At 35.2% G+C, this 136,782-nt stretch overlaps 15 protein-coding genes, 1 long non-coding RNA gene and 1 pseudogene across 40 annotated transcripts in view; 5 read left to right on the forward strand and 12 right to left on the reverse strand.

Annotated features, from left to right (window-relative positions):
- Nucleotides 1-6,473: 6,473 nt before the first annotated feature.
- Nucleotides 6,474-10,255, reverse strand: LOC113737891 (prolyl 4-hydroxylase 2-like). 2 transcript variants are annotated; one of them, XM_027265033.2, is made up of 7 exons: nucleotides 10,070-10,254; nucleotides 9,901-9,958; nucleotides 9,701-9,805; nucleotides 8,557-8,614; nucleotides 7,793-7,968; nucleotides 7,081-7,150; nucleotides 6,474-6,966 (listed from the first exon to the last, which is right to left on the reverse strand). In XM_027265033.2, exons 1-7 carry the CDS (start codon nucleotides 10,189-10,191, stop codon nucleotides 6,671-6,673), a joined length of 885 nt encoding a protein of 294 aa, XP_027120834.2. In that variant the 5' UTR covers nucleotides 10,192-10,254; the 3' UTR covers nucleotides 6,474-6,670. The 2 variants fall into 2 exon arrangements, with proteins under 2 accessions (XP_027120834.2, XP_071940336.1); XM_072084235.1 differs by having other exon boundaries at nucleotides 6,777-6,929; nucleotides 10,070-10,255.
- Nucleotides 10,256-11,061: 806 nt separating this feature from the next.
- LOC140038822 (uncharacterized) lies at nucleotides 11,062-12,541 on the reverse strand. The gene is made up of 4 exons (XM_072084236.1): nucleotides 12,083-12,541; nucleotides 11,697-11,988; nucleotides 11,490-11,599; nucleotides 11,062-11,392 (listed from the first exon to the last, which is right to left on the reverse strand). The coding sequence occupies exons 1-4, from the start codon at nucleotides 12,179-12,181 to the stop codon at nucleotides 11,117-11,119; spliced, it is 777 nt and encodes a 258-aa protein (XP_071940337.1). The 5' UTR covers nucleotides 12,182-12,541; the 3' UTR covers nucleotides 11,062-11,116.
- Nucleotides 12,542-12,821: 280 nt separating this feature from the next.
- Nucleotides 12,822-22,663, reverse strand: LOC140038821 (replication protein A 70 kDa DNA-binding subunit B-like). Of its 2 annotated transcripts, none has more exons than XM_072084234.1 (13): nucleotides 22,252-22,663; nucleotides 22,141-22,172; nucleotides 21,814-21,892; nucleotides 15,186-15,330; nucleotides 14,826-15,096; nucleotides 14,645-14,741; nucleotides 14,406-14,530; nucleotides 14,228-14,306; nucleotides 14,001-14,130; nucleotides 13,761-13,912; nucleotides 13,537-13,657; nucleotides 13,230-13,458; nucleotides 12,822-13,148 (listed from the first exon to the last, which is right to left on the reverse strand). In XM_072084234.1, exons 4-13 carry the CDS (start codon nucleotides 15,327-15,329, stop codon nucleotides 13,024-13,026), a joined length of 1,473 nt encoding a protein of 490 aa, XP_071940335.1. In that variant the 5' UTR covers nucleotide 15,330; nucleotides 21,814-21,892; nucleotides 22,141-22,172; nucleotides 22,252-22,663; the 3' UTR covers nucleotides 12,822-13,023. The 2 variants fall into 2 exon arrangements, with proteins under 2 accessions (XP_071940335.1, XP_071940334.1); XM_072084233.1 differs by having other exon boundaries at nucleotides 12,822-13,151; nucleotides 22,252-22,661.
- On the reverse strand, nucleotides 15,454-17,589 carry LOC140038763 (uncharacterized). Its single transcript, XM_072084028.1, has 3 exons — nucleotides 16,836-17,589; nucleotides 16,241-16,769; nucleotides 15,454-16,159 (listed from the first exon to the last, which is right to left on the reverse strand). Exons 1-3 carry the CDS (start codon nucleotides 17,587-17,589, stop codon nucleotides 15,454-15,456), a joined length of 1,989 nt encoding a protein of 662 aa, XP_071940129.1.
- A 3,647-nt stretch (nucleotides 22,664-26,310) lies between the features above and the next one.
- LOC113737892 (receptor-like cytosolic serine/threonine-protein kinase RBK2) lies at nucleotides 26,311-38,033 on the reverse strand (annotated as a pseudogene).
- A 1,987-nt stretch (nucleotides 38,034-40,020) lies between these two features.
- On the forward strand, nucleotides 40,021-47,246 carry LOC113738163 (uncharacterized). 21 transcript variants are annotated; one of them, XM_072084251.1, is made up of 8 exons: nucleotides 40,021-40,255; nucleotides 42,760-42,811; nucleotides 43,192-44,099; nucleotides 45,051-45,129; nucleotides 45,233-45,594; nucleotides 45,824-46,121; nucleotides 46,290-46,333; nucleotides 46,763-47,246. In XM_072084251.1, the coding sequence occupies exons 3-6, from the start codon at nucleotides 43,195-43,197 to the stop codon at nucleotides 45,858-45,860; spliced, it is 1,383 nt and encodes a 460-aa protein (XP_071940352.1). In that variant the 5' UTR covers nucleotides 40,021-40,255; nucleotides 42,760-42,811; nucleotides 43,192-43,194; the 3' UTR covers nucleotides 45,861-46,121; nucleotides 46,290-46,333; nucleotides 46,763-47,246. The 21 variants fall into 21 exon arrangements, with proteins under 21 accessions (XP_071940352.1, XP_071940353.1, XP_071940341.1 ...); XM_072084252.1 differs by having other exon boundaries at nucleotides 42,763-42,811; XM_072084240.1 differs by lacking the exon at nucleotides 42,760-42,811 and having other exon boundaries at nucleotides 45,824-45,932; nucleotides 46,016-46,136.
- Nucleotides 47,247-51,526: 4,280 nt separating this feature from the next.
- LOC113735339 (uncharacterized) lies at nucleotides 51,527-60,664 on the forward strand. 2 transcript variants are annotated; one of them, XM_072084258.1, is made up of 8 exons: nucleotides 51,527-51,808; nucleotides 54,251-54,765; nucleotides 55,419-55,497; nucleotides 55,573-55,959; nucleotides 57,441-57,529; nucleotides 58,903-58,943; nucleotides 59,047-59,144; nucleotides 60,118-60,664. In XM_072084258.1, the coding sequence occupies exons 1-8, from the start codon at nucleotides 51,800-51,802 to the stop codon at nucleotides 60,250-60,252; spliced, it is 1,353 nt and encodes a 450-aa protein (XP_071940359.1). In that variant the 5' UTR covers nucleotides 51,527-51,799; the 3' UTR covers nucleotides 60,253-60,664. The 2 variants fall into 2 exon arrangements, with proteins under 2 accessions (XP_071940359.1, XP_071940358.1); XM_072084257.1 differs by having other exon boundaries at nucleotides 51,585-51,808; nucleotides 57,441-57,562; nucleotides 60,118-60,467.
- A 12,950-nt stretch (nucleotides 60,665-73,614) lies between these two features.
- Nucleotides 73,615-74,674, reverse strand: LOC113738166 (uncharacterized). Its single transcript, XR_003460041.2, has 2 exons — nucleotides 74,147-74,674; nucleotides 73,615-74,001 (listed from the first exon to the last, which is right to left on the reverse strand). It is a non-coding gene; the product is annotated as an uncharacterized lncRNA (long non-coding RNA).
- A 9,307-nt stretch (nucleotides 74,675-83,981) lies between these two features.
- Nucleotides 83,982-87,850, reverse strand: LOC113738165 (prolyl 4-hydroxylase 2-like). The gene is made up of 7 exons (XM_072084259.1): nucleotides 87,648-87,850; nucleotides 87,479-87,536; nucleotides 87,280-87,384; nucleotides 86,079-86,136; nucleotides 85,314-85,489; nucleotides 84,600-84,669; nucleotides 83,982-84,484 (listed from the first exon to the last, which is right to left on the reverse strand). Exons 1-7 carry the CDS (start codon nucleotides 87,767-87,769, stop codon nucleotides 84,189-84,191), a joined length of 885 nt encoding a protein of 294 aa, XP_071940360.1. The 5' UTR covers nucleotides 87,770-87,850; the 3' UTR covers nucleotides 83,982-84,188.
- A 1,658-nt stretch (nucleotides 87,851-89,508) lies between these two features.
- On the reverse strand, nucleotides 89,509-93,800 carry LOC113738162 (receptor-like cytosolic serine/threonine-protein kinase RBK2). Its single transcript, XM_027265374.2, has 9 exons — nucleotides 93,634-93,800; nucleotides 92,574-92,677; nucleotides 92,009-92,404; nucleotides 91,569-91,820; nucleotides 91,325-91,479; nucleotides 91,103-91,182; nucleotides 90,878-91,013; nucleotides 90,596-90,745; nucleotides 89,509-90,062 (listed from the first exon to the last, which is right to left on the reverse strand). The coding sequence occupies exons 1-9, from the start codon at nucleotides 93,666-93,668 to the stop codon at nucleotides 89,895-89,897; spliced, it is 1,476 nt and encodes a 491-aa protein (XP_027121175.2). The 5' UTR covers nucleotides 93,669-93,800; the 3' UTR covers nucleotides 89,509-89,894.
- Nucleotides 93,801-94,378: 578 nt separating this feature from the next.
- On the reverse strand, nucleotides 94,379-98,455 carry LOC113738164 (uncharacterized protein At4g15545). 2 transcript variants are annotated; one of them, XM_027265382.2, is made up of 9 exons: nucleotides 97,998-98,454; nucleotides 97,820-97,888; nucleotides 97,035-97,091; nucleotides 96,756-96,807; nucleotides 96,301-96,396; nucleotides 95,745-95,999; nucleotides 95,162-95,204; nucleotides 94,905-94,983; nucleotides 94,379-94,807 (listed from the first exon to the last, which is right to left on the reverse strand). In XM_027265382.2, exons 1-9 carry the CDS (start codon nucleotides 98,280-98,282, stop codon nucleotides 94,715-94,717), a joined length of 1,029 nt encoding a protein of 342 aa, XP_027121183.1. In that variant the 5' UTR covers nucleotides 98,283-98,454; the 3' UTR covers nucleotides 94,379-94,714. The 2 variants fall into 2 exon arrangements, with proteins under 2 accessions (XP_027121183.1, XP_027121184.1); XM_027265383.2 differs by lacking the exon at nucleotides 95,162-95,204 and having other exon boundaries at nucleotides 97,998-98,455.
- Nucleotides 98,456-107,892: 9,437 nt separating this feature from the next.
- On the forward strand, nucleotides 107,893-109,840 carry LOC113738167 (uncharacterized). Its single transcript, XM_027265386.2, has one exon. The coding sequence runs from the start codon at nucleotides 108,392-108,394 to the stop codon at nucleotides 109,121-109,123; it is 732 nt and encodes a 243-aa protein (XP_027121187.1). The 5' UTR covers nucleotides 107,893-108,391; the 3' UTR covers nucleotides 109,124-109,840.
- Nucleotides 109,841-115,635: 5,795 nt separating this feature from the next.
- On the forward strand, nucleotides 115,636-116,665 carry LOC113737193 (protein DMP2-like). The gene has a single exon (XM_027264457.2). The coding sequence runs from the start codon at nucleotides 115,768-115,770 to the stop codon at nucleotides 116,398-116,400; it is 633 nt and encodes a 210-aa protein (XP_027120258.1). The 5' UTR covers nucleotides 115,636-115,767; the 3' UTR covers nucleotides 116,401-116,665.
- A 3,902-nt stretch (nucleotides 116,666-120,567) lies between these two features.
- Nucleotides 120,568-121,327, forward strand: LOC113737893 (protein DMP2-like). The gene has a single exon (XM_027265034.2). It carries the CDS (start codon nucleotides 120,610-120,612, stop codon nucleotides 121,174-121,176), a length of 567 nt encoding a protein of 188 aa, XP_027120835.1. The 5' UTR covers nucleotides 120,568-120,609; the 3' UTR covers nucleotides 121,177-121,327.
- Nucleotides 121,328-123,593: 2,266 nt separating this feature from the next.
- LOC113736939 (uncharacterized) lies at nucleotides 123,594-126,047 on the reverse strand. Its single transcript, XM_027264161.2, has 4 exons — nucleotides 124,954-126,047; nucleotides 124,410-124,617; nucleotides 124,175-124,304; nucleotides 123,594-124,073 (listed from the first exon to the last, which is right to left on the reverse strand). Exons 1-4 carry the CDS (start codon nucleotides 125,862-125,864, stop codon nucleotides 123,817-123,819), a joined length of 1,506 nt encoding a protein of 501 aa, XP_027119962.1. The 5' UTR covers nucleotides 125,865-126,047; the 3' UTR covers nucleotides 123,594-123,816.
- Nucleotides 126,048-127,261: 1,214 nt separating this feature from the next.
- On the reverse strand, nucleotides 127,262-130,735 carry LOC113736302 (uncharacterized). Its single transcript, XM_027263202.2, has 4 exons — nucleotides 130,379-130,735; nucleotides 129,875-129,976; nucleotides 129,312-129,438; nucleotides 127,262-127,831 (listed from the first exon to the last, which is right to left on the reverse strand). Exons 1-4 carry the CDS (start codon nucleotides 130,595-130,597, stop codon nucleotides 127,614-127,616), a joined length of 666 nt encoding a protein of 221 aa, XP_027119003.1. The 5' UTR covers nucleotides 130,598-130,735; the 3' UTR covers nucleotides 127,262-127,613.
- A 496-nt stretch (nucleotides 130,736-131,231) lies between these two features.
- Nucleotides 131,232-136,782, reverse strand: part of LOC113736904 (pyruvate, phosphate dikinase, chloroplastic) — a 6,402-nt gene continuing 851 nt past the window's right edge. The window contains exons 4-20 of the mRNA XM_027264107.2: nucleotides 136,523-136,660; nucleotides 136,149-136,311; nucleotides 135,770-136,005; nucleotides 135,537-135,665; nucleotides 135,256-135,435; nucleotides 134,957-135,094; nucleotides 134,353-134,517; nucleotides 134,113-134,274; nucleotides 133,923-134,012; nucleotides 133,611-133,749; nucleotides 133,272-133,449; nucleotides 132,799-132,928; nucleotides 132,399-132,527; nucleotides 132,069-132,206; nucleotides 131,895-131,972; nucleotides 131,597-131,688; nucleotides 131,232-131,495 (exon numbers count right to left, since the gene is read on the reverse strand). Of these exons, the coding sequence (XP_027119908.1) occupies nucleotides 131,450-131,495; nucleotides 131,597-131,688; nucleotides 131,895-131,972; nucleotides 132,069-132,206; nucleotides 132,399-132,527; nucleotides 132,799-132,928; nucleotides 133,272-133,449; nucleotides 133,611-133,749; nucleotides 133,923-134,012; nucleotides 134,113-134,274; nucleotides 134,353-134,517; nucleotides 134,957-135,094; nucleotides 135,256-135,435; nucleotides 135,537-135,665; nucleotides 135,770-136,005; nucleotides 136,149-136,311; nucleotides 136,523-136,660 (2,331 nt within the window). The 3' untranslated portion in view covers nucleotides 131,232-131,449. The remainder of the gene's footprint in view (nucleotides 131,496-131,596; nucleotides 131,689-131,894; nucleotides 131,973-132,068; nucleotides 132,207-132,398; nucleotides 132,528-132,798; nucleotides 132,929-133,271; nucleotides 133,450-133,610; nucleotides 133,750-133,922; nucleotides 134,013-134,112; nucleotides 134,275-134,352; nucleotides 134,518-134,956; nucleotides 135,095-135,255; nucleotides 135,436-135,536; nucleotides 135,666-135,769; nucleotides 136,006-136,148; nucleotides 136,312-136,522; nucleotides 136,661-136,782) is intronic.

Here is a 136,782-nt window from a genome sequence, read left to right on the forward strand (position 1 = left end):
ACATTAAATATAATACAACTTTATGAAAACTTGAATTGATGGTAAAAAAGAATCAACTCTCATTAAATGGGATAGGTTTATAATAACAATTACTTACATTGAATAAGGGTATTTTAGAAAAATTAAAATACAACTACATTCTTCAATTGGAAAGTGGACTATAATTTGGGACAGATAAAAAAAGAATACAGGACTATTAAAGTAAGACGGAGGGAGTATTTTTTTTTTTTTACATACATCAAATCATTACAGTAATTTTTTCACGAAAAAATGACGAAAAAAATGCAATCCATACGGACACTCCACATGAACCTTACGTGAAAAAAACGAAAAACCCACTATTGATTTTACTTGAGTTTTTTTTTATCTTTTTTGGGTGTCTAATTCCTCTCATCCCCACTCATCCTTAGTTCCTTACGTGGCACTATGTCATACACACGCACATACTTCCATCACCATACCTACCACTTGATCGCGTCAATCAACTCTCATCCACAGAGACGAGGATATGTCCCAGCAGAAGTGTCTGTCTGTGTACTGTCACAAGACAAAAGCCCGATTAATTTTACTGCGGTCCTCTTTTTTTCCTTTTTTTTTTGAGTGACCATTTGCTTTCATCTCGACTCGTCCGTCCTTACGTGTGCGTGTGTGTTCTAATTGTATGCGTGCGTGTCCGTCCAAACATTTGCTTTCGGGCCGGTTTATCCGTTAATTCCATATTTTTTCTAATTGTGTGCGTGTGTGTGTTATTTTCAGCTTCTGAAAAGACTCGTCCATCCTTACGTGTCACTATATATATATATATATATATATAGTATATAAGTTTGCACAGAATTACAGGCAACTCATCTAGTACTTATTTATATCTATATAAATTTGAGAAGAAATTTTCATCATGGTTAAGCTAAAACTAGAATTTTGTTTGTACCTTAGCACGGTTTCTTTTATTATTTATTGTAAATTTATATAAATATGAATAATTTAAATATAAAAATTAACAACAATTATACATGTTCATTCATATTAAATTTAAAAAATTAATATATTCTAAACGTTCAATTATTTACTAATTTTTAAAAATTTGTTTACATACTTTCATTAAACATATGAGAATATATATCAAATAATGTATCCCATATCAAAAACTTGGTAGATATTCTTTTTTTATATATATATAAATATTCTTTTAAATAATTTAAATTTTTATAATGACCATAAACCTATAACTATAATTAGGTAGAAACCTAGAACTATAATGACCATAAACCTAGAACTATATATTCACATTTAATTAAGTAGAAAAGATTCAGCTATCTGATTTTTTTCATTAATAAATATTTAATTGGTGTAACAGTTAATTCTCGTTTTTGTACTACGTTAATTCAAAATTAACAGAAGAGATGATAAACAATTTGAATACTAATCAATGATATAGTGGTAAAAGGAAGTAATTTATGGAATATGTAAAATTTTAATAATTGTGATTTGAAAAAGATTTTACTAAAGTTCTACGTAGTAATTTCATAGAAAGCATTAAGATAAGATTAGTTATTTTTAAAATTTATTTTAGATAATATTAGTTATTTTTTAAGCTATTTTAAAATTTGGGATAATTTATAAACATAAAATATAATATTCAATATGGGTAAAACCCAAATGACCTATAACCCATTAATTTTCTTCAATTAGGCATGCCACATAGGAGTGAAAAATAACTCTAATTAAAATAGTTACTTTCATATATATATATATATATATATATATATATGTATGTATGTATATAGATGCTTCCAACTGCTAATTCTTGTTTCATAGAATTTTGAATTTTTTTAATTGTTATGTATCTTTTCATGTCTTTTGAATTTAAAAAGTAAGAGGATGTTCTACTTAAATAGGAATATGGTTTGATAACTATTAATATGAGGGTAAATAAAGAAGAAACATTACCACACCTATTAAAAGTAAAAAAGTAAATAACAATAATTTACACTTCAACTTAATAATTTTACCTAAAATGGCAAACTATATAGAAAACAAAAAAGAAATAATATTCATTAGTCATAGATCTAAAAAATCAAGAATGGTACTATTCATTAAGTTTAAATTATGAAATCACTAAATCAAAAAATGAAGTCTTATCGGCCTTTCAACATGGAAAAATATAATACTTTTGACCCTAAATTGCATCTATTTAATTTGTATATATCTGATACAAATTTGACTCTAATTAAATTTGAATAATAGTGCAAAACTCAAATGCTAAGAATAGCCTTGGGTATTATTCATTATTTTATGTATTCCTTTTGTTTTCTTCATATGTAAATATGTAACTATTATATATATATATACATATATATAGTAGTCAGGGCTTCGTTTGCATTTTCGAATGTCAATAGTTGCAACCATTGTGTTCAATTTTCAATTTCATATGATTTTCATATTATGAGATATATTGCAAACATGTTAAACCAAATTGCAAGTTATGATTTCTTTTGTTTCAATTTTTATCTTTTCAATTTATTTGGAAAGTACAAATATAAGTACATTTTAAAAGTATAAAACCAAATTTCAAGTTATGGAAATTTTTTCTCTGACTTCAAATGTTAACCCCTCAATTTGGAGATTGAATACGGATTCAATCACAAAATTTCTCCTTTGAAAATTAGAAAAAAATTAATTCTTTTTTTTTTTGTGTGTGGCCAATTCAAAATTAATATAAAAAATAACTAAGTTTAGTTTTTTTTGTACTTTTGTATTGAATTTTCTTTTTTATTTTTTATCCTGCCCAATTTACTTTGTAGTAATGTAACATTAACAATATGTTAAATTATGTTTTCAATAAAAAAAAAGAGAAACTAAAAGTCTCAAAAGTAGGAAATGCCAATCGTAATTACTACTATTTTTAAAAAAATCCCAACACAAACATGACATAGTATATACATATGTGTACATGTAATTCTCATAAGCATATAAATTTTTACAGCATAATATATCGTAAATGAAAAATTGTAATATTACTTTATTCTGGTTTGGCCGAGTGGAAGAAGAAGAGAGGAGTAAAAGAAGGAATTGGAGAAGGCCAGGCTTGAGGGATAGAGGTTGGGACGGAGGGGCCCTATCCGAGGGTTTGAGAGACTAATAAAGAAAAAAATGGTGGAAAATTAGGGTGCAGGGATAGGAAGTTAGAGGGGAGGGGAAAGGAATATTCAGGAGTTAAAGAGTGGCGGAAAAAGTCAAAAAATGAGTGTGAACTACAAAGTTGGGAAGATAAAGGGGGGAAAGAAATAAGAAAATTGTGGGATATGACAGAGGTGTTAAAAAATGATAGGAAGAATGGCACTGTAATTGGAGATGCAAAGGTCATAGGAGCTAGTTTTTAATATTTTTGAAAACTCTAATAACACATCTTACAAAGATTTTTTAATCTATATTAAAGTCTATGAAAAATATTATCTTATAAGCACTCAACAATTTTGAATGTCGGAGGAAAAAACTTTCGAAAATCGAGGAACATGAATTAGTTATCATTTATGTTTTTTATATTATAAATTTTGATATATGATTATAAATTTTAATCTATATTATAAATTTAGTAATTTTTTTGCTTTTTGCATATATTTTATTCTGTATTACAATATATAAAAATATATATTATTATTATTTTTATTTTAAATTAAAAAATAAATCCGTGCATAGCACAGATCGAAATGCTAATTTGTGCCATCAATTTGGGGACTGCACTTGACAAATAAATAAATTCCTCTTGACAAAGGGAAATGCGTACGTACTAATAAATCAACTTAACAGCAAGTTGTCGATGATGATGCTGATGACATATATAAGACATTAATTAATGCATCAAGAGTGCGAGTTTCAATTTTCAATAGGGGTATTGAATTTATCTTCTCGCCTTAACAAAATGTAAATTTAAACTTGATAAAATTAATGAAATGTCACCATTGGGAAAACTATGGGTTAGCCTCACACTACCATTTTGTGTTGTTCTCGATTTTGGACCATGAAACGTTACACTTACATACATGGACTGAGGCCGCCGACTCAAGCAAATTTAGAGAAATTGGAGGTGGCCACGTCTGGATGATGAAATGACGAGCACGGGTTCCTACTTCCTGCTGCTGCTAGACTAGTGGTACCACCTTACAGAATTAGCGCATGATGCATGTGGAAACGTCTGGACAAATAAATAGGGGTTGGACATTTCTTGGCAGTTCTGTTAATGCGTTGCAGTAAAGAGTTCCACTGCCCCAGCCAGTGCGATTTGACGAATGGGCCAAGAAAGTGAAATAACACAAAGTGAAACGTCAGAAAAGTGTGTGTGGCAACTGTTCTTCTTTTAAGGGTCAAATGCAAACCCCCCCAAACTATATACTGAGTTACAGTTTACCCCCTAAACTATAATAATAGGCATTTTGCCCCCTTGAATGATATGTTTGGACAAATCTATCTCTTTTATTTTAAGCATTGTTGTTTTTCTTTTTTCCCTATCATTTTCTTTTTAAATTCTTCCTTTTTTTTCTTTAAACATTGTTTAAATAAGTAGACTAGATTAGTCAAAATTTGTTTATTTCTTAATTTCGTATGTCAATATTTTATTAAAAAAAATCTGTGGAATGCAAGATTTTTTTTCCAAATGTTGAAGTCAATGTCATTTAAGAAATTGAACTTTTCAAATATATAATAACAAAATAGAGAAATTGATTAATCAATTATTAGTAGTATCAATAACAAAAAAGATGAACTACTATTGTTGTTTATTCTTATTTTTTATTTCATTACAAATAGCAATTGCTAACTTTTCTTTTTTATGTGATATATAATATATTACTTTTATTATAAGTAGTTGAGTAACTGTGAACTCTTAATTAGTTTATAGGTACTTAAATTGTTGAATTACTAGATTAATACACTTTACAATATAAGCTACATATATTTTGTAATAACAAAGAGTTTATTATGACAAATTATTAAGAATGAATTTAACAAATAAACAAATTTAAAAAGCAGTTTAAAAAATTTTAAAATTTTTGATGCAAGTCTTTTCACATCGGAGAGAGATGTTGGCTAGTTCTAAGAGAGAATGAGAACAAAAAGAAAATAAAAGGAAAAAAATTAAAAAAGCTAATAGAGAAAAAAAAAAGAAGAAAGGATTTAAGATAGTAAGGGTAGTATTGTCCAAATATATCATTCAAGGGGGCAAAATGCCTATTATTATAGTTTAGGGGGTAAACTGCAACTGAGTATATAGTTTGTGGGGGTTTTTTCTCATTTAATCCTTCTTTTAATGACGAAAAAATTACTTAGGTGTTTTTAGCTAAGAGGGATAATTAATTGGGTCAAGTAAGTGCGAGAAAATTACCAATTGGCTGAATCCGGTTGCTTTGTGGGTCCTCCTTAGATTGTCCGTTTGGACCGTTCTTTCGATTCCCGCTGAGTAATTAATCTAACTGTGTGTGTGTGTGTGTGTGTCGTTGTTCCTTGCCTCCTTGTCGTTGTTCCTTGCCTCAAGGAAAAAGTGCGAGAAAATTAGGCATGAACCTAACTCGATCTAGATGCGGAATGAGAAAATTCCTGGTAGGGCAAAGATTAGGAGATTATTTGAAATATTATTTGGAATAGCACTTTTTATGATGTGATGTCTGTGAGATAAAAAGGTAATTGAAAAGACAAAAAGGTGTGTTGAAAATTGTATCTGTGATGTAAGCAAATAATTTTTGACCATTATTTGGCTATCCAAACACACTCAGTACTTTTAAATATCATGCTCGTTTTCCACACCAAAGCCTCTAAAGAGTTTTGGGTTTAATTGAAATCAATCAACCAATCAACCCCTATGATTTCATTTCGGAGATATGCTATGACCTCTGTGACGATAATCGGAATTGAACCCACTCAAATTTATATATATATATATATATATATATATTTATATATATATATATATATATAAATCTCTCCAGTAGTTCATGAAGAATTTTGAGGAGTTCGCCTCTCCAGACCAGTTTCTGTAAATTAAGAATTAATCTCCCAATTACTGCTGACATCACACTTCTTTGCGTGTCCGGGGTTTGGTGACTCCAGTAATGGGGCAACAATTTCTGCATATGAGGGTTTGAGGACAAATCGAACACCCATTAACCTTATGATGCCCTACTTGTTAGTTGACAATGTAAAACCAAATGGCCCGATATAAACTGGAATGGTCAATAGGAATGATCTAAGCTTTTTGTTTAGCGCTCAAGCATTGAGCGATTATAACGATGCGGTGGGAGTTAATTTCAATCTATTGTACTAATGGCATGCTGTAAAGCCTCGAGCCTATGCTCGTCATGTACATTTCTTTTGACTAAGCAATGCAATCTACCGTACCGTTTCATCAAAAAGCATTATATATATATATATAAACTGGAACCCCAAATGGATGATTAAGCTAAATAGGGTGAAGAGAAGGAAACTAAAAGGGAAGAAAAAATTATTAAGCTTGAGTACAGTAAATACAATGCATATACGTGTGCTCTGATCTCTTGAGAAAATTCAGAGTAGCAGCCACGCCTAAAACCCTCAATAAACAGGAATACCATTTAAATAATGAACAAGTACAGTGATTTCTCAGACAAAAATGCCTGTCAGTGGAAAGCATCGTATATAACTCCTAACACACTTTGCAGCTCTTCCTACACGACCCTGGAATTTCTGGTGATCCCACCATATACTCCGGATTTTTCTTGCATTCGCCTAGGGCTGCCCATCTCTCACAATTTTCACTTGTATCTGTGCAGTTATCAGTGGATCCCAAAATCTTGTCGAAGTTGTCTACATGAATCCACTTTGTTGCCGACCATTTCTCACCTTCAATCACCGGGCAACCCCCATGAAGACTGATAGGGTCTGGAACGGCACTTGGGTGCAGACTGAAGAATAAAAGTGCATCTCCTTTGTGAGGTTTCACTAGAAAGTTCCAATTTTTGTGGGAAAGAAAAATCAAAGGGTCAATCAAGAATCAATGCTGAATCCACAATATCAGTATACATTACCAAAGCATGACTAACTCTAAGGCCTCACCTGCGATACCTTTCTTCCCACAGTCTGACAGATCCTCATCACTAGTCATAGATCGCCGACGGGATAAATCCTGCAGAGTTTTTTTTTTTTTTTTTTGGAAATTTTTATTTAGAGAACAGTATCCCCACAGGACCATGAGAACTTAACAAGATGCAGGAAAAAATTTCTACAAATATTAACAAATGAATATCACGTTAGATGATGAGAAACAAAACAGTACATGTACCCATAAAGCAGAGGTTTCACAATTTCGCATAAAACACTTGTCCTGCCTCTCATTCATTATAGTTTCGCAAGCCCTAGCTAGGGCCTTTCAGTACTGATACTAAGAAAAAACTTATCTCTGGTATCGTGAAATTAAGCATTTGGCACATCTAGCCTTTACAAATCAAAAGCACAACTTTTCCGTAATTAATTTCTAAAAACTAAATATCATACAGACCCAAAGCACAACTAACCATAATTAATTTCTGCAAACTAAATCTTACAACTAATTATCACCAAAACTTATAGGACTAAAAGTTCAAAGCCAGTACTGATTTATACTGCACAAAACAGCTGGCACATTAACCAAAAGGTTTGTGCATAAGGAAACTCACCAAAAAAAAATGGATAAAGGGAAATGGCAAAGAGTAATTGATTTTGGCAACACATAAGAAATGATATTAGTGTTAGAGCAAATGGAATAAAAAGTCATATCGTGTCAACTAACCTCAGCATTAGGAAAAACTGTTTCGCCCACTTTTTCAACATCAGAGAGATACATCAGTACTGTGGCTATACGGTGTCCTCCACGAGCAATATTCACCTTGTCAGCAAAGTAATCATAGTGCGGATCATATTTCTGTCCATACTCATAATGAAGTACTTGTATGTCTTCACCATTCTCTGCAGAAAGGAAGTAATATGAGCCCCAATTCAGTTAACTAGCAATCAAACCCTCCCATCATCCATGCACCCATAGTTAAAGCACACTTTGGTGGTCTAGAGGAAATTTTCACAAGACACTAGTCAGATAATATGGTTGAAGATGAATGAGAGTGAGAAAGCAAGGACTCTAGCTGGACCAAATGCTTTGGATTTTGCCAAAAAAAAAAAATCTTTCTGCCCATGATTTGCAAACCAAACCATTTGTCCTCATTTCCACAGGGAAGATGTGTTATTTAAGTGGAGCCATACGGGGTTTCAGTATTTGAGGCTCGGATAGCTAAGGGGAATTTGCTGTTGAGACACAAATCTTAACAATAACCCAGAGAAATCTTTTAAAAAGGTAAGCTGCCACACGATGTGACATCGAAGTAAGTTTTGCACATAAATGGTGTACATGCCAGCATCAGTCATTTAAAAAGGGGAAAAAGATTTTTGTGGAGTGCGGGTGCATCTTTGTAGTGAGCTGAACCCAATATTTCAGGCCGCAAAATATTGATGTGAAAGAGGAATTTCCACTACTGGAGCTCGGTTTAACATGAAGCACACCTTGAGGTAAAAAGGTCCATGTCGCAATTTTCTCCTCTATACCGGCAACAATGGGATCCTATTGGTATGAGAGGTAATGAGAAAGAATGTCAGAAAAAGAAGCATGGAGTTAGCAATAAAATAATCAGTCAACTGGTATAATTGGGACTGCAGAAGTAACAGATATCATGTTTTACAGTACATGCTAGTTAGTCCAGTTTGGAAGCATGGAAAAGGAATGATATAAATAGCTATTGCCTCAGTTGATCTTACCAGTTGCCTCCCAAGTGGGAAAATTAAAATAAAATCCACAAAAAAAAGGTCCGGGATAAGCCATTATGGATAGAGCTTCTTAGATCCTCATCATGCATTTACTAAAGTGCCGTAAACCATGAAAAATTTGGTAACACATGTTGTAGATAAAATATAGACAAAACACAGTAAGGTAATTATAAATTTCAAAACCAGCAGATCCAAATAATGCGAACGCTATTCGAGTTTCAGACTACAAACCAGAGTGATATCCATAAGCTATTATCTATTTCAACAGGCAAATCCTTCATTGATCAGTTATGAATTCAAACAAGTCACTATCATGTGGTTTGTTTGTAGTGATTTTCTGTAAAAATAGTAACTTTGCATATTTTGGGCCATTCTTCCATTCCTGCTCGTATACCTTCTTCTCGATTATAGAAATTATATTTGCCATGTTTAACACAGATAAATTTGTAGTGCAGTTCCCACATATCATGATTGCAGATCAATGGATTAGCACGTCTTCTATCATACCACCTTAACTGAGTCTCTAATTCTTCAGTTACTAATATAACAAGTGATGCAGTTTGTGCAAATGTTGCTTCTTGAATAAATATTGCATAAACAAGACAATTGAACTGCATTTCACGCGCAATTATCCTCTCTTAATTCTCCAATTTAAAACTCAAAGTTCCAATGATCAAATCCTCAATAAAAATTCCAAAAACAAACTTAAATTACTCCCACCATTTTTTTCCTTTTCCTTTCTTTTTGGCGGGTGAAAAAACCCCTCATAATAGATCTAACTTCATCCAGCAAAAAATAATTTTGGAATACATTTCTGACACTTTGATCAGGATATAATGGTAAATTCAAAAACCACTAAACGAATAGGGGATAAAAGTCGAACCTTTCCCTTAGGAATAAACATGCCGGAGCTAGTCCGAACCTCGCTGAGCTTACTTTCGCCAGATAAATTATCCGCCACCGCCGATCTCTTCAGCTCCGATTTCGCCTACTCCATCAACACTGATGCCACATAAAGAAACCAAACTTCAATATTCCAAAAATATTGACAAAATTGGGGGAAAAATAAGCAATTGAACTTACCAGAGAAATCAAATGATTGCATTCTTCATCCGTAAGAAATCCCTTATACACAAAAGCCCTGGAAAAGCCCCACAAAACAAATAAAGAAATGATCAAATTTAAACTACTGAATAATGTCGTTAAAGTAATTCAAGTTACACCATTTACTGGTCAACGTTAATAACAATACCTGGGTTTCCATGAAATTTGTTTGACCTTCGAGGGATTGATAATTGAAGAGCTCCAAGATGTAGCTACGATTGATAATGAGATGGAAAGGAAGATTAAGAAAGAGGATCGCGGGAATTTCATTGCGGAGCTGAGGGTTAAGAGTATTTTGGCAGGATTCGAAAAGTTTTTCCGGGAACAAAAATTTAATGAAGTCTTGACTTTATTTTGGAGAAAAGTTTTGCTGATGTGTTTTCCCACGCCTTTGACTTTTAGTTGTCACTAGGAAGAGGATCACCGCGCATCGCGCGGTGTGCGAATGCAATTATGCCCAGTAATGGCCAATTTAATTGTAATTTATGAACAATATTAGCTAATTCAAATGGCAAGTAATATAACAAGTGTTACACAAGATGAAGCGTGTGGTTAGTTTGCATCTAAAAAAGAACGCGTGGAAATAGAAAATTGAATAGGTAAATGATTTTGTATTTAGCGAGAATTGTATAAAATGGTTAGTTATTTGTAATATTAGCAGGGACGTTTTTATACATAAGTTAACAGGTATATGTAGCACTTGTGAAGATTTTTTTGGTAGAATAAATGGAAAGAGTAAAGAACATAATAACATGTATAACTTAGACAAATTAGTTATCAAAAAATGTAAATTTGAAAAAGAATGTAGTATGTTTATTATGAGTAAAGAATTTCATAATGGCTGCTGAATGCTAATCAATTGTTTGTTTTATTTGCTAAGACTGATCAGTGAACAACAATCATTGGCATCGAGTATGCAATAGGTGACAAATTCCGTAATGGATAATTGTAAAAATAGGCGAAGGGAATTTTTTTATGCTACCATTATTGTTGTTTAAATATTTTTTTTTTCACAGAAAGAAGACATGCGATATAATTGTTTTTTTGTAAAAAAATGAGAGACAAGAATATATATTATTTTTTATAGTATTGTTGACCGATCAATGGAAATAAAGGTTGTAGTTGATGGAAAATGGCAGATTTCTTTTATTTAACTAATGATAAGCAGATTACATCATATATTGCAGCTGGATTCCTAGACATCTGAATAGATATTAAACGTGTGATACCATGGGAAAATTTTTTCAACACCGGTATCATCAAAGATTAAAACAGTGAAGACAGTTTCTGATTCTGGAATAAACACCAGGGTTTCATTATGCTGTAGCTGGTGCTCAAGAACGAAAGTTCTCCAATTTCGCCGAAGGCGTTCACACTTGACACCAATTTGAGTGCTTCTATATCCAGTTTTGATAAGCAATGTAGGAGTTCTTTCATGATTTATGAAATGATCAACAAAGCGTGGAATTTGCTGATAGTAATAGATGAAAATTAGAATGTATGTAGAATCAGAAGAAAATTTCTTGCAAAGGGATTAAAAGGACGAAGGCAAGGAGAGAATAGTTCACCAAGCTATTTGGAGTTGCTGAGTGGAAAATTTGGTAAAAGCACATAGAATCGGATAAATTTTGACAGAGATCCGGTTGCATTGAGGAAGCTACATGCTGCTGTCTAGTGCCTGAACAGTTATTAGCAATAATTACGAACCATGTATTCAAATAGAAGTAATATATTGTATATATTAGAATATAGGATAGGTAGAATGGTGGTAGAACCTTGCAAAGTAAAATTGCTTGTCTGTAAAAGATTTGGCAGGGGAGCTGTCCAACGCATGTAAACCTGTGTTTGTAGTTCAGAAAAATGAATTACATCAAATATTAGACTTCCGGCATGGCGAAGTAATAGCGTGTCATGCCTCTTAATGCTATTGTGCTCGCAGAAATAATCCCAGCCTTCTCCAAACGAATGGTTAGTGACCATTATGGGCCATTGTTGCAGTCCAATCCTGAGAATGATTCGGCTGGATTGGTGTTGAGCAAGCAATAGCTCAAATTGAGAAGGAAATATCTGGAGAACATGGAGAATATAAATAGTGTTGATAAAGTCTTTGGCATAAACATTTAAATTAGATCATTTGGATGTGCATAAAGAAAGACCAAACCTGTCCTCTATGGATGCACTTGAGAAGGAAACAACAAGCTGTTAAGTTGTCATACGTGAGATGAAGGTCTGGTGCTGTTGTGCAGCTTATTTCTGACATTGAACTAATAGAAGGAAGGTTTAAGAAGCGGAGGAAAAGAAGGCATCAATTTAAGGAAGATGGGTGTGCAAGGCAAGTTCATCTTCTGAAGATTTAAAAGCACATATAAACACCTTTTTCGTTGGTTTTAATGGCGAGTGCAGACCTGCTTTGTACTCTAAGTGAAGAAATTTATTGATTGCAGTAGAGGACGGTAAAGAATGGGCAATAGAAATGACAATTCGATGTTATTTATTAGGTGTGAGGCGTCAGCTGACCATAATATAAAGCTAACATCTACCCTGTACTTGGAAAATTTAATTGCCTGCAAGGAATTCATAGATAGTCATGCTTTTGTCATGTCTGTCATATATGCAGTCAAAGAATCAGTCTAAAAAGGAGCAACACAAGGTGAATTTATAATCTCTACGTCCCAAAGAAGGTAGTAGGTGCAATAAATAAAGAAGTGTACATACATAGCTGGACGGTTAAAGAATTGATTGCAACATTTGCATAAAAGAAGATGAAAAGGAACAGAAAAGCACTCCAAGATCATATAAATTTTAAAGTCGACACAATGAACAAAGTAAGTTTCTTGCCAGGAATCCAAAGATTTCTATGAAAATCTCCTTGATATCCAAGATAAAGATTGCAGTTCATCTTTGGAGGGCTGGCAGGAACATTGATACAAAAGTAAGCATCGACGTTAGATGGTGATGCAAAAGCTGTTTGACAGGTCACCACGCAGTGAAGTCAAAAGGCTTACAAACATAGTAGTAGCACATTCAAAAGTAACAAAAAATGTGCTAGTTTGCATATAGAAGTGCAGATGAAAAAGGCAAAAAAGTTCCCAAACTCCTGATTCATCTCAATTTTGTCCTCTTGTTGGAATTCTTAGTAGCAGGCTCAACGTCATCAGTGGCAGTAATTTCTGCTTCATCAAACTTATCACTGAGGCGGAGGCGAGCTTTTGAACCAGAGCTACTTTCTTCTACAAGGATAAAGATTAGTTGGAAATGATGGTAAGATACGAAAGTTATTTGTTAAAACTGTAACTATGTGGACCAACCTGGAGCCAGAAGCTGAGCAGCGTCAATTTTGTGCTCAGACGAGATAGGTAAAGCATTTGGTTGTTCTAGTGATTGAGCAGAATCAAATCCTTGTTCAAGTTCAGAATAATGCAAAATTGTATAACGTTGCCTGGCATCCGCTAATTGAGTCTGGATTGGTTTAATATGGAGCAGAAAAGTCTTTGTTTTCAGGCTGTTGTGAGCAAACTCAAGTGGAAGTTCGTGGTTCTACAGGCAACACAAAAAGGAATGACAATTGGGAGTAGATTGCTGCTTTCACTAACAACCACATGAAGCTAAAATAACCTGGTTAAAATGATCCATTGCTTCAAGGGCGGTGAAGGTGAGAAGCTTCTCCGCCAGGTCGCCAAAGACTGAGGCTGGGATAACTCCGTTGTCATCACTTAAATCAACGTCGAACCGACATCTGAAAAGTAAACATGTAACGTATTAGGTAATGGATTGAAGCCTGGTGAATTTAGGTACAATTTCCTACTAAATATAATGCTGAGGCTTTAATAATATAGCACCTGGGCACAGCAGGACTCTTCTGCTTGCATGAATTGCAGGTAAACTCAATGCCGTAGTCTGCTGCAGTAGCGCGGTTGCATTTTGCACAGCTCATATACCAATATTTCTGGAAAATGTGCTCAAAAGAGATTTTTGCCTTGACCAGCGTAGTCTAAAAGATAACCAGATATAAGTTCAGAAGCTAAATATGCATGACTAATTTTAAGGAAAGTGGTTAAATAGGAAAAGCGTCATAGCACCTTCTGTGACAGAGAAACATTACAGTTTAAAGTAGTCTTTTGGTCTGCTTTCAAAAAGAGTTGAGGATTGTATTTGATGTAACTCTTTGTTTCAATCAGGCTTGCAATTAATTTAGTATTTCTCATTGCCCTGCACAGCGAATGATGAAATCAGAGAATAAGGGAAAAAAAATGAGAACAGCTCATATTGCGTGTTTATGAAAAAAGCAAAGAAATAGGCATTGAACCAATTCTTCAACTCTCTTGCGTCCTGTATGGGTGGGTCAACAAGAAGTGCAGAATCAAACCAGGTAGAGAGTGAAACTCCTACAGAATAAACAACAGCGGAAGATTTCAGGCATCACTGGCAAGCTTTAAAATAAGTAAATAAAAGTTATTACACAGAAGGGCAGTATTTTAACGAACCATTGTAGTTGTTAACTTTTAATCTGCGCCCGATGACAACTGGATAGGCCTGAATGGTATTCACTAAAATCTGTCCTTCATTGTTCAGAAAGTCATCCCACAAAGATAGCATCACTGTTTGAGAACTAGTATTCACATTGACATATAAGTCAACATTCAAAGAAATAAAAATGGTTACAAAAACAAGAAGATAGAGCTAGCCAAAAACAGTAATAGGATTATAAAAAGATGGTGCTTACTGTTCATTAAGGAGGACAAATTTCTGAACATTTGACTGTTTGGAGTTCTTAGTTATCGTTTTCTTCTCTAATGAACTGATTACAACTCCCAGAACGTCTACGAGACAGCAAAAGCAGGTCAGGAAAGTAATAATCAGTTTGATGAGGGCAAACTCGCACTTCAAAGGTAGCTAAAACTTACCTACAGACTTGCTTTTGTCGTCCATGTATTGAGCTAAATCTGCAAACTCTGTGAAGGTAAATTTAACAGGCATGATGTCTTCTTCCCTACTAACTTCTTCAATAACAGTCTTAGCAGTAATCACCCATTGCACAGTCAAGTCAGAGGTCTGAAATTTCGGTGGAATGCTTCTGACATCAGCATTTGAGATCTTGTACTTTCGATAAACTTGAAGAACAGGACTCATCTTAGGTATGTCAGCATTGAAAATGATGCCTTCTACTCTAGAACCCTGTTAAGGAGATCAATTGAAAAAGTCCATTAAAACGAGTGTAAGATTGAAGAACTGATATGCTTAGAAAATATGCTCTAAAATATAACCTCGGAGTCGTAGAAGATCAATTTTTGTTTCTTGGTCGGTGTTCCCATTGAATCAGTAACCTGTTGCTTTTCTTGAACAGTTACAATACAGCACCAATTTTTCATATTAGGAGCGATATCTCTGATTGATAACATGTTAGTCATCCTGAAAAAAGAAGAAGCAAAAAAATGTATAATCTGGAAAGTGATATACGGATGAAATAACATTAATAAGTAAACTAAGGGATAGGGATATCCAGATATACCTGAATGCAAGAAAGATATATAGCTAACTGAATTGAAATACTTCATTGAATACAACATTTCTAGTTTTGCAGTCTTTTTTTGTACCATCAAAAGTCCCAGGAACAATGAGAATCTTGCACGCAGATGAAGTTTTGGCTCTGGACAGAGCTACATAGAGCTGTCCATGAGAAAAAACAGGTTCACGTAAATAAATGCCAACATAGTCGAGAGTTTGTCCTTGGGACTTATTGATGGTCAATGCAAAGCAAAGGCGGACTGGAAACTGCGTTCTTATGAATGCAACGCCATTCTTTTCATTATCGGGAGTCTGTAGAGGCATCTTTGGAATTAGGATAATTTTTCCTTGATGCTGGCCGAAAACAACTTCAGCAGAAATAGTGTGATGGCCAAGTTCTCTACATATGAGTCTAGTACCATTACAAAGGCCCTCTAGCGGGTTAAGATTCCTCATCAATATAATTGGACAGTTTTCCTTTAGCATTAACTTGTGAGGAGGAAGGCCTTTTGGATTTTGAGAATTGAGAAAATCTTCATAATCACCTTGGTGCCGCTGATCAACAGTTTTGTCTGTGCTAGTGTAAGTATACAGCTTTCCAGGAAATCTCCTAATTAGGATATCATTCAACTCATCAACTGAACTGTTTTTAGGAGCAAGAATACACCTATTGATCATACTATAAGGGTCTCGAGAATAGAGAGGTAAATCCGGGAAAACACAACTTATTAACCTGTTAATAGAGGACTTAAGTTAGGAATCATATAGGTAAAAAGTCAGACAGATAAACCAGCATAGTAGTAAATTATTTAACCTATTCAGCGACTCTTCTTTATCATTATAAGGAATGACTAAATCTGTGGAGAGAGTTATTTCACCATTCAGGTCAACAGGTTCCTTTCCTTCGCCCACACTTAATAAGAATTCAGAAAACTGAGGATCTAATATAGCTCGCATATTTTCTGACAGCTTTAGCTTATGAAGTTGAGGCCATAAAGGGGAATTAAGAAAGCAGGACTGTAAAAGGACCTCTTTTGTTGAGTGCTCAATTACAGGCAGTGTTTGTCCGAAATCCCCACCAAAAACGACAACTTTGCCCCCAAAAGGCAGGTTACATTCCATAATATCTCTCAGCAAATCATCAAATGCTTCAATAGTTTCTCGTATGGCCATTGAAGCCTCATCCCACAAGATCAATTTGGATTCAGAGAGCAACTTCGCAACGCTACCTTGCTTGCTAAGCTGGCAAGTTTTGCTCTTTGAAAAGTCAAGAGGTATTTTAAATCTTGAATGTGCAGTTCTTCCTCCAGGTAGGATAGATGCTGCAATTCCAGATGTCGCCACTGCAATGGCGATATGACCTTGTCATCTCAAAGTAGCGAGGAGCAACCGGTACAAAAAAATTTTACCGGTACCCCCCGGACCATCAATAAAAAAAGGATGGCCATGCGAAGAGAAACATGCTTGCAAGATTAAATCATAAGCATATTTCTGTTCAGAATTTAATCTGGAAGACAGTAACATATCCTCTGACGGTACGCTGATGTTTCTCTCGTACTCAATTTCCTTCGTCAGGGACGTGCTATATGAACTCATGAGATTATGTGGCACCAATTGGTAGTCACTAATATTTTTACCCATCTGGCCAAGCAATCTGTTAATATCAGCCAGAACAAGTCTCCTAATTTCGTCGGGAGAGCAGGGATGATATTGCTGATGTCTTTCATAATCTCTAGAGAAATCTGGTTCAAACTTCTCCCATAACATTTTGGGATTAGTTGGAGAATAATATACCCGAAGAGTGGCAAATAAGAGCCTGAGCGAAGACGGCATCTGAAACGCAACAGCCTCTTCAAGCGTTTCTTCTATATACGAATCAGATTGTAACAGACCAAGTGCAAAGGCAGCATCTCTGAACGAACTCATTTTTTTGTTGTTCACAGTTAACAGATCATCGAATGATGTCGATCCAGGAACATGAGTTAAGAGAAGGCGTAGATAATATCGCTCTCCCTCTGTTGGACTAACACTAACAAGTCTACCTATCACTTTCCGACGTTTCCTTTCTGTCCAGTGTCTATACTTAGCAGTCCAAACGAAATGTTGAGGGAAATCCCTATAGAAACATTTAAGATTTTCAGCCACTGCATTTGTTGCATTCATTTTGAAAACTCAGTTAACATGGTTTTTGAAAAGTCAGCCTTGGCTAATAATAGCAAGAGATCTGAGTTTTTATCAAAGGAAACAAACTGCTGATTTGGGAGGTGAACTTGGAGTGTATAAACAGAAGGAGTCATCTCATTTAGACGAAATTCATAGATGCGCCAAAAAGCCTCGGGAGGCGAAATATATCTACCCTTTTGAAACTCATTAATTTCATCGATATCAGGAGGACCGGCATCAGTTACAACCTTAAAAGAAACCAGATCATGACCTTTAAACACATACTTGTACAAGTACTTCACCAGCTTTATAGTAGAACAGATCTCGACGTTTATGTGGCAATCAAACAAAGCAAGGAGGTACGGGTTGTAAGGCACAACCCACCTATTATCGAGAGTAAACCGTCGGACCTTTATTTTTCTACCATCATCCCTTCTTCTATAATGTGGGTAACCATCTTCAGCATGAGTTGTTTGTGAACAAAAATCTTTGGGATAACGACTTTTGCATGAACCGTCTCTCATACAAGGGCAACTTTTATCCATATCCCCGCAAGGGCCGTGGATCATATGCTTGACAACAAGATTATATAGGTGAGGGTAACGAGCACGATCAGGTAACTCTGCACAGACAACCTTATCATAAGATTCAGGATTAAGCAGCTTGGACTGAGGTTTTAAGATCAAGAGTAAATGAGCATGGGGAAAGCCACGCTTTTGGAACTCAATAACATAGACACATGCTGCGACCTCACCAAAAATCTGCTTATTCAAAATTTCAGACTTGAGCATCTCAAATTTAGCTCTAAAAACTCTGGCTAGAAGATCCGGTCTATCTTGCGGCTTCTCATGATACTTTAGATTGTCCTGAATTTCTTTCCATGCTGGATTGCAGGTCATGGTAAGGAAAATATCAGGTTTACCATATTTCTGAACGAGCGCCATTGCATCAAGATACCGGCGCCTCATGTCTCTCGGGCCGCCGATAAAAGAGGATGGAAGAACTATCCTACGACCGACTTTAGACCCTTCAGACTGGCCTATAGAAACACTGTCCAAGACTCCTTGGAGGATCTCCGATCTTATCACAGTTTGTTGATGCCTATGGAAGTCCAACCTCGAAGTTTCTATCTTGACATAAGAATCAACAGAAAATTGCTGTAGAAGCCTAAGGCAGTGCAATAGCATCGATTCATCATCATCCCTTATCTGAAATCTGTAGCAATAATACTCTCTAGTTGATACCGTGTCTCCCTCGTTCTTCGCTCGATCGACAGCTATATAAGATACAAATATTTGGTCGATGAAGAAGATGCTCTAAGTTTAATATTTAATAGTGCAGAAGCAGTAAGTCATATACTTGCCTCTGCGCTCCAAGTCCATTAAGTGCGAAGGGTCATTAACAGAAGAAGGATCAACGTTAGAATCGTCCTCACAGGAGTCCCCATTTCTTTTCCTCTTATATAGTCTTTTAATACCATGGTGCCATCCACATTCACCTCGAGGAAAAAGAATAGGATATTGTAGAGGGTCATAACAGCCATAGTAATGATTAATCCTATGACTGGTATGTGAGTGAGTATAGACCTGAATATGAGCACTCATGTCTACAGTTTCATTTTCATCTTCAGTCCATATGGCAGCAACTTGTGAGGCGGATGGCAGGTTATAGACACGTTGGTCTAAACCAGGGTAACAGTTAAGGATGATTTTATAGTTGTCAAGGTTTGGTATATCCCTGAGGCTTTTAAAGAATTTGGTGTAAGGATTATTCAAAAGGATGCGCATAAGGAATTTTAAAGTGCTTTCACGCAACTTCTCACAGGCTCCAGTTCTTTTTGCTAATTCTTCATCGGTGTCAAAGAAGTAGAACTGAATTCCTGATGGTTTGTCGGCTGGCTGCGTCAAACCATTGAGGAAGTGATAGACTTGGCCTTGAATACGAAAGGTATAAACACATTTCGTATTCTTGGTCAATTCTGGGTCATACCTCGCAGCAAAGGATATAAAGCCCAAGTTATTATTATAGGTTCGAACATTATTCCTAAAGTGAGCGCTTTCTTCGTCATTTCCGATAAACAAGCGCTTAAGATCATAAGGCATTGCTGGAATAACTAAAGAGATCTCGCCGCCAGAGCAACAAAAGCTAGGAGGTTCTAAATAGAACCTCTTAGCTCCACAGTGGTGACAGTTAGGAACATCCGGAAGGGTAATGACTTCATGAAGGATCTCATCAAGCTGAAAAAGGCCCTGTTGGCGACCTCTGCGAGGCCTCGCTGCATTTAATTACAAACTATAGCTGAGAAAGGCACTAAGTATCGGCATCTTAGGTAATCAACTTAATAGCATAGCCTGGTAAGCGATGGAAAGTGAAGGAGAATTAAAAAGCTAACCCGGAGCCTGCTTCCTGACATGTCCATGAGAATTACGAGCTTGACCAGAAGGCTGCTTTCTAGATCGGAGGGCAGAAGAACTACGACGGTGACCCTTTTCCCCTTGAACACGTTTTTTTTTGGCAGACTTGTTAGACTCTCTATCTTGAACAGAAGAAGTTTCTGCAACTATATAAAGAAAAGAGCTGAATCTAAAAGTTTAGAGGCATCTGGCTGCGTATAGTTAGCAGAGGGACCAAATAGTGAAAGTTCTAGCCAAGTAGAACCGAAAAATATATATTTTTTTGCAGAGGGTCTAAGTGGGCAGGGCAGCCAAAGAAGTATCTGCAATCACATGGGAAAAGGCAAAGGAATATATACCTTGAGAAGTTGCTGCTGATGCAGAAGATTGTTTTTGAGAGACAGATGTTTCTCTTTGCAGATATAGTTCTCTATGGATATCATTCAAGACAGGCTGTTTTTTTCCAAAGTCCATATAAGGATTAGACAAAGGAGAGAACTTAACAACATTTTCAAAAAGTCCATTATCAGGTAAAACTTGTTTCTCAGTGGAAAATGGACGTATGGATTTATCAAATAGAAGAGGAAAGCTGCTTGTTTGGTCAGGCAGCAAAAAAGGTTCAGAGGAAGCAGTTTTTGTTCCAAGACTTGGGCACTCATGAAGAGGAGAATATACTTTTTTAGAATTCATGAGAAAATTAGTTATAGGACAATATTGAATCACATTTTCAAAAAGATTGTTCATAGGCAGGATCTCTTTGTCACAGTAAGGAGCTTCTAGAAAGTTTGTTAGTTCATCTATCCCTGATACAAAGGCAGAGCTCTTATTTTTTTTGTTAAAAAGATGCAGGTCAGGCGTAGCCGTAAAAGAACAGGAGGCTGAGCTTTTTCGTTTTCCTTGGAAGGGTGTAGGTCGACAGCTCCTAAGAGTAGCCGTATCAGTGAGTGGATGTTCTAGGTTGACACCTCCTAGTACACCCCTTGCTGGTGCAGGATGCATTTCCTTAGAAGAGGAAGCAGAATGGCTATGAAGACTAAAGGAAGCAGACTCACGAGATGACATGTACTGTAACGCTTCAGCAATAACACCGATGCTATCATGGCCGTCTTTAAAACTCCCACTTTTTAGCATCTGGCCATGCATAACAGGCTGCTTTCTACAATTGGTCGGGGCAGTGAGTGCCTCAGGGAAAGAAACACCTGTTTCCACATAACCAAGTGGAACCTTGCGAATACGCGAGAGAGGACGTTTTTCTTTTTTTTTGGCAGCCCTATCTTCTCTTCGACGACGCAAAAGCTCATTTTTTTCTATGTCCGGCATTTCTGCGTACTTTTTGCGGCGAGCAGAACTTTTACCCATTCACGCTAATTGGGTAAAGCGCACAGGAACTATATATAGAAAGGCAAGATTGAACAAAAAAAACACAAAAAAAAGGAAACAGGTCTGTAAATGCCCTCGCTAAAAGTAATAAGCAAGCAACGAGCAGGAAAATAAGAAATCCAACAGCTAGGAAATAAGCAGCAAACAAACGAAATGGACATATAAAATAAGTAACAAAAAGTAGTGCAGCATGAAATGCAAGGCTGTCTATAATTTCCATCCTTCAGCAGTAATAGTACAGGAACAGGAGTTGAAAAGCTCCTTGTTAACTCAACAAAGTCATCCAAAAGTTTCGGGAAGTAGTAAATAAGCTCCCGCAATTCAACTCAAAGAAGTGAGGCTCTAAGAAGATGCAACCAACCACATAGCAGAAAATACAAGTGGTAGAGACGGAATATAGATAGCAAAATATAAAAGAAATAGGAAAGAGAGGAGAACCAGAAACACTAACCTGTCTGGCAGCAAAAAAAGCTTCGGGGCAGAATCAGAGAAAAGCAGGCGGTACCACGATAAAATCGAGCATACAAAAGCTAATAGCGAAAAGAAACAGAACAAGGGAAAATAAGCCCGTGCTAATAGACCGAGTGCAATGAAAAAATTAAAGGCATTAAGCTGGTGCGCAAGAAAAAGAAAGAAACCGTTGCTGGAAAAAGAAAGCAATAACTAAGTAAAATGACAAAGCAACAAGGGGAAAAAGGAAAGTAATTATTTTTTTGTAAAAAAAAGCTCAACAGATGCAGAGGGACTAAGCTAAACGTTCTTGGAGCAAGGCACTCACCAGCAAAACAGCAGAGATAGCAACTTTGCAAGCTGAAACAAAGTCAGGAAATTAGTAATGAAAAAGCCAGAAAGAAGCAAGAGCAAGAGAAGAAGGAAGTTGATAGCTAACCTCTATTGTGTCTAGGAAAAAAGTAGCCGAAAGGGATTAGAAGGGAGGATGCAGCAGCTGTGGATCTACCGCCGATCATGATGGTAAGCCGCCGAGGTTCTGCTAGAACAAACCAGGTAATGGTAACAACCACTGTACAAAGGGACAACACCGGATTATCCCTGAACAGAGTAAGGCTGAAAGGTGATGTTTGGCAGAAGGCAACAATGACGGTCACTTCATTTTTACAAATATGTCCATGAGCAGGAAATAAGGAAAAAAGAGAAACTGAGCAAACAGAAAGATAAATGCTGGGTAGTTTAGTAAAATAGAGGTACCAACTTTCCCATCAAATACAACTCTCCACCAAATGGAAGTAATCAGAAGTGATGGCTGATGATGTATTCGATTAAGATGCGCAGAAAGTAGATTGCAAAAATCGATGCCAGCAACGGAAAGAGCAACTTTTTAGACAAATATACGAAAAAAAAGATTTTGTTCAAGGAAAAAATACTAATAGAGAGGCAAATTTTATTCTGAACAGCTAAAATGCAGGCCAACTAATTAAGTCATCATTAACAATAAAAAAAAAAGTGACGAGGAAAAGGCAACAATTAACAGAGAGAAATTGATAGGTAAATATAAATGTAAGTAGGAAAAAAGGCACTTTTTTGCTAACCCAATATATTGGGTCAGATCAGGCAATAAATAATTGTTAACAATCAACGTTAAAAAATGATAATTATTATTTGTTTTGGCAAAAATAAAATTTTTTCCTAATAACTAAAGGAACCGGTAATTAAACATGATCCATTAGATGAATAATAATACAAAGCAAGACATTATTAAATAGCTATTAACAATTAATTGTAGCGTATTGGTAAATAGATACAGTTTGGTGGAAGAAAAAAATGGTTATTTTTTTTGTTAAGACGATCCACTGGAGCAAAAAAAGAAGAGCGGCCAAATAAACAGCGAATCATCAAAGGGGAAAAAACGAAATTATTAACTAACCAACGAAGCATTAATGGCAAAAAAGCATCTATTTGATAAAAGAAAATTAAAAAACAGATTAAATGTGTTTTTATTTCTGGAAAAAAAATGGTTTTTTTTTTGGCTAACAACTGCAAGGGAGCACTAATTAAACACGATTTATTGGATGACAAAAAAAAGGCACAATTAAGCGCAAAGCGCCAGTAAATAAATGCAGTTTGGTGGAGGAGTAAAAAAAGGACATTTTGTGCTCATACAATTCGCTGGAGCATAAAAAAAGAAGCTAAAAAACCAGCAAACCATTAACCGGGGAAAAAAATTGAAGTATTAATTAACTAACGAAACATTAACAGAAAAAAGGGCATTTTTTTTATAACATCCATAAAATAAAACAGTTGATAAATATATTTTTTTTGCGGAAAAATGTCCCTTTTTTTTTGCCTAACAACTGCAAGAAATCGGTAATTAGACGCGATCCATTGGACAGCAAGGGAAAAACCATTATTAAGCAGCCAGCAACAATGAATTGCAAAGTATCAGTAAATATATGCAATTTGGCGGAAGACTAAAAAAGGCCAACGAAAAGCAATAAATAATTGCTAACAATCAACGGTAAAAAATGATAATTATTATTTGTTTTGCCCTAAAATATATATATTTTTTGGTAATAACTGAAGGAGTCGGTAATTAAACACGACCCAACTCATCAAGCGCGATCTGTTGAATGACAAGAAACATGACATTAAATTAGTTATTAACAATTAATTGCAAAGAATTGGTAATTATATGTGATTTGACGGACAACAAAGAAGAAAAAAAGGAATCCAATTTTTTTGTTAAGAAGCAAAATTTTAGCACAATCCTACATGCAATTAGAGGACTATTACTTTTCATCCAATCAAAACTCGACACATCATCAATTTAATATGCAATTGGGAGGACTACCACCAATCGACGAATCAGAGGACGACAACTCACCAAATTGGAATCAATTGGAGGACTACCACCAATCAACCAATGGGAGAGCGCCACGTCAGCAATTGGGTTCAATTGGGGCAATTGCATTCACACATTTACTATATATGTTAATTAAGATTTTCTACAATTGATATTTGTCTAAAAATTATTATGAACAATAAGTTAATTCTGCACAAATTTGAAACAATTTTATCATTTTATCCTATCATATATAAATGTATATATATATTTCTTTTTTGATCATGTATATTTATATTCAATAAAAGGTCAATTTTGTCCCTAAACTTTTTCAATACTGTCAATTTAATTTTTAACTTTTGCTCTTAATCACTTTGATACGTGAACTTATTTTATGGTTTCAATTAAGGACTTTTGCAGTGCCACCACCTAAAATTGATGCGGCTTTTCCTTTATCAACTAAATAGGAGTATTTTAAAAAAGTCATTTACGGCGTTGTAATAAATCAAGTAAAACGTGTAAAAAATTACAAGATTGAAACTTCAAAAAAATTTATTATCTGGTAAGATTTAAACAATTTATTTGTTTTATTACAGTCTCGTGAATGGTGTTTCCATAATACCCTTGCTTAATTAGTCAATTAGAAGACTAATCAGTTTTAGGTAGTAGTGCCACTGTGAAGTAAGTTCAAGTATCAAATTGGTCAAAAATAAAAATTAGGAACTAAATCAACACCAATAAAAAAAATTTTAAGGACAAAATTGGCCATTTTTCCTTTAAATTTCTTGCACTTTCAATTTTTGTCACAAGATTTTAAAATAGTGGGATCAGCATGAATTGTTTCTTGGTAGGTGGATCCTATCCCCTAACATGACTTGGGTTTTTTTTTTGGTTAATTTAAAAAAAAATTTACAAGCTTACTGATGCAAATTTATATAGAGGGGATACAGCCATGAGTGGCTTTTGAACCAAGCTGCTAATCGAGTCGAGTTGAGTTCGAGCACATGATAATCGAGCTTGACTCGAACCTCCAATCGAGCTCGCTCGATTAGTAATTCGAGTTTCAAAAACTGTTCGAAATCGACTCGTCAAATTCGGCTGAAAACTTGAACTCGAGTTCAAAATCGAGCCTAGCCTAACGAGTCGAGTTGAGCCCTTATCGAGAAAATGAAAGAGGGTAAAACTATCAGATACACAATGAAATTACGATAATGCCCCTACTATTTGAGCCTGTCGAGCTGTTAGCGAGTCGAGTATAGCTCGACTTATTTAATATACGAGTATATATACAACTCGAGCTTGGCTCGTTTTTCTCGGTAAACGAACCGAGTCGAGTCCTTATCGAGTCGGGTCGAGCTCGGCTCGCGAGCTACCCGGTTCGATTAACAGCTCTACTTTTGGTGCCACCCTTGATGTGAGACTTTTTTTAAAAAAAAATTTTTCTCATTCAACATTAGGAATGCAAACATGTCAAATTGACTGCTTGCATGCATTCCTTCAATAGAATGCCAACTTTTACAAAGTGAAGTATGAATAACGCCATTAATGAGCTCTAAGTATCCAAACCCAAAAATCCCACCCCAACTAACTACAACAATTTACAGGCAGAGCAGGGTAGATGTGTTGATTAGAAGCCCATGGTAGCCTACACCCACGCATTAGTTGGTGGACTTAGTTTTATCATCATCATGTATCATACTTAGTACTTTTGTTACATGACGCCAACAATTCAAAACTTCAAAAGTGTATCAAAATTCATGGAGAATTAGTTTTCTGTATTCTGCTATTACAATCATTTTCCCTAAAATATGGTTGATGTAAAAGCTGGTAATCCTTTTCTATAGGATTGAGCATAAAAAATGTAAATTATACAGCTCTAAGAATCTCATCGTTTTTCCTTCTACATGTCAGCCGGCCTCGTGTTGGTTATATAGTATGTACAAAGCATTTTCAAGACAGACCCTCCTAGAAAAAGTCTAGTCTATGCTGGATTTTCTCATGGCATAAGAAGAAGAAGATGATGATGCATGATCTTAAATCATGCAATGACAATGCTATTCAACCTTCTGTTTCAAGAATGCCCTCGCAGTAGCACTGCTTGATTGAACAAATCTTTACTGCTCCACTGCAACCTCATTTTGTTGGCCTGCATCATTCGTCGATGGTGTACAGCTCCAAAGGATATGTCCTCCTGAGGGCAGGCCTTTTTTGGAACTTTTTCTTGCTTTGCAAAAAGCTTTCGTCGCCTTTTAAGATCCTCACCACCTGAATACATGAATTTCTCCTGATTTAGAGACGTGCAGGATAACAAACAAACCAAATGGATGATAATCTACCGATAATGAGTTAGCAAAGAGTGTTGATAAAGTCTGCACATCAAAGCTCTATCTTGTCTTCCGGTGGGAGTGTCGAAAATACAGAAGAAATGTTTGAAGAAGCTATTTTTCCAAGATAGTTTTGAATCAAAACATCTTTTAATGCCCAAGAAAATGGGCAAAAGAGTCACTGTTATTCTGCTCTCGACTTCAGTAGAAAAATTTACTTCTTGAGTTCAACCAAAGTATACAATTTTGCAGCTGATTGCTTTTTTGACTGGAATTAAACAGTTTCTTATTTTCTCGGGATAATCTAGGGATAGAAGTGCAATAAGAGTCCATCTAAAATATTTTAATTTCCTTCCACCCAAAAGATAGTCAATATTATAGCATTCTTATCAATGTGCAGTGCGGCCTAAATTAGGTCTTTCAAAACAAAGCCTGCATAAATTTCATTGGTATTTTGGGAAGAAGGACGTGCCTGGCTCATCTGAGGCCGTTCTGTTGAAGATTGTTGTATGCACAAAGAAGCAACCATAACTATGCGATTCAGCTGTTCTGCGTCATAAACACCACCAAGTGATGGATCTAGTAGCCTCTCAACGTTTTTGCTTATAAGAAAAGGTTTAGCCTGCAAGAAAATAAGTGGTATTTTCTATCAGTTTTTCACCAGTCCGACAAACAAGCATGGTTTTTTTTTTGCTAAAAGTGCATAAAACTAGATGTGTACTTATTTAAACAAATATCATAAATTTCTACATACCCACATCACGGCACTGTTATTTGACTTATCCAGAGCTGGACGTCCGGATAGGAGTTCCAACATTAGCACTCCAAATGCGTACACATCAGTTTTCTCGTCCACCGTGCAGTGCAAGAAAAACTCAGGAGGAAGGTAGCTGTCGTTGTAGGATTAACGTTAAGAGCATAGTAACAAAGATCAGATTTATAATCAGAATTACGATAAGCAGTATCATATCTGACAGACCCGAAAGTGCCTTCAAACTGTGATATATTCAGGTGACTCCACTGATCGGGAAACCACTTTGCAAGCCCGAAATCCGAAATCTGCATCAAACTAAAATTTTTAGTATCCAGAACAATCACTTCAAGAAGAAGTAGAAGTAAATAACCAAGTAAAATTAGTTGTAGAGGATAAAGGACAGCAATATCTATTAATCTTTCTTGGTTTTTTCTTTTCCTGAAGTTACCTGAGGCTCAAAATCTTCTGTAAGCAGAACGTTAGCAGCCTTAATATCTCTATGAATTATTCTCCTTTGACATCTTTCGTGTAGATATGCAAGGCCAGAGGCTATTCCTACAGCAATATTATATCTAGAGCCCCAGGTTAGTTTCTCCTTCTCACCTGAACCAAAAGTCCAAAAGAACCATTAAAACTAGATTGTTCTGCATAGTGAAAGAAAAATAACATTGGCAACAAAGACAAGAACAAACCATTAAGGAGGGAGGCCAGGCTTTCATGAGGAGAAAAAGGAAGGATAAGGTGCATTCTTCCCTCAACCCCATATCCAATTACACTAGCAATGTTCGGATGGTTGACATGTACTAAGATACCTAGCTCAGATAAATAGTCTGCTGTCATCTCCTCAGGGCTTCCTCTCGTCAACCTTTTAATTGCTACAAGTTTGCCATCTTGCGGGTGACCCTTGTAAACTTCAGAATAACCTCCCTCCCCAATCAAATTATCTTTCATTAGGCATACCAGAAAACAAAAAGAAACGTGAGTTGCATAGAAGCGCTATTGAAGCATATGATGAATTCATTGTATACCACAGACGAACACATTGTTTATTAACATGCAATTCAATCCTATTATCCAATTGATCACATTTCTCCAGAAAGTATGAAAGGTAGGAATCAGAAAGCTGTATACCATGGCTGAAGTTGTCAGTTGCTGTTTGGAGCTCTGGGAAAGTGAAATTCTTCCAAGAAGCTTCAAAGCAATGACACAACTGAGAATCTAAATAGGGAGGTAGCGATGCTAAACTTTGCATTATGTTCCTACTTTTTTTTCCTTGAGATCTTCTTGATGGAAGGTAGAGAAGAGAAAGATGGCATCGAAGGATGGAATGGATTGAAACCCACTGGTCCTTTCTTCAGTTTACGAAGAAAACCTCGCCATTGAGAATCAGATTTCCCCTCGATTTCACTCTGAGAATTTGAAGTACTGACCTCTGAAATTGGTGTTTCAGATTCTAGCTCACCCTTTGGAGCTTTCCTGTTGGTAATCTCATCTCCTTTTGCCTCCTCAATAGTCAAACCTTCCAACTCTAAAGTATGAAGGTGAATGTCAGTAATACTAAAACAGAAGGCTTCTCTTGTTGTGGATGTGGAAGCATAATTGCAGAAGTTACTAAGAACAAAATAGAGAACAAAATTGTGGAGGCCCCAAGTATTCATACTCTACCTTAGTTGAATCCATACTTACTCCCACCTCAGAGATCACAGGCCCCAAGTATTCTATTGAAGTCTAAGCAAATGAACATTTTGATTTCTTACAATACAGCTGATTTTCAGCCAAAACTCTAAGCATAGTTTGCAGATGTTGTGCATGCAACTCTAAAGTTGGATTGTAAATCAGAATACCGTAAAAAAAAACTAAAATAAACTTTCTCAGATATGGTTGAACTATCCTGTTCATTAGGACCTGAAATGTAACTGATGCATTTGTCAACCCAAGAGACATTACAAGAAATTCAAAGTGACCATGATGTGTTTAGAAAGCAGTCTTAGGGGTGTCTACTGTTTTAACCCTCAGTTGATGATAACCAATTCTAAGGTCTAGTTTGGGAATGTATTTTGTGTCATGCAGCTCATCTAGTAACTCATCTATATTTGGGATGAAAAATCTGTCTTTTACAGTTAACTCATTCACTTTCCTGTAATCAATGCACAACCTCCAGGAATTGTCCTTCTTTTTAACTAACAACATAGGGGAGGCAAAAGGACTGGTACTGTGTATAATGATCCTATTTGTGAGCATTTTCAACAACTTGTTTTTTAATTTTTGTTTTATGGGAATGGGGGTACCTGTATAGTTTGAGCTTGAAAGCTTTAGCTCTTGGTTTAAGAATGATTTGGTGGTCCAACTCTCTCTCTGAGGGTAGTCCTTTTGGAGTAGCAAACACATGGGACTGTTGTTGCAGAACTTTCTCTATAGGTTTAGGAAGCCATTTCTCTGAATCAGTTTTAAGTTCCGCTTGCATTGCTGCACAACTCCTCTGCTTTTCCTGTATAAATGATCTGAGATTCTTGCCTCTCACTAGTTCCATTGTAGGTTGAATTACAAAGCCTTGGAGGTGCAGTAATTCCCCTCTGCTACTAAGAGCAATGCTAAGAGTATGGAAGTCAAAAGTAATAGGACTGAATTGACATATCCAGTTCACTCTAAGGATAATATGTGAGAACCCAAAAATTTTCACATTTTCTAAACATTATTTTATTTTTGCCTCCATTTTTATACTTGCCTTTAAAATATTAATGTTTCTATGCATTTTTATAAGCAAGTACAGTTTCAAAATCATTTTTCCAAGTATAAGTTAGTGTATGTTAAATTTGAAACGCATTATAAACGTGGGACCCGCTAGTGCGATAAAATTTTGGTGATTACGTGATTCTTGTGCTGAGTGTTTTTATTATACAAGGTGCTAGAGTTAATTTCAAAGATTAGAAGTTGTTGGGGCCATAGTGTGAGGATTAGCAAAGTAAGGGTACAAGTAATCTAAGAGCTTCTAGGCTTTTCTTATGCTCAAGTTTGATTGGTGGACAAAAAGCATACTTTGACCATTGGTTTAAATATTTTCTAAGCTAGTAAATCAAAAGAAATACAAAGCAAAAACTAAGAGAAAATGGAGAGAGAGAGGGCCGTGAGTCTTGAGGAAAATCAAGAGGAAAGAAAACTTCAATTTCATCTTGGGTTTTGCTTGATTTAGTGAGAACAAGAAAAACTAAACCGATTAATCACTAGTTTTGAAGCTTGGGAAGCTTAAGGAATCAAAAATTTCAAGGAGAGGTGGAGGATCATTCTTGCAAGCTCTTGTCTTGAGGTATAATGGCTGATCAACCTTTCTTTCTCCATTAATCATGATTAAATTGGGTATTAATGTTAGAATTGTGCTTGTGATGCTTGTTTCAAATGGTTTTGATGGTTAGAGGGACGACTTTTGAGTTAGGGTTTCTTGTGGGTTAGGTGTTATATGATGTATATATATGGTATATAATCTTGTAAAGGAGAAAGTAGTAGTAGTTTTAAGGTAAAAATGTGAATTATAGCTTGAATATAACAAAATTTCAGATTTCTGGAAATTGTAGCTTCAGTTTTGCCTGGTTCCAGTTCATTATGTTAGAGGCCGAATTAGGCTTAGCACAAAACATGAAAGTTGTAGAAAATGATATTTTATGGTTGCCTACAAAATTTCAACTCAATCAGAGCAATGTAGCCTATGAAAAGATGAAAATACCCTGACTGCCATAGGAGTAAAGTCAGCGGACAGTTTTGACAGTACACTAAGTTGGTTGTATTTGTTCACCTTGATACGTACTGAACTAGTTTTTAGTCAAAACATAAAAGTTTTAGCCCTATGTTTCAGCTTTCCAACACAACTAGAAACACTGCAATTGGACTTTGGTAGCCTGAGTTATTATCGTTTACCCATAATGCGGTTAACTAGTCCGAATGTGAGATTTTGGTTTTGTAATCCAGACTTTTGACCTAGATACACTATGAACTGGACTGAGTACGCTTCATCAAAGTTGTAGCACTCTGTCTTAGCTTGGAAACGATATAAATTTCACCCTACTCTGATAAGCGTAGTTTCGGTTGTGTCCGATACGCTAAATAACGTCAAATCTATCTTTTGATTCTTGACGCAAACTTCATTTCCGCACATGTTCCTAACTTGATTTTGTACTTGTATGACTTTGAGGCTATGGAATGGCTATTGAAATGGAGATTTTAAAGTTTTATGGGTGAGTATAAGTTTTACAAATATTTTACTTATGTCTTTTGGTTTAAATGTACTCCTTTCACTACCAAAATCATATTAATACTTTGTATAAGTAAATATTCGGATTTTCTTTGGTTCACCTAAAATTTGAGGGTTTAAGTGTAATATTTTCTCTTGGTTATTATTAGGGTTTGTTTAGCTTTCTTTTCATATGATTTTACCCAAGACACTTGTTATACATTATTTCTTTGCATATGAGTTCGTTTCGGACCAACCGAAGAGCTTTATGAAAATTTGAACAACTGTCTTTTCATATCCAGCCGTATTTTGACGTGGCACTATTAATTTATTTTCAATGGAATTGTCTAAAAACCTTTTGGTATGATTTTGTGTTTGACTTGGAAAAACTCTTAGTTACTAATGTCCTCTAATTTAAATATACACTTTTCACCTTAAAACTCATATTTATGTATTGCACTAGTATGTATTTGGATTCTCTTTGAGTCACTTAGATTTTTATGGTAGAAGTATAATGTGTTCTTTTGATTACTATTAGGGTTCCCTGGTGATTGAGGGTAATACCCGGAAGAACACTTTGGACGTTATTTTGCGTAAATAGGTGAGTGTTCCTTGTTTATTATATTCTCTTTGATTTCATGACTTGTTGTTGTTGTTTGATAATGTGTTAAGTGCTTTCAATGATTTCCAAAACGAATTTTCTAGGCGAGTGTGTACTTTATCGCACTCGACCTAAATGAATGTGAAATTTTCAATGATTGAACGATGAGTTGTGCATGGATGTAAACTTTTTGGCTGAACTGAATCTTGCCCTTCGTTACCGATCGACTCGAGTCAGAAGCGGACTCGGTCGGGCGATATGGTGACCCTGGGTGAATATTTGGTATACTCGAGTATTACCTTGTTGTCGGGTAGAGCCTGGCCAATGTTCAGGAGGGGGTGAATGAAATGAATGAACGAACGAGGGTTTTACTTACAAAAATGCATTTTCAAATGATTGGAGGAATAAGGGGAATGACAGGAGAACGAACGAACGAACGAATAAATGGCTCCCTGTGAGCCCGTATCCTTTTAATGAATGTGTTGTTATCGCTTTTCATTGTACATGTTTCTTGAATTATTGATACTCTATGTTTAATGTATTGAATTGATTGTTTGATTATGTATTCGGAACCTCACTGAACTTTTAGCTCACCCCTTTAGTTTTGTTTCCTTAACAGGGGACGCGAGCAAGGATGAGAGCTCTGTATAGACTAGTCTAGACTAGTTTCTTGAATTTTTGTAATGGTTCTCGCCTTAGCACTTGGCATGGGTTGGCTGTATGAAAAATTGAGAACCTTTGTATATTTGAGTCTGTACTCCTTTTGAAATAGAAATGTACATAAGTTTGCTTTAAGTTTTGGATTGTTATTATGTTTCTTTCTTGTGGTTTTATTTCAGATGTGATTGAGGTATGACTGAGTCTCGGCGAGAGTTGGGCAGGCGGTCCGCCGAATCCTTTGGTTCGCCTTTGGGTGAGGTGGGGCTGTCACAGTTGGTATCAGAGCCTGCTTCACGTGGTCTCTACGCGGAGTGAGTTTGGGTCAAGTGGTGAATAAGTATGAAGGACTAAGTGCTCGTTCGAGCATAAGTTATGAATCATAAATGTTATAGGTTTTAAATCTTTCTCATGGTATCTGAGGACCATAGATAGGTACGTCAGGTAGGAATTTCGATTGTAGATAGCTTACTCTTGGGACTGGCCAGCTCGAGATGTGAATTATCTTATTTCGGATTCTCGTGCCTGAGTACTCCAGGGTTGAGGCGATATTAAGTACTTGAGACTTGTATTTTGGGAACATGAACAGGCTCTATTTGGTTAGAATGAGTACAAGAGGTCAACGGATGTCTAGGTTGGATAGAAAGTGACATGAGAGACTGGACGGGGTTATTTTAACTGAGACCGGGACGACATATCACCTTTTCTTTTGATTTGCCCTTGTATTGCTACTACATGACTTTTGTTCCTGGTATGTTAATACCTACATGTATAGTACTTGCTGCCTTTGACTACTTGTCTAACTTGAGATGTTTCTTCGTGTAGATGCTCACTGTCTCCTTGTGCATTTGGTGTGAGATATCTTGTTATTTTAGTCAATTTATTTCGTTATCTATTAAATCACCTTTGAAAAAAAAAATTTAGAGGACGAAATTTCTTAAGGGGGAGAGAGTGTGAGAAAATCCAAAAATTTTCACATTTTCTAAGCATTATTTTATTTTCGCCTCCATTTTTATACTTGCCTTTAAAATATTAATGTTTCTATACATTTTTATAAGCAAGTACAGTTTCAAAATTATTTTTTCTAGTATAAGTTAGTGTATGTTAAATTTGAAAAGCATTATAGACGTGGGACCCGCTAGTGCGATAAAATTTTGGTGATTACGTGATTCTTGTGTTGAGTGTTTTTATTATACAAGGTGCTAGAGTTAATTGCAAAGATTAGAAGTTGTTGGGGCCATAGTGTTAGGATTAGCAAAGTAAGGGTACTAGTAATCTAAGAGCTTCTAGGCTTTTCTTATGCTCAAGTTTGATTGGTGGACAAAAAGCATACTTTGACCATTGGTTTAAATATCTTCTAAACTAGTAAATCAAAAGCAATACAATTCAAAAACTAAGAGAAAATAGAGAGAGAGGGCCGTGAGTCTTGAGGAAAACCAAGATAAAAAAAAACTTCAATTTCATCTTGGGTTTTGCTTGATTAAGTGAGAACAAGAAAAACTAAACCGATTAATCACTAGTTTGGAAGTTTGGGAAGCTTAAGGAACCAAAAATTTCAAGGAGAGGTGGAGGATCGTTTTTGCAAGCTCTTGTCTTGAGGTATAATGGCTGATCAACCTTTCTTTCTCCATTAATCATGATTAAGTTGGGTATTAATGTTAGAATTGTGCTTGTGATGCTTGTTTCAAATGGTTTTGATGGTTAGAGGGACGACTTTTGAGTTAGGGTTTCTTGTGGGTTAGGTGTTATATGATGTATATATGTGGTATATAATCTTGTAAAGGAGAAAGTAGTAGTAGTTTTAAGGTAAAAATGTGAATTATAGCTTGAATATAACAAAATTTCAAATTTCTGGAAATTGTAGTTTCAGTTCTGCCCAGTTCCAGTTCATTATATTAGAGGCCAAATTAGTTTTAGCACAAAACATGAAAGTTGTAGAGAATGATATTTTATGGTTGTCTACAAAATTTCAGCTCAATCGGAGCAATATAACCTGTGAAAAGATGAAAATACCCTGACTGCCATAGGAGTAAAGTCAGTGGACAGTTTTGACAGTACATTAAGTTAGTTGCATTTGTTCACCTTGATACGTACTGAATTAGCTTTTAGTCAAAACATGAAAGTTTTAGCCCTATATTTCATCTTTCTAACGCAACTGAAAACACCCCAATCGGACTTCGGTAGCCTGAGTTATTATCGTTTACGCATAATGCGGTTAACTAGCCCGAATGTGAGATTTTGGTTCTGTAATCCGGACTTTTGACCTAGATACATTATGAACTGGACTGAGTAGTCTCCATTAAAGTTGTAGCACTTTGTCTTAGCTTCGAAACGGTATAAATTTTACCCTACTCCGATAAGCGTAGTTTCGGTTGTGTCCGATACGTTAAATAACGTCAAATCTGTCTTTTGGTTCTTGACGCAAACTTCATTTCCACACATGTTCCTAGCTTGATTTTGTACTTGTATGACTTTGAACCTATGAAATGACTATTGAAATGGAGATTTTAAAGTTTTATGGGTGAGTATAAATTTTACAAATATTTTACTTATGCCTTTTGGTTTAAATGTACTCTTTTCGCTACCAAAATCATATTTATACTTTGTATAAGTAAATATTCAGATTTTCTTTGGTTCAACTAAACTTTGAGGGTTTAAGTGTAATATTTTCTCTTGGTTATTATTAAGGTTTGTTTAGCTTCCTTTTCATATGATATTACCCAAGACACTTGTTATACGTTATTTCTTTGCATATGAGTTCGTTTCGGACCAACCGAAGGGCTTTACGAAAATTTGAACAACTGTCTTTTCATATCCGGCCATATTTTGATGTGGCACTATTAATTTATTTTCAATGGAATTGTCTAAAAACCTTTTGGTATGATTTTGTGTTTGACTTGGAAAAACTCTTAGTTACTAATGTTCTCTAATTTAAATATACACTTTTCACCTTAAAACTCATATTTATGTATTGCACTAGTATGTATTTGGATTCTCTTTGAATGACTTAGATTTTTATGGTAGAAGCATAATGTGTTCTTTTGATTACTATTAGGGTTCCTTGGTAATTGAGGGTAATACCCGGAAGAACACTTTGGACGTTATTTTGCGTAAATAGGTGAGTGCTCCTTGTTTGTTATATTCTCTTTGATTTCATGACTTGTTGTTGTTGTTTGATAATGTGTTAAGTGCTGTCAATGATTTCCGAAACGAATTTTCTAGTCGAGTGTATACTTTATCGCACTCGACCTAAATGAATGTGAAATTTTCAATGATTGAACGATTAGTTGTGCATGAATGTAAGTCTTTTGGCTGAATTGGACCCTGCCCTTCGTTACCGATCGACTCGAGTCAGAAGCGGACTCGGTCGGGCCGGTCGGGCGATATGGTGACCCTGGATGAATATTTGGTATACTCGAGTATTACCTTGTTGTCGAGTAGAGCCTGACCAACGTCCAGGAGGGGGTGAATGAAATGAATGAACGAACGAGAATTTTACTTACAAAAATATATTTTCAAATGATTGGAGGAATAAGGGGAATGACAGGAGAACGAACGAACGAACGAACGAACGAATAAATGGCTCCCTGTGAGCACGTATCCTTTTAATGAATGTGTTATTATCGCTTTCCATTGTACATGTTTCTTGAATTATTAATACTCTATGTTTAATGTATTGAATTGATTGTTTGATTATGTGTTCGGAACCTCACTGAGCTTTTAGCTCATCCCTTTAGTTTTGTTTTCCTTAACAGGGGGCGCGAGCAAGGACGAGAGCTCCGTATAAACTAGCCTAGACTAGTTTCTTGAATTTTTGTAATGGTTCTCGTCCTAGCGCTTGGCACGGGTTGGATGTATGAAGAATTGAGAACCTTTGTATATTTGAGTCTGTACTCCTTTTGAGATAGAAATGTACTTAAGTTTGTTTTAAGTTTTGGATTGTTATTATGTTTCTTTCTTGTGGTTTTATTTCGGATGTGATTGAGGTATGACTGAGTCCCGGCGAGAGTTGGGCAGGCGGTCCGCCGAACCCTTTGGTTCGCCTTATGATGAGGTGGGGCTGTCACATAATATCCCATTTTCCTAATTCCATTGTCTTTAGATCAAACTGGAATTGATAGTCTTGTATCAACCAGGTCACTTTGAGATAGATTGCCCCACTAATTATGTTAGTCCCATATGCTAGGATCACAATGAAAGGATTAACTATATGATGTGGCAGGTGCAATAAGTTGACAACCTTATGATAAATGAAACTATCAGAACTCCCTGTATTTACCAGAATCTTGATTGGTAATCCCCCCAAATTACCCATCAGCATAATTGATTTTCTCTTTATGGCTTCAGATAAGGCACTTAAGGATACATCAGCAAGTTTCCCAACTCTACCTGTGTGCTCATCTTGCTCACCTTCTGTATTTTCAAAGTCAGTTTCTTCTTCTACATCAGTGCCTATACAGTTCAAACTCCCTGATTTACACTAATGGCCGACTCCAAACCTCTTTCCACATCTGTAACAAAGTTATGCTTGCGCCTATACTGCATTTTCTCAGCTGAAATCTTACTGAATTCTCTATGTGTAGAATCAATCTTCTTGAAAACTAGAGCAATTGCAGGAAGTTTGTATGAGTTATAGTGATTCTGTCCACTCACAAAGTTCCTATACATCCCAAATTTTAGGTCTACTGCAATCTTTTCAGAAGACTTAGATTGTTTCGATTGGATTTTCAAGAATCACTCTTGCAGTTTAGCAACTTCAAAGGCTTTTGTCAATGTATGCGGTTTGAACATCTTTACCATTGGTTTGATTTCATTCTTCAGGCCACTGACAAAACTGGAAACAAAGTAGGATTTATCTAACTTTGGATTCCTGGTTAGCATTAGGGTCTTCAAGTCTTCAAATTTCTCCTCATATTCCTCTACTGTACCCTTTTGTTGCAATTTATTGAATTTCTCTACTATGTCAAGGGAACCTTTTCCAGAAAACCTTTCACACAACAACTCACTAAATTTCCCCCAAGACAGGCCAGGTCTTGCTAACTTCATCCCTTGGAACAATTTTCAACCTTCTCTTCTAAGAACATTTCAGCCATATCTAACTTTTGGTTCTTTGGTATTTGATATATAATTTAGGAAATATTTCTGGCACTTTCTCAACCACTCCCTAGGGTTGCCTGAAAAAAACATTAGGTATGTGGTTTACCTTTAGGTTCATGTTGGAATCCTGGCATACCCGCTGGAGTCGTCAACCTCAGATGTGCCAGTGGAGTTAGTAGAATTGGTTCTGATGCTTCTACATCGTTGTCCTAAAGCCATTTCTCCTTCATCATCAGCTTTAGCAAGGTATTGAACTGTTGCTCCATCTTGTTGAACTTCTGGTCAAGATTTCCTACCATTGCCTCCAATTTGAAGTTATTTTGTTCCATCTCATTATGGAACTTCTATTGCAACTCTTCCTGACACGAAGCTTGGAAAGTGGCCATGGATTCCACTAGCTCTTGAAGTTAATTCTCCTGTTTCTTGAGTTGGTCTTCCAAGGATCAATATTGAGTGCTTTCTGCCATGATTGATATCACTAACAGCCAAGAATCGATTGCTCTGATACCAAATGTCAGGTTTCAGAGATAATTTCCTAGTTAAAGCAAAAATCAGAGAGAATGGGAGAGAAAGAAGAAGAAGAATGAGAAAGTGAGAAGAAAGAATATAACATAATAGAGAGAGAAACATTTTCTTGCATTCAATTCCATAACTGTTTTTTGTTACAAGAGGACTATTTATGCAATTATCCTAACTAGTTGCAACAAGGAAATAACCTTCATCTTAAGTCTAACGACGTAGTATTCATGGTAGTTAATCCTCCTGACTCAAATGCACAACTTCATGCATAAAATGACACCCTCTTTTATTTTGAAGATCCTGACACACAGCTCCTCGTATGGTGTTTTATAGCAATCAAATCCTTAGCCAACAAAAGGTTTCACCACATCAGGCGGGTCTGAGAGAAGAATTGCTTTATCTCAGTTGGCCCTTTATTGAATTTATTATTATATATACCGTAGTAATCAAGCCTGGCCAGCTCGAAAGTTCGATAGATCAAATTGATCAAACAAGTTAGATTAGTAAATAGACTAATATAGAGGAAGAACTCGTTCACTGGCCAATGACTTGTCGGTTCAACTGATGACAAAATTGGAAGTTCAACTACTAACTAGTTCATCCAATAATTCAATAACTATTATATTATTTTTAATAACTCAAAAATAATTGTTTTGTGATATAGTATAACACGCGGTTCAACCGATAAATCTGCAATTGAACTGATGACCTTCCCGGGTGGGTTGATGTCCAGGTAGGTTTAATAACTGTGCTATATAGTACTATTAAATAAAATTGTTCTATGCTATCTAAGGTCTCTCTCTGTGAACAAATCATATGCCCTTAGACAAATTCCAAGCCTTGGCTCTCTAAGAGGTTATCATTATGGATCTTACATGGGTGGATAAATTATATAAAGGGAAAATGGCGGTCGACAAATTTTAGTTTCCTAGAGTTTAGATTTGACTTTGTTAGGCCTTCTCCAACGTTTCCCTATATGAAGTGTAAGCAAAAGTTTGATGTTCAATAATTGTTCGACGTCTCTCTATGTAAAACGTCAGCAAATGTTTGATATTAAATAATTGTGTGGTATTTGTTAGTATTTCCTTTTAAGATTCAAGTTTCAGCTTAATATATTAATCTATTATGTGCCAAACTTTCACTCCACTTCTAGTAAGTGTTACCACCAATTAATATATCCATCTATTATGTGCCAAACTCTTACTCTACTTTTGGTAAGTGTTGCTATCGCTTTTTCAAACAATTGCTCCTCCTAGGATCTTGCACATCTACATCTCTACTATTTTTTTTTTATTTTTTAGTGTAAGTGAGAGGTTCGAATGCGAGATTCTTTGACTTACATTTTTTCTTTTGAACTATCCAATCTATCCCTTTCGCTCCTGCTATTTAATAAACTATTAATTAACAGAAACCAATAATAACTTTCTCTTCTTTCACAACAAGAAAATCACTCTCATTTATAAGCCCAATAAAATTTTAATAATCGCCAACGAATTTTTCTTTTCTTTATAATTTTTTTTAATGTGCAGTTGTGCACATACATAGTGGCAATATGTCTTCTGAATTGATGGGTTTAATGTAAAGACGGTGACACATATGAAGACGCAAGTCCATTTGTTGGATGAACACTGCCCAGGCCCAAATACAATTTCATATGACCCAAAGGAGGGCTTTTAAGAAATTCTAGAGAATTTTGAATACCAGTACACTTTTTTTTTTCTTTTGAAAGTAAAACCAGCATTCTTTCAGGACACCTGAAAGGGGCGAGGATCCAAGTTTATACCAAGGTTATACCAAGGTAAAAGCGAAAGGCCCAGCTTATACCAAGGTCTTCATCACTCCCCGACGCACCAAGAAACACACAGAGAGACTAGGATTTCTTCAACTTCGAAGGGTCGGTAACAGGGATGAAAGCAAAAGAGGTACTTTGCAAATTTGTCCTTAGCCAATCACATAGCCTGAGTTTTCATGTGTCTTAGTGTTAAGTTTGTGCATTTCTTGGGAAATTTTGTAATTATGCCTGAGGATGGGAAATGTAGTGTTTTCTGGGGTTGAAAGATTGGAGCTTTTCTCATTTCTTTTTTATTTTTGGGCTGTTCAGACTTAGATGAATTGCATTCTTTTCATTTCTGCCGCGTTTGGTGGCTTGAAATTGATGGTTTTAAAGAAAATGATGATATGGTTACAAAAGCAAGATGCTGACAGACACCAAGCAAGCCTGATTTTTGTTGTTGATGTTAAAGTTGGCGATTCCCGTCGTGCGTAATCATGACAAAGGATATAACTCTTCACTCCATGAATTAGATGAGGGTTCAAAATGATGCCTTAAGGGGGCTCTTGTTTGGACTCCATTATACTGCTCGCTGTATGCCAGTGATCACCTTGCATTTTGCTTTTAAAATTCATCATGCTCACCCCGTATGTCTTTCCCACGGTTAATAGGAAAGTCTGTATAACTCATCACAAAGTCTGGATATTGATTGTGAAAGTTGATTGACTTATACCAAGTTGATTTTTTTGAGCTTTCTTTCCACTTACCTTCACCAAAACCTAATTCCTCCAACGCCATTCTACTCTCTCTCTCTCTCTCTCTCACACACACACACACACACAAACACAGACACTCTGTGTTTGTCTCTCATACACACTCACAAACTCGCAAAATAAAATTGAAAAGATAAACCTTTCTTTTTTTTATTTTATGTTATTGTTAATTTTTTTTAAAGCCAAATGGTGCCGTTGAGAAAGGGCTCAATGGAAGCTAACTTTGAAGGTTTTCATAATTTCTCTCAAGCTTCACTTAGGCATTCCTTGAGGATAAGCATTGTAATCATGAGGTGAATATGTTGCTTAATGTCATTAATCAGGTCTCATCATAGTAGAATTCAGGTTTTGGAAGTTCACTAACTTTCTAGATTTTCATCTCCCAAAGTCTTGTAATGGTTTTCTGAGTGAGCCTTGATACCCACAACTAACCATTTAAACATATACACTCAAGTTCATTGTAACTTTCTCAATTTAATTTGAGTTTTGTAAAAAATTAACACATGGACCCAAATGAACAAGTGCTGCTAGCACTCCTTGGACAAACTCATATAATAATAGAATTGTTGCTTAGTTTTCTACCTTGTTTACTCTTCTGCCAAAGCTCCCTATTTTCCTCGTCTTCATTGGGTTACCCTTGAAGGGTATAGTTCTTAGGCCCTAGATCCTTCCTTTTATTGTAGGCAAGATCCCCCTGGTCTTATATCACTAGCATGAGAACCCTATAGTTTACAGGTCTTTTCTTCATAGAGTAACCAACCACCCATTCTGTAACTTGAATTCTCCATAAGCCATTGTAAGTAAAAGAGAATCAAATATGTACAACTGTAGATTGTACTCTAAGGATGTGTATCATATACCATGATGGTAAATCTTATCAAAAGTAAGTTTGTTCTCAGGTCTAGAAGTAAAAAAGATCAGTTCCACAAGTCAGAAATATTTATATAGATGACAATACCTTAAACTGCTTAGATTTTAGATAAGAAAACCATTGGACATGTTTGTCCTGTTGCATGGCTGAGCTTAGTGGTGTAGGTTATTGTGCTGAGATTAACATCCAGAGTTGTGCATTCACTATTTTAAGCAACCATAGCACTAGCTAAGACTGTGAACCTGGTTCTTAACTTGGGAGTTATTACCATTACTACTCTAGTAAAGCATGAGCACCCCATTTGATTTAAGAACTTTTTCATTTTTAAGTGTTCTGTTAAAACAAGTTGAACTGAAACTTTTGCCTTGGTACCCAAACCATGACTCAACTTTAAGAAAACCATTGGACATGTTTGTCCTGTTGCATGGCTGAGCTTAGTGGTGTAGGTTATTGTGCTGAGATTAACATCCAGAGTTGTGCATTCACTATTTTAAGCAACCATAGCACTAGCTAAGACTGTGAATCTGGTTCTTAACTTGGGAGTTATTACCATTACTACTCTAGTAAAGCATGAGCACCCCATTTGATTTAAGAACTTTTTCATTTTTAAGTGTTCTGTTAAAACAAGTTGAACTGAAACTTTTGCCTTGGTACCCAAACCATGACTCAACTTTGACTCAATTGAAAATTTTCTAATTGAAAAATCTGAACTTGGTCCTTATATAGGCCATTACAAGTAGGGGACCGATGCATGAAGAATTAATCCAATCTGAACAACTTTAATCGAGTAAATGATAACCTAAATATTGAAATATAGTAGCATAGTTTGGAACATTGAGATATGCTAACAGACTTGGAGGAAACAGTTTGCATATGCTTGAATTTGTTAATAGCCTCACGCTTATGTTACATATCACATTCTATTACTTCGCTTTAACCACTAATGAGTAACCTACCTCCTTCAACCAACTATTGTGTGTTTTTTTCACTATTAATTTGTTATTTTTGAAGAAGGCGGAGGCCACAAAGTCAAGGGAGGGGCCATTGGACCAACAAGAAAAAGGTGATAACAGACTTTGTCTGGAAGTTGATAGCATGAGTGACAGTTTTTATTACTAGTATACATAACTTTTCACTTTGATGGGAGGTGAGAACATAAATGACTAAATACTTAGAAAAGTAAATCTATGCAATGCCCTTGAGTGCGTGGTGGTTTAGGGAATGCATTTTCTTGGTATAAAATGGTACCTATGTGACCAGAATATAGCATGACTTGAGATAACTTTCTCCTATGTCTTCTAACATCTAATATACCCCACAGAATTCCCTCTATGCATTTAATTTGTTTATTTGTTCTAGTGCAACTTGTTTGTTTTCGCCTTTTTGTCATTCATGTTCCTTTTCCATTCCATTTTCTAATTAATGCACATTTTCATGAGAAAGCTGATGCAGAATGTTGAAAGTGAAGAAGTTAATATTTATCCGAAACAACACGTGATTGCCCCTGAAAAGAAAGATGAATTTGGGGGTTTAGGTGGAGAGAAGCAAGGAGAGAATCATGAAGGTGAAGGGAAATCTGATCTGGGACTAGTAGAAAAAGTCACTGCCTTGGAAAAGAAAAATGAATTTGTGGATTTAGTTGGAGAGCAGCAAGAACATAATTGGGGGCCTGAAGTGAAATCTGATCTGGGACAAGTAAAAAAAATCAATGCCTCTGATAAAAAAGTGGAATCTGTGGATTTAGTTGGAGAGCAGCAGGAACAGAATCATGAAAGTGAAGTGAAATCTTATCTGGAACAAGTAGAAACCATCAGTGCCTCTGAGAAAAAAGTGCAATATGTGGGTTTAGTTGCACAGCAGCATGAACAGAACTGTGAAGGTGAAGTGAAATCTGAGTTGGAACAAGCAAGAATTGGCTTTGCAAAGAAAGGTGAACTTGAGGCTTTAGATGATGAGCACCTAAATCAGAATCGTGAAAGAGATGAAGAGGTGTTCTATCTGAGACAAGTAAGTAGCTTGATTGCTGATGACAACAAAGATGAACTTGTGGGTTTGCTCAAAGAGAAGCTAGAAAGGAATGTTTCTGGGATCTCTTCTCTTAAACTGGAGAGTTTGTTGACCATGGTTTGTCAATGCAGAGCAAAGAGTTGTGCTACTGCTCTTGTTGCAGGAGAGGCTGGACTAAAATTAGATCTCCATGCCAAACTGAGTAGTGGAGAATACCCATTGCATGTTGCTGCTCATAATCTGTCATTTGAACTAGTAAACTTGTTTCTCCAACTAGGAGCACAGACAAATGTAGTTGGTAGCAGCGGGAAGCTCCCATTGCACATGGCAGTTGAGGCAATAAGGTTCTTTTTTTGACTTTCAATCACTACCCGATAGTCCACAAGTTGGTTCTATATGGATCTCGTCCTTTACGGGCCCATTATGCTTTTATTGCCCATCAATTTATGGCATTAAGTAACACTAACTACATGATATTCTCAATCGCTAGTTTGTTAGGTTCAATAAATTTATGCAGTTCTCTGTTGCTAGGTTTCATGGATATATGCTTTACTTTCTTTTCCAGTTTCATTTTTTACAACAGTTGGAATTTTAGATGATATTTTTTCGTTATTTTTCCTTATTGAAAAGCTCAAGCTATTAAGTTTGATTGAGTAAGTTAACTGTGCATTGATATATATATTTTGTGGTACAAGATGTAGCTTTTAATTACTTTATAATAGAAAAAAGGAAATATATATAGAACTTAGAGGGGGTGGATGGGTTTGTGAACTTCAATGAGCACCATCATCACAGTTGGACTAGTTAGTGGAATGTGCAGTTTCAAAAGTCTCCATTTGGGCCTGTGCATTGTGTTTGACCAACTATTTCATTGCTTTAGGTGAAGTGCAAAAACTTTGGGAGTTCTTGAGTATAAAAATAATTATATCTAACTTTTGTAGAGAGTGGAATCCATGCATTTGAGAAAATGTTTTTATGTAATCCCTGACAGATATAGCTATTTGATGTCAATTAGGCATTTATTTCATGCATCTATGTTGGCTGGCGTTTTGTTCTATAGATGTATGTATTTTATATGCACACTTGTTCTTCCAATAAAAGTATATCTGCCTTCTTACGGCTGCTGTGTTTAAGATGTTCATAATCTATTTCATACATCTGTTGCTGCTATTGTCCATTTGATGTTAGGGTTGTGGCTCTTGCGCGAGTCGGTGCCTTCTTTTAATTCTTTGGACCAATTTATTACCTTTGAATTTTTCTAATGTTTTATTATGCTTTTTTCCTTCTCATTCCAGCCGTCATGACTTTCTTGCCGATTGGATCCCCAAAAAGTCCATCCATAAATTAATTTATTTGCTTTGTTTACCAGATCTGGTAGGTTTAACCACACTCATCTTTTAAGTCTTATAATTGATTCTGTGAAAGGGAAGAGCGAAAATTTCCTATTGAAGTTTGTCTTTTATTTTGTTTTTGGCAGCACAAACCGCTGGAGGTCGTGAAGTTGCTTGCACAGAGTTCTGGAGAGGTTCAATCAGTAGCCAAGCACTGTGTTGAAGATGGGAATCTTGTTCAGATTGCTACATTGCTGATGGGGGCCAGGGAAAAGCTTCTGGAACCCGTTCCAGGCTATGAAACTGAAGGTCCCATCCTCGGGCTGTACATTGCAAAGAAGTTGAGATCATTAACTTATGAGGAGTTCAGACTGATTGCATATGGTAAACGTGAAGAGATTAGGCCTTTCAGGAGCAAGAAGATGCACTTCTGTCTGCAGTATCATTGCTTCAAGTTTTTGAGTCGGCTGGTGGTGCCATTCAGGACTACTGTCATAGCAATACTAGGGTATGTTTGTTAAGGTTAATGGTGCTAATAACCTATTTTTGTGTTTTCATAGGATTATCATCATTTCTATTGTGATGGGGTTAATTATTATTGTGCTTCTAGTATTTTCTATTTCCTGTTCTTTTGTGTCCCTTGAGTGAACAGTTGTGTTGTCTTCTCAAAGGTGGCTATTGTTGACTTGCTGCCATTCAATTTGTAATGAGCCTAGTTTTTTTGCTTGTGTTTGTAGTAAGGCTAGGGTATCTTTTGCAGAGTTCACTAAATAATAAAGTGGCAAAGGATATTCATTGCTTGTTGTGGAAATTTGGATTTCTTGGGTCTGGGGAGCACATAAACAGGTAAGCCTGTTCTTAGTTTTGTTTCATAGTCTGTGTCATTTCATCACTCACAATGGAATTGTTTAGCGTTTCACTAATTTCAGTTATTGCTTCTCTTTTGTTTTTCATCTTTCCCCTTTGCTAAATTTTTATGCTTTGGAATGTGATGATACCCCGCTGTTGGGTGAGCAAGTTGTCTTTCAAATTTGGGTAAGTTGGAGAAAGGTAATTTGTCCTTATATGATTAAATATGTTTTATGTTGTGTAGTTTTCCTGAAATAAAGAAAGACTAAAAGAGAGAAAATGAAACCAGATACAAATACTAATAAAGCAAATCAGCAACAAGGATGTCTCTGATATTTCTTTGTTGTTTTGCAGCAAAGCTCATTCAATCTGTTAATCTGACGAGGAGCTTACCTGAGGTAAGATCTCTAAAAATTGGACTAAATCTTGCATCTTTTTTTTTTTGAGATGTCCTGTAGTGTGCGCCCATATTTTTAATATAGTCAAACTGGTTTTCTTAAACTTTTTTAAGAATACTGAGTAAAAACTGAAATATTTTCAATTTATTGTTGAATGCTTTAGTTTTATTAGTCCAACATTTAGATTGTCATTGTTGCATCATGAAAAGCAATTCTCATGGTTGAATATACTCAGCTCTCACTTTGAGTAGAGGAAGGAATCCTCTCCCCACGTGGAGTTTCTTGTTTTGGCAGTATTAGGTCCCTGGTGGGTGAGACATTCCGCTAGTCCACGAGCCCTTCTGCAATAGACTGGTTAACTTTGTATACTTGATGTGACCAATGCGATCATTGATACTGTATACTATTTTTGCCTGTAAAATTCTGTAGCTTGTACGGGGAAGTAGGAAGGCTGGATCTCAGCTTACTCCACGGGTTTATAGTCCCCTGAACCAGTCATTCCATTCTTGTACTTGGGCAAATACTGCCAAAGGTGTCAAGCTTGTTTCACCAGTCCGAACTCAAGCGGATGGAATCATCAATCAGGCAATGAAACCACTGATGCGGAAGTTTACAACAGCAGCACAAATGTCTGTCATGGGTTTGAGCATGAGGAGGAGGATTCGATACTGAGAATGTTCCTGCGGTTAGGTTAGGTGGGTTAGGACTTTGGATTGTTAGTTGTTACCCCCATATTGAGCTGGTAGAATTGATGTATATCTAGATATTGCCTCCTCCTCTACTATGTAATGCATGTCGTTGTTTTGCCAAAAAGTCTGCCCTAAGAGACTTTTGGCAAATATTTGTGTGTTGCAACAATCCAGCGTGGATGGAAAGCTGCGAGGCTTCTAATGATTCACTGTTCCAACTAAAATGTCTTTGACATGTGTAGCCTAAGACCTTAACGTGCTCTGGGATTTTCTGTTTGTATATTTCTTCAATTTGAAGGTGTTGGTGCAACTAGCCCTGGCATTGGCTGGCTAGTGTGCTACTTATTTCTGTGCACGCGAAGATTTTGGGGAAAATACTACTGAAATAAGAATTCCCTGATTTACCCTGTTGAAATCTTTCAGCAAAGTTTTCGTCGTAGTTGGGAAATTGCTACGAGGATGATAGACAATCACAGTTGCATCGGCATCAGTAAACCATGCAAGATCCCGTCAAATTCCCCAACATCCGTTGAAAAACTTAAAAACCCATTTTGTGATCCCCGTCAAATGGCGTAACATTTATTTGGATGGCCACGTTTCTGAGTATACGAGGTAAAAATTCCAAACACACAATTTCAAACCGTTTTTGGGTCTCATAGGTGCATCATACGTTTACTACAGTTAGATGTGTTGAAATCACTTCGGTTGGACTGCCATTTTTTTGTATAATTTTTTTTTAGAAAAATATACTCTAGTGAGTCGATCGATATAAAGTACAAAGAGATTTGAAAAATGTGATCACAAAAAACATAAAAAAATTTTGATAGCAATTTGCTGTATATGAAATAATAAAAAGGTGTTTGAAAGATATGATGATCATGAAATATATAAAATTAACTTCAATCCAAACATAATACTAACAATAGTGAGATTTTTTGCACAAGCAACCATAATTGCATGCCACATACACACTATTTGAGTTTCAAACTTGGCTTCATGTTATTTGCACTAGTGAAAGAAAATTATACATTAACAGTGTATGAAAAACAACTCTTTCTATTTTAGAAAGGAAACAAACAAGGATCTCAATTACAAGTGTAAAAAAAAATGAGTTTATTGCCAAAATAAGGCTCCGTTTGGAACCTGAGTTTTTGAAAGTTTGGTTAAAACTTTACTGTAGTACACTGTAGAAGTTTTTGGAAAAATTTTTTAAGATGAAAAACTTTTTTTTCCTTTTTTTTTCTTTCTTTTTCTTTTTCTTTCTTTCCTTTTTCTTTTCTTTCCTCTCTTCTTCTTCTTTTTCTTCCTTCCCCCTCTCTCTTCCCTCCCCCGTCACCTCTGCCTCTGCCATTGAAGAACTGGCAGATGGTCCAATTTTTTTTTTCTTTCTTTCCTTTTTCTTTTCTTTCCTCTCTTCTTCTTCCTTCCCTCTCCCCTTTCTCTCCCCCGCCACCTCTGTCTCCAGCGTTGAAGAACCAGCAGCCATGGTCCCAAAATTTTTTCCTTTTTCTCTTCCCCTCTTCTCCCTCTCCCTCTCCCTCTCCCTCTCCCTTTCCCTCTCTGCTCCCCTCTCCCTCTCTACTCCCCTTCACCCTCCCTCTCTCCCTCCCGAAGCCAGAGAACCAATAGCCATGGTTTTTTCTTTTATTTATTTATTTTTTGCTTTTTCTCTCCCCCTCTTCTCCATCTCCATCTCCCCCTCTCCTCCCCTTTCCTACTCCCCTCCCATTCCCACTCCCCCTTTGCCCAATGTGGTCGCGTGACCAGATCGCAGATGCGGTCTAGTACAGCGGCTGGCTGCGATCTGATCGCACGACCAGATCGCGCAGGGTTTGTTTGGATAGTGAGTTATTTGAGATTTTTTTACTGTAACACTTTTTGTGATGTGATGTATGTGAGATAAAAAGGTAATTGAGAAGATAAAAAGTTGTATTGGCAATTGTAATTATGACATAAACAAATATATTTGGGAAAATAACCCACTATCCAAACAAATCCGCAACTAGGGGAAGGGGGAGGGTGGCCCGGGAGGGGGAGAGAGGGAGAGAGAGAGGAAAAAAAGAAAAAAGAAAAGAGAGGGGTTGCAGATCGGTCAAAGGGAGAGGGGGAGAGGGAGAGGGAGAAAGGAAAAAATAAAGGAAGGCCGGCGCCAGAAGCAGCGGTGGAGGTGGTGGCTGGCGATGAAGGTGTGGTGGATAGGGGTGGTGGAGAAAGAAAAAGAAAAGAGAAAGTTTTTCGTGTATTAGATATTTTGAAGTGTGAAGGTTAAAAAATTTGATAAGTTTTTTTGGGTTCCTGTAACTAAAGTTGTTAAAAAGCTAGTAGCTAACAAACTTCTCAAAAAACTTGGGTTCCAAACAGGGCCTAAGTCTCCTTCCAAAACATGTACCCAAAGTAACTTAATTTTATATTTTATTACATTTATAATCTTTTTTTGCTACATAGGCTGCATATGTGCCAGAATGGAAATAAGGGCATGCTCCATTTATCTTTCCTATTTAATAAATTTCTAGATTTTCTCTCCAAAGCTTTGCACAATTTTGTCTTTTCATTATCTTTCCATTGTCAAATGTAATTCTAAGAATCCAATATTTATATTAACAGTATCTAAAACTTTAATATCATCCTTGAAATTGTTTCAGTGGATTAAAAATATTCTTCTCGAACTAATAATCTTAAGGTAAATGAAGATTATTCTCTTATTTTTTCTATTGTGCAGTTTTTGGGACATTCTTATGGCCTTCAAAAAATTATGAATATTAATTGTTTAACAAATGATTTCTCACACCATGTATTTGATAAAATATCTAGAAGGAACCACTCTATAACAACATAGATTCGTGTTTAGGATCCTATTCGCCTTTTATGCTTGTTAATTACATATATAATAATGCAGTAGTTTTCAATTTGCAATTCAAATTTTGAAAATCTTGGCTTGATTACTTTTTTTAAAAACTTATTTCAAGGAGTAGAAAGGATAGTATAAACAAATATGATAGTCTTGAAGTTTTTGTAACTTTTCTCGTTATTGCTTATAATTTTCATTGCAATTTTTGTCGCAAATTTTATATATTTCAAATTTATTTTTTGAAAAATATATGCAATAGGTTTGATACATTTAAAAAAAATGCAGAGCCCAAAAATAGCAAGGTCAATAATGGTAGAATTTATTTTAAATAATTATAAGGAATTATCAAATTTATGCAATTTTCTTGTGCCTCTATAATAAAAAAAATAAATTTTTTAGTTCATGTTGGAAACTATAAACTAAATTAAGACTTTTTTTTCTTGTTATCTTACATGACAATTAGGTTGCAACAATAATATCATTATAGAAGTAAAATTTGAAAGTAAATCACATTGAGAATATTTTATAGAAAGAGTGTTATTTTGATTAAAAAAAACTCATAAAAAAGTTATACATTGACATACACAAGTGGAATTGGAAGCGGGGTGTATCTACATGTAATAGGAGAAATAAAAAAGGCGCTCCCTCCATTTCATTAAATTGTCATACTTTCCATCCATTTTGGGATTTGTTGTACTTTTCTATTTTGGAATGTTCCAAAATTAAGAAGATAAAAAACTTGGGGAGCCCCTAAACTATTATCGTTGTTTACTTTTGGCCTCTCATCTAAATTTTGTTTCTGATTGCTACTTGAACAATTAAAACTGCACACTTTAAGGATTTTCGGTGACTTTAGGCATAAATTTGGCCGTATTCAAAGGATGGAAATCCTCAAAAGAGATAACCCATCAATTTCTTAAGCACACCATTAAATTCTTCTTCACAAATCTTGTGAAAAAAAATTGAAGGGTTATCTTTTTTGAGGGTTTTTGATGCTGATTGCAAAGGTTCAATTATGAATAGACAAAAATGCCTTTTAAGTTTAGCCAAATTTTTGCCTAAAGTCACAGCAAGTTCTTAACGTGTGCAGTTTTAATTGTTCAAGGGCCAATCAGAAATAAAATTTTGATGAGGAGCTAAGAGTAGACAACGGCAATAGGCAATAGTTTAGGGGCTCTTCAGATTTTTTACTCCAAATCACTTTTTAATCACTCGATCACTTTAATTAATCATATCATGTACATATTATTATTTAAATTTAAAATTTTAATTTATAGATATAAAATTGAAAAAAATTACAATAATTACAATCAAATCATATATTTTGGGGGTGTTTTTGAAAAACTTTATTGTAGCAGAGTTTTTAGAGTATATTTTGAAATATTTTTAGAATATGTTTTAAGATATTTAAGAGTAGAAGAGTTTCTAAAATATATTTTGAGATATTTTTTAAAATTTTAAAAAAATTTAAACTAATTTTTAGATTACCTTTTAGAGTATTTTTTAAAAAATTTTATTATATTTAAAAAATTATTTTTTAAAAAACACTCCAAAAAAGGTTCCAAATAGAGCAAATTATTTTTAAAAATAAATGTTTGACAAAATAATTGGGATGACAGAGTGAATATAAAACGTGAATAGCCAGGTCCCAATCTCAATTTCATTTGGTGAGAGAGAAAAAGGTTAAAACCTAAGGGCCAACCTGAACAGAATAGAGCCTGCATGAATTTAGGAGTTCACTAGTTTCTGTTTCTTCTGAGAAAGCATCAAGAAAGCCTCGTAATGCTTAGGCTGTTTTCATAATTTGGCATATTTGAGGAAAAAAAAAGGTCTTTTTTCGGTGATTAAAATCAGGACTCGTTTGACCGGTTTTTGTGGTTTCCACGCCGTCCTGTTTATGCGGTGCAGACAAATTCTACTACCGTCGGAATGGAAAAGGTGTGTTCTTCTCTCTTTGTTCGAGGTTTACTTCTTGAATCTGCTTTTATTGCTTCAATTGAAAGTGTTCTTATGGGGTTCAAGATAAAGTGGGGTTCAATAGATCGAAGCGATAAGACGGAGTGGGACGGTAGCTAGCTTAGTTGATCAAGCCTTTCTTTTGGGAAACATACAATGGTTTCAACTTTTGCTATAAGTGTCATGTTTTCTGCATGCTAGATAGCAAAGCAAACTGAGGAATGTAGTACCTCAGTGAAATGTTCAGCTGCTCACATCTTTTTGTGGGTTTTATTTGTTCCTTTTGTTTACTGATAGTATTTTTTTAAACGGCTGCTGAATTCTTTGAAGGATATATAGTAAACTTAATAACAAAATGTAAGAATATCGAAGGCTTTTAAAATTTTCGATATGTGAATATTTGTAGAATTTTTTCTAACTTCTGGTTATTTTCTTAGTGGTTTATTTCAACTAATACTTTTTATAGTACTTACATATTTAGGGGCTGCTTGGTTAAAGGGTTTGGGAATCACAGAATGGAATAAATCCCTTATTTGTTGCTTGGGTTAAGCCTATTGGAATGCAATTTTTGGAATCATTTCTAAAAAATTGACTTATCCCGTTCCCGAGCAAATTGGGAGGTTTTGGACAAAATCCTCAACTTATTCCTTTAGACAACATTTATGACGGACCTACCCTCTCTTTCTCTCCATCACACGCCGCACCTTCTGTTCTTTTTCTTTATCAGATTTCCTATCTCTTCTTCTTCATCATATAGTCTTCATCTCTTATCCAAAATTTCTTCTCCGTTGCCTCTGCAATTTTCGTCTCCGTATGCCAGCTTTTCTCTTCCTTCTTCTCTATTTTTTCAGGCGACTCACTGGCTAGCTAAAAATAAAAAAGGAAAGAAGGGAATCTGACACAATAACACTAACTGGACCAAAATGCTATGCTCTGGACCCATCACATTCTCACTTTTATTCCACTCACGCTACTCACTGTGTTTTCTTGAATTAAGCATTCAATGGAAGCTCAGAAACAAAAGGTCAATCGATTCTTGATCTTTTGGTTATTTGATCCATGAATACTGGTATAGTTTGGTTGGGCTTCTGGTTGCCTTGTACCTGTTTGTAAAATTGTCTGCCTGAATACCTTTCAGTTTCATTAGTTATGGGCATTAAATACAAAACCTGTCAGTTTTCCATAAAGAGCTAGTATGTTATGGGCAATTTCTTTTTTTTTTTTTTTAACTTTCACATATTTAATTTATGTTAAATACAAAACATACTAGTTTTCCTTTGAGCGCAATTTAACTAATTTTTCCCATAAAGAGTTGGTATGTTTCCCATAAAGAGCTGGTACAAAACATACTACAAAACCTGTCAGTTTTCCATAAAGAGCTGGTATGTTATGCGCTATTTAACCAATTTTTCATATTTAAACAAATTTATGACAATTAAAATAACGTATTTGAAAGTTGCGTTTTTATTTGGAAGAATACATTCCTTGGATGCGTTTTTCACCCTTTGGGAAGAGATTCAAAAATCGTCACCATTTGGGAAGTTAGTTTAAAAACTCCCTTTTTTTGGGAATTCTCTCCTTGTTAATGCAGCCACTATATTTATTTTCTGGTATTAATTTTTTTTATGATTTATGATTTTCTTATGTTTTATCAAAAAGTTAATAACTATTGTAGTTACAATTATGGAGATGTTAATTTGTCGTATGTGTAATTCTTTTGTTTTATAAGAATTGTTATATCAGGTGTAAATTTGAAATTTAATTGCATTTAATTCCGAAACACTCATCAAATCAGGCATCAGGAATTGGAATGATGCTAATTCCAATGTGTGAACCAAGCTAGATATTGGAATGAAAAGTTTAATTCCAAAACCAGAGTCTATGATTCCATTCCATTTCCGATTCCAATCTGTGAAACAAGCACCCCCTTAGTAAAACAGAAACTTGGTCTTGATAATTTATTTTTTTTCATAAATTCTATGGAAATCAAGAGCGTTAGGACTCCAACACACCAGCGCCAATTCATATTGGAAAGAGAAAACTATGATCATTTTTAGTTCCCTATTGTCCTTCTGAAACTTGGGGTGATCGGAAACAGTTCCCAGCAGTCAGTATGTTACCCACAAGTTGATTTTGAGGTATTTGAACTGATTGGTCAATTTCCTTCGTGGGCTGGCGACTGTTGGTCACCCCTTCCTCTACCCTATTTTCATCTTTTATCTCCCCATATTTGAGTGGTTTCATCTTAGGAGTAAAAGATGCTAGCCACAATGCTTGAAGCATAAACAGCATCTCATGGCATTTGCTATTTTTTTTTAAAGTTATTTCAATATTGATGTAGTCACTGTCTTACTTATGTGTGTCTGTTTATATCTCTGACATTTTGTTTCTTGGTGACTTGACACGTGATTGGTTACCAAGCAGCCTGTCGCCATTTATGATGACCACTTTGCGAAGAGGGCTTCTACTTTTGCCTATAGGTATCAGGGCACAGAAAAGAAGCTGTCGACTTTCTCATACACCTATCAGGACGATTTTGGTGAGCCATACGAGCCCTACTTGGATTTGGAGGAACTAATTGAGCGTGCTCTCCTGCATGATGATGTGGATGAATTTACTTCTTTGATAGATGAGTATAAAAGTGCAAAAGATGTGCCTGAATGGGTTTTGACTCAAATGTTTACACTCGATGCTGTCCAATGTTTTACTGCTGCGCTGAATGGGCAAACAAAAAGCAAATTTTGTTTATATGGACATGAATGTTTTTCTGGCTGTAGCAAGCCCCCCCTTTTGCATCTGGCAGCATCATATGCATCTGTTGAAATAACGAAAAAGTTGCTCGCCTGTGGGGCTGGAGCTGGAGTAGATGACAAGTGTGAGACTGACTTTGATGACATGAAGGGTTTGCTGCCACTTGATCTTGCCCTTGGAGCTGCAGGGTATCTACTTGATCTTTTTCTTGCTGGGACAAATTCCCTTTCCTTGTCTAGCTGAATTGCTAGGGGTAGGAAGTTTATTATAATGCATCCTTGAAACCATTGGGCGTTTTTGGATAGAAGATTATTTGGAAAAATTAGGTAGCATAACACTGTAGCACTTTTTGCAGTATAATGTAAGTGAGATAAAAATGTGGTTGGGATTAGAAAAGGTGGTTGAAATTTGTGTTTATGATGCTAGCAGAAAAATATTTGAAAAAAAAATTTTCCAGATCATTGTAGGCAAACAAACCTGTTGTTTTGAGTCTCCTATAGCACATTATAGTGCGAAGGGCACCCACAATCTTTAGCTCATAGTGTGTTTCACTGTATTCAAGGAAACCAGACACATGTAGACACTTATTGCTATCAAGCATGCTATATATCACGGTAATCCTAAGCCATTTTGCAAGTCACTTGCTACAAGAATTAAGGGTATTTTATGTATAGTACATATTGATTGATTTGGGGATCTTCTAAGAATAGAAGCGAACACCAAACAAAGTCATTGACCTTCACAATGGCACAGTTTAAGGCGCAAGTGCCAGATGAGGACTAGGTCTACCGTTGGCTATTAACAACTGTGCTCGCAAACTTATCACCTTCGTTTTGTGTAGGTCAGGCATATGGATCGATGGTTGGACCTGGAGGGATTCAATCTTCAGGCTCATTTATAGTCTTTGTAGGGCGAGAAAGGTTTTTACTGAATATTGTTGGGCATTTTTGCTTTCTTCTGGCTTTACATTGTCTGATTGAGTAATTTTTTGGCAGAGATTTGCTTTAGAAATTGTTAGACTGCTTGCACAAAGGACAAAGTCTGTTAAGGAAGAATTGGTTCATTCTGTTAAGAATCGCAAACTCGTTGCAGTGGCTGCTCTTCTGATGGTAGCCCATAAAAGAGTAATGCCTTTAAAACTTTCCAAGGAAGCACATGGCCTTCCTTTAGATGAAGTGATTCATATTGAGGATCTTGTGGCAAACGAGATAACAGTTTTAGATATGCTTCAAAGGAGATCCTTGTATGCAAAGTTGGATAATGAGCTGCTTCAGAAATGGAAGGATAAAAGGCTCACAATGAAGATGATATTGCTGTTATTTGGCATATTTGAGCGGATTGGTGATTCTTTGGGAGCATGTCTCCAATTAGATCCACGTCAGGTATAGCTTCATACCTGTTAGGTATTATTTGCATTTCCCTTTCTCTGGAGATATGCTCTGGTTGGTTGGCATAGCCTTTATCAACTTTTTCTATGTGGCTCCTAGTAAATGTTACCATGGGATTTGGTATGTTATTACGCTTGCTTTACAACTTTCTTAAGTATTGCAGATTTCTTTTTGTCACTCATAATCAATGCTGCCCTGGTTTAGTGTAGGAAAAATAACTGACTGAGAGACATATTGCCTCGAAAGTTACTGCCTACATACCTAACCTTCCAAACTTGACAGTATATCTTCATTCTTTTATCCAACAACTTAGGCATAATTAGACTTGGACAATTGCATAAATCTTGTGTCTTAGATAGTAACAATTTAAATTTATGTGTAATGGTGTTTGTGATGCAAGAAGAGTCCTTGAATGTAACGTATTATAGTTTTGTCATTTGTTTCAGTCACCTATGTTTCTCCTATATGAGAAAGAATCTAGCTTTAATCTTGAAATAATTTTGTTGCTGTCCATTTCTATTGATTTGACCAAGAAATGCGAATTAGGTGTTTTTTAAAACTTTACTGTAGATGTATTTGGAGAAAATTTTGTTTATGTCATATTTTTGGGTGTTTTTAAAATTTTAAAATTCTTGAGGTGATATTAACAATTTTGAAGATTATCCTCCTCCCCTTAAATTTCTCCCCACCCTACCTGCCACTTTCCTCCACCCCCCCTTCCCTCCCCTCTCTCCCCCCTCCGTTGCCCACTCCTCCTCCTCCTCTGCCCCACCCCGCTCCTCTGCTGTCCCCCTTGCCCGCCAGAGGAGGATGGGGGGAGCGGGGTGGAGCAGAGGAGGAGAGGGGGGAGAAGAGTGGGAAGAGGGAGGAGAGGAGGGGGGAGGAGGGTGTGGCGGGCAGGGGAGGTGGTGAGAATTTGGTGGGAGGGAGATGGGTGGTGGTGGTTGAGGAAGAAAGGCTTATTTGTTTCATTTTATTTATTGTTCTTGGTTTGATAATTTTTGGTTTGTTTGAAAGGTGTATTGGGTTGTTTTTGGAGTGTGTTACTGTAGACTTGTATTTGAAAAACTAGGGCCTCTGCTTGGATTGGGGATTTTTTGAAAAACTTGTTTTTCAACTACTATGCTACAGTAATAGACAAACAAAAACAACCTCAAAAACAATTTCAAAAATACCAAAAACACAAAAAAAAACCTCAAAAACATAAAAAAAGAACTTCACAAACACCAAAAACAAGAAAACAACCTTAAAAAACACAAAAAATACCCTAAAAAATAACCTCATCTACAGTAAAAGTTTTTCAACTACATTGCTACAGTAAAATATTTAAAAAACACCCCCAAAAACAGCTAATCCAATCTTTCATTAGATAGACATTCTGGTTTGCATTATGGTTCTTTCTGTTAATTATATTAGGCTCTTAAGTTTACCTTTTGCATCATAGATGCGTAACTTTTTTCATGCATTCTTTTCAGACTGATGATAAATTGGCTGCACAGATTGCCTGGATCTTCAAGAAAGCAGGATTGCCTGTGAAGGATAGAGACATTTATGGCGTTCGCAGGTTCTGGTGCTGTTTGTGCCTTTGTTGTTTTAGGTTGTTTATTGCATAGCCTTCTACCAACTTCTGTCAAACCAGCTGTCACGTGTCAACTGGAGTTCTTGAGAGGGATTTATGCCCTATCTTGAGTTCTGATTTGTGTCCGTTTGCATTCAGATGTGCATGTTGTTCAACCATCTAGTCTGTTTAACTGAACTTAGGGTTGTATAATGTCAATTAATATGTCAAAATGCCCTAGCAGCTCTGTTGTCCGGACTCTTCAATTGCCCTGCTCCTATCCATATCAGACTTTTCATTTTGCACTGTAGTATTGCTGTGGGTGGGACTCCATAGCCTGGTCCTGGTAACATAGCCTACCAGTTCTGACAATATCCTATTTACTTCCTTTCTTCTTAACTATAGTAGAGAGAGGCCACGCAGGCTACTATGTGCTCTACTATCCTGAGATCAAATTGTTAGTCAAGGAGTGGATTATCATGAGCTCAACCCTTGTAGGTTCTGTTTGGCCTAGCTTCCATGGAATGCAAGTCCTGACTTGCGTTTTGATAATGTAACTATATTCCAGAGTTATGAAGGAAACTGATAACCCATTTACAGCAAATTCTCCAACTTATAGCATTCTATATGTCTTTGGAGAAGAAAAAGTTTATATGCTTTTTCATGGGTGAAAAATATATAGGGACAATGTTACTTGATGCGATAAAGTTTTTATCTTGAAATGAGTTAATTGTTAATAATTCAAGATTAGCAGATAAGCTTTTGTCCTCATTTTGAATTTTTCTTTTTCAAAACAAGCTAATCATATCCCAAGATAATTTAGCAATATTATGTTTGAAAAATTGAGGCAATAAACTTGGAAGAGGGTTATGAAAAAGAGAATAAGCTAATTATTCTCATGCTGAAGTCAATTGGAGGGTAATTGTTCCCATGAGTTTTATTATTTGTTCTTAAATTTTGTCTTTTTCCTTTTATGTTGTTGGAATTTTGTTCTTTTTTCTTTTTAAGGAAAAAAATTGTTGTGCTAAGGTTTTTTTATGTCTTAGACGACAAGTCCTAGGACCTGGGATGGACTTCTGGACTCCTATGAAGTGCTACATTGGTATTAAATTTTTAAGCTAAGCTGTACCAGGACATACTATGGATTTCTGGAAATGTGATTACCATATGAAGCCCATATATCACAGTTCACATCTTGCTCAGTAGCCTTTCTTGTAGCATAACCTAAAACATTTTTCTCTTTCCAATGCCCTTTCTCTTGAGCCTTTACATGATTTGTGATGTTACTTTAATATTTTTCTCTCTTCCCCTGTCCGTTGTTTTAAGCCTTGATTGACTGCTGATACCTTTTTCCTGTTTGTTACTATCATTGAATCCAGCAAGGGTATTGGTGACAGTCCAGATTGGATAAATGAGCTATGTGAGTGTTGCATTCTTCCCTTTAAGAGAAGTTTTTATGTGGTTTCCAATAATGGCAATTTGCTTGAAGAAATATTATTGACCATTTCGGTTTACATTGTCAGTTGATCCAACAAGGGTTGAGCCAAGCAGTTTCGATGTTTTTGCACTCATGGGCAAAAGGGATTTGGATGAACACAGGATAGAAGTTCCTAAAGTACAGGTATCATCTCAAGTACATGACAGTGTTAACTGTTTTTTGGTGTGATCTTTAGCCAGCTGGTGCACTTATCAGACTCTCTGTCATAAATGATACATCAGTTTGATGCCTATATCTCTTTTTATTTGTCAAATCATCTAAAGACAGTACTAGGAAAGTCAAATTTAGCTGCTATTTTAAGGCAGGTTTTTTCTGTGTTGATGGAAATCACTAGTTTTAGTGTTTGGGTGTAGCGTGTTGTAAGAATCACAGTTTACGACTTTACAATACATACTGTGTTGTCTATGTTAAGAATTATATCTCCTGCATTAAAAAACTAATTATTAGATGATGTTGCCTTCTACTAGTTGAGCTAATAAACTTGGACAAAGAATAATCTTTACTTGGGATTGGAATTACACTATTGCTTATCAGCAATACATTGAACAAAAATACTGAGCTGCCTTTATCATAAAAATCTTGGACCTCAAAATTATATTTTTGCAAAAATCAAGGTTAGGATGAGTAATATCTGTGTTCTGTTCCTTTTTGGTCTGATAACATGTTTATGTCTCTATCTTTAATACAGATTTGCACTGATCTTAATGCAAGCAATGCAAGCTTAGGCAGCATGACTTTGACACTATTCTTTCTTAAGCTCAAAATCAAACATTGTGTAATTTTCAATTTGTCCTTAACAGGTAGGACATGCACAAAAATGCTGTCTTATGATATAATTAAAGAAAAATTTGCCCATGCTGATTTGCCTGTGTGGATAACTGCACTTGTAATCTGTCAGGGAATGGGATCTGGTTTTGTCACGCTGGTGCAGTAAATTTATAGATCTATATTGGCTATACTGTTTCACCTTGAAGTCTTCTACTTTTAATGTTGTTTGGGGTTATTGAAGTGTATCCTACTATTATCCAGCAAAACATGAAATGTTTCTTTATTTCTGCTTTGTGATAATGTTTCCTTCTGCTTCTGCGATAACCAGGCATTACATGGTCAATCGTGCAAGCAACAAGCATCATATGGTATTCCTGTTGGCCGACCATCGTATCACACACCTGGCTTTTCAGGGAGCAAACCAGGAATTTGGATCTGCTGCTCAACGGAGAATAACATCTAATATGGTTCCAAATGCTCGCATCACCAACCATTGTGCTTTTTTGGTGACAACGTTGAGAAGGGGGATGCGATACATTAAGATGGTCTGATATGGTGCTTTGAAAGTAGTGCCTTGGTGGGTTGTTTCTAACACTTGATTGATTGTCAGTCTTAGTGAAAAAGTTTAGAAACGCAATAGCGAACTAAAATAGAATGAAAAAATCTCTTCAAACTCTAGCTATCCTAAGAAAGCTGAGTAGCATAAGATGAGATGGTCTTCCTAATACAAGACATCGACATCACAATGTTATGTAAATCTCCCTTCCCCTCTGCTTCTCAAATCCTACCTGTCTCATTCTAGGCGGAAAAAAAAAAGTTGTGTAAATACTCTCACAAATGTTAGAAAGGACGTTCAAATTTGGGAGTTATAACAATTATATTGTATCGATGTGAAATAAAAAAGTAATTGAAAAGTATATAATCAAACCTTAAAGTTTTCTAAAACCATCCTTAAATAATAATGTTGTTTCAAATAAATTACTTTTTAAAGACATTATTACTTTTCAAATAAATTACTTTCACTCCTGAACTAACTCTAATCTTGAAATAATACCCGATTGCAGTTTATGGAATGAATTGCGATGAAACTATATTCTTAACTAATAATCTCAAAGTCAATATGCGTAAACATTTGTGCTCGAAAATTATAAAATTGCATCGAAATTTGAAATATTGCTTGATCAAGAAATTACAGGGAAAGGATACTTGGTAAATCAAACTCAAAATTTTGATGTTTATAAGTGAAGAGAATTCACAAATTTGTGATTGTATTATTATATAATACAACATCAAAGTAGTCGAGGGGGTTTAATCTAGTAACTAAAGTTGAGACCCAGTAATTAGAGATCCTACATTCTAATTTCCTGCCTTCTTTTCGCTTTTTAAATCCCATCCCTCCCTTGTTAGAGGGAGAGAAAAAAAAAAAGCAACATCAAAAGTAACCAGGGGACATTGAAAAAAGGCTACCAAGTTATTTATTGAAGTTTATTGCACAATGATTTTGAAACTCCTTCCGTGGACATTAGCTTGAAGTTGGAGTATCATGGACATCTTCCAGTTATCGTAAGTCTGCTCAAATCATAATTATATAGATTGACATGTGATTACACACTTCAATTGTTTATGATTTCAATTAAGTAGGATTGTATCTCCAGTAAAAAAAAAAGTGAAAATTTTTCTTTTCCTCTTTTATATCCCAATGAAGCATTTTAAATTAATTCATTCTGCCTTGTATAATATTCTGCCTTTTTTTTTTTCGGTGCATTGGAGGCCTGCAGGCCATTTACAAAATGTGACTAAACGTGGGATGCAATCCCCCACGTCATCATTTAAACATTTCTCAACGAGGTGGCCTATCCTTTGGTGTTAGTTCTTGCTGGTGGCTCCACTTTGCAAGGCTATCCGCACAACCATTTCCTTCTATCAAAGTGTGGGTCAACCACTGAGCACCAAGAAAGGGCTAAAGTTCATCTTTGGGTTGTAGGTTAAGGATTTTAACCCTGTCTACTAGCCCGTTATACGCAACCTCTTTAGCTTTTCCTTCCCCTTAAATTAGGATAAATTTTTTATACTTACTAGCCTCTTATACACAACCTCTTTAGACTCCGCTCCCCCCTAGATTAAGATAGATTAGGTTTTTTTTTTTTCCTGGTAGATTTTTTCAAAAAACCCAGTGGTTTGGTATTTTTCTGTTTGGTTTCCTCTTCTCTTCTCATTTTTTGCCTCAAATGAAATGCATATTTCAAGATTTTGAGATCTTGGTTTACTTGCTATGTGAGGAAGTAATTAGGTTGAATGATTAGTTGCACTATCAATGAAAAATATTTGGAATTGTGCGTGGATAAGTATCAGTTGAGTTGCGGGTTAGTAATTATGGATGCCACTCATTATATATAGTTCAAGCAAGAAAAAAAAATTTCCATTTATTTGGCTCAGGAATGGCATGTAAGTTTCCAGATTTTGAGACATAGGTATAGGGTTTGAACAAGGAGTTGATTTGACCTATAATATTTTCAGTTTGATTTCTTAATTTTACTTGACGATAGAGGCATTTCTATTTAATTGTAGTTGGAAATAACAGCCATTGTCTCTATAACTGGACCCAAGCCTCTTTTTTAGGTTCATGTTGTCATGAATAAAAATTTTTTGGCGAAAATGTTTGTAGCATTTCGTTATGATGTTTTTTTTAAAAAAAAATTTCTTTGCTTTTGCATAATTAGTTTCTTTGTGAATGGTCAGTTCTTCTGTGCTACTATTTTGTATTGTTTTATGTCATGATTTCTATTGTACTTCTGTAGGTTAAATACATGATTTTTCAGCCTTTGACAATAAATTTGTGGTTTACTGGTTAGCTATTTTAATCAAGAAATGTTTGGATACTAAGTCTGTCGATATTCATGATTTTGCCATGAGATTTGAGCAACTTCTTTATAGTAATTCCATGTGTTACATGATTTTCTCAATAGGAGTTAATTTTAAAAGGTCTACCAACTACAATTCCATTGATTTGCTTCCTAGACTAATACTTAGGATTGATGTAAATATAAAATTCAGGAGGTAAGTGATGGCTTTATGTAGGTTTACTTGCATTCTTTTTTATTTTTTTTTTTAAAGTTGTATTGTTTTGTAACTAATGGATTTTATCATTCAGAATTGCTGATTTTGAATTTACTCGAGAATGTGCAATATTTGATCTACTAGACATTCCACTCTACCATGATTGGATAGTTGACCCCCAGGTATGAGTTGTTGAGCTTAATGCAGTTTTTTCTTATATAACTTAACTCTATTGGGTGTAATTTGGAACTATAAAGAGCAGTTTTCATTAGTTAGATTTAAGATAGATTAAAACCTGAAAAGTGAGTTTAGACATCAAACTGCTGTTTTGTTAATAATTTCGATATATTTGGTAACAATTCTATTGGGTGATTAGCTTTAGTTAAAATCTAGCAGCTAAAGTTAAAAGGTGAAACCTATTTTCCATTAATTTTCTTGGGGTAATTATTCTCTCATGCTGGACATATCTTTCTTGAAGATTTGTGAAACTTTCTAGCTTCTGCATAAAAAAAATGTATGTTTGGAGTTAATTCATCAGAATTGTTGGTTCATTTTCTTACATGTACAATCATGGTTTGGATTTTGACTGTAAATAAGTAGTCTGTACAAATTAGGAATACATTGGTTATTCATACTTATGCTGTTTATGGCTATGCTTATGATTTTTTGCTGCAAAATGTTGAACTGAGAGATCATGTGGCTAAGCAGCTAAGAAGAAGGAATCTATTGTGCTGTGTTAGGTATTCATATCGCCTCATTAGGAGTGCAACTCAATGTTAAATTGATTATTGTAATATTTTATTTTGCTTAGCTTTTTCCTAGAGAACAATTTCATTTGACATTTTTAGTTAATGTCTATTATGTAGTTATCATTGTTAAAGAACTCAACCACAGGAATTTTGTAATAGTTAGGTTGCTGATTAATATGGCTCAATTGCCATTTCAGTTTATACATGACTTACTTTTTTTTATACGTATTTATGAATCATGATGTTATGTACACTTTTTTCATTCTATGTTAATGTGTTTTATGGGTGATCATTTGTAACTGCCAAATTCTTTGGTTGTTTTTTGCAATTAGTGATTTATGTCTTAAGTTTCAAATAAAAATATATAAATGAAGAGTTTAAACTATAGGTAAATAAATGAACTGTCTTAAAAGGTAAAGAAGTAATTTTGTAAAGCAGAGTCAGTTCACATTGCTTCACATAACAGATTTTGTACTGCATTCAATTATTCCTTTCTTTTTTGATTCCGCAACTCATTAAACCAAGAAATGAAACGAGACAAAAATAATTTGGTTCACTTCTACTCCTTTCTCTCCATTCAAATAGACACTTATCTTTCAAACAGGATTAAGAGAACTAAAAGTCAATACATTGTATATCATATTTCATTCATATATAGAAATGCAGGACACGTGTTTTTAAAACTCTTAATCCACTTTCGATTTCTTTTCTCCATGCATTGAAGTTCCATTTGATAGTAATACACAGCAATAAGAAAAGCCAGGAAAATTGACATGATGAAAAAAATTGCAGGGCTTAAGCTGTAAACAAATAAATGAACTGCCTTGAAAAGAAAATAGAAAATGAGTGTTTTTTTGTTTTGTAATAATTTTACTTTCTTTGAGCATATTATTAATCAAAAATCAAAGCCATATTTTGTTTACGAGGATAATAATAAAAAGTAAGAAAACCTATTGTAGGTATAATAAAAAGTAAAAAATTCCTTAGAAAATCATGCCTATAAAAAGTTGATAATTTTTAGTTGATAAAGAAAACACATAAAGAGCTAGTAGTTTTTGGGGAAAAGGGTTTCCTTAGTTTTATATGTAACTATCAAACACTTATTGTTTCTTTTTTTTTCCAGTCACTTGTATGCGATTTAAAATGTAAACACTTAGTTATGAAATAAAGGCTTTTAAAACTTATGATATAGACAATTCGTTGTATTACAAGAGTTTTTAATTTTTTTTCTTTCTTTTTTGATTCCGTAGCTTGATACACCAAGAAATGAAACGAGACAAAACAATTTGGCTCATTTCCACTTTCTCTCCATTCAAATAGACACTTATCTTCCTAATGGAACTAAGAGAATTAAAAATCAATTCATTGTATATCGTATTTCATTCATGTATAAAAATACAAGGCACATGTTCTTAAAACTCTTAATCCACTTTCATCTTCTTATCTCCATGCATTAAAGTTCCATTTAATAGTAATACATGGCAACAAGCAAAACAAGGAAGACTAATAACATGAAAAAAAAAATTTGAAGGGCTTAAACTGTAGACAAATAAAAAAAAAACTGCCTTGAAAAGAAAATAGAAAATGAGTGTGTTTTTTTTTTGTTATGTAATAATTTTGTTTTCTTAAGCATATTATTAATCAAAAATCAAAGCCATCTTTTGTTTACAAGATAATAATAAAAAGTAAGAAAACCTATTGTAGGTATGATGAAAGGTCAAAAATTCCATTTTAGAAAACCATGCCTGTAAAAAACTGATAATTTTTTTCAATAAAGAAAACACATAAAGAGCTAGTAGTTTATGGGGATCGGTTAGAAAAGCCATAAAAAACTAGTAGCTCCGTTTGGATTAGCTGTTTTTGGGGTTGTTTTTTAAAAACAGCACTGTACCATTTCGTTTTTGAAATACAAGTCCATTTGGATTAGTTGTTTTTTGGGTTGTTTTTCAAAAACTATATGAAAAACTTTTACTGTAGATGTTTTTTGGATTATTTTTAGAGGTATTTTTAAAACATATTTTTGAGTATTTTTATAATTTATAATTTTTATATTTTTATATTTATATACATTTATGCATTTATAATGCATTTATAAATATTTATATATTTATATAAAAATATATAAAAATATTATAAATGTATTATATTATATATAATACATAATATAAATATATTTATAAATGTATAAATGTATAAATTATAAATGAATATTATATAAATGTATAAATGTATAAATTATAAATTTTATATTTTTATATAAATATACATTTATAAATATTTATAAATAAATATATTTCTATATTTCTATAAAAATATATAAATATATAAATGTATTATATTATATATAATACATAATATAAATATATTTATAAATGCATAAGTGTATATTATTATAAATGTATAAATTATAAATGAATATTATATAAATGTATAAATTAATATATTATTAATATTATGTATAAATGTATTAATATAATTAATATAAATTTATAAATGTATTAATATTATGTATAAATGTAAAATTAATATTATGTATATTAATATAAATGTATAAATGTATTATATTATATATAATACATAATATAAATGTATATTATAAATATACATTTTTATATATTATGTATAAATGTACATTTATATATTATACATTTATATAATATATAATATTTATATAAATATATAAAAATATTTTGACCTGAAGATTTAAATTATGAACTTGAAGAGCTCTTTTTTGACCACTGGACCAATCCAAGTGGTTTAATAGTGATACAAGTATTCATTTGATGATTTCTAAAATTTGTCCCTCCCACTAAAGTATCTTTTCTCAAATTTGTATCACTCACTAAAGCTTTCCTTCTTTAATTTTCTCAACTTTATTTCAAGTCTATTATCAGTAATGTTTTAAAATTCATTGCTAAAAATATATTGAATTATACCAAATAAGATTTCTGGTACTTCTACATAAATCATTTTCTCAAACTTATGTGTTTAACAAAGATTAATAGTTTTGATGATTTCTAACAAACAAAATAAGTACTTTGTAACTTTACCTAACCATTATGTGGAGCCCAAAATTCAAAACCCAAAAAACACAAATAAGGCCACTAGATTTATTTCAGCCAAGACACAATAGGTTTTCGAGCAAGGCACCAGAAACGGTTCTTTCTAGGGATTCGAGTACTATTAAGAAGAAGAAGAATTGACTTATTTATGCGGGTAGGAAGACTTTTACAAGAAAATCATATCCGTATTTTATCTTATTAGTTTCAGTCTATAAATTTCTCGTGTTATTGCTCTAATGTCCAATCTTTTGTTTTACTGTAGAAATCCCCCAATTGAATTGAAACTAGTCATGAAAATGTGTTAAATAATTTCAGAGTGCGCAACTATCTCACACATACGGCATCGTGCTATGAGACTTCTAGTTTTCTATTAATGATTTCTGTTGATGGTCTCGTATAATTCAACATGAATAGCTACTATGTTTTCATCGTTGGCATAAGAATTAATCAATGTTTGAAGTGTATAAGATAATGTAAGGCAAATTAATTCTTGCTACAGTTTACGAGACATGAATAAACTATAATTTAGAAATCAATCAAATTATAAAAACATCCTATTATACCAGGAAATTAATTGCACAATCAAAGAGTGGAGTAGGTACTAAAAGGTGTTTAGTTTGCAATTAGCAAGTCTAACATCAATTTACATAAATTCAAATAGAAAGTTTAAAACTCAATTCGATACTTTCCTGCTGCATCTTCTTTAAGAATGGTACGAAAATTACATTTTTTCAATAAATTTTCTTTAACTTTTCCCGCAATTTTGTTCAAATTGTCTTCTGTAAGATCCATGGTCCTGACTTTGCCTCCTTTCTCTCACAATTTTGTTTCTTTCAAATTGCCAAACAAATTCACAATTGAATCAGCAGTTTTGTTGGTGAATCCCTTCACATACTCTACATGAACTTTAATTCCTCACCTTTTTAACTCAGATTTCAAAACTGTGAATTTACTTTTTGCAACTAACAAGAAAAGAAGGCGATAAGAGTAAATCTAACACATTTATTTAATGACTTTAAAGGTTATACAATAGAATTAACTAGAAAAAAGAACACTAACATATATTTTAAAATTACTAACATAATCAGTTTAACACGGTCCTCAGTAGTAGCAAGTCTAATTTCATTCGCAAAGTGCACTGCCTCATAATTGTCGCATTGCACCAACAACTTCTTGTATTGCTTATAATGGTCTTGTGCAACAAAATACTGTAAAGTTTCAATAATAGCTGTGAACTCTACATCAAAAATATTTTTCGCATCCTCAACAACATCAGCCCATCTCTCGTCTTTCATGAAAGAGAGATGATTTCTGTATAATCCTCCATAATACCCTTTACCCACAGGACCACTAGGATTGAATATACCATCTACAGAACATGTCAACTCCCTAAAAAATAAAAATATTTTCACTTTCATCAGCTCCAAAACATCAAAATAAGTTTAAAAACAGCAATCCACTATATCCTTTACTCACATGATTACCAAGATTGAATATACCATCTACAAAACATGTGAACATCCTAAAAAGTAAATATATTTTCACTTTTATTAGTCCCAAAATATCAAGACGATTACAAGAAATAACAGAATAAGAAACTTACTTCTCATTTTGTGATCCTTCCTATTTTGCAATGCTTAGGGGTCTCGTCAACTTATTCATAGGTGCATCTACATCGTGCACCACTTGAATGTTACATTTCTTTATCAAATTGCACAAGACTCGTCTTTTTTTACAAGGCACGGAAGCGAGCCACTGACACCAACTGTCTAATGAAATGACTATGGCCAGGAGCATTCTGTGATATTCATTGTTGGATGCGGCGAAACAAGCTCCATTGTGTATTTGACCTCCAATTCTAAAGTCGTTTGCTTAGACTAAAACGACACTTCAACTAGAGTGTTTACACTTCAACCGATATTTTCCATATCTTTAGTTAGTCTACAGCTTTTCAGAATATCATATGTTGAACTCTTGATTGATGAAAAGCTAATCATTTACAGATCTAATAATTATCTTATACTACCTATTTGTCTATGAGATTTTTTCATGCACCTATGATGTCTGAACTATGGCCATGTTCATTAATTAATTTTCTTTGGAATATTAGTTATTTCCTGTTGTTCAGTACTTCTTTTCTTTCTTTGTTGCTTTAGATAAGAAAAATGGTTAAAATGCAATACCGCTTAAACTTAAGGAAAGTAGACCTTTCTTTAAGCCCTAGGTGCTTGACTCTAATCTTCAACTTTTGTTCCAATTGAAATGTTCTTTATGTTTTTGTTGATGCTGTTTTTGTCCTATAGTGTCCATGGCCTTGACAATCGTTCGGCGTTTATTGCGCAACATCACACCAACCCAAGATTAGTCATTGCTTTTATAACTTGAGAAAACGTTTTGACGGTTGATAATGTTATGGTCTAACAAAGAAAGAAACAAAAATGATGGAAAGGGTGAGAGCAAAATTAAAGAATAAAGTTAGAGAAGAAATGATGGGTATTGATTATGTATTCATTTTTTCTTGATATAGGCTTGAATTTGTTTGTAAAGTATGCTGATCTTTAAAGTAACTCAAGTACTTCGCAGCCTATACATGGTGAGAAAGAGATGAAAGATGGCAACGTTCTAGAAAATTTTAAGACATTGGTAATTTATATAATTTATGAGTTGTGGCTAAAAAGACTAACAATATATGACTATATTATTAATATATGCTCAAGTGTCGTTTTAGTCTATGTAAATAGGGGTGTGCATCGAATTCGAAATCAATAATTCGGAAATTTAAATTCGAAATTTTTTGAAATTTTCGTATTTGATAATTCGACCGAATTTGATTTCAAATTCACCAATTCCGAATTCAAATTCGTACCTAATTCAATTCAGAATTCGGTAAATTCCGATTTCATCGAATTCGAAAAATTTATATATTATTATATAATATAACATTATATAATAAATTTATATATAATGTTATATTATATAAATTTTATATAATATTTTATAATATAAATTTTATATTACATGTATAAAAATATATTTATATATTAAAAACGAATTTGAAATCCAAATCGAAATTCGAATTCCGATTTCGAAATTGAAAATTTCGATTTGAAAAACTCTATTACCGAATTCGAACCAAATTCGAAATATATGAATTCAAAAAATTCGAATTCGATTCCGATTTTCGATTTTGATTTACCAATTTCGAAAATTTCGAATTTGGTCGGTAAATCGAAATTTTTCGATTTTGCACACTCCTATAAGTAAACGACATTAGAGTTGGAGGTCAAATACACAATGAAACTTGCTTCGCCGCATCCCACAATGAATATCACAGAAAACTCCCGACCTATAGTCATCTCATTAGACAGTTGGTGTCGGTGGCTCGTTTCCATGCCTTGTGAAAAAAGACGAATCTTGTGTAATTTGATAAAGAAATGCAATATTTAAGTGGTGCACGATGTAGATGCACCTGTGAAGAAGTTGACGAGACTCCCAAGTATTGCAAAATGGGAAGGATCACAAGATGAGAAGTAAATTTCTTATTTTGATATTTCTTGTAATCATCTTGATGTTTTGGGATAAAGTGAACATATTTTTACTTTTTAAGGAGTTCACATGTTTTGTAGATGGTATATTCAATTTTGGAAATCCTGTAGGTAAAGAATATAGTGCATTGCTGTTTCTTATACTTATTTTGGTGTTTTGGGGCTGATGAAAATGAAAATATTTTTACTTTTTAGGGAGTTGACATGTTCTGTAGATGGTATATTCAATCTTTGTAGTCCTATGGGTAAAGGGTATTGTGGAGAATTATACAAAAATCATCTCTCTTTCATGGAAGGCGAGAGACGGGCTGATGTTGTTGATGATGCGAAAAATATTTTTGATGTAGAGTTCACAGCTATTATTGAAAGTTTACAGTATTTTGTTACACAAGAGCATTATAAACAATACAAGAAACTGTTGGTGCAGTGTGACAATTATGAGACAATGCACTTTGTGAATGGAACTAGACTTGCTACTATTGAGCACCGTGTTAAACTGGTTATGTTAGTAATTTTAAAATATATGTTAGTGTTCTTTCTGCTAATTAACTCTATTGTATAGCCTTTAAAATCTTTAAATGAATGTGTTAGACTTACTCTCATCATTTTCTTTTCTTGTTGGTTGCAAATAGCAAATTTACAACTTTGAAATTCGAGTTGGAGAGGCGAGGAATTAAAGTCCGTGTACAGTATGTGAAGGGATTCACCAACAAGCCTGCCGATTCAATTGTAAATTTGTTCGGCAATTTGAAAGAAGCAAAAGTACGAGAAAAAGGAGGCAAAGTCAAGACCATGGATCTTATAGAAGACAATTTGAGTGAAATTGTCGAAAAAGTTAAAGAAAATTTATTGAAAAAATGTAATTTTCGTACCATTCTTAAAGAAGATACAGCAGGAAAGTATCGAATTGAGTTTTAGACTTTTTGTTTGAGTTTATGTAAATTGATGTTAGACTTGCTAATTGCAAACTAAACACCTTTTAGTACCTACTCCACTCTTTGATTGTACAATTAATTTCCTGATATAATGGGATATTTTTACAATTTGATTTATTTATAAATTATAGTTTATTCATATCTCATAAACTGTAGCAAGAATTATTTTGCCTTACATTATCTTATCCACTTCAAACATTGATTAATTCTTATGCCAACGATGAAAACATGATAGCTATTCATGTTGAATTATACGACACCATTAACAGAAATCATTAATAGAAAACTAGAAGTCTCAGAACACGATACCGTATGTTTGAGATAGTCGCGCAGTCTAAAATTGTTCAACATATTTTCATGATTAGTTTCAATTCAATTGGGAGATTTCTACAGTAAAGTAAAAGATTGGACATTAGAACAGTAACACGATAAATTTATAGACTGAAACTATTAAGATAAAAGATGGATATGATCTCCTCGTAAAAGCCTTCCTACCCGCATAAATAAGTCCATTCTTCTTCTTTTTAATGGTACCCGGACCCCCAGAAAGAATCATTTCTGGTGCCTTGTCTGAAAACCTATTGTATATTGCCCGAAGTAAATCTAGTGAGTTTACTTATTTTTTTGGGACTTTGGGATTTGGCCTCCACATAATGGTCAGGTAAAATTACAAAGTGCTTATTTTGTTTGTTAGAAATCATCAAAACTATTAATCTTTGTTAAACACATAAGTTTGGGAAAATGATTTATGTAGAAGTAGCAGAAACCTTGTTTGGTATAATTCAATATACTTTTATCAATGAATTTGAAAACATTGCTGATAACAGACTTGAAATAAAACTGAGAAAATTAAAGAAGGAAAGCTTTAGTGAGTGATACAAATTTGAGGAATGATACTTTAGTGGGAGGGACAAATTTTAGGAATCATCAAATGAATACTTGCATCACTATTAAACCACTTGGGTTGGTCCAGTTGTCAAAAAAGAGCTCTTCAGATTCATAGTTCAAATCCTAAGTCTGACAGTTCAGGTACAGAGGGTGTGGGGGAGAATGAGAGGGTCTAAAAGAAGACCGCTTGCATCACTATTAATTTGAGTGATGGTCAGTGGTTTTTAGTCACTCAAAACTAACTAATTATGTTATTCATTTTTTTGTCTAAATTTAAAGCTATAATTGTCACTTACTTTTGTATTTCTGTTTTTAATTTATTTAACGTCTAAAATATGTAATACAAATTCATGATTAATATTAAATCAAACTGAAGAAAACAAGAACTTGACATTTCTCTCAAAATGAGTATTAAGGTCGTTTTCATTCTAGAATTTCTCTCAACCAACCTTTTTTCTCATCTCATTCCTTTCTATAGCCTTAAAGTCTAAAGAGAATATTAGTGCCAAACAAAAATAGAGAATCACAATAAAATAAAGGGGACAAACAAGAATATAACATTATTCCAAATAATTGGCCGTCCAATAGAGCCAGCATTATTAATATAATGGCTATAATTCTTTCAATTTACGATAAAGTAGGCAAAATGCTTCATGCAGAATTTTTTTTTTAGTGAATAAAGTTCATATTTAATATGAAACTAGTGAAAGGATCCCAATGAAAGAATTATTAATCTTATCTCCCAAATTAAAGTTCACATTTAAGCATTTTCCTGCAGAAGTAAATAGTGACTAAAGTTCATGGTTAAATGATCTACTAAAAATAGTTCGTAGTTCATCAGAACCAAGTGATTCAATACTCTAGCAAACAAAATTTTCCAATGGTTAAATACTCCAAATGAATAGTGGCTCCATGAGAATGGGCAAAGTTTTCAATTTAGTTGAAATGTTTGAAAATTTTGTTTGTATACCAATAATAATATTTCCTATTCATCACAAAATTATTTGAATACCGACCAAACTTTTGAATAAATAACTCTTATCTCTTACTGCTTATTCTGTACTACAAATATGTACTTCATTTTTCACAGAGAGTTTGTAGCTACATTTGTTTTATGATCATTTACCTTCTAAAGGATTAACTAAGAAAATAACAATTAGACCTCCCATTGGATTTGTACCTTCTAAAGCATTAACTAAGAAAAGAAAAAAAATTAGACCTCATATTGGATTTGTAATTTCATCTTATCTATCTTAGGATAGTTCTTTTTCGTCTTATATATTGGACTAATACATTTTAAGGTTCAATACAGGCACAGATCCTACTATGGTCTCCATATCCACAATGTATATCTCTTTTAGGCATAAACTTGTGCCTAATCCTATCAATTACAGTCTCTATAATCTTATACCATTACGCTATCCTATGACGACATGTGACCTTGGTTTACTATCCACAAAAATAGTATAGTCTATGTTGGTATTCATACCCTATCGATTGCTCACCCCTCTTACTGCTTAAATGAGCTGCAAAGACGTCACAAAAGCCTTTAGAAAATGTGAAATAAATTTGTCAATACAACTGGCACGTTATCAACAAAGTTAATGTTCCAACACTTATATATTAATTTATATTTTCTGATATTCAAAATTTCCATCCTATAGCTCTTGGCAAGCATTTATATTGTTGAATCTTATCTTCGGAAAACTCAACAAGTCAATGTGATTCATGATAACAAAATACATTAGTTTGATCATGACCTATCCATATGTTTTGATTCAGAATGGTCTAACAAAGCACTTTTTAGGAAAATATTTGCAGTTGTCAAACCCCTGAAAAAGCAGGAAAATGAACAGGTATGAAAGACAAAGCTTATCACCAAATTTGACAAGTAAGACAGCAGTTTTAAAACCCAAGGGGCGAACCTCTGTTTAAACCCGGCAGCCGGATTTAATGCTGGAAATCCATCCATCCACCTAAACAACAAAGAGGGAAAACCAATGAGAAAATGAACAAAAAATTAAAGACCATGTCCAGGTACTGAACCAGATACTTGATTAACAGATTTTGACAACTAATTAACGTAAAAAACAAGTCAGACCTGCAACTCAACACACTCACCTTCATCTAATCATTATGAAAGAATTCATCAAATCCATAGTTGGAAAGAATTCATGGAATTATCGTGTCTATTATCTTTTCTTTTTTGTGTGCAGCAGACCGTTAGTTGGTTGACACCTGATAGTGCTCTCTTCTGTAATGGCCACATCCCCCCCGTTCATCATCCCACCACAGATCATAAGTTGGACTTCAGTAGAACTGGATAGGACAATTGAGTTCTGGTCCTCCCTAACTATCGGCACAGACATTGCAAAGCGGGGCTTGGAGATGGCTAGCCGAGCCAATCAGAAGAACTGTAAAATACCAAATCGCGAGAAGATTAGGAATAAGAGACAAGAAGGTTATAAAAGCGGTGAAGAATACAGGATTCATCCTGGTAGCAGAGAGACGGGTCAAGGTTTCTTGCTGGGATGCAATGAAGGTTCTAGTCTGCCAAGAGCAAAGCAGGGAAGAAGATGGAACGAGAGAAAATTGGGGAAAGGAAACTCTTAAGGACTGCTATGAAGTTAACGATATCTATTTCTATTATTTACTATCTATACAGTCAAAGCATTTTAGCATTTTACTATCTATTTCTATTATTTCAGCCAAGTCCAGGACTTAAGTGAAAATCCAAAAAAGAAGAAAGAAGAAGAAGTATAAATCAGTCAAACAGCCTTCCTTTTTCATGCGTCATATCAGCAGGTATAATAAATGAAACTATGTATTTTTACATTGGACAGAAAAGTGGACACAAAATATTAGACGGAGGATCCGTCTGCAAGGATAATTAGTACTAGGGTTCATTAAGCAGAAACTTTAGGCAGCGAGGACAGCTTAAAAACAGGAAACTTTGGGGGCCTTTACTATTTAAGCGGCACCACTTTATATAATTTATTATTGGACCACTCCTTTAGATCCTTTTTTTTGGGGATAATTTCAGAAACCTCCCCTGAATTTTCTAATAATTTCAATTAGTTCTCCTAAAGTTTAAAAAATTACACTTACCTCTCTTAATTTGATAGTTTTAATAACAAAACCTTCAAATAATATTTGATTTGGTCAAATTTTTAAATGAATACCCAAATATGTCCTTGTGTAATAAGTTTTAATTTACTTTTCTATACAATTATAAGATTATCTAGTATAATTATAAGGAAAAAACGCCAAATTTTTCATGTCGATACCTATTATTTGATAAATAACTATACTAACAATTTTATCACTATGATGGGATACTTTTGATGGTGTATATTATTATGGAGCTAGATTTATAAGATAGAAAAAATATTAAAATAATTCATTTAGAGTTTATGAATTTTTTGAGTAGTAGAATTATCATCATTTAGTAGTAGTTTTAGGCCATTTCCTTTTGATTTATTTCTTATCTCACTATATATCTTTCCGTCTATGCGTGCATCATGCATCATGGTCAAAGCACCGATAGTTAGCGCAAATAAATTTTTTACCCTACCAACATAACCACATTTTACCACATGGCTACTTATGAGCACCCAAATGTTGTAATAATTATCCATAACCACTCTACAAAGCATAGTAATTTTAGAAAAGTTAATATAAGTATTATTTTTGTAAAAAAATTATACAAATACTTGTATATCTCTCATATCTTTACAATAATAAAGTCTATGTAGGTAGTTAACTTAGTGTTAACTTAGTGTGTTTTCAAATTTACCCTTATATCTATTATCTATTAACCCTTATCCCTATTCTCAATCTCTATTATCCACTAAACATCTTTTGTCACTTCTTAAACTTTCATTTTTATCATCAGAAATACTAAATTTTATCCTAACTATCCAATTATATATAACCAACATAATTTTTGTTGCAACTATCAATAGGTTTAAATATCCAAACTTTTATTATAAAAAAAATTTAATTACCAAAATAACTACCAAGACAACTATCAATTTATTTAAAAAAATTTCATAAAAATTAATTTATTCTTAAATTGCACACACATGGGTGTGCCTTGAGCACTAGTCATATATAAAGCATGAGGAGGGGGTTTGATGTTAAAATTTTGTCTCATTTTTACATTTTTCAAATTTATCCCTATAAAAAATAAAATGCACTAAGGATAACTACTAAATTTGTAACTTCTAATAACTTCACACCCAATAACTTCTATTTGTTTTTTATTTGTTTGTAATAAAGGGTTGTATAACTTCTTAAAAAAAAGAAATTAAAAGATAACTTAATTTTTCTTAATTGCACATCCATAGGGTATGCTTTTCCCATGAGTATCTCTCTATATAATAAAGCGTGAGCAGGGATGTGGTGTTAATAAAAAGTATCATTATTTGTTATTTCAAAAATATTATCCCAACATTTACCAATATTCACCCACATCTTATCCCAAAAATCTTCCACTCCTACATAAGTACTATTACAATTAACTAATCCACCAATGAATATTGCATCACTTTTCAAAAATCGTACTTGTTTCTAAAATATGCACACATACAGCTAGGGATGGCAACGGGGCGGGGGACCCCTCCCCCACCCCCCGCCCCGTTGCCTATTAGTTCCCCCCGTCCCCCGCTTCTCGCTCCCTCCGCCCCGCCCCGTCTTGCCCCGCTTCCCTCGCGGGGGCACCCGCGGGGTTAATATAATTTTATTATAATTAAATTTTAATAAATAATCAAGTACTAAAATATCAACACATCACCAAATTATTATTCATTGTAATTTTACAATTGAAACTCATAAAAACAATCAAACAGAAGTTATTTGAATACAATCCAATATGATGAAATAAATATAACTAAAATAGTCAAGTTTTCACTTTTAGTACAAATGCAATCACTAATTCATTATTGTATTTGTGCTTTTTTTTGAGAAAAAAGTGTTATTCTATTAAGTGTAATTAGAAATTTAGTATAAATGTATTAGTAAATTTAGTATAACTAATTAATAAATTCTATTAGTAGACATGTATAATTATTCATATAATTGATAATATCAATTATATTACATAAACTAATATACATTATATAATACATCTAACTAATAATATCATTATCATAAGTTTATAACTAATTAACTTACATATTATATATAATTATATATATATATATTTTTTTTTTTTTTTTTGTTTTGCGGGTGGCGGGGACCCGCCCCGTTTCTAAGCGGGGGGAAAAAATTCCCCCCCACCCCCCGCCCCGAGAGCCCCCCGCGGCGGGCCCCCGCCCCCATTGCCATCCCTACATACAACGTGTGTTCCACCGACTAGTATGTATAAATAGGGAGGAAGGGGTTTGAAGTAAACATTTATTGTCACTTTATGAACTTTTATTTGCGCTTATAAAAATTATTTTTACTTAAACTATCTACACATATGTTGTCAACACCCATGATTGTTTTAGTTGTAACTATTTAAGCATATATTTATAACATAAATCTCCTTAAGCATTATAATTGCTGGTATAGAATTATTTTATTAAAAAATTAAAAGATTTTTTTGGGTGAGTGGAAGGATTTGAACTCGAGACATATCACTTACACTCTCTTTACTCAAATCATTTAACAATAAAAATTGTAAATAAAATACATGGCTATAAATATTATGTATTTTTTATTGACACATATATCCAGTGTGTATTTGTCACAGATAAAAATAGTGCAAGCTGATATAAGGGGTATGATGTGAATTTTTTTTTGTCACTTTTTTATTTTTCCTTATTTATCCTTCACTAAAATGCTAAATAGAAGAACCCTCCAACAACCATAAATAATTTTTTTAGTTTAACTATATGAAAAAAATCACAACATTACAGCCTAATAAAAATTTTGAATAACTGCTCACTATTTTTCCTTATAAAATTTTCATTTAATTTGCGCACACATATATAAGGCGTACATTTCCCACCCGTCATTATATTTACTCGGAACAAAACACGACAAGTACAGGTCATTGATCCCAGCTGTCCTCTGCCCCAAAAAAAAGAAGAAGAAGAAGAAGGCCTCCGCTGAGTAGTCTGACGGAAAAGTAGTACCCTAGCAATAGTAAGGGTTTAATGATAGGAATTTGTGTTTATGGGTACCCTAGCAGAAATTTTTAGGATGCAGAATTTCTTTTTACTAAAACTACTTTTTTAAGGAATAGATGAGAGATTTAGCAGATTTTCGTTTTTGTGCAATGTTCTGTGTATCATACACATTTCTTCTGTCCATCTTTTAGCGTACATATGAGAAGGGATGTAAATAAATGTCACTCGAAAAAAAAAAAAAAAAAAAACTACCCGGAGGAGAGAGAGGGGAGGTTGGTCAGGCCTTTAAATTCCTGTGCACCCACCTAATTTGTACGGTGCAATTATTTGCACACTACTCTTTTAACTGTCAACCATTAGCTAGTACTTGACCGCGTCAATCGACTGTCTTCATCCACATGGGATGGCTGCAGCAGTGTCCCAAACGGATTGTCATTTCCTATTAGAAAATTGCGTCATTTTTCATGTTTATATTTTTTTATTATATTTTTTTTATTAACATTCATCAAATTGTTAAAATAGAATTTTTATAAAAAATGATGAAAAATACAATTTAAACGGGACGGTGCAAAAAACGAAAAGCGAAAAACCCACTATTTGATTTGATTTTATTTTTTTGTCAAACCACTATTGATTTTACTTGAGTTTTTTTTTTAATCTTTTTTGGGGTGTCTAATTCCTCTCATCCCCACTTCCTTACGTGTCACTATGTCATACACACGCACATACTTCCATCACCATACCTGCCATTTGACCGCGTCAATCAACTCTCATCCACAGAGACGAGGATATGTCCCAGCAGAAGTGTCTGTCTGTGTACTGTCACAAGACAAAAGCCCGATTAATTTTACTGCGGTCCTCTTTTTGCCCTTTTTTTCTTTTGAGTGACCATTTGCTTTCATCTCGACTCGTCCGTCCTTACGTGTGCGTGTGTTCTAATTGTGTGCGTGCGTGTCCGTCCTTACATTTGCTTTCGGGTCGATTTATCCGTTAACTCCGTATTTGTTCTTAAGTGTGTGTGTGTGTTATTTTCAGCTTCTGAAAAAGACTCGTCCGTCCTTATGTGTCACTATATATATATAGTATATAAGTTTGCACAGAATTACAGGCAACTCATCTAGTACTTATTTATATTTATATAAATTTGAGAAGAGATTTTCATTATGATTAAGTTAAAACTAGAATTTTGTCTGTACCTTAGCATGGTTTCTTTTATTATTTATTATAAATTTATATAAATATGAATAATTTAAATATAAAAATTAACAACAATTATACATGTTCATTCATATTAAATTTAAAAAATTAATATATTCTAAACGTTCAATTATTTACTAATTTTTAAAAATTTGTTTACATACTTTCATTAAAAGTATGAGAGCATATATCAAATAATGTTATCCCATATCAAAAACTTGGTAGATATTCTTTTTTTATATATAAATATTCTTTTAGATAATTTAAATTTTTATAATGACCATAAACCTATAACTATAATTAGGTAGAAACCTAGAACTATAATGACCATAAACCTAGAACTATATATTCACATTTAATTACGTAGAAAAGATTCAGCTATCTGATTTTTTTCATCAATAAATATTTAATTGGTGTAACATTTAATTCTCGTTTTTGTACTACGTTAATTCAAAATTAACAGAAGAGATGATAAACAATTTGAATACTAATCAATGATATAGTGGTAAAAGAAAGTAATTTATGGAATATGTAAAATTTTAATAATTGTGATTTGAAAAAGATGTTACTAAAGTTCTACGTAGTAATTTCATAGAAAGCATTAAGATAAAATTAGTTATTTTTAAAATTTATTTTAGATATCATTAAGATAATATTAGTTATTTTTTAAGCTATTTTAAAATTAGGGATAATTTATAAACATAAAATATAATATTCAATATGGGTAAAACCCAAATGACTTATAACCCATTAATTTTCTTCAATTAGGCATACCACATAGAAGTGAAAAATAACTCTAATTAAAATAGTTACTTTCATATATATATATATATATATATGTATATAGATGCTTCCAACTGGTAATTCTTGTTTCATAGAATTTTGAATTTTTTAAATTGTTATGTATCTTGTCATGTCTTTTGAATTTAAAAAGTAAGAGGATGTTCTACTTAAATAGGAATATGGTTTGATAACTATTAATATGAGAGTAAATAAAGAAGAAACATTACCACACCTATTAAAAGTAAAAAAGTAAATAACAATATTTTACACTTCAACTTAATAATTTTACCTAAAATGGCAAACTATATAGAAAACAAAAAAGAAATAATATCCATTAGTCATAGATCTAAAAAATCAAGAATGGTACTATTCATTAAGTTTAAATTATGAAATCACTAAATCAAAAAACGAAGTCCTATCGGCCTTTCAACATGGAAAAATATAAAACTTTTGACCCTAAATTGCATCTATTTAATTTGTATATATCTGATACAAATTTGACTCTAATTAAATTTGAATAATGGTGCAAAACTCAAATGCTAAGAATAGCCTTGGGTATTATTCATTATTTTATGTATTCCTTTTGTTTTCTTCATATGTAAATATGTAACTATTATATATATATATATATATATATATATATATATATATATATATATATATATATAGCAGTCAGGGCTTCGTTTGCATTTTCGAATGTCAATACTTGCAACCATTGTGTTCAATTTTCAATTTCATATGATTTTCATATTATGAGATATATTGCAAACATGTTAAACCAAATTGCAAGTTATGATTTTCTTTTGTTTCAATTTTTATCTCTTCAATTTATTTTGAAAGTACAAATATAAGTACATTTTAAAAATATAAAACCAAATTTCAAGTTATGGAAATTTTTTCTTTTACTTCAAATGTTAACCCCTCAATTTGGAGATTGAATACGGATTCAATCACAAAATTTCTCCTTTGAAAATTAGAAAAAATTTAATTCTTTTTTTTGTGCGTGGCCAATTCAAAATTAATATAAAAAATAACTAAGTTTAGTTTTTTTTGTACTTTTGTATTGAATTTTCTTTTTTATTTTTTATCCCGCCCAATTTACTTTGTAGTAATGTAACATTAACAATATGTTAAATTATGTTTTCAATAAAAAAAAAAGAAACTAAAACTTTCAAAAGTAGGAAATGCCAATCGTAATTACTACTATTTTTAAAAAAATCCCAACACAAACATGACATAGTAGATACATATGTGTACATGTAATTCTCATAAGCATATAAGAGAAAACTATAGAATTTTTACAGCATAATATATCGTAAATGAAAAATTGTAATATTACTTTATTCTGGTTTGGCCGAGTGGAAGAAGAAGAGAGGAGTAAAAGAAGGAATTGGAGAAGGCCAGGCTTGAGGGATAGAGGTTGGGACGGAGGGGACCTATCCGAGGGTTTGAGAGACTAATAAAGAAAAAATGGTGGAAAATTAGGGTGCAGGGATAGGAAGTTAGAGGAGAGGGGAAAGGAATATTCAAGAGTTAAAGAGTTAAAGAGTGGCGGAAAAAGTCAAAAAATGAATGTGAACTACAAAGTTGGGTGGATAAAGGGGGAAAGAAATAAGAAAATTGTGGGATATGACAGAGGTGTTAAAAAATGATAGGAAGAATGGCACTGTGATTGGAGATGCAAAGGTCATAGGAGATAGTTTTTAATATTTATGAAAACTCTAATAACACATCTTACAAAGATTTTTTTAATCTATATTAAAGTCTATGAAAAATATTATTTTATAAGCACTCAACAATTTTGAATGTCGGAGGAAAAAACTTTCTAAAATCGAGGAACATGAATTAGTTATCATTTATGTTTTTTATATTATAAATTTTGATATATGGTTATAAATTTTAATCTATATTATAAATTTAGTATATTTTTTTTGCTTTTTGCATATATTTTATTCTGTATTACAATATATAAATATATATATATATTATTATTTTTATTTTAAATTAAAAAATAAATCGGTGCATAGCACAGATCGAAATGCTAATTTGTGCCATCAATTTGGGGACTGCATTTGACAAATAAATAAATTCCTCTTGACAAAGGGAAATGCGTACGTACTAATAAATCAACTTAACAGCAAGTTGTCGATGATGATGCTGATGACATATATAGGACATTAATTAATGCATCAAGAGTGCGGGTTTCAATTTTCAATAGGAGTATTGAATTTATCTTCTCGCCATAACAAAATGTAAATGTAAACTTGATAAAATTAATGAAATGTCACCATTGGGAAAACTATGGGTTAACCTCACACTACTATTTTGTGTTGTTCTCGATTTTGGACTAAGAAACAATTCCCCTTCTAGCTAGGGTTACACTTACATACATGGACTGAGGCCGCCGACTCAAGCAAATTTAGAGAAATTGGAGGTGGCCACGTCTGTTTCAGAGTGGATGATGAAATGACGAGCACGGGTTCCTACTTCCTGCTGCTGCTGCTAGACTAGTGGTACCAGTACCACCCTACAGAATTAGCGCATGATGCATGAGGGAACGTCTGGACAAATAAATAGGGGTTGGACATTTCTTGGCAGTTCTGTTGGATGCATTGCAGTGAAGAGTTCCGCTGCCCCGCCCAGTGCGATTTGACGAATGGGCCAAGAAAGTGAAATGACAGAAAGTGAAACGTCAGAAAAGTGTGTGTGGCAACTGTTCTTCTTTTAATGACGAAAAAATTACCTAGGTGTTTTTAGCTAAGAGGGATAATTAATTGGGTCAAGTAAGTGCGAGAAAACTAGGTATGAACCTAACTAGATCTAGATGCGGAATGAGAAAATTCCTGGAATGGCACTTGGGTGCAGACTGAAGGCTAACTTAATTAAGAATTGATTTTTCCATAGGGGAAATTTTGGAATTCATATTTATAGAATTCACCTTGAATATGAAGTCAAAAAATTCATACAATTGAATAAGGTGGGTATCAAGTTGATTATAAGGCAGTATTGATCAATGGAATTTGGGCCAACTCTGAATAATTTGTTCATCTTTTCACCCATAATTGGGCGCATGCTATCAACTTTTGTACCCTGTGCGGGGTGCCCCTTACCAGCGGTGTACAGTATACTCGTTCAAGTCAAGTGATGGCAGAGCTTGTTCGGGTTTTGCCCAAATTACACGGAAGGTCACTCACTAGGAAAAGATGCAAAAGCCTTTTAACCATCAAGAAATCACACATACAGAAGTCAGAAATCGGAATCAATCTTTCTGGCGCAAGAAATCAAGGTTTCCACCTCCTCCTCTGACGTGATCAAACTCACCATATATATAGTCCAAAAGCATTTGCAGATCTGTTTCTAGCTAGCTGGGTTCGGTGCAGTCGGTTAAAATTCAAAATTTCGGGTGAATCTCCTTGTAACTTATCCTGGTCACCGTGAGCCCACAGAGATGCTCTTTCAATTTCCCTCGTTCTATCTGGTTTCAGGCATGCATAATTCTGCCCACGGAAGGTAGAAACTAAAAAGAATGAAGCTAGAAGAGTTTTCGGGGTTTGGTGACTCCAGTAATGATGGCAATTCATTAATCTTTGCAATGGGGCAACAATTTCTGCATATGAGGATTTGAGGACAAATCGAACGCCCATTAACCAACCTTATGATGTACTACTTGTTAGTTGACAAGGTAAAACCAAATAGCCCGATATAAACTGGAATGGTCAATAGGAATGATCTAAGCTTTTTGTTTAGCGCTCAAGCATTGAGCGATTATAACGATGCGGTGTGAGTTAATTTCAATCTATTGTACTAATGGCATGCTGTAAAGCCTCTGATTAAGCTAAATAGGGTGAAGAGAAGGAAACTAAAAGGGAAGAAAAAATTATTAAGCTTGAGTAGAGTAAATAGTAAATACAATGCATATACGTGTGCTCTGATCTCTTGAGAAAATTCAGAGTAGCAGTCACGCCTAAAACCCTCAATAAACAGGAATACCATTTAAATAATGAACAAGTACAGTGATTTCTCAGACAAAAATGCCTGTCAGTGGAAAGCATCATACTACATAACTCCTAACAGACTTTGCAGCTCTTCCTACACGACCCTGGAATTTCTGGTGATCCCACCATATACTCCGGATTTTTCTTGCATTCGCCTAGGGCTGCCCATCTCTCACAATTGTCATTTGTATCTGTGCAGTTATCAGTGGATCCCAAAATCTTGTCGAAGTTGTCTACATGAACCCACTTTGTTGCCGACCATTTCTCACCTTCAATCACCGGGCAACCCCCATGAAGACTGATAGGGTCTGGAATGGCACTTGGGTGCAGACTGAAGAATAAAAGTGCATCTCCTTTGTGAGGTTTCACTAGAAAGTTCCAATTTTTGCGGGAAAGAAAAATCAAAGGGTCAATCAGGAATCAATTTCTGAATCCACAATATCAGTATATATTACCAAAGCATGACTAACTCTAAGGCCTCACCTGCGATACCTTTCTTCCCACAGTCTGACAGATCCTCATCACTAGTCATAGATCGCCGACGGGATAAATCCTGCAGAGTTTTTTTTTTTTTTTTTTGGAAATTTTTATTTAGAGAACAGAATCCCCACAGGACCATGAGAACTTAATAAGATGCAGGAAAAAATTTCTACAAATATTAACAAATGAATATCACGTTAGATGATGAGAAACAAAACAGTACATGTACCCATAAAGCAGAGGTTTCACAATTTCGCATAAAACACATGTCCTGCCTCTCATTCATTATAGTTTCGCAAGCCCTAGCTAGGGCCTTTCAGTACTGATACTAAGAAAAAACTTTTCTCTGGTATTGTGAAATTAAGCCTTTGGCACATCTAGCCTTTACAAATCAAAAGCACAACTTTTCCGTAATTAATTTCTAAAAACTAAATATCATACAGACCCAAAGCACAACTAACCATAATTAATTGCTGGAAATTAAATCTTACAACTAATTATCACCAAAACTTATAGGACTAAAAGTTCAAAGCCAGTACTGATTTATACTGCACAAAACAGCTGGCACATTAACCAAAAGGTTTGTGCATAAGGAAACTCACCAAAAAAAAAAATGGATAAAGGGAAATGGCAAAGAGTAATTGATTTTGGCAACACATAAGATATAATATTAGTGTTAGAGCAAATGGAATAAAAAGTCATATCGTGTCAACTAACCTCAGCATTAGGAAAAACTGTTTCGCCCCCTTTTTCAACATCAGAGAGATACATCAGTACTGTGGCTATACGGTGTCCTCCACGAGCAATATTCACCTTGTCGGCAAAGTAATCATAGTGCGGATCATATTTCTGTCCATACTCATAATGAAGTACTTGTATGTCTTCACCATTCTCTGCAGAAAGGAAGTAATATGAGCCCCAATTCAGTTAACTAGCAATCAAACCCTCCCATCATCCATGCACCCATAGTTAAAGCACACTTTGGTGGTCTAGAGGAAATTTTCACAAGATGCTAGTCAGATAAGAAGGTTGAAGATGAATGAGAGTGAGAAAGCAAGGACTCTAGCTGGACCAAATTCTTTGGATTTTGCCAAAAAAAAAAATCTTTCTGCCCATGATTTGCAAACCAAACCCTTTGTCCTCATTTCCACAGGGAAGATGTGTTATTTAAGTGGAGCCATACGGGGTTTCAGTATTTGAGGCTCGGATAGCTAAGGGGAATTTGCTGTTGAGACACAAATCTTAACAATAACCCAGAGAAATCTTTTAAAAAGGTAAGCTGCCACACGACGTGATATCAAAGTAAGTATTGCACATAAATGGTGTACATGCCAGCATCTCAGTCATTTAAAAAGGGGACAAAAATTTTCGTGGAGTGCGGCTGCATCTTTGTAGTGAGCTGAACCCGATATTTCAGGCCGCAAAATATTGATGTGAGAGAGGAATTTCCACTACTGGAGCTCGGTTTAACATGAGGCACACCTTTAGGTAAAAAGGTCCATGTCGCAATTTTCTCCTCTATACCGGCAACAATGGGATCCTATTGGTATGAGAGGTAATGAGAAAGAATGTCAGAAAAAGAAGCATGGGGTTAGCAATAAAATAATCAGTCAACTAGTATAATTGGGACTGCAGAAGTAACAGATATCATGTTTTACAGTACATGCTAGTTAGTCCAGTTTGGAAGCATGGAAAAGGAATGATATAAATAGCTATTGCCTCAGTTGATCTTACCAGTTGCCTCCCAAGGGCGAAAATTAAAATAAAATCCACAAAAAAAAAAGGTCCAGGATAAGCCATTATGGATAGAGCTTCTTAGATCCTCATCATGCATTTACTAAAGTGCCGTAAACCATGAAAAATTTGGTAACACATGTTGCAGATAAAATATAGACAAAACACAGTAAGGCAATTATAAATTTCAAAACCAGCAGATCCAAATAATGCGAACGCTGTCAAAACTATGATGAAGTCGTGAAAGGATATGCTGGAGGGCAAAAACTTCAGATATTCGAGTTTCAGACTACAAACCAGAGTGATATCCATAAGCTATTATCTATTTCAACAGGCAAATCCTTGATTGATCAGTTATGAATTCAAACAAGTCACTATCATGTGGTTTGTTTTTAGTGATTTTCTGTTAAAATAGTAACTTCGCAGATTTTGGGCCATTCTTCCATTCCTGTTCGTATACCTTCTTCTTGATTATTGAAATTATATTTGCCATGTTTAACACAGATAAATTTGTAGTGGATTTCCCGCGTATCATGATTGCAGATCAATGGATTAGCACGTCTTCTATCATACCACCTTAACTGAGTCTCTAATTCTTCAGTTACTAATATAACAAGTGATGCAGTTTGTGCAAATGTTGCTTCTTGAATAAATATTGCATAAACAAGATAATTGAACTGCATTTCACGCGCAATTATCCTCTCTTAATTCTCCAATTTAAAACTCAAAGTTCCAATGATCAAATCCTCAATAAAAATTCCAAAAACAAACTTAAATTACTCCCACCATTTTTTTCCTTTTCCTTTCTTTTTGGCGGGTGAAAAAACCCCTCATAATAGATCTAACTTCATCCAGCAAAAAATAATTTTGGAATACATTTCTGACACTTTGATCAGGATATAATGGTAAATTCAAAAACCACTAAACGAATAGGGGATAAAAGTCGAACCTTTCCCTTAGGAATAAACATGCCGGAGCTAGTCCGAACCTCGCTGAGCTTACTTTCGCCAGATAAATTATCCGCCACCGCCGATCTCTTCAGCTCCGATTTCGCCTACTCCATCAACAATGACGCCAAAAAAAGAAACCAAACTTCAATATCCAAAAAAATTGACAAAATTGGGGGAAAAATAAGCAATTGAACTTACCAGAGAAATCAAATGATTGCATTCTCCATCCGTAAGAAATCCCTTATACACAAAAGCCCTGGAAAAGCCCCACAAAACAAATAAAGAAGTGATCAAATTTAAACTACTGAATAATGTCGTAAAAGTAACTCAAGTTACACCATTTACTGGTCAACGTTAATAACAATACCTGGGTTTCCATGAAATTTGTTTGACCTTCGAGGGATTGATAATTGAAGAGCTCCAAGATGTAGCTACGATTGATAATGAGATGGAAAGGAAGATTAAGAAAGAGGATCGCGGGAATTTCATTGCGGAGCTGAGGGTTAAGAGTATTTTGGCAGGATTGGAAAAGTTTTTCCGGGAACAAAAATTTAATGAAGTCTTGACTTTATTTTGGAGAAAAGTTTTGCTGATGTGTTTTCCCACGCCTTTGACTTTTAGTTGTCACTAGGATTTTCTACAATTGATATTTGTCTAAAAATTATTATGAACAATAAGTTTATTGTGCACAAATTTGAAACAATTTTATCATTTTATCCTATCATATATAAATGTATATATATATTTCTTTTTTGATCATGTATATTTATATTCAATAAAAGGTCAATTTTGTCCCTAAACTTTTCCAATACTGTCAATTTAATTCTTAACTTTTGCTCTTAATCCCTTTGATATTTGAACTTATTTTATGGTTTCGATTAAGGACTTTTGCAGTGCCACCACCTAAAATTGATGCGGCTTTTGCTTTATCAACTAAATAGGGGTATTTTAAAAATGTCATTTCCGGCATTGTAATAAATCAAGTAAATCGTGTAAAAAATTACAAGATTGAAACTTCAAAAAAATTTATGTGGTGATTTTTTGCACGATTTAAAAGTATTATCTGGTAATTTTTAAACGATTTATTTGTTTTATTATAGTCCCGTGAATGGTGTTTCCATAATACCCTTGCTTAATTAGTCAATTAGAAGACAAATCAGTTTTAGGTAGTAGTGCCACTAAGGAGTAAGTTCAAGTATCAAATTGGTCAAAAATAAAAATTAGGAACTAAATCGACATCAATAAAAAAATTTTAAGGACAAAATTGGCCATTTTTCCTTTAAATTTCTTGCACTTTCAATTTTTGTCACAAGATTTTAAAATTGTGGGATCAGCATGAATTGTTTCTTGGTAGGTGGATCCTATCCCCTAACATGACTTGGGTTTTTTTTTTTTTTTTTGGTTAATTTAAAAATTTTTTTACAAGCTTACTGATGCAAATTTATACAGAGGGGACAGGACACAGCCATGAGTGGCTTTTGGACCAAGCTGCTAATCGAGCCAAGTCGAACTCGAGCACATGATAATCGAGCTCGACTCGAATCTCCAATCGAGCTCGCTCGATTAGTAATTCGAGTTTCAAAAGCTGTTCGAGATCGACTCGTCAAACTCGGTTGAAAACTCGAACTCGAGTTCAAAATCGAGTCGAGTTGAGCCCTTATCGAGAAAAGGAAAGAGGGTAAAACTATCAGATACACAATGAAATTACGATAATGTCCCTATTATTCGAGCCTGTCGAGCAGTTAGTGAGTCAAGTATAGCTCGACTCGTTTAATATACGAGTATATATACAACTCGAGCTTGACTCATTTTTTTCGATAAACGAATCGAGTCGAACCCTTATCGAGCCGGGTCGAGCTCAGCTCGCGAGCTACCCGATTCGATTAACAGCTCTACTTTTCGTGCCACCCTTGATGTGAGACTATTTTTTTAAAATTTTTTTCTCATTCAACATTAGGAATGCAAACATATCAAATTGACTGCTTGCATGCATTCCTTCAATAGTATGCCAACTTTTACAAAATGAAGTATGAATAACGCCATTAATGAGCTCTGAGTATCCAAACCCAAAAATCCCACCCCCACTAACTACGACAATTTACAGGCAGGGCAGGGTAGATGTGTTGATTAGACGCCCATGGTAGCCTACACCCACGCATTAGTTGGTGGACTTAGTTTTATCATCATCATGTATCATACTTAGTACTTTTGTTACATGACGCCAACAATTCAAAACTTCAAAAGTGTATCAAAATTCATGGAGAATTAGTTTTCTGTATTCTACTATTACAATCATTTTCCCTAAAATATGGTTGATGTAAAAGCTGGTAATCCTTTTCTACAGGATTGAGCATAAAAAGTGTAAATACTACAGCTCTAAGAATCTCATCGCTTTTCCTTCTACATGTCAGCCGGCCTCGTGTTGGTTATATAGTATGTACAAAGCATTTTCAAGACAGACCCTCCTGGAAAAAGTCTAGTCTATGCTGGATTTTCTCATGGCATAAGAAGAAGAAGATGATGATGCATGATCTTAAATCATGCAATGACAATGCTATTCAACCTTCTGTTTCAAGAATGCCCTCGCAGTGCCACTGCTTGATTGAACAAATCTTTACTGCTCCACTGCAACCTCATTTTGTTGGCCTGCATCATTCACACATGGCATTGATTCGTCGATGGTGTACAGCTCCAAAGGATATGTCCTCCTGAGGGCAGGCCTTTTTTGGAACTTTTTCTTGCTTTGCAAGAAGCCTTCGTCGCCTTTTAACATCCTCACCACCTGAATACATGAATTTCTACTGATTTAGAGACGTGCAGGATAACAAACAAACCAAAGGGATGATAATCTACCGATAATGAGTTAGCAAAGAGTGTTGATAAAGTCTGCACATCAAAGCTCTATCGTGTCTTCCGGTGGGAGTGTCGAAAATACAGAAGAAATGTTTGAAGAAGCTGCTTTTCAAGATAGTTTTGAGTCAAAACATCTTTTAATGCCCACGAAAATGGGCAAACGATTCAGTCTCATTCTGCTCTCGACTTCAGTAGAAAAATTTACTTCTTGAGTTCAACCAAAGTATACAATTTTGCAGCTGATTGCTTTTTGACTGGAACTAAACAGTTTCTTATTTTCTCGGGATAATCTAGGGATAGAAGTGCAGAAAGAGTCCACCTAAAATATTTTAAGTTCCTTCCACCCAAAAGCATGATAGTCAATATTATAGCATTCTTATCAATGTGCGGTGCGGCCTAAATTAGGTCTTTCAAAACAAAGCCTGCATAAATTTCAGTGGTATTTTAGGGAGAAGGACGTGCCTGGCTCATCTGAGGCCGTTCTGTTGAAGATTGTTGTATGCACAAAGAAGCAACCATAACTATGCGATTCAGCTGTTCTGCGTCATGAACACCACCAAGTGATGGATCCAGTAGCCCCTCAACGTTTTTGCTTATAAGAAAAGGTTTAGCCTGCAACAAAATAAGTTGCATTTTCTATCAGTTTTTCACCAGTCCGACAAACAAGCATGGCTTTTTTTTTGCTAAAAGTGCATATAACTAGATGTGTACTTATTTAAACAAATATCATAAATTTCTACATACCCACATCACGACACTATTATTTGACTCATCCAGTGCTGGACGTCCAGATAGGAGTTCCAACATTAGCACTCCAAATGCGTAGACATCAGTTTTCTCGTCCACCGTGCCGTGCAAGAAAAACTCAGGAGGAAGGTAGCTGTCATTGCAGGATTAACGTTAAGAGCATAGTAACAAAGATCAGATTTATAATCAGAATTACGACAAGTAGTATCATATCTGACAGACCCGAAAGTGCCTTCAAACTGTGATACATTCAGGTGACTCCACTGATCCGGAAGCCACTTTGCAAGCCCAAAATCCGAAATCTGCATCAAACTAAAATTTTAGTTTCCAGAACAATCACTTCAAGAAGAAGTAGAAGTAAATAACCGAGTAAAATTAGTTGTAGAGGATAAAGGACAGCAATATCTATTAATCTTTCTTGGTTTTTTCTTTTCCTGAAGTTACCTGAGGCTCAAAATCTTCTGTAAGCAGAACGTTAGCAGCCTTAATATCTCTATGAATTATTCTCCTTTGACATCCTTCGTGTAGATATGCAAGGCCAGAGGCTATTCCTACAGCAATATTATATCTAGAGCCCCAGGTTAGTTTCTCCTTCTCACCTGAACCAGAAGTCCAAAAGAACCATTAAAACTAGATTGTTCTGCATAGTGAAAGAAAAATAACATTGTCAACAAAGACAAGAACAAACCATTAAGGAGGGAGGCCAGGCTTCCATGAGGAGACAAAGGAAGGATAAGGTGCATTCCCCCTTCAACCCCATATCCAATTACACTAGCAATGTTCGGATGGTTGACATGTACTAAGATACCTAGCTCAGATAAATAGTCTGCTGTCATATCCTCAGGGCTTCCTCTCGTCAGCCTTTTAATTGCTACAAGTTTGCCATCTTGCAGGTGACCCTTGTAAACTTCAGAATAACCTCCCTCCCCAATCAAATTATCTTTGATTAGGCATGCCAGAAAACAAAAAGAAATGTGAGTTGCATAGAAGTGCTATTGAAGCATATGATGAATTCATTGTATACCACAGACAAACACATTGTTTATTAACATGCAATTCAATCCTATCATGCAATTGATCACATTTCTCCAGAAAGCATGAAAAGTAGGAATTTAGAAAGCTGTATACCATGGCTGAAGTTGTCAGTTGCTGTTTGGAGCTCTGGGAGAGTGAAATTCTTCCAAGAAGCTTCAAAGCAATGACACAACTGAGAATCTAAATTGGGAGGTAGCGATGGTAAACTTTGCGTTATGTTCCTACTTTTTTTCCTTGAGATCTTCTTGATGGAAGGTAGAGAAGGGAAAGATGGCATCGAAGGATGGAATGGATTGAAACCCACTGGTCCTTTCTTCAGTTTACGAAGAAAACCTCGCCATTGAGAATCAGATTTCCCCTCGATTTCACCCTGAGAATCTGAAGTACTGACCTCTGAAACTGGTGTTTCAGATTCTAGCTCACCCTTTGGAGCTTTCCTGTTGGTAATCTCATCTCCTTTTGTCTCCTCAATAGTCAAACCTTCCAACTCTAAAGTATGAAGGTGAATGTCAGTAATACTAAAACAGAAGCATAATTGCAGAAGTTACTAAGAACAAAATAGAGAACAAAATTGTGGATTTTGCAGTCAACATGAGTCTTGAAGAAACTGGAGAATTGGGTAGGTAAAGAGGATATATATTTGAAGCTGGAGACTAACCTTCTGCTGATAGAGAAATCGAGGAAAGAGAAAACAGATATTTCTGACCAATCTGGAAGAGATCCCCTTGTGAATTTCCTTCTGAGACGTCGCATGCACTCTCGCTGGCAATGACAGTAAGAGACATCTCATAGTTAGCGGACGACGAATATCAAAGTTGAACTGATTCTGACTACTGATCGAGTGCGAATACAAACACTAACAGAAACTATGGAATGAAAGGGCAAAACGTTGCAGGATTTGTACACTGCCATAACAGTCAAAAACTATGAAGGGACAAATAAGAATAGGGGAAGGCCGTCAAATTAATCAATAGCTGAGAAAATAAAGAGAGATATCTTCCTCAACTGTCCAGCAAACACAATGTGAGATAAAAGAATGACAGAAAATGTTGGGGCCGTTATTTGATCTGATAAAATTTACATCTTCATGGCACTTGTGCTCCGACATTAAACTGGTTTGGGAATTAGCTTATAGAATCAATGCCTACAAAATCTGCAACAGCTCGGATTTTTTATTTCAGATATCTGTTGCTTTTCACAGCCCCTGCTCAGGGGAAATGAAATAAACGCCACACATAATCAGCAAAACATCCACATCCGTCAAACCCTCATAGACGGGTAAACACTTGATAAACATTGATAGATACACAATGATGCGATTCATAGGAGGACCTAGCAGTCCATTTGACAGCCACATATCAACAAATGTTTCGCATGCAATTATGTATCAACATGAATCATTTATTAACAGAATCCCACGAACAGCTATCCTTGGAAAATATTAACCTACAACTATGTTATACACACGTAATTAAACCCAATATGGAAGGCGTCAAACCCGAAACTGATGCAATGCCTGATCATAAATATCTCATGCAGCTATAATAGACCCCAAAATATATATATATATATATATACCGATAAGAAAAATCAAGAAAAGGTATAACACGTATGATTTGCAGCTACAAATACAATGTACCCCCAACATCGAAGAAAAAACACATCCCAGAATCAAAATCATGAAGAGTTGACGCTGAAAAATAGTAATGTTGAATTACCATGAAGATGTTGAATGCTCCGGTGAACTTCCCATGGTTCCAGAGAGACAGCAGAACCTGCGGCTCCAGGAACCAAACGTTGGAAATGCAAATGTGAGTCTGCAAGCTGTGAGAGAGAAAGAGGAGGAAAATAGCGGACGTACGTTAATATCTTGAGACAAGATTTTCTTGAGACATCCCAATCAAGAATGCTGAAAAGTCGGCTCTATATATAATCCATAGTTTTGTCTAATTTAAAACTCGGTTTACACACGTTTAAAAAACGCAAAAAAAAAAAGGAAAGGAAATGAAATATACTGATAACAAAAACTTTTACGTGTTTAAAGCACGCAGAGAGATTCCGTAGGATATTTCCTGTATTCAAGATTGGCCTGTAATATAAGTATAATATTATTATTAGTTGCTCCCCCAGCTAACAACAACACCGTACGATGATGGTACGTAAACGACACAAACTGCCTTTTTATAGCTCCTAAGTTTGTGTGCATGCTATGGAGCAAAACCCAATCCAAAATCTTCACCCGACGGAATGGAGACAATAATGCAAACTTGAGCAATTTTTCAAATTTTATCAATATCCATTTTATTATATGTCCGGGTAATGAGTACTTTTATTGCAAAAAACTTTGTTTTTTTTTTTTTGTAACTATTCCGGTCTATCTGTAATTTTGTGGCTTTCCTTTTTTTTTCTTCTGACTCTGTGTCAACAATCCGCATTTATAATCCATGGGGTACAGTTACACAATGCATAAAACATATACGGGATTTTCATTGCATGAATCTGTATATATAAGAGAAGCATCCCTCGTCCTACAAGAGAACTTGTAAACGTTCCCCAATAAAACTACATTGCCGGAAGCTGTTTGCTTTCCTTCACAAAGAAAAAAACAATATAGTACATTGTAATTATCAACATCAGAGGTGCAATTATGCACCTGTTGCCCATTCTGTGCATAATGTTTTACAGAATCGCACAAAAAGTTGACTCGTACTCTGCAGTCTGCAACAAGGTCTACATGAGAAGCTGCGTGTGGAACAAACAAATGCTTCGTGGCCTTAGATACATTCAGCTTCTTTCTTTTCAATGGACATTACGAGTAATTAACCCCTCAAAGATAGCATAAAGATCTTTGTTTTCTGGGCCAAATATCTCATCAGCCTTCTGCAATGTTTCCTAGGATGCCCAAGATTACAAGGCATCAGAATGAGATGACACCAAAAAAAAAAAAGGGATGGGTAGATTAGCTTCTAGAAGGGCTGAAGCAAGATACCTCTTTCGTTTGCTTGTGGGAATTCAGTTCCTTAACATTTGCCAGAAATGCCCCAAACTGTTCGTATGACAAACGGCTCCTAATAAAGCACAAAAAATCAGATTTTCAGTAATCCTTTTAGATGCAACGACGATGAAAAGGGGTGAACATTAAGGCATCTGATACGACATGAAATAGACAGATGAGACCTGCCAGTTCTCCAGCTTTGGCAAAAATACCACTTCAGAAGAAACTAATACAGAAAAGCATATTCTTACCTTACTTGGCGAAAGAATTCTTTTCCATCAACCCGAGTACGACCTGAATCAAGCCAAGCAATAGAAGCAACATAAATGGCAGAGATAGCACCCCAAAAAAAAGGGCTAGAGGAACAGCAGTACAACCTCTTGGGTTTGAGGGAGAGGGATGACAAAAGTGAATGGCAATGCAATTATGCACACTTACTTAGTGAACAAATTATACTTCAATCTTTAAACTGAAATCCACAGATCATTTCAAGATGGTCTGACTGAACAGATATTATTTTTGTTTCATGGTGTCCTCGCACTTTTTGCCCATATCAAACTGACAGATTCTTAAGGTTGAAAAAATTTACATATAACCAGCACCTTTAAGTTTCTTATACCCGGGACTTAGTTTAAGATGGGAAGGAAGTTGTTAAATTAAACACACAATTTTAGCTCTTGTCAGCTTTTTTAGATAAAAAGAAGTACAGGATTCTGTTTCGAGTGAAGGAAGCATTTCAAATTCTGGATTTCAAGCACATCACTCGTCAATAGATGTGGCTATCTCTTACCATTCAAAATTTCTTCTTGAGAGACAGATAAGAAAGGAACTAACCAGATTGTGATCCTGTATCCAAGCCAGACATTGAGCTATGCTGGCTTGCAGGCATAGGAAATGCAGAAGACCGGTCATCAAACACGCCCCTTGTGGTTGAAAATGAAATCGAATGTCTCCTTGGAGACAAAGGTTTCGGAGTCCGTGTTGGAGAAACAGATGCGGATAGACTCGGAGGGGAACCAGGAGGAGTAAGCCGAGGGGTGTTAGTTTGGGATGCTAACAGCAATCCAGGTGATATGCGGGGCCTTGAGGCTGTATGATTTAAATAATAATAGTTAGCTACATTGGTCTAGGGAAGAGTTTCTTGGAGACACAGTGAAAAACTTTGACATATATGGTCACATGTTATATTTGACCACAATGAAGTTAACTACTTTCAAATTCCAAATCGGCCCCCATATTATCTTTAACTCTTCGTACGCTTTAAGACTTGTGCAATGATCATGCCGGTTCTGCCCCTGTAGGCCCATATTAGAGATCTGAATTTCATATCTGAAAGGACTCTGAAGATGGCTGATTTGTTTTAACATAGAATTTTAGCTAACACACACACCTTCAGTATCATTATCCTCCCGACATGAGTTTCCAATGTCAGAAAATTGACTTTGCATTGAAGAAGTTCTTGTAGGTGGCAAGGAAGCATCATCTCCTGAAAGATTAAAAGGAGCTTTTGTTAGAGAGTTGAATTCATCCAAAAGTTCCGCTCAGAAATCATCTGAAAGAAAGAGGAAATGAAGGAAATCGGAAATGAGAAAAGAAGACATAGAATGTGTTACTTTAACTAGAGAGAACGGTCAGCATGATACACCAACAATCTCAATAAAAATAGCTTATGAGATTGCATATTATTCAGTCCAGATTGAGTACTATAGAAAAATGGCTTCAAAAAATTCGTTGCTCCTCTGTACTAGGTTTGAAACACTTGCATTAACTACTTTCAGCAGAATGAGCATTTTTCTGTTAGAAATTGGACCACGTCAGATCCATCAAATGGCTAGTAAAAAGTACCTGCTTGGCTTCTTGCTTGCACGCCAGCAACAGGAAGACCAGCTGCAGCTGCCTGACATATCGATACAGAAGAAAACGACATTAGAAGATTCTCTTCAAACTCAGGCCAGTAGCTACATTCATGCTCGAAGCAACTAAAACTCAGAAAAATTTCCTAATTTTCAGCACTGAGTGATAGGAGATTTATGTTAAAGACTTGTAAATATTCACATGAAAGCAAAACACAAAAAGCTAAGAAGTTTTTGACCCCTAAGATCACTGTAAAGTATTTTAACTTACAGAATGGTCTTCATCATCTTGGAGCGATCGCACGAGTGTCTTTCTGAAGGCTTCCAACTGCAATTAATTGACAACGTTCTAGATTAGAATCAAGGCCAATTTTAATTTGATATGAAGTGGGGATTCTTGCTCCTAGGATCTTTTACCTTTTTTATTTTGAACTATATTTCTCTTTTAAATAATGATAAAATTTGGGTAATCATTTGCAACCCAAAAAAAAAAAATGGCGTGATTTGTTAGCTCAATGGATCTACCGACTCTCCAAGCAGTCATATGAAAATCTTCTCTCCCATTAAGTTCGTAAATAACAAAATTACCTCGGTTTCGACCCACAAACTCCTAACCTCTTGTAATTAATCACATTGCTAACCATAGCCATTTTTCTTTCAAACAAAATTCATCAGAATTCTGAAGTCATTTTAACACCGTCTTTTTGAAGTTAAGAATTATCTCAACCCAAAAAACCAAAAAGAAAAAGCTTTGGACCATTGTTTTCAAGTCTTTCATTAAGGTCACGTATTAGTAATAGAATTGTAATAATGTGAGCATAATAAAGGGAACAAAATCAAAATTATAAGTCAAGAGCAGCTGTAAATTCAGTCCTAAAAATAATATTAGTTTACATTCCATATGACCAAATTAAAATTAAAATGACAAACTTTAGATGCAGAAAAGAACTACATAAACTAAAATCAAGTAAAAGTAATCAATCCCCACAAACGCAATAAGCTTACCCCAAAGGGGGGAAAAAAGTCTAAAATTTACCATTATATACTGCCACTTGCCTTAGCAACATCGCGGTTAAGCTTTTTCACAGTGTTCGTTAGCGTCTCATTCTCCTTCAACAGTTTCTCCTATTCAATTAATTAAAAAGAAGAAGAAGAAAACTTTAGCTCTAACTTATACGTAGTAATTGGAGAAGTAAAACGGTTCAAGTGGGTCGGTTGGTTATAAGAATCGGACCTTTTCTCGGTCAGCGAGGGTGAGTTTGTCGGAAGCGTCGGAAAGGGCGGCATCGAGGGACTGAAGCTGGGACTGAAGGTCGGCGATGATGGCGTCCTTCTCGGTGAGCTTGTGACGGAGAACAGACGCCTCTGATTCGAGGGAAGAGACACGTGTCGAAAGGGCAATGGAGGTGATTTTGCGTGCCACATCCAGCTGTTCAAATGGATCCGGCGGCAGTACTTCCAGCACTTCCTCGGGAAGGTCGAAGTTGTTGTTCGGTCCTCCCGATTCTTTCGACAACATCTTTTTTGTTTTTGATTTCTTGTTTTTCTTTTTCCCCCCTCTTTTTCTCTTTCTTTATTTTTTTTTCTCTTTCCTTCTTTGAAATTGTTTTTTTTTTTTTCTTCTTAATGTTTGCGGAGGGAGGGGCTCCCATTTTGCCTGCAGAGGACAAGAGAAGACTTTCATGGGATAAGGAGTTTCGGCTCATACATATATGAATGGTTAACGTTTTCCTGTGTACTTGTGGTTATTCTTGCTTCCTACCAAAACAAAAGTGATTTTTCTTCTTTTTTTTTTTTTTCAACAAACGACCAAAAGTCATATTTGATTTGGAATATTTTTCGGGTGGTTGAGAGAGGGGATGGAAGTGGAACCTGCAGCAGCTAGCAGGAAAAGATAAAGAACAATTTAAACCATTTTTTTTACTATAACACCAAACTATTGATATTGAAGAATTCCCAATTAATACTTTTAGTCCATGTTTAAAATTTGGATCAAGTTAAACACTTTACAGGTATTATGGTTTGTAAGTGCACAGTTAGAGACTGAGAATATTTGAAATCCTAACCATTATTTGCAAAGTCACGAAGATTTTCAGACAGTTATTTGTAAAGTTGGTATACAGCTTCACTAATCTTTGTCACTGAAGAGGGATAATAATAACCTTGAATCGACTTTGAAAAAGGTTTTAGATTTCATGATTACTCCTATAATGCTGCTAAAATTTGGTTATCTTCCGTTTGGATTGCTAATCTCAGGAGGTTTTTATAAAAAATATATATATATATTATAGCGATTTGATATATATAAAAAGTAATAAAATAATTTAAAAAATATGTTCACGAAAGACGACAATCACAATCCAAACAATTTTTCTTGTAGTTGATTTAATTTAATTCCGACGCTCAAATCAAATACAAGTAGTTGACAAGTAGTTGGTGGAAGGGAAGGGAGACCACTGACTCAGGCAATATATACCTTGTGATTTATGGTTCCTATTGTTGCTTAATCTTAATCAGGGGGAAAGAAGAGGAGTTCGGCTGCTTGTTCTTGCCTGCAGGCCTCCTTATACGGCATTGACTTAAAAGCTCTCGTCTCGTCCAAGCCAACCATTTTGCCCGTTAAATGTACATTGATCGGAGGGGTGATCCAACATTTTGGATCAAGTGCGTTTATAATATTGAAAACACCAGCACCATCGGCATCATTTGTGCGTAGGTCTGATTATGAAGCTTGGAGGGAAGAATCCAATAGAAGATCGACACGATAATTTCCCTTCCAATGACCAAGTAAACCATAATTGGACAACATTGAATTTAATCGTCTTTGTTGAGTGGAGACATTCATCAACTCGAATAGGACCGGAAGATGATGAACTAAAAGACTCGAAACTTAAAATCGAACTCGATTTGATAAGGGATCCTTCGAACTTTATTCGTCAACGAGTCAAATCAATCTTAAACATATAACATTTAAATTCGATCATCAAACTCATTTATAGTCGATTGATCAGCAAATAAATAAGTCAAAATTGAATAAAACTTCAAGCTCGTTAAATTAATGAAATAAACTTAAATATTAGGATGTTCGATTTGATTAGACTCGTTTGCATTCTTCATTATGAGCTCTGAAATTCCAATAAGCTAATAAAATTTAGGCACAGAAATGTGTTTTAAACTATAAATATATTTCTAGTTTGTAAGATTTAAGTGTAGGTGTTAGATGTATTTAAAATTTGAACTCTAAATACCTTTTTATCTTTTCAAGAAGGGAAATTTACCAAATTGGTCCCTAACATTTACCAAAAACACTTTTAAAGTCCCTAACATATAAAATCAGCCAAAATTGTCCTTCACATTTAAATTGTGATCCAATTTGGTCCTAATGCTCGTTTTTGCTCCTTTCTCCGACTAAAAATAGCACGCCCCTCTCACGTGGTCATATTTTCAAGGGCAAAATTGGAAAACACAAATCCCAGATCCACTGGGGACGATCCCTAATCTCACGATCTTTATCTTGCTTCGACTCTCTAAGGACAGGTTCACCACAACGGTGACTGAGTTCACCTGAACAGAAGCATATTTGGAGGTGATCAGAAGAGGTGCCGTGTGTCGCTGGTGGAGGCGCGAGGAGAGAGAAGAGGGAGTGAAGTAAGGTGAGGTGAGCTACGCGACGCGTGCCAGTGGCGTCAAGCAGCGGCGGCGGCTACTTCTCGTGGATGCGGGCTGCGGCATCGGGGCAGGCGGAGGATGAAAGAGATCCGCGTAGTGGCGACGCGCTGAGCAGCGGGCGGCGTGCGCTGGGGTTGCGGGTGAGCTGGTGGAAGGATGCGGTCGACTAGAGAGAGAGACGAGGGCAGTGCGCAGGGCAGCGGAGTAAAGATCGCGCGACAGTAGAGAGAGGCAGCGGACAAGCGAGGTTGGAGGGGCGGAGGATGCGGCGGCGGTGATGAGGGCTCTCGGTCGCGATGGAGAAGAAGAAACAGGGGAAAAGAAGAAAGAAGAAAGCTTTTGTTTTCCAATTTTGCCATTGAAAATATGACCACATGAGAGGGGCGTGCTATTTTTAGCCGGAGAAAGGAGCAAAAACGAGCATTAGGATCAAATTGGATCACAATTTAAATGTGAAGGACAATTTTGGCTGATTTTATATGTTAGGGACTTTAAAAGTGTTTTTGGTAAATGTTAGGGACCAATTTGGCAAATTTCCTTTCAAGAATTTATTATGTTTACCTTCCTTCATATCCGAAGTCAATTTTGGGATTATGTATATCATTTTCCTTCTGTATTACACTTCACATTTTTTTTCTGTTGTATGATAGAGGAGGCGTTCACGCTATCAATGAATTCTTCACTGCACTTACGTTTTACACGTCAAGGTGTTTAAAAACATTTTTCTTTTTAAAAAAAAAAAAAAATTGGGATGAAGTAGGGTGTCCAAAGACTTTGACTCATAAACGTTGACCCTGACCCAGCTTCAAATTCAAACCGTGTTTTGATTTGACCACTTGACTGTGCAACAATTGCTACGTTACAGAGTCGATTGCCATTTTTACGTTGATTATTATTATTATTATCAAGTGGGATTCCTATCAGTCCAAAGTGGCTTACTCCAATTTATTGATATCTTACGAATAAGGTTGAAAATTGTGGACACCAAACATACGATAATGATGTGTCTACTATCTTAATCATATGATGAGTTGGCAACCTTGAATGAATGGTCAACATAATAATACAGTGCTTCGAGGAAATTTCCAAGTCTTGGGCTGGCAATGACCAAACATAAACTACTCCCAATCAGCATGTTCTCAAGAAACGTTTGTTATTAAGATTGTGCATTATTTAACTCATCGTGTAAAATCTGTCAATCTCTTAGAAATTCTGTGAAATTTCCCTTCAAACTTTATCAAATAAATCGTACTGAACGATGTTCAGCAATTTCATTAATAAGGTTTCTTATTTTATCAAAAGAAAAAATATATAAATATATATATAGTCCCAATCAAGTCCCTACATACGTTGGATCTATAGGTATCCTCTCAAGTGTATATCTTTCGTAGTTTTGCCTAGGGCTGCAAACGAGTCGAGCCGAGCCGAGTTTTGAGCTAATCGAGCCGAGTCTCGACTGAATTTTACCAAACTCGAGCTCGACGAGCCGGCAATTTTCGAGCTCGAGCTCGACTCGAATCAAGTCGAGCCGAGCTCGAGTTTGAAAAAAATAAAAAATAATTATTTTATTTTTTTAAAAATAAATAATATAATATTTTTTTGTTAATAAATAATAAAATAATAAGGATATATACGTAATTTTACTATGAAAATAAAAAATAAAAAATATATATAATATATGTAATTTTATTATTAAATAAAAATAAAAAAATATATATATATAATATTCTAAGCTCGAGTTCGAGCTCGAACTTGACTCGAGCCGCTCGCGAGCGGCTCGATTCGTTTGCAGTCCTAGTTTTGCCTCCAGATCTCTCAATCTCTGGTTTCGCTAGCAAAGTAAATGACTATTAGTCCCAGCTGATCACCCAAAACAAAAACAAAAAAAAAACATTTTATTCTTTCATATTTTTTTTTTCTTATAGAAAAAAAAGGTGTCAAATATTGTGATACTAAAGAGTAAACGTAATTAAAGTTAGTTGCTTGCAGATAAAAATCGCAATGCATGGCCCATGCACCAACACATCTTTGTCGCCAAAACGTCACCTCTTTATCTTTCCGTCTGTCGCCCAATAAGGCTATAATTCAATGCCGTTGCTCCACGGTTTAGCATAACCAAAACAATCAGGTCAGTGGGGTATCAACTTTTGAACAAAATATCAAGCTTGGAGAAGGATAGAAAACAATACGTGTAATATCCAAGTATTTTCAGTTGCAAAAAATCTTCTGCTTGATCAGATCCAAAAATAACCATGCATTCGAATCAGCAAGGAGAGGGGGTGATTTGACATATTCTCCGCCAGAATACCCGAAAAATGAAATCGAAAAAAAAAATTGCCATTTAACTTCTTCTTGAGAGTAGAAGACTCGTGTTTGGATTGTAATTTTCTGAAATTTTGATAGAAAATGTACGGTAGCGATTTGATAAATGTAATTTAAAAAGATGATTAGAAAATGTGTTTATGAAAAATAAAATTTTTTTGGTAAAAAATTCCTTAATTCTTTTTTCCAATATATATTCTGAGAATGTCTCCTAATATAGAAAGGCTTATTGGAAAGAGATAGGAGAGAAGGAACATTATTAAGGGTTCCTTCAATCAATCCACTTTTATAAAGAAAGTAATTTCACTCAAGCTCCGATTGTAAAGAGATTCCCCGACCCACACCTTTGGAAAAGTTTCCTCTCTTTGTTCCTCTCAATTATCTTTTGTAGCCTTTTCTCTCCAAAGATGATTCTCAACTTAGCGAGGCCCAAAGTTTGAGAAACTCACAACTATAATTACATATTAATTGCTTAATTAAAATAAATAATGTGGAAACCATGACAGTTATTAGTTCTCATGTATTTCCATGGTAATCCATCATTGTTATTCTTTGTGACTTTACGAAATTGAGGGCAAGTTGTCCCAAGGAACTGGCTCTACCAATGTATGTAACAAAGATCACTTGTTTTAAAGATAAAAAAGAAATGGAATATGAATTTTTGTGCAAAGGAAAAAGGAAAATGATTTTTCTCCATGTTCATTTAATTTTCCCCTTCTTGAAGTTTGTTTTACCGTGTTATTGAAGTCTAGCATGTAAGTTTGTCAATCTTTCAGTAGACCATAATATTTTAGAATAGAATGTTTATTTTTTTTCTGTCGCAACAGTAGAATTCTTATAACCTAATCTAAGGTGAAGGGGAGGGGAACTCAATGTGAGTAGAAATTCATCGAAGAAAGTCAATTAAGTCTATCACATAAAGTGACAACCCTACCAAAACTGGTGGTGACTACCAAGCTAAAGACCTAATAGCTTCAGAATAAAATGTTTATGACTAGCCAAAACTTAACCATTAATTTTTTTGGGATTGAGATGAATAGTAAGATTGGAGGGATTGTAAATAAAAAATTCTGAATTCAAGACCTAAACAAGAATTCTTGAACAGCGAACAACCAGTTCAGATATTCACAACCAATAACTACTGGATTCTCTTCTCTTTCAGATAGGCCCTGAAAGGAGAAGGAATGCTGGAATGCCAACGGGCGTCTATTATTTAATTCACCCGACCCGATAGTACCCATTTTGGGAACGTCGCATACAAAGCGCCCAAGAAAAGAAAAAAAGAAAAAAAAAAGGACTACTATCAATGGTACAACCAACATCGGTTCTATCCTGGTTTATGTATTGCCAAAACACCGGTGGTTGAATGGTGCGAGATACATGTAATGTGTAGGTAAACGTCATGTAGTAGGCCTAACTGCGACCAATTTTGTATATCTGTCGTAGAAAAGAAGGAGCGTAGCTTCTTAGAATCCACCAAACTCCGAAGACACTAATAATACTATAATATACTATTCATTCTATAAAAATCTAACAATAATAATTATGTTGGATAATTTTTTTTTTAAAACAAAATTGTAGCATTTTTAATATAATACATGTGAAATAAAAAATAATTAAAAAATACATTAATGACGCGTAAAAGTATGCAAGTAATTTACAATCAATCAATAATGTCTCCATTGAAGGAGCATGATTTAGAAGTAAGAATCGTAGACTGATATGGATGTGACCAATTATATTTTGGCATGAGTTGAGGTGGTCGAGGGAGGGCAGAAGTTTCTTCGGGGGATCGACCAGGTCGTACAATGCCTGTCCTTTTCATATTGAATAATTTTATTATGACGTGTCATAAAGATAATGGTAAATTAAAAGTGGACGGCTACTTTGATCCTTTCTAGGCGAGAGAATCTATAATAATAATAGCTACGGGCCATTTGGTCCAGTGGTCATCACTATTAAAGGTGATGCTGGAGGTCAGGGGTTCAATCCCTGCCTCCCATAAATTTGTCACAATTTATGGCGGTCTTAATTGACCTTTAAATTTGCGACAAAAAAAAATCTAAAATAATAATAATAATAATAATAGTAAGTTTGTTTGAATAAGAGTTTATTTAGATGATTTATTTGAGATATTTACTGTAACATTTTTTGTGATGTGATGTATGTGAGATAAAAAGGTAATTGGGAAGATAAAAAGGTGATTGGGATTTGTGAGACAAAATTTTTTTTCCAAATTCTTTTTGTCCAAACAAACTCAGTGTCTGATTTATAATCGTCTTAGTTGCTTTTGTCAGGAAAAATAAAAAAGAAGATTAACACTAGCATTTAATATTCTACTCAAACTGTTTAATTAAGGTACTACATCTCATATCACACCATATTATGTAATGAGGTGTCATGTAAATACAGTAGGAAATCCTGATAAAAACGGATGTCTGAAAATTTTTAAGAAAAATCCAAGTTAAGGAACATGGCTATTTCTATCGTGTTTTTCATAGCATACATGTCTCATGGAACACATCATTTGAACAGGCGCATAGATTAATGCGCGTGTACAGACAAAATGAATTTTGGTACTTATAATGAGAGAAACACTTATAGCAAAAAAAAAAAAAAAACCCTAACATGAAAAATTCCTAATGTGAGATATTCATAATTTGAAATCCAAATTTAATATATATATCATTCATTCAACTATAATAGTATATACAAATTTTACTTTTGTTGTCATGTGAAAAAGTGTACATAATTCAAGCTTGTGAAGGACATCAAGAGTTTAGCTAATTTGTTTCAATTGTACTCATTGTGTGTAAGAAAACCTGATAATAATTATATTGATCATTGTAATAGTTTTAGTCTATATGCATTAGACATTTTCAGAGATGAGAAGAGAACTTTTGCTGCTTCTTAAATATCGAGGTACATGTTGTATAAGAAACTTTAAGCCGTTGCTCAAATACCATAAACTTTTATTAATAAAATCATCTATCATTTCTGAAATAAAAAAAGAAAGAAAAAGTGTGCATAATTAATTAAACCTACAAACCCGCCAAGAGTAAAGTAAACCACTTACTGGACAGCGGCTCGGAGCCCACAGATTAAGCTGTGGAGCACAAAAGAATAAAAAAGGCCATAAAGATTAGATGAACAAAAAACAACACAAAGGCCTTAATCATGCTGCTTTGGCCTTAATCATGCTGCTTTGTCATTTGTCCCCACGATTAATTCTTCTCTCTAAAATGATAAAATCTCACCGTTAAAACTTAAATCTAACGCTAGCGCTACTCCTCTTCTTTTTTTTTTTTTCCTTCTTTTTCCTTTTTTCTATGGAATGGACCGGTCCACCATCTCAAACCCTCCACAAAAAGACGACCACCATGAATATCAGAGGGGAGGTTCCGTGTCTACCCCACCAAAACAAGAAAAAAAAAAAAAGAAGAGGAGAGGTTCATGAACGCATACCAACCAAATGGCCCCCACGTAACATCTGGGAAAAATCAAATCGAGTGGCCCTCTTTGATTGAATTTCCTCTCTTGTAGTCTTGTGGAGTTATACAAGTCTTTAAATTATTAAAGTTAAAGCTCTGGTCAAATAGAAGTAGCGTATCATGGGCTTAGGTGATTTTGTACTCTTAAGTCAGAGTAACCATTTTTTGGTCACCAAAACAAGTTGCCAACCACACTGCACAAGAAAATTTGTTGAAAGTTTAAAGCAAAAGAAAATTATTTAGACGTATTTGTTGGGGGATGATTCCTTGGATCTTTCTCTATTCAAGTTCAAATTCTGTATCTAGCAATTGAGAGTAGAAAGGATGCGAAGAAGGATGGAAAAAAAAGTACAATTACGTAACTAAGATGGAATAAGATTTTAAGAGTTTAATAAGAATAAGAATTTAATAAAGTCTGTCTATCGTATCTCTTTTGTACGTTTAACTAAACGTTGGATTAAAATTGCTTAGTTGTGTGTTTAATTTTCAAGTTTCCATCTATATTGTGGTTGAAAAATAAATAAAAAGCTGGAAATAAAAAAAGGTTAATAACACTTTGCTCAATTGTGTGTTTAATTTTCAAGTTTCTTATTATGTATTCACCATAATAATTTGTTAATATTGAATTACAGTATAAATTAAATAAAAAATTTGCCTCAACTATTGCCTTGCTTCCGTCTTTTTTCATTTCTTTGTGGGTGCTCACATTGTGACCACTACTATTTTTTATGCGACATAATTTTTTTTTTAAAAAATATATAATACTAATAACAATCATAATTATCAATACTTTGAATATTTAGTCAGAAATAATAACTGCAATTATTAGTCATTTTTTTACATTTGACAGGACACAAAATCTAAATTAATATCCACGGATTTTTCTATGAACAATGTACAATACATGACAAATAAAAACTCAAGCAAATTGACATAACAAATTATACTTTTACTACAAACATAAAAAATTACCAAGAAAGGGTACGTTATTTTATCGTAATGAAATACAATTTTGTTAATTTTAAATTGCAATACATATATATACACACACATATATACATATACACACTAGTACTATAATACACTATATATTAAGCTAGAGCAGGGCGCTGGTGGAGTCTAACTTAGAGTGATTTTAAATTATAGATAAGTCTACACAATAAATTAATTAAACTGATGTCCAACATCATATCGTCTAGTAGTAGAATATTTTGATGAATGTATAATAAGAAAAATACATAAGCTAAAAGTTGACAATTAAGAAAATAGGAAGATTGGGGTAATTTGAGAAGGAATAAATGCACATGAACTTGTCAAAATTAAAAGTACAAATATAATTCATTTCGAGGGAACAAAATATATATTTTTGAAGTTCAGGTCGGTAAAGTATACTTTACCATCCCGTAGTTTAAGGAGACAGAGTGTTGTTATTAACCCTGCAAAAAATCATTAGACGATTAGATTAGATTAGATTATAAGGATATACTCAAAACTCAAAGGGCAAACAATAAAATGACAGCTTTGCTAGTTTTTAATGATTTAATCACAGTTGGCTTTCTTCACGCGTCGATCGTATCGGAGTCGGTAGCAAGTGGCGCCTTTCCTTCCCTAATATCCACCTATATATATATGACCCCCTTCTTTCCATCCATCCCTCCAATTTATAAGCTCCACAATCTTTCATTTTACAAGTTACCAACCAAACCAAACCACCCCTAAGTCTAACCAAATTTCCCCATCCTGTTTTTATTCTTCAAAGAGAAGAAAAATTAGATCTTTTTCTTCTTGATGGTAATTCCTTTGAATAGGAATTGAAGAAAGAAACAATACCATTCAACTAAACGGAAAGGAGAACAAACCAATTCAAAAAAGTCCTGGCTAAATCTTCTGTTTTGATTCCTCAATTTTGTTTAAACAAATTTATTCTCTTTCTTTTTTCAGAAGATAAAATTGTGCCAATTTCTCATTTCCTTCTCCTTTCTGAACAATCCTTGCCAAATTTTCCTTTATTTGAAGCTCATCTAACATGTTCTGCTAACATTAGCTTCAATCGCTTTAGAAATTTAGCAACTTTTTTTGGTTTTGCCTTTTTAAAGGACTAGGATTTTGTTTTTGTTTTTGTAAATTTAATCTCATTTTTGGAAATATGGGAACGGAGGTTTTGAGACCTCAAGATGTTTTCTACGACAGATTCCGGCTGTCACCTCCGGCGTTTCATCATCGCCGGAAAAACTACTTTGCAAACGGAAATGCATTTGGTAACCCTAGACCAAACAACAACTCCGGCCACAAAAAGCCGGTACCACGACTGGAGCGGTCAGACCTCAAGAGAAAGACTTCTCACCAATCTCCTCCACCGCAAAAATCAGACCAACAGCCGCAGCTCCAAATCCCGAGGAGATCATCAAGTGCGTCTCCTCCGCCACAACCTCAAAAGTCGGAGCGGCGGATTAGATCATCAAGTGCGCCTCCTCTGCCTCAGCCTCCGACACCTGTGGTGGTGGAGCAGCAGCTCAACCACCTCCTCCTCCCGAGGAGATCAGCGAGCGTGGACGAGCTGCAAAATGATCTTCCTAGGGTTACGATATTGAGAAGAGGACAGTCGCTAGACACAATTGATGCAACCAGACTGAAGAGAGATTTAGAGGAGGAAACCACAGGAGGAGGAGGCCTTGTGAGGGATGATGTGTACGCTGGATCGGCGTTTTTTGTATCGCCTTCACCCAGCTCTCTTCCTTTGCCTTCTTTCTTCAACATCAACAACAGTAACAGTAACAATAATAGCGTGAATATCAGCAATCACATCACCATAATCAACAACGAAGAATTTCATGATTCGGCCACCAGAGACCTGAGGCGTCTGCTTCGTCTCGAATGAGCTGATGATGATTATCAGCTAAGAACTACTACTACTACTACTACTACCTACTACCTGGTACTGCTACTATTACTACGGCATCGTCTGATTCGCTTTGGTTTCCTTTTTTCTGGATCTAAGTTTCTCCATATCGTATTTTTTGTCAAATATGGAGAAATTTTACTGGTCTGAAAATAGAGGAACAGTGAAAACAGAAGTGCAAGCGAATTGGCCGTGGGTTTTTAGAACCTTTTTTTTTTTTAATGTTTTTAGCTAGCTTATTAGCTATATCTGAGAAGTACTTGTGGGGGTTGGCTAAGAACGATTGGAGGTGTTAATTAGGTGGGCTCGTGGATGAAGAGATGAAATGACCCCCAAGAGTGTCTAAAGAAAAAGAAAAGAAAAAGAAATTATGTGTATGGTGTATAACGTATACTGTTCCAAGAAAATTGTACAGTTTTCTTTGGGACGGTATTGTAATGTAATAGAGTGGCTAATCAGTGTAGCAAATGGGAGTATTTGTATTGTATTTGGGGTACGCCTCATTGTATTGTTGTAGGTACTATGGGAGGGAGTTGAAGGGAAATAAGTAAGATGGTCTGTGTTAGTGGTGTGATGCTTCTGTTGGTTGTTGATGTTGATGATGTATATTATATTTCATCTCAATGATAATATGAATAGCAAAGATGTATTAAATGGGCTAATATATATATATATGGCTACTGCATTTGTGTTGTCTCCCTTGGCTCATCTATCATCTAATCATCATTCCACTTGTTATGATCCGCTTTATTTTTTTCCCAGATGCGTTTTCAGTATTGAAAATTCATCTTTGTCTATCTTTGAAAAGTTTAGTCTGAAATTTGGTTTCTCTTCATTCTAGCGTACCAGGTCTTGGGTGGAAACATGCTAATCTTTTGTTAAAGAACCATCAGAAGCGCAAGCTTTTTTGCGCTTCTAAATAGAGTTATGGTGCTAAAAACAAATCTGCCTGCTAATTTGATCTCTCAGTTGGAAAAGTGTAGCAACACATCCTTTGGAGTACATGATTGGGGATCATACTACGAGGACAAGTTAACGAGAAATATCCTCCAAATAAAAGGCACGTTTTCTTTTCTTACGACCCTTTTTAATGTAGATGATCAAATTATGACCCCTGGGAAAAGCTTAATTGAACCAAAGATGCGGCAGCAGCATTTTGCCCATCCTCAAGGGTTTCTCTTGTCTAAGTTCAGTTGACGGCCTGTATTTTGTTTCTTTAGTGGAGTGCTTGTGTTACTAAGAAAAGTTGACGTTTTTCCTGTGATGAATTTTTTCGCATTGTTTGAGCAGAAGAATCAGAGAGAGAGAAGAAGTGGTTGTCCATCTGATTGTTATCTTTTCCTTTGTGCTGTGGACTGGTGGGTGGTTAAGGTATTTTTGGTAGGTAAGCTAGAAACTTCATGGGGGAGAGAGCAGTGATTGAGGTCGGGAAATGGTAATACCACAGAACAGAACAAGGATTTGGTAAGAGCCTGACCCTTACGAGGAAGGAGGACGGCTCCTTAGTCAATTACGATGAGCACGCCATACCAATATCAGGAACAAGTGGTCAAATCTCTCATTTTCAAAATAAAAGCATAAACAGTAGTCTCTTTTTAATTGTGAGGCGAAAAAAGAAAAGCATACAAGCAGGAACATGTTCGTGTGGATTGCATTTTTCTGAATTTTTCGTAGAAAAATTATTGTAATGATTTGATACATATGAGATAAAAGGGTGGTTGAAAAATATGTTCATAAAAAATAAAAAAATTGCAATCCTTAACCTTTAATCTTAGACTACTGGTGCGTTTCAGCATTCTTAACCTTTAATCTTCTTTTAATAGTCTCCAACTGGATTTTCCAATAGAGGGATATTAGGGGGAGTTTCGCTCTTCTGTGTTAATTGAAAGAATGGGGTTCGACCTTTCACCGATCGTACGTTGCACTGCTGGTGAATAAGAGATCAAAGGACGTATCATATTATTCCACAAAGTGACTTTGTCTTTCCTTCCAATTTAGAGATTGGCACGAACAATGGGGGATCGATTTGGTAAGAAATCGCTTCAAACATCTTTTTCTGGGAGCAATAATGGAGTGTTGGGGATTGGTTTAGGGGGGCATCTGCCAGGTTGGTTTTGCGTCTATCAGCAATAATTTACAGCACAAATCGTCTTCTTTGGTTCCTGTGCTGAGCCCATTTGCCTATTCTATAATAATGGATGGTATGCCAAATGGTTACTACTTGTGGACTTGGAGGTGCTTACCGGGAAGCTGAGTGCAAGGTCCCTATTTAAAGAAAAGATTTTGTTCTTATCCCTATTATATGGCTGGCTGGATCTGTTGAAAAGGGAAATATGATCAAATGTATATTTGCAAACTGTCATGCTATAATTGTAGAATTCTTGGGACCAAAGTGACCTGACTCAAGGACAATAGCAACTATCTCGAAATTAATTGGACAATGCTACAAATTTGTTGTGTTTCTCAAAAAAAAAAAAAAAAAACATGTTCGTTCATTCATTATCATTACCTAATTTGTTGTTGTTTTCAGGGTCTTTATTTTTCCAATGAGAGAAAACTTCATCCGCCATTCAGATTATCATTACCTAATTTGTGGTTTGTTTGGACAGCGTATTTATTATTTGAAATATTATTTGAAATAATTACTGTAGTATTTTTTGTGATGTGATATATATGAGATAAAAAAGTGGGTTGGAAAATCTATTTATGATGTAAGCGAAATATTATTTGAAACAAATTTGATATCCAAACAAAGCTGGTTAAGAATTCTATTTTGATATGTCAAGGTTAAGTTGCATAAAGCTCTCGTAGCATAAAAAAGTGTCATGGTTTCGACGTTGAAGAAGAGTATTTAAGCAGTTTAACAAGACATCCTTAATCCATTTATACTTGCTCTTTTTATCTTTATTGAGCACCTTACTTTGTGAATAAATGCTAACGCTCAAAGAGTAATACACTATTTCACAAAAAGTACTTAAAAAGACAATTTGCCACAATTCATATTTTTTTTTTAAAATATTTTCTTATAACTCTTCCATATTTACAATTAAATTAAGCATTCTAAATTTTTGTACGACAAAATAAATTGTTGCTAGTTATAAGGGTACAAGAGGGAAGTTTTGGAACACTATGATTTAATTCATTCAGGCAACAAGCGCAATTGGGTATGAAATCAGTGATGTCGTATGGCATAACATTCATTGTTATTGGGCCATGGCGTACTGGTTGAAGTTGGAAGCTTCTTTTACTTTGATTGGGCCTGCCCCAGCATTGCTCTCCATACTATCATATAATATTCACACTGATTTGTTTTCACCACACACAAAAAAAAAACTCATTTTAGCCAACAGCCATTTGGTTTGCTGGTGACCATCAAGACTTTAACTCTTGGTTGTCGCCAGCCATTATTTGTACTTTGTCACTTTCAATGGCTTCCTCCTCCGGTGGTGTTTTCGTCGGTTAGACAAAAAAAAAGAAAAAAGGAATTGATTCCCAGCTGTGAAATTGAAATGGAAACATGTAGTTTAAGTTAGTTTTTGGAGAGGAATATGGTAGTCAAGCAGAGTTTTGGTGTCCCCAAATTCAGATGCATTTCCAAATTAAGAAACGTTAAATATGCTTGCTTCTAAAATGTCAAAAATAAATAAATAAATAAATCAAGTGCTCAGTCTTGCTATTTCAAATTGATTGAATAAACTTTATCATATTTTCTAAATTTTCTGGATCTATAGTATCTAATATTTATTCTCCAAATCTGTTTATATTTATGTTTTCTGTCATTAGTCGATTTATATATAAGAGAAAAAGAACAGATGGATTTTAGATTCTTAAATCTTAGGTGGTGTTCGGATTACAATTTTTCACTAAAATATTTTTACATTTTATGTTTCAAATCACCATTTTACTTCTACATCTTATCATATATATATATATATATATATAAAAACACTAAAAACTAGCAATCTAAGCGAGACATTAGCGTTCGGTATTACTAATGAACGGTTGGTGATTAACGAGGGAACGTTCGGAAATCCTCGTTTAGATTACTCGATGGAGGAGCCAAAAAAGATTAATAAAATATGAATAATACTAGCGGAGTAACCTCTAGCAATCAACGAGGTGAATAGAATTCGAAGAGAAAGTCAAAGTTTATCATCCAAAGCACCTAACACCAGGGACGAGATGTTAGGTGATTATTATAAGGTTATCATCCAAATCACCTAACTCATTATTCTTTCCGAAGCGTCCCTTGAAGTTGGGAAATGCAGAATTTTCAAGGATTTCATTTGATCCCTCCTAAGTTCTAACCAAACAATCTAAAACTTGTGGTCTGGTCAGATTACCTCGTTCAAAGGTCCATAGCTAAGACTGATTGTTGTAATAATTAACCATTCCATCCCTTTCAAAAAAAAAAAAACTTGGGTGTTGCTAAATTATTTCGTTCTTGTATAGTATAGCCGACGCCAATTAGAGCATAAGATAGAAGGCGCAAGTTGATTTCTTATGTTTAAGAATTAAGATTGCAGTGATTATTCAACTTTAGACACGGCTTAGGGTGCGTTTAATAAAATTGAAATCTGAAAATTGAAGTTTAAAATTTAAAATATGAATATATTGAGTTATTGAATTGTTAAATACCAAATTTGATACATTTGATTATATATCACATTAAGTGATGAGTGAATAGTTTATTCACTTATCTTTTGGAGAAATTTTGTAAAGAAAATTCAGTGCCACTTAGTTAATTCAAATATTCAATTTTTAGTTATCAAACACATCTGAACGTATTAAGAAGATTTGAATTCGTTAAATTTAAGTGGTGAATGGGATAATGAAACAAGACTTCGTAGTAATAGTTCATTAGCAAACTATATTTAACTATAACGTATTTGAATTTTTCAAGGCGAACCTTTCTCACTTCAAAAATTGTGTTTTGTTTTCTCCCCTCCTCTATTTCCTTGATATCGACACAAGTAAATGGTGTAGTAATCAAATTAAGAAGAAAAATTTGTTCTTTGTCTGTAAAATAGTTGGAGTTTGAGCATAAGAAAAATAATGAACGAAGCTTGAATCTGAATAATTCAGGGTACAAAATTCTCAATGGAGACACATATAGGGGCAAAAAATTCTTTGAACGCTATTATCTACATATTTAAAACAAAAGAACATGTTTCCAACGTAGTCACAATTTGTGCTTTGTTGCTTGCCGGGTTATCTACAAATCTGTTTTTCTGAAACAGATAATTTGCCGTACGTTTCTTTTGATCTTTATCTGTTATGACATAGGATTTGAATTCTCAACTGGGGTAGACCCATGTTTTGACTTATTTATTTTTGTTCCTAATACAGTGGACTGACCTATATATATGTCCTAAAATTCACCTCATTTGACCATTTGAAGAACCCTAAATAGCGTTGGTAATATCAAAAATCAATTAACACTTGCCAGCCACCTGAGTAATTCACCTTTAGAGAATACCCCATGACATTTTTGTGCTTTTAGATGCACATTAATTAAAGAGTTCTGCAATGCTAAAACCACTAAACACTCGCCGCATGAACAACTCTCATTAATAAGAAATTCTGATTTTACACTTTTGGATATCCATTCCTTGGCTTCTGCCCAAATAGTATAGTAGTACTGCTTATAAGAAGTTCAAAACTAGAGACATGACACCACAAGAAGTTTTGCCCGTCGCGGTGAGTTTAGGCCCTATGACACCACAAGAAAAAATGAGTTTTAGTAGCCTAAAACTTTGACCTATAAATAACCTCAAGCATTAAATATATATTTTGGACCAGTAATTACACACGTTTAAGTTTTAAACAAGGTCTGATTTGCATCTCGTCAAGAATTCAATGCACCTGCAGCATACTATTTCGTTCAACAAATTATTTATACTTAGACCAGATAAAAGCAAAAATTTAGTTTGTAGGTAACTACCTAATTAAATAGACTGTGCTTTAGATTCAGAAAAGATGTTATCCTAGTTGCCTTAGCCAATCGACGTATTTAGACCCTTCAAACACCCCTTTGTCTTTTCATATTGGAATGGGAATTATATCCTAAACTTTTACTGACGATCCTAGTTTTTGATAGCACGCATGCATATATTTTATTCTGTTTTTTTCGTTGTTATATGATCTTTTATACACCTTAATGACGTTTTACATTCCAAAGAAAACTTCTTAATTAACACCTCCTTTGTAGGAGACAGTGACGTGAAAACATCCAACAATTATTTAAAAAAAAAAAAATTAACTACAAATGTATCATTCTGCATTGAAAAGCCAGCTTGTTAAATGATTCAAAGGAATTCTATTCAGAAAAGAATTCTCATGCTTCAAGTTTAGAAAAATTGGCACCTACCGAAAAGTAAAAGCCAAACAATTCTGCTTGTTTCTTGTTTAAGCTCAAAGACCATTTATTTTCCGTGGAAGTAACTTCATCCATCTTTCCCTCATGCTCACTATAAAAACGGAAACCCCACTGCTTCTTGCAACATTCATCCTTCAAAACAAAAACAAACAAGTACTATAAACTACTTCAAACGGATTCAACTTCTCGAATAATCTCTTCATTTCTTTCTCAGAGTGTCCTTAAACACTCAGCTATCAAAAATATGGCCACACAAACCACATCCAATACTGCTTCCTCAAGCTCTAGCGTTGGTAGCATCAAGGACAAAACATTCACCGGTGTTGGAAACCTGATTAGGCTTCTTCCCACGGGGACTGTTTTCCTGTACCAATTTCTGAACCCAATTTTAACCAACAATGGCAGCTGTAGCAATACAAACAAGTATGTCTCAAGCGTACTTTTCGCGCTTTGTGGGATCTCTTGTTTAATCTCAACATTCACTGATAGTTACAGAGATGATCAGGGAAATATTCATTATGGGATTGCAACGTTTAAAGGGTTTTGGCCAACTTCAGGTGCAAGTTCATCAGTGGACTTCAAATCATACAGGCTTCAAATTGGAGATTTTGTTCATGCTACACTTTCCCTGATCGTGTTTTCCGTTCTTTCCTTGTTGGATAACAACACAGTTGAGTGCTTTTATCCTTCCTTTGAGTCTACTCAAAAGGCTTTGTTAAAGGCCATGCCTCCTGTCATCGGCTCAGTTGCTGCTGCTGTTTTTGTTGCCTTCCCCAACAAGCGCCATGGCATAGGTTACCCTTCAGATTCAAGTTCGAGTTCAACTTCAACCACTTCAAGTGGAGTCCAGCCATCAAATGCCGAGCAGAAGGCTTAATTTCTTGGATATACACAGCTGCTATAGTAACTGTTATCAATTTGCATTTGCACAAGCGGTCTGAATATAGGAAACATACATAAAATTTTATCAGTAAATTATGTGATGTGAATCTTAAACCTTATGTGTAAATTGATTAATCTACCTTCATTGTAAACCCCATACCCATAGGAGTTGAAGAATGTAATCATGGTCCAATTATAACTTTCTTTGTTTGTTGATTGTTTGGTTTGAGAATTGAAAAGTCTATTAGAATTATTATTAATTGTTTGGTCTCCCCTTTCCTTATCATATGACTGTAACTGTCATTTGATTGGTTATTGCAAAAAATTGAAAGAGGTTTTACACGCTAGCGAGGCTGCTGGCACGCGCATTGAATATGTAATCTTGTCTCTTGATGATGATAACGGGCTTTTCCTTCATGCAATAGTATGCGTAATTAATTTATGGATTAATCTTTTCTACACTGACAGTGTATACACTATCAGCATTAGATGAATGACAACTATGCAAAATTTGAATTTGAAATTCAATTTTTGTACACATGTCATGAATCCAACGATGATAGTGTATACACCGTCAGTGTAGGAAAGATTTACTCTTAATTTATTCTGTAGCCAAAGAATTTCAAGAATTACGTTATGAAGAACGTATACCCAGTCCTCCTATACATCAATATGAAGTTGATTTTATGTGTTACAATTGAATTTGATGTTTTTGGCTTGGCGCAAATTTTGCCTTATAAGCTAATATGTAGTTGAATTGTGACTGGGCCAAAAATTTGAGCGTATAGAATGAAGTATGAAGATCGATATAGACTTATCCATTTCGCTTTTCTTCGGAAGAGGTACTAAAAGGTAGACGAATGAGATGAAATCAGATTTTTAAGCTTTGACGAATGAGATGAATTCAGGATCTCTCTGAGCCATTGGCATACACCACTTTTGTTTAAACAGGATGTTAATTATTAGCATGCAGAAAACTGTAAATAGGATCTTGTAGCATAAGGTTAGAAAGGAATTTAGGGCATGAAAACACATGCTTATATTTTCAAAGCATTACGTCATGAAAACCTAAGAATCACCTGCTGATTTGCTCTAATATAGTGACAAATTCCTAACACAATTTGAAAATACGTGATCGTGCTATAGCTAAGTTACCTCATGCTCAAGCTTTTCTCCTGATTTTGGAAAATGTTAACCTTGAAATACGCACAGAAATTCATGGATACGGTGAGGTAAATTCCGTTGATTACCCTTTTTAAGTTTATCAATAACTTTACGTTATCTTGACCATCTTTCATGAATTTCATACTTTTGATCTTCTTTTGTACTTTTTTTTTGGTTCGAAGCGTCACGCTTTTACCTTTAGCAAACCTAATGTCCAACTAAAAATTTGAGTATATGATTTCCAAATTAATAAGGTCCCTGTAAATGATACCAAAGCACCTGTACATCATAAGCATTTTTTGCACTAGGTGGTTATATTTTGACCCCCAAAAAAAAAAAAAGACCAAGAATTATTGATCAACAGGTCATAGCTCCGGAGTATTTGCGAACGTAGCTTCAGTCGGAATACCAACCCAACTTGTACCGATTTGCTGAAAGTTTTTCATTCTTATTTCCGTTTTTGAGCACGGGTTTTTCTGGTAGAATTCTATCTTGTCTTTACTATGAATTATTCCAACCATCCGGCGCTGGGCAGATGTCAGCCCTCATGCATGATGGTCTTTGCGGAAACATATGTGTTTTTGGTAAACAGCATCTAACTCTTTGACAACATTAAAAAAATAATAATAAAATAAAAGCTCTGCCCTCCCTCTATATCTAAGAGATGGAAGGGCAGATGTTTTTGGTGCGCCCTCCAATCAAGAATTGGAACCTCATAATCACTAGCCGAGTATACTTTTCTCTCATGACTATTTTGGTTCAGGACTCAATATTTTAGTGTTCTAGGCACAGAAAATCACACCAATCCATTTTAAATGTGGTGGTTAAACTCTACTATGGTGACGATATTGTAAGGGAGGTCCGGCAGAAAGATAGCTCGACGTCAGGTTGGCCAATTGGAGTAAGAGAACGTACTCGACATGAATGGTAACTTCCCCAGCAAAAAAAAAAAAAAAAAAAAGAACACATTCGAGCACGCAGAAAGAAAAAAAGATAACGTAAACTAAGGATGATAAAAACTGAAACAAAATCCATCTTGCTCGTTTTTAACGTATGGAAAACCCAAGGAATCGTGGTTTTTATTTTTTATTCATTGTCAAATGCACTAAGTTTGAGTACGAAGATTTGTACGGGTTCTTGGCTTTCTTGTTTCCTTGATTGATTGAATATGGGGCTGCGAGGATGGCCGAATCATGTAGACACATATTTGTGCCGCGCGCCCTAGAAGCTGATTACCTTTTCCTTTCTCTTCAGCGAAAATCTTTCTCCAGCAAATATTAGTCTTAGATAGTCCACATGAGCATTTTCTACATTAACTTTAAAATTTTTAGTTGGTAACTAATTTTAGAAATAGAAAAAGAAGAACCGAAAAACTTTGCTAATGGGAGCTAGTAGTTACGAAGATAGTAATGCCACAGATTTAAAAATACTGAATTAAAGGGGCAAAATGAAAAGAAAATATTCAGTGAACAAAAGAGAAAAGTATACATGCAGAAATAAATCCCCGCCTCCCTAAAATGGAAAAATAAAAAGACAACATTATCTGGGCCTCAGTCTTTCGATGGGCTGAGTTGGCTAAGGCCCAGGAATTTTACATGCTTATCCAAACTTAACGGCCCAAGTAATGGGGCAAGTTAGATGGGTTATTTCGAATTTTATTGCCGATACGGCGATAATACAAGAGATCTGTGTGATTTATGATTCTCGGATATTGCCTTAATCCGTGATGATGATTGAAACTGAATTCATCAAAATTTTTCTAACAAAAAAAAAAAAAAGTCATTTCCCATTCCTTCAAGTTTTGCGGGAATCTCGTTTACAAAAGGTCAAGTTTTGTCGGTGAGTGATTAAGTGATTTATGATTCTCGATATTATGGTGATTGAAACTGAATCTACCTAAACTTTTCTAACAAAAGAAATGGTCATTTCCCGTTCCTTCAAGTTTTGCGGGAATCTCGTTTACAATTGTGATTGCACAGCACAAATTTACGGTAGAGGTAGATTAATTATTAATCGTATCGATAAAATTGAGTTGGAAACACAAATTTAAGAAAGTGACAAAGTACTTTTTATCCGTTTCTATTTTAGTGTCTATATTTACTATACTAATGCGACTATATAATTTGAAAATGACTACATGTAGAAGCCCATGTCTATTCCGCAGATGCAAGCATATATACATGACAACAAAATTGAAGTATTTATAGTACATTTATGACTCATCGAGTGCAGATGAACAATGCTATCCGCTAGGGCTATCGAATATGATAAGTGGGCACAACTTGCCTGTTTGTCTATGCATAAGTGGCGTTTGAAACGCAGAAGTACCTAGCTTTGCAAATCAAGCAAGGCAAATTGCTTCTCATCTCCTACTAAGTTGTAACTTCTTACATAAACTCTTAAAAAGTAGTAAAGCCATTAACTTAAATGTTACACGAAACAAAGTGGGAGGGCCACACTGAAAATGGAACAACGGAACGATGATATTAAACTTGATGAATATATATAAGGCACTCAGTATTTGAACCAATGGTTAATGCTGTTCTTCTACTAACTATTCTATACTACAAAAAAAAAAAAAAAAAAAGACAATGTGAAAATTCGAGTATCGAACTATATGCAAGTATCAATATTCTGCAGACGTTTAAAAGTGAACCTAAAGCTATAATCATTTGGTTTGCAAAGCGGAATCAATGTGCACCAATTGTTCGCCTTGCACAGATCATCCAATGGACTATGGATTAAACGGCAGATTAATTGCTTTTATGTTACATCAATTCAAGCTTGCTCGATCTGTTTAATTGCGACCGTTGGAGCTTCATTCGGCCAATATCCCAACTTAAATGGTGATGTAGGGAAATTCTTTACATAAGCAATAATAATTTTTTAGGAAGTCAGAATTATACCTTGTACGTAAAAGCAACTTTTCTTGCATGTTTTCTCTATATAAGTAAGTACCATATCAATATGCACATATACAACATTTTATAGCCAAAAGTTCTCTGGGGCTAAAAACATGAGCAACAAGCAAGATTGAAGCATGGCCAATAAAGCAAGCATAGCACAAAACGCATTTGTTGGCCTTAGCAGCCTCATCAAGCTTCTTCCAACAGGGACCGTCTTCGCCTACCAGTTCCTCAATCCTTTGTTAATCGGCGGCGACGGCGACAGCTGCAAAGTAGCTAACAAGGTCCTATCTTACATTCTAATAGTGGTTTGTGGGCTTTCTTGCTTTTTCTCAAGCTTCACAGATAGCTACACGGATAGTGACGGAGAAGTTCATTATGGTATAGCAACTTTCAAGGGTTTTTGGCCGAATCCTGATGACAAGGATCTGTCGTCCTACAAGATTCGATTTGGGGATTTTGTGCATGCATCTTTTGCTTTGTTGGTGTTTGCTGGTGTGGCCCTTTTGAACGATAATTCCGTCGACTGCTTCTATCCATCTTTTGAGAAGCATAAGAAGGTTGTGGTGTCGGTGTTGCCTACTGTGGTTGGTGCGGTTTCAAGCGCTGTTTTTGCCTTGTTTCCCACCAAGCGCAACTACATAGGCTATCCTCCTTCCAGCCAGAAATCTAATCCCCCCAAGTCTTTACTGGATGGATAAATATGCTAAGGATTCGTATACACGACAACGAAAGTATATGCACTATCAGTGTATATAATAAGATTAACTCAATTGTATCTGTGATTATTGATTGTAATGCGTGGAAGAAGTCTGTCTGTCTATTGAAGTCTTGTCTTATTAATTTGTTGTATCTATGGATGAATGACATTACTATTTTTTTCCTTTTAATTATTTATGAGTGTTTCATCATGCTATTTTCAAACTTGTGAACCGCTGGCAAGGGTATATGCTTTTGTTTGGTCATGAGTCTATTCCTGAAGAATATAAATAATCTGTTAGTAGCTAGTTCATAAGAGTATTGGGAAAAGTACTGATATAGAAGATTATAATCCTAATGAAAAATAAATTAGAAGAAAAATTGACAAACAATTTGGCGTCTTATCAGCACTGTGGATTTCAAAATTAAGAAAACTGAATTCCAGATACTCGAATGCCAAATTAAAGGCATCAGATAGATGTTGGTAGCTCGTGCGTGATAGTAGCATTCGTAAATGGCTTAAAGTTTGACTTTTTGGTACGAATAAGTAGAGTATGTATATCGACATAAATATGGAAATTGAAAGAGAAATAATTAAACCCTTCAAAGGCATCAAAATGCTTATATAGTTCTTGCCATTGAACTTTTATCTAAGAACATTACTCAAAAGAAGATCAAACAAATGGTGGACTTTTACCGCGTCAAAGAAGGCAAGAAGGAAGTTTGCTCCCTCTCCCTCGTTTTTATTTATTGAAGTTTTCTGACGGGTGTCTAATGAACATTTGTTAATACAGTTATATTTCATGTATATATGTACACTAATAATTATTACCTTCCTTTCTATTTATATACTTTTCATAATTAATCTGCTTACATTTATACGCTTTCCTTAATTAATTTTATATTTTTAAAAATTTAACACTTAAAATACATCTTAAAGAGTATCCTTTGAGTACTCTAACCTTAACGAGTGTACTATGGGTACTCGTTAGACAGATCATTTATTTATTTAAATTTCCATTGAGAAGGTAGGCAACGAGTATAAATATTGGTGGGTTTTCATTGAGAAGGTAGGCAAGAAGAATAATCCTTGTGGGTTGTCTATCTACTAGGGAAACTGGAAACTTCTTGTTAGATCTTACGCAGTTATATACTCTCAATAGTGACATCCTACCAAAGTAGCATCCTATTTGAGAAAAAACCTCAGAAGCAAGACTTTGCACCTTGATCAGTATCAATCATAGTTTGCACCTTGAATTCTCTCTCCAGTTGTCTCTGAATGCATGACATATGTCCTTATTTATTAACATTAGTTAGAATTAGTCAAATATAAAATGGTCATATCCTTTTCTAGTGAATAAAGACACATGTCATGCGTTCAAATGTATAATGTGAAAAATGGAGAGACGATCCATGGGAAAAAAGCCAAATCCAACATCATTTGGCCAAACTTATCGTCACAAGGTCATCTCTTAAATTAATTACTGTAAATTCACATGGACAAAAAAATAATTGAAATCAGAAATAACGTTGTTTTCAAAGATCAATTCACATCATAGACTAATCCTCTCTCACAGAATAATACTATTATTCTTATGGATTAAATTTTTATACACGACCAATATAGAAATTTTTTTATACTAACAATTATAAATATATGCTATTTGTGTAAAAATCAAATTTAAAATTTAAAATTAAATTACATGACATATATTCAATATCATACATGTAAACACTGATAGTGCATGGAAAATTTATCCTATCATCATCATCATCATCATTTGTTGTGAGTGCAAGAGTTCATGATCAATACAAATGAATTACGTCTAAACATTATTACAAGGGTGGGATGAATAGAAATAAATTACATGATCACAAAAAATATTTACTAAAATTTCAGAAATTGTCAGTTTTATTAGGGGCGTTTGATGGCTTCTTTAATTTTCATCAAATTGAAACTTCCAAGCAATCCAGTTAACTGAGTTGAAAAGGGGGAAGAATAAAGAACAGTCTTCAAATTTAACATGGGCTGGGTCAACTGAAGCAGTATTTTGGGTACCCAACGGCAGACAGTCACTTCTTTAGCCAATTTGCAATCGCACAATCTCATATATGGACGTCCACTCCGAAGCCCACAAAGGATAACTGGACTCTCTGTGCTAAAGAAAAGACATTGAATCGGTTATGGGCCATCACCAAGCGAACTAATGTGGTAAAGCAGGTAATTAATTAGTCATACAGCTTTAAACTAGCAAAAATAAATTGTTGTTGAGTTTGCGAAAAATATAACGGGTAATCTATTGATTACTCATTTTTCAAATCATTATGAACACATTAATGTTTTTTCTTTTTTAGGTTGGATTGCAAAGATACAGAGGAATAATCTTTCTTCTTTCATTATGAGGAAATAAAATGAAGATTTAGACCAATAAATTGGTTTCTTCTTTGTGATAAAAGCCTTCTTTTGAAGCATAACTAATTGTATTATACAAGGTGATAAATATGCTTACACATACTTCAAATAAGTATCTCTCTACCAATGATCAAATTCTAAATACTTCAAAAAAAAAAATGCAGGCAGACCACTTTGGCTCAACTTTAGGGGAGTTTTGCACAAAGGGCAACCTGTATTTTTCATGTTCCTATAAGTGCCAAAATCCTCTTGAAGTACAAGAATTTGTGATCTTTACAACTCTTTGTTTTAGTTTCTTGTGTCTTTTGCCACCCAAATGTTGAGCTGTATTTGCTGCTTTCATAATATCAACCTTGACTATGTGATGATCAGATGTGCCTTTGGATGAAATGACCGAGTATGATCCAGGCACAAAGTTGTATGGCAGGTCAGGGGAGGCCATAATATAGTCCACACGGGTTCCATATTTGCAGGTTCCCTGAACACCTGTTTCAAGAAAACAGGGAGTACTTAGAACAATTGTGTTGGATCATGAGAGACCTTTTAGGGGGTGAAATGTGTATTAAATTAAAGATAGAGTCTAGTACTTTGGCCTTTGGCAATGATGACCACTGGCTCAAATTCGCCTGGAAAGTGCTTGGCATCTGTGTATTCTTTTTCCTTCAAGAAATTCACCACTTGAGTTTTTGGTGTTGGTTTTCCCAGCTCCTCGTAATACTGTCATGTTGAAAATTACAAGAAAATATTTGATTAGCTGACTTCTTGTTTGCTATTAATGCTTAAAAATCTTTTCGAAAGGCGGAGAAACAAAGAGATTGCTACCTTCACAATATTGGTCCATCTTTCAGATGAGTAATCTGATGCATCAAGAGAATTGAGGCCTCCAGCCAAAATGTGTGGATGATCACTTGACTGAATAATTGCATTGATTTGCTTCATCCTCCAATTCTCATCTAAATGGTCAAGTTGAGTGCAATAAAAGTTGAGGTCCCCCACCCATGGGACATCAATTGTAGCCTTGAGCACATTCCTGCCATTAGCAGCACAAACAAACAATTGGAGTTTGTTAATTCTTATGCATTTGCTACTGCTTAGGCTATCAAGAATATCAGTATTCTGAAGTCAAATTTCAGGACCCTTTTGGAGAAGAGAACATTATTGTCTGATGGAAAGAACCCACAAGGCTTCTAGCGATAATGAATGGTAATGAGATGACAGGGAAGTAGGATGAAGCTGTCATTTCTGATCATCATTAATGGATCGCTACAAGCATCGGTAATATCAAATATGCCGGTTCTTGTTTATTAGGACACAAAAGTGAACTATGAAGAGGAGAGAGATAAATTCCTAGATTAAAGTTACTCACCTGAAGTCCTTGTCATCATAAATTCTCTGAACTTTCCACTTCTTAATTGGCCATTTTGACATGATAGCATTCCCATACTCAGGAGCCCAGCTTTCTGCAAAGACATAGTACATACCTAAGGCCTCAGCCAAATTAGACAAAGGGGTCATTTGTTTCTCTTCCTCAGCTTTCACATCTTGCAAAGCCAAGATATCAGCATCCAGTTCTTTAAGCACATCATAAATGCTCTTACTTCCATCATTCATCCAGTTAGCCATGCCAAGGGGAAAGCATATGGGAGACCTCATTGGAGCTATGCTGTTTGTGTAGAAAGACACTATATTGGTCGAAGAATCTTCCTCAAAGCTAAGCACCTTGTTTTGTGCCAGTGATATCTCATTTTCAGGAAGATTTATCGAAACTTTTGGTTTTGATCTGGTGAGTTTGATCTGACTGGAAGTTAGCTCCGGATCACCAATTGTGGGGTGCAGGGGAGACTGTTTGAGTATGCTCTTTGGACGACCACTCACTGGCTTAACCCGAGTTTCACTCTTCAGATACTCTTCGTCGCCAGGAATGAAAACAACCGACTTTTCAGCCTTGGGAATAGCAGGTGCAAGTGAAAACAAGGCTGCATTGAAAGTTGCAACTCGAATAGGCCTTTGTGTAAAAGCAACTTTCACTTGTCCATTTACGTAACTTGGAGAATTTTTGATTGTTGCTTCTTTGTTAAGCTGACCTTTTGAGTTCAGCTTCCCAAATCTCCTGATTACCACTTTAGGCCTCGGACGCCTCCGGAGCAACCACCTTATCCTTGAGCAAAGGCGTCGAAATCTCCTGCTTAGGATACGCAACATGCGAGACAATTTCTTATTGTATACAAGCCCCGAAATCTCTCTTGATTGAAGTGTGTGCATTGAGTCCTCCAACATATGAATTTTAAGATTGCATATATGATCTGATTGGAGTTTTCAAGGGTTCACTTTTTATTTGGTGAACCCAGTTGAAAATGTGTGTTAAGGGACCTGCCAATGCTCAATAGACATAGGGAGTGGACTGTGGAGGGGGCTATAGAGACAAAGCACATCCCAACTACTCCAAGAATTGGAGTGGAGGCTGACAGACGACAATGGTGCCAACATTGTTGATCTTCTATGTTATGACAACAAAACTATAACTACTCCCACCTGTTAAAGAGACTTTTTCTTTACAGCCAATGGAATCAGATTATAATAGGAGGAAAAAAGGAAAAAAGTTCTTCAAAGAGTCTTCATGGTTATAATATTTAGGGTGATGTAACACTCAATTCACATTTAAGTGTTATCTGTAAGCCCCGAGGAGGTCAATGTAGACTCAAATACTGATCAAGAATATGTTGACCAAAGAAATGCAGCACTGCCGGGCACCAGCACAACATCAAAATCACTATTCAGCAATCAGTACTGTTAAGAACGAGTCTTTTAAGTCTAAATAATTTGGTGCAGCAGCTTATCTCACTTTTACTAACCTCCATGAGATACTTCTTGGTGTTGCTTTTATTCAGTCTATTTGTCAAGAAGTCAAAAGTGTGTGTGGATGTGGAGAGAGGCAGCTAGAGATGGTGGAGAAAAATATTGGAACCCAACTGCAGCAAGGGACCCCAAATCCACGAGGGAACATGCGAAATTTTTTTGCAATTGGCTTGTCATTGAATCATTAAACTTGCGTTCTTAGTGTCCAGCTTTCGAGTCTCTGGACATTATCCAAATTTGGTACCACATATGATGACAAGATGGAACTCTCTTCATATGCAGTACTTTTGGAGCTAATGGTTTCGTACAAGGGCAAAAGATATATAAACCCAAAAATCACGTTAGGTATTAAATCATGAAGAGACTGACACAGGGAAAGAAAGGGTGTTAGGGGTGGTGGTCATTCTTACAACAGCAGTCAAGAGGTGTACCAACTAATTATCCAGCACGGCAGAGACGCCAATCACGCACCAGTTTTATAAACCAAAAAAGATGCTCCTGGAAGACTTTTTACCAATCAATACAAGACACCATTCTCATGCTAAATCAAACCTCAGATTAAGCAGGATGTCGACTTCAGAAGCTTTTGACACATTCAAGAAGTTCAGAGGGATATTAGTTAACAGTTGCGTGAATCATTAATCAATTGTTTTGAGAAGAACCTTAACAACCTAACCACTAATATTCTAAGCATCACATATTCTCGTTTAAGCAAGAGAATAATCATCTCACAGGCACAACAAATGGACACTCACTTTCATACATAACAGAGTATAGTTTAAAGAACTCAATAACAAAATCCAGAAAATGAGGCAACGTTGGACAAAACAACACAGTTAATATTGCGTTTGTAACCTTGAATCGAAGATTAGAACTTGCTAGCTAATGCTATTCTGATACAGGATAAAATTGTAATGTTTACAAAAGCCAAGATACAGGTTACTCTACTGTCGGCGAGTTGGTCAATGCACCTTTGCAATCCTAAACGGTTAAGTAGGTAACTCGTTTTGCCTTTTAAAGCACAATCCTTCCAGAAAGTTTCCATTCCTTTCTTTTGATCCCGTCAGCAGCAGCAGATAACAGTACGCCTTTGACCAAAAACTCATATTGCCTGTGGAGTTAATAAGGCCAATTTTCACAGGGAAAGCATAGTCACATATTCTTCCAATTCTAAGAATCAAATAGTCCATCCAGAAGATTAGATGATGAATCATCTTTCACACTCTCATCAAAAAACCCATTCGAGGTATTCTCTCTTTTAAGTCTTCGCTCCTCAACAATAGATTCTGTTGTTTCAGCACAGTAATTCTTCCTTTCCTGCTTTGTTGGTCTTTCAGCCACAACAAACTTGTTGCCTTCACGGGTTCTCTCAGAGAATCCTGCCCAAACTGAAAAGAACCGAATGCGAGGAACTTGGTTACCAACATAAAAGAGTGAAGTAAACTCCAAAAAGACTTCTGCAACTATATGTTCCATCAGAAATTGTAATAGTTTGCAAATTCAGTAGCACAGAATACATAAGCTAACAAGGAGCGCAACTTCATCTGCTGCACTAAAAAATGTACTGTTCTGTTGGAACAGTCTAGAACTAGACATCCCATGTGGAGTGCATCCACGAAAAGGATCGAAGACAGGATAAATACAACTAGAGGGTGAGGCACACTCAATGTGTGTGCATATTTAGGGAAAATAAATAATGAGAGAAAAATTGTATTGGTAACGAAGAGTGAAAATAAATGCAATCCTCCAGTCAGGCTGATTCTTGCAGCATTTCAAGCAAGGAATATAATTACAGAGTAATAGAAATGGAAAGTGATGCATTGAAGTAACATTGATTAGTGGGTTAGTTAATAGTGAAGGACTAACATGGGAAGAGTGTAATGCTAGTTATGTAGGAGTGGGAAGTTTGATAGATAAGATGTGGGTAGATGATAGTAAATACTGGAAGGGTATATTTGGAAAAACAAATAATGACATTTTTTTTTTCTTTTTACACCAAACCTGCTCAGGCTTAATAGATAGGGTGATATAATCTTCTAACTAATTCTTCAATAGCCTGAATTAACTTTCAAATTTTAGGAAACAAAATATGCAATTTAGTTAACTAACCTCAAACTCCCACCCCTGGCACGGGGTTGACTACCTTTCCCTATCTCCTAGGAACCAAGTAGCAAAGATTGATAAGTTAACCTCCAATATTGTACTCAAGCTATAAAAAGTCCATCTGGCTTTAGAATTTCCACTGACCTTCCCCATGAAGGGCAAAATTTTATGGCAGTAAAACCAAAGCAACAGAATATCTAATGTGTGAACTTCCTTGATTTCATGCAACTATCTTGACTCTCACACAAACCAAGCCCCCAAGGATCAAGTATATAGAAAACTAAGGTGTAGGAAGAAATGCAATATCCTCTCAATGGATTGACAACTCAAGTGAAAAGAAGCTTTCCCTATTCCTACAACAAAATTTCCAGAAGTCCAGTCTGCCTATCAAAACCGTCTGCAGACTCACTATTAAATTCCTTCCAAATAGATCACATCAAACATATGATCAGCTTAACAATTAAACCTGTTTGTCATGTATTAGCACTGACTATTATCCAACTTTTAATTCCAGAAGAGAACACAAAAAAAGAGCTTCAATTCTACAGTCTTCCAAATTTTTGCAATAACCACCCAAAATGCTGCTCTAAACTTGAAGCCAAAGGTTTAAACAACATGAAAAGGTAACATACAGATTTGTTTTACGTATGTCTACATACTATTGTTTCATCAAACATGATTCTAGCTCAGTAAACCAAATTTGCATGGAACAAAGCAATAAATGCGCTGATGAGATAGTATGTTCAAAAGTGTAAGCAGAATTACCTCCAAAGTGGTGTAGAACAATAGAGGCTGCAACAGTAACATTTAAAGAAGCTGTGCCACACCCATATTGCGGAATGTAAACAAAGAAATCACATATCTCACACTCTTTTGCAGAAAGCCCCGTTCCCTGCAAACTTAAGTCATCGACTCATTACAATGCTATTATCTAATGCTATCTAGGCACAAATAATTCAAAATAATTCCTCATTCACAAGACAAATGCACAATTTAGAAAAATCAGTCTTCAGATCACTAAACTTCAACCCATTCGCTGACGTGCACAAGTAGATGTCAATGTAAGGAAAACAATGTTGAAGCAACTTATTTTGGTCAGTTTTAGAGGAAGTTAGAATAAAAAATGAGATTGTGTTAACCCATATTTTAAACGTCGTCAAAAGAACAAGATTAACTAATTATTTCAAGAGTTCCAAACATAAAGGCAGATATTGATAGTGCCATTAACCTCTAATGGTGACGAGTAACCTATCATACTTCAGGAAAAAGAGTTTTTTTTCCCCTCTATATTACTTTGTGAAATACAAGAAATGAGAAAGGGAAACTACCTCATTACCAAGAAGAAAAGCAGTGCTTCTCTTGAAAGGATGTTGATTCACAGCCACAGCATCGTCCGTAATCTCCACCCCACATATATCACAATCCCTCTCCTGGTATCAAACAAACCAAAACAAATCAAACCCACCAATATCAATACAAAATTCCCAGCTCATCAAACTCGTATAAGCATCGATGGAAATCCCATCCATTCTAATCATGCATCCAATACTCACAAAATCCAGTTGATGAATCAACATAAAATCCTTTTAAAAAAAATTTTCCAGCTCATCAAATTTTTAGAAAAATCCACAAAGATGGCATTTTTTGCTATTACGCACGCATAACTGACAGAAACCACTCGGTCAATCAATCTTCAAAAATATCCTAAAAAAGAACCCAACTTTCCATATTTCAAGAAAGCACAAAAGGCGCTTATGCAAATCAAGAAAGGAGGGTTCTTTCTTGTCATCCTCTTTTTTTCGTTTTCTTTCTGATGATGTAAAATTGGGAACCTTGAGGAAGGATTTGGCGAGGGAGAGAGAGTTGAAATGACGGAAATTGAGGTGGGAGGTGGAGCCATGGCTGCCAAAGGCGTTGAAGTCCCGGCGGCCCACTAAAATCAGCTCTGAGACTCCAAAAGCAGTGCAGCTTCTGGCTAGCGTTCCCACGTTGTGCCTCTTTGCTATATTGTGTATTAACACATAGCTCTCGTATCTCTTCTCATTCTCCATCTAACCTTTCACATGTGAGGCCGAGCTGCGGCGGCAGGAGATGGCGGAGGCGGGGTTTTAGGGGCCTTCTCTGCAACAAAAATCAGAGCCCAAAGGATTTAAACCCCACTACAGGGTTTAGATTAGAACCCCAGAGAAGCGGAAACGGCTCATTTCGTCCATTTTATTTTGGGTGGATACGACGTCGTTCGAGCTGCAGCAGACGAGTTTTTTTTTTTTTTCAAAGCTAAAAATTATTTTTTTCAAAATAAAGGGTAAAAACTAAGAGTTATGTTCAATCTTTGGCTTGATTAGAAGATGACCCAATAATTGGGAATCAAACGGAGCCTTAATAGATGAGTTTGTTTAATTATGCACATATGCGAAATTCTACATTTGTTGAGTCAAACTTACATCTAATTGGGAAATCTTCACAAATTTTGCCAAATTCTTTTCAAGTTTGATTTTAATTACTCAACAAATTAATCTCAAAAAAATACTTAAACTGGCTCATTTGATTCATCTCAAACACTTGAGCTTTCTGATAAAGAAGAAAGCGTGATTCATCATGTCCTAATCTTGATGTAAAAAGCCTAAAAAGCGAAACAGAAATGGTGGTATGGTACCAGACAGAGAAGGCCTCAGGTCCTCAGTATGAGAAACATAACAGATATTCACACATTTCCTTTGCTTCAATCAACTATTTATTATATACACAGCAACATCCAATATATTGTCCTTTTATTTGTTTCTACATTACATGGACTTTTTATCTCAATGTTCATCTGCAACGACTATACATGTATACTTATTTATACACAACTATCCCGATGGAACAGACAATAGAAGGGCTTTTTTGCCCAGAATTCCTTTTCATTCTACTGCAACTTGAGCTGCTGCTAGCCTTGCAATGGGGACCCTGAAATATGAAGCTAGCCACAGTAAGAAGGTAGCATCTCCAGTGCTTTGATGTCATTGGAAGTAGGCTATAGAAAGAGATCATCAAGTGAAAAGTGCAACCTGAATGGAGAGCATGAAACATAGTCAAGTCCAGCCTCAGCAAAGAAGGCAACAGAAGAAGGTTCCCCTCCATGTTCTCCACAAATTCCGACCTGTTTGTCAAACACATTGATTACCAACATCAGTCTATTAACAGCTGATGACTTCAAGTTAAAGTGACTAAACCTACAAAATTCTAACAGCTGATGAAAAGGTAGGTCTGCTGTTAATGGATATGCATTCTTCCAGATGACAGTTAATATCAATGCCTGTTATATATACTGTAACGTGGTTAATTGTTGATCAAAATCATACTCACCTTCAAGCTCGGCCTCGCTGCACGGCCTCTTTCTGTAGCGATCTTGATGAGTTGGCCGACACCCTTCTGATCAAGTACCTAGTCGCGATGGGAAAATGTCCTCAGGTAAAGGAAGTAGCTTTCAGAATTTTGTTTCTGTATTAAGATATAAAACTCTTGAATTGGTAAGCTAACCTCAAATGGATCTGCTTGTAGAATGCCTTTAGCCAAGTAAATGGGGAGAAACTTGCCAACATCATCTCTACTGTACCCAAATGTCATTTGAGTGAGGTCATTTGTCCCAAAGGAAAAGAATTCTGCTTCCTTAGCAATCTGTATTTTCATTGCAGACATGCAACGTGAGTATGAAGGTAACTTTTAGTGATGTACGCTTCACATCCCTCTTAAAGCCAAGCAGCCTTTCATTGGTATCTTTACACTTTTTAAAAATTTTGAGGTACCATTCCTTCATGATTTTAAACGCCTTCCCCAAAGGGAAAATAATGATGACGTGTTTCAACATACCTCATCTGCAACAAGAGCAGCTCTTGGGATTTCTATCATGGTTCCCACCTTATAGCTCAGTGAGGCACCCATCTCTGAGAAGACTTTTTCAGCAACATTTCGTACTAAGCTTACTTGATGGCCTAATTCCTGCCACTTAAAAGTTTTAATCAAAGCTTGGAAATGAAAAACCAAAGCAATAGTCAATCTGCTTGACTTTGTGCTGTTCATGGTTGCAAAGAATGAGGCCAAAGTTACACTTTCAACCAATGCATCCTACAATCTATTTTCTGTTCTCTTTTTCCATATTTCTGAGTGGGAGGAGAGCGAAGAGTGGATTGGAGAACTTTTTCTTCCCATTTCCATTCAGATAATTGAAACAAGTGCTGAAGCAAACAACTAATAGAACATCGAGACTTGCCTCAGGTGTTCCAACAAGGGGCACCATAATTTCTGGGAGTACTGTAAAGCCTTGATTTCTAAGAGAGACTGCAGCCTCAAAAATTGCCCGCACTTGCATTTCTGTCAACTCCGGATACGATATTCCAAGTCTGTCATAAGAAAACAAGATTACCGTATCGGATTTTCTGAGATCTCGATCGTTGTATCTGTAAACATTCCTGCTAACCTGCCGAGTGCCTAACGTGCACTGAAGTCGGACAGATGATTTTTTATACATATATTGGTGTCATACTGTGCTCAAATATTACGGGAAGAAAAGCAGAAAGCCAGCATATAGGAGCTCATAACCACAATAGTCAACCAAGTATTCATTGCAAATCTGTCTAGTTATTCGGGCAAAGAGTATCTGTTACTATTTCTCTTTAGTTTACTCAATCGTATTGAAAAGTTTTTCTTCGTTGAGTTTAAGATGCTTAGTTTTTAGAACTACACCTGCATCCTCGAAATCCAAGCATTGGATTCACTTCTGATAATTTCTCAATCCTCGAGTAAACTTCATCTTCTGACATGCCTGTATCTGTAGTTAGTTGACCAACAATTTCTTCAAGGTTGCCTTCTGGGAGAAACTCATGAAGTGGAGGGTCTAGCAGCCGAATTGTGACAGGAAGACCTGCACGTATAGAATCATCTATTTTACAACTAAGAAGTGTGAAGCATCTACTGTAGCTAGTCATCTTTTTGCTATTCTTCACTTCTTCCATGTGATAAAATTTTGACATCCTGTTGAATGCTTGACTAATCAAGATAATCAATTTCCAAAGACAAGAATACCATCCATAGCACGGAAAATGCCCTCAAAATCAGATCGTTGATAAGGCAACAACGAGTCCAGGGCTTCCTTCCTCTGCTCCAGGGAAATTGCCATTATCATCTTCCTAACGGCCTTTATTCTTTCATCAGAAGCAAAGAACTGGAACACAAAAAATGAAGTATTTAATTAGTTCCTTACTCTGAAACTACCAATTCATGCAAGTTTTTAGAAGCAAATAAGCAGGAGATGTCTAAGATGATAAGCAGGATTGTGTAAAATGAAGATGACAAATTAAGGAGAATTCCACAATAGGAATAGACAAAATCAATTACCATGTGCTCTGTTCGACATAAACCAATTCCTTCAGCACCATTGTTCCTTGCAGTAAGTGCATCATCAGGTGTATCTGCATTTGCCATCACCTAGCACAGTACATGAACGAACTAGATTTATCAGCTTTAAAAGTATTTGACTGATTCAGACATCCAAGTCTACATTCTATGGCATGGATGTCTATCTAACCTTAATCCGTCTTATTTTGTCAGCCCATGACATGAAGATCTCCAAATCACCTGTCATGGCAGGTGGAGCCAGTGGTTGTTTACCCAATATCACTTCACCCGTCGAACCATTTAGTGAAATCCATTCTCCTTCATTAATTACTTTACCTCCTACAACTAGAGCCTGCATTTTGATGAAACAATAAGTATCTTTTGTACTGGTTAAACCTCAGGTATGCTGATTCAGTGTCTGTAGGTATACCCTTTCAGCATCATTTACGCGGATGTCACCACAACCTGAAACACAACATTTTCCCCAGCCACGAGCTACAACAGCTGCATGAGATGTCATGCCACCTCTAGCTGTCAAGATTCCGGCTGCTGCATGCATTCCTCCAACGTCCTCGGGACTGGTTTCAGTTCTCACCTTCAGCCATATGAAAAAGTTGAAAACTGTAAACAGTGGATACATGAGTTGAATTAGCAGCATTTGCCTAATTATGGTAAATATAGCTGGATGCAGCACTTGTCCAGGGAAAAAACTTTTTTCCCTTCTTTTGTTACAACCGAAGATTCTCCTTATGCTTGCAAAATAAAAATTTAGCCAACTGGTCACCACCCAGAAATTAAATCAAAAAATTGACTCTGGCAAAAACCAAATAACTACATCATCTTTCAAAAGTGCTTTTCCATGCATCAAACTCTTTATAGACCAAATTAAGCACATAAAAGTCTTTTCTTTAGCATATGCACCAAAGTAACAAGAAATCAGTATCACAGTTGACGCATAATGAACTCAGAACTTCTTCCACTCTCCAACTGATGCCAGGTTATTAGTTGGAGAAAAATGAAGAAAATGAGCATACCAAAATGACACACTTTCCTTGCGTGTGCCATGTTTCAGCATCCTCAGCACTAAAGACAATCTGCCCAACTGCTGCTCCAGGTGATGCAGGCAGGCCCTTTGCAATCACTTTGTCTTTGTAAGCATTTGGATCCTCAAACTATACCGAACAGAATATACATTAGAGTTACTGGGAGTTAAAGATTTCATTTAACTCTATATAACTATCATCTCTTCAACCGAGTGGTGCTAATATAAACCTTTACTTTACCTAATACATTGAGAATATTCTAGGCAATCTTCACTGACACATGTATATACCTGTGGATGAAGAAGTTGGTCAAGATGCTGTGGCTCCACCATTTTGATTGCAGTGCTAGTGTCAACAAGCCGTTCATTAACCATGTCCACAGCAATCTTTATTGCACCTTTGCCTGTGCGTTTTCCTGATCGACATTGCAACATCCATAGCCTATTTTCTTGAACAGTGAATTCAATATCCTGTAAAAAAAATAAGAGGTTAACAACTGTGTCAAACATAAGAGGTCACCATTTATGTGGTCCAAGGAAATTTACATTTTTGAAGAAAATGTAAAGTTTACCATCATGTCTTTGTAATGTCTTTCTAAAATTTCACAATTCTCAACAAGTTCCTTGTAAGCTTCAGGCATACAATTCTTCATGGTATCCAAGTCCTCAGGTGTTCTAATGCCAGCTACAACATCCTCTCCCTATATACAACCATTTCTAAGTCAGTTGATACAAGAACTAATAGGAGCCATCAATCACAAGTGCTTTATGGAATAAAACAAAAAATTCAGTACTAATTCAGGACCTGAGCATTTATCAGAAACTCCCCATAGAGCTTCTTCTCACCGGTGCCTGGGTTCCTGGTGAAGAGAACACCAGTACCAGAAGTGTTTCCCATGTTTCCAAAAACCATGCTTTGGATGTTAACTGCAGTTCCCTTCAAACCAGTTATTTGATTAATGCTCCTATATTTAATAGCCCGAGGACTGTCCCATGAATTAAATACTGCCTTGACTGCCAATTCCAACTGCATTTTTGGGTCTGCAGATGAGCAAAAGCACTTGTAAACTTAAATGGACAAATTTCAAAAGAAAGAAAAGAAGCGCCTCTTGATAAAGACATCCTTGAGAGAGAAAGATACAAAAGTGGATCTTATGCACAGGTGCTGAATGTCTTATGGGTACCTGTGGGAAACTTTTCTCCCTTGGCCTCAAGGTAGACACTCTTGTACTGTTCTACCAGCTCCTTGAGATCAGAGGCAGATAGGTCAGTGTCCAGCATTATGCCCTTTTCATCCTTTAACTTTTGCAGCTTTTCCTCAAATAGAGAATGTGGAATGTCCATCACCTTCAATTAAGCAAAGGCAAGATGAGAAAAGTCCTCCTCACCTTACAAGTTAAAACGCTAGCTATTGTGCTTAATCTTTGTTATGAAGGCACAGAAAACACAGAAAAGGTTAGTCCATGACTTCTTGCAAGCTTGTTATCAAAGACCATGCAAATCAAGTTCTAGATACTAAAAGATGTTTCCTTTAAATTACGAAGAGTGGGACACTCACAACATTTCCAAACATGTCGAGGAACCTTCTGTACGAGTCATATGCAAAACGCTCACCACTTTTTGCAGCCAAACCAGCAACAACCTCATCATTTAGTCCAAGGTTTAGGACTGTATCCATCATGCCTGGCATCGAAATCTGAAACAGACGCCGAAACCTTGATCAGTCATTTAAAAGTGGAAGTGCACAGCATCATGGTTTGGATGTTTACTGGTGAGAATCTTAAATGGAATAATCAGGTTAAAAAAGATGTGATATGC

Source organism: Coffea arabica, chromosome 3e (assembly GCF_036785885.1).
Source record: "Coffea arabica cultivar ET-39 chromosome 3e, Coffea Arabica ET-39 HiFi, whole genome shotgun sequence".
Taxonomy (NCBI): Eukaryota; Viridiplantae; Streptophyta; class Magnoliopsida; order Gentianales; family Rubiaceae; genus Coffea; species Coffea arabica.

Coding starts and splice junctions, on each gene's coding strand:
- LOC113737891 (XM_027265033.2), bottom strand. CDS start 10,191: ATGAAATTCCCGCGATCCTCTTTCTTAATCTTCCTTTCCATCTCATTA. Junction 8,615..9,700: donor TGTTTATTCCTAAGGGAAAG/GTTCGACTTTTA, acceptor TCATACCAATAG/GATCCCATTGTTGCCGGTAT. Junction 7,969..8,556: donor ATGGACCTTTTTACCTCAAG/GTGTGCTTCATG, acceptor TCCTTTCTGCAG/AGAATGGTGAAGACATACAA.
- LOC140038822 (XM_072084236.1), bottom strand. CDS start 12,181: ATGTCAGAAATAAGCTGCACAACAGCACCAGACCTTCATCTCACGTAT. Junction 11,989..12,082: donor AGTGCATCCATAGAGGACAG/GTTTGGTCTTTC, acceptor CATGTTCTCCAG/ATATTTCCTTCTCAATTTGA. Junction 11,393..11,489: donor CAGCAACTCCAAATAGCTTG/GTGAACTATTCT, acceptor TATTACTATCAG/CAAATTCCACGCTTTGTTGA.
- LOC140038821 (XM_072084233.1), bottom strand. CDS start 15,329: ATGACTAACATGTTATCAATCAGAGATATCGCTCCTAATATGAAAAAT. Junction 14,531..14,644: donor TTTGTCCTCCTTAATGAACA/GTAAGCACCATC, acceptor TGTGAATACTAG/TTCTCAAACAGTGATGCTAT. Junction 13,913..14,000: donor ATGTTTCTCTGTCACAGAAG/GTGCTATGACGC, acceptor GTTATCTTTTAG/ACTACGCTGGTCAAGGCAAA.
- LOC140038763 (XM_072084028.1), bottom strand. CDS start 17,589: ATGAATGCAACAAATGCAGTGGCTGAAAATCTTAAATGTTTCTATAGG. Junction 16,770..16,835: donor TGATGGTCCGGGGGGTACCG/GTAAAATTTTTT, acceptor TCGCCATTGCAG/TGGCGACATCTGGAATTGCA. Junction 16,160..16,240: donor AAAGAAGAGTCGCTGAATAG/GTTAAATAATTT, acceptor CTCTATTAACAG/GTTAATAAGTTGTGTTTTCC.
- LOC113738163 (XM_072084245.1), top strand. Junction 44,100..45,050: donor ATGGCAGTTGAGGCAATAAG/GTTCTTTTTTTG, acceptor TTCTCATTCCAG/CCGTCATGACTTTCTTGCCG. Junction 45,130..45,232: donor TGCTTTGTTTACCAGATCTG/GTAGGTTTAACC, acceptor TGTTTTTGGCAG/CACAAACCGCTGGAGGTCGT.
- LOC113735339 (XM_072084257.1), top strand. Junction 55,498..55,572: donor GTCTTTGTAGGGCGAGAAAG/GTTTTTACTGAA, acceptor ATTTTTTGGCAG/AGATTTGCTTTAGAAATTGT. Junction 59,145..60,117: donor TAGAAGTTCCTAAAGTACAG/GTATCATCTCAA, acceptor TGCGATAACCAG/GCATTACATGGTCAATCGTG.
- LOC113738165 (XM_072084259.1), bottom strand. CDS start 87,769: ATGAAATTCCCGCGATCCTCTTTCTTAATCTTCCTTTCCATCTCATTA. Junction 87,537..87,647: donor CAAATTTCATGGAAACCCAG/GTATTGTTATTA, acceptor GGGCTTTTCCAG/GGCTTTTGTGTATAAGGGAT. Junction 85,490..86,078: donor ATGGACCTTTTTACCTAAAG/GTGTGCCTCATG, acceptor TCCTTTCTGCAG/AGAATGGTGAAGACATACAA.
- LOC113738162 (XM_027265374.2), bottom strand. CDS start 93,668: ATGGGAAGTTCACCGGAGCATTCAACATCTTCATG. Junction 92,678..93,633: donor GAGCATTCAACATCTTCATG/GTAATTCAACAT, acceptor TGTCATTGCCAG/CGAGAGTGCATGCGACGTCT. Junction 91,014..91,102: donor CAGTTTGAAGGCACTTTCGG/GTCTGTCAGATA, acceptor CTGCAATGACAG/CTACCTTCCTCCTGAGTTTT.
- LOC113738164 (XM_027265382.2), bottom strand. CDS start 98,282: ATGTTGTCGAAAGAATCGGGAGGACCGAACAACAACTTCGACCTTCCC. Junction 96,000..96,300: donor GGAGGATAATGATACTGAAG/GTGTGTGTGTTA, acceptor TAAATCATACAG/CCTCAAGGCCCCGCATATCA. Junction 94,808..94,904: donor CCCACAAGCAAACGAAAGAG/GTATCTTGCTTC, acceptor TGGGCATCCTAG/GAAACATTGCAGAAGGCTGA.
- LOC113738167 (XM_027265386.2), top strand. CDS start 108,392: ATGGGAACGGAGGTTTTGAGACCTCAAGATGTTTTCTACGACAGATTC.
- LOC113737193 (XM_027264457.2), top strand. CDS start 115,768: ATGGCCACACAAACCACATCCAATACTGCTTCCTCAAGCTCTAGCGTT.
- LOC113737893 (XM_027265034.2), top strand. CDS start 120,610: ATGGCCAATAAAGCAAGCATAGCACAAAACGCATTTGTTGGCCTTAGC.
- LOC113736939 (XM_027264161.2), bottom strand. CDS start 125,864: ATGTTGGAGGACTCAATGCACACACTTCAATCAAGAGAGATTTCGGGG. Junction 124,618..124,953: donor TATGATGACAAGGACTTCAG/GTGAGTAACTTT, acceptor TGCTAATGGCAG/GAATGTGCTCAAGGCTACAA. Junction 124,305..124,409: donor GATGGACCAATATTGTGAAG/GTAGCAATCTCT, acceptor TCAACATGACAG/TATTACGAGGAGCTGGGAAA.
- LOC113736302 (XM_027263202.2), bottom strand. CDS start 130,597: ATGGAGAATGAGAAGAGATACGAGAGCTATGTGTTAATACACAATATA. Junction 129,977..130,378: donor TCGCCAAATCCTTCCTCAAG/GTTCCCAATTTT, acceptor GTTTGATACCAG/GAGAGGGATTGTGATATATG. Junction 129,439..129,874: donor CTTTTCTTCTTGGTAATGAG/GTAGTTTCCCTT, acceptor TTAAGTTTGCAG/GGAACGGGGCTTTCTGCAAA.